Source organism: Eptesicus fuscus, chromosome 4 (genome assembly GCF_027574615.1).
Source record: "Eptesicus fuscus isolate TK198812 chromosome 4, DD_ASM_mEF_20220401, whole genome shotgun sequence".
In the NCBI taxonomy this organism is placed as follows: Eukaryota; Metazoa; Chordata; class Mammalia; order Chiroptera; family Vespertilionidae; genus Eptesicus; species Eptesicus fuscus.
The window spans coordinates 23,454,858-23,599,036 of NC_072476.1; the positions used below are offsets into that span (position 1 = coordinate 23,454,858).

A 144,179-nucleotide genomic window follows, 5' to 3' on the forward strand; every position below is an offset into this window, starting at 1 on the left:
GAAACCTACTTCACTGATGAGGTAAAGGCTCAGTGAGGTAGGGACTGCTCCCGTTGTCCTGCACTTGCACACAGCCTTACCCATCAGGACCCCTTCCTCCCTCCAGCAGGAACCTCACATGTTGCCTCATCAGCGACTCACCATCCCTGAGTCACAGAACTGATCTTAGGTTCTTGCTCCCTTCCATTTGTTCTAACACTCGATTTAGACCAGCTATTAGACTTTCCATCCCATTTCACAGATGAAGCATTTGAGTGGGCATTTGTGGAGAACAGGCCACAACTTACGGATCAGGGAATTGCTGTTGTTTATATGTGCCCCAAAGATCCATGGAAAGTCCCTTCCTCACGGGCCCTGGCCTGGTCCTCCACGGATCTCAGGCAAACAGTCATTTGGGTGGGATTTTGTTCAGAGCTTGCACTTGGAGTGCTTTCAGTGGCTCACCCTGGGTCTTCGTGAATTTCTCTGTACTCTTACAAGTCACATCTTTGACATCTTATTGACGCATGTCATTTCTGCATCATATATAAAGAAATATTCAGGGAATTTATTTCCACCTCTTTGTTGGCAGAACAAGCATTTCCACAAACACCACAAGAACAAGTACTGTCACATATTTTATTTACTTATTTCCCAAACTAAATAAAAATTGCTAGAGTTCCTACTTTCTGGGTTGGCCAGCAGTTCTGTACTGCCTTCTTGGGGCCTTCCTCTCCTGGGGTTCATGCAAGAATCCCAGGGTTCGAGGACAAGGCCCCAGTTAACATCACACTCACTGGTGAGAAACTGCAAGCTTTGAGACTAAGGTTCTTACATAGTTAGGAAAAGAGGTCTTTACCTCTTGTACTCCCACTAGGGAAAAGCTCTGGTATTTGCGGCCTGTTATGTCCCTTTCTGCCACAGATGGCGCTGTTGAACACCCATTAGCACCACTGGGCTATGTTTCAATGCAGCCTGATAACTCCTAGAGTAACACTCCCCCCTTCCCCCCTCACCCGCCCCACCCCGGCTCCCTCAGGTCCACACTTCACCCACTCCCCCAGCTACAGCTCTTTGTACCAAGTTCTTTCTTTTATACACAGAGCTTTCTGTTCCAGAGACTCTCCCCTCAAGAGGACCTGTTCCAGATCAGGTTTGCGCATCAGATCCATCCACCATGGGGCCCATAACTCCTGTGGCTTTTCCAGGCACAGAGGCTTAGGGAGATCAACTAAGGGCTGGGTCATGTTTTATTTAAGTCTCTGAAAGAAAAAAAAGAAAATTAATTGGGTTTCCTCTTCTGGAAAATAGAGATTTACTGTTTTGTGTTTTTTTTTTAAAGAAAAACCTTAAAAAACACACCACAAACCAAAAACAATATGCAGTGGGAAAGGAAGGACTAGACCTTAGCTCAGCAGAAAGGGAAGTCATCCTTTGTAGCATTTATTTTCTCCTTATTCCTGTTAGTCATAGAACCTCCCAAGCTGGAGCTGGGTATGTGACCATCCAGCTAGAGAGTGCATTTCCTAACTTCTCTCACCGCTGTGTGTGGGCATGCAACCAACTTTCAGCCGAGGAGAGGTAAGCAGAAGTGATGCGTGCAAGTTCAGGTCGTCGTCTAAAAGGAAAATGCATGCATTCCACCCTCTCCTCCATCCTCCTACGGGCTGGAATCCGATGGGGGTTCTGGTCAGCCTGCTTCGTTCAGCCAGGAGGATGAGGTAACCGTCTGGAGGAAAGAAGGGCGATCAGAAAGAAGGCACCTGGCCCTGTGGATGGCTGCGAAGGGCAGAAGAACCATGACAGCCCCATTCTGTTTACCTCTGGCCTGATATGTGAAAGAGAAATAGACCCCTACCTTATTTGAGCCGTCTTGTTTTGGGGCCTCTTGTTCTAGCAACTCAGCCACTGTCCTCATACACATCCTCCCTGGTGCGATTGGAGAACGTGTCATCTCTATCTCCCCAGTGAGCCAACCTCTTCAGGTCACAAAAGAGGAACTTCATGTACCTCTCTCCACAAAGCAGAAACAAGCAAAGCACAAGTGGGATACTTGACTGCATGTTATTTTTGGGTTCTGAAGCCTGTCTATCGAATGAAAGGCGGAAGAGGAGACAGAGTGTCCTGGCATCGTCATCACAAATGCACAGAAGGCAACATCATGTGGAGAGCTGCCTCGCGTGGTGGGGGAGTATGGGCTTTGCAGCCAGATACTTCACATCCTGTCTCTACCACGTAGTTGTACAAGTCACCACTTCCTCATCTGAAAGATGGGAATTGCAAAGCATATTTTATGTGCTTGTTATAGGAATTAAACAAGGCAGTATATTTAAAGGCCCCAGCACAAAGTTGGTTAAACATTAGGTGCTTAGTGAAAGTACGTCCCCTTCCCATGTCTGGCCTTTTAATCATTGCACCAGGCTGCCTCGGAAAGGCATGTAAGACTCAACGTAATCTGACCCCATTTTGCTTTGTCAGCTTCCCTTGGGCCACCTTCCCTTGTCCATGCCTTTTGTACCGTGACCACTCCCAAGTTCTTTCCCGCCTCTGGGTCTTTGAACTTCCCTTTCTTTCTGCTCACAACCTTGTTTCACTGTGGCGTCTGAGAGAACCCCTCTTGAGGCCACTGTATCTAAAGCAGCCCCTTGCCCATTGTGACCGGCAGAATACCAACTCCCTACAGAGGTCCACAGCCGAATCCCTACACCTGTGACTATGTTATGGTGCCTGGCAAAAGTGAGTGAAGATTGAAGATGGAATCAAGGTGACTGATCTCCCTGGACTAGGAAGAGTGTCCTGGAACATCCGGGTGGGGTGACTGTAATCACAAGACAGAGAAAAAAGTGGAAGCAGGGCAGAGAGATGCTGTGCTGCTGCCCTCAGAGGTGGAGGAGGGGCTGTGAGCCAAGGAATGCAGGCGGTCTCTAGAGGCTGAGAAAGGCAGGTGATGAATTCTCTCCTGGAGTTTCCAGAAGGAACACAGCCAATGCCTTAATTTTAACCCTGTGTGATCCATGTCAGACTTCTGAGCTACAGAACTGTAAGGTAACGGATGTGTGTTCTTTTCAGCCACTCACTGAGTGGTGACTTGTTGCAGCAGCAATAGAAAACGAATACAGTCACATACCAGCCCAATCTCTAGCACTCTCTCACACATCACAGCCTGTGATCACCTTTTCTATTTGCTTGTCCATTTGAAGACTCCGGTCAAATGTGTGTTTTATGAAGGCAGAGATGTAGTCCGTCTCATATGCCAGCTCACCTAATAGCATCAGTATTTATTTATCGAGTGAATGAATGAAAAAATGAACGGGACTTCCGGAACTCCTTTTCCCCATCTCTAGGGCTCCTTGTGTTAGCAAGGACACCTAGCATCTCTGGGCGTGCACACGAGACAGACAGGGAACGTGGCAGGGGGTCCTGTGAGAGAGTGGGAGAAGCAGACCAGGAATTACCACTGCTGGCTACCCCAAGTCTTAAGATTCAAGTTCTGTTTGGGAGTGAGCCTGTTTTATAAAGTGATTATTTTCAGCCTACTCTTAATCAGCTGTATGTGTTTAGTGACATCAGGAGGGGAGCCAAGTGCCCCCCACACTGCCTTTTCTCAGGAAAACTCCCCCGGCCGAGACACTCCAAGTTTTAACTACCCGCTACCGTTCTGCCAGTTCACGGTGGGCCCCAGCCCTCTGCCATCGCAGGAGTGCGTGTTTGTTTAATTAGGGCGCTGAGTACAGCCTCATCCCGTGGCAGATGTTGCCATGTGTAATATAATAAATAAAAGTCTTTATAGGACCCAGCAGGCAGCGGAGCCTTCAGTTAGCAGATGGCGAAATATTAAACTGGCAGAGCAATAACTTCAGCGCCGGAATCAGCTGGTCCCTGCCCAGATTTGCTCCGGCATGAATCAACTTCATATAGGATGTGTCACTCAGACGCACAGTTGTACCCACACCTGCCCGCCTCGCTTTCCCTGCTAGCACCATTCTTTCTGGGCATGCCATCACTAAAGCAGCTTCCTGTGGAGTGGAATCTTGTGACCCCATTAGCTGGTTGATGAGAGGAGCTGGCTGGGCTGGACCGTAGGGTTCCTTTATGGGGAAGGAAGTGCAATAAGTCCGGTGGATGTCCTCCAGCGCATTTCTGCTTGGCTTCAAATGAGCCAGCCTGTGTATTACCTCACCTTCAGGTCCTCTTGGTGCAAGAGGATGATCCCATCAGCTCCAGGAGTCCTCCTGGTTAGGACCTGGGTGGGGAAATGGCTAAATGAATCCGGGGACCCCAGCGAATTGGAAAAAACAGGCCTTTTTGGTCTGAAAAGGAATTGACTGACATCTCTGCAATTGCTCAGGGGCTGGAGAGAGGGGCATTAGATGTGCTTACCAAATGCCAGATTATTCCGCTCATGTTTATGGAGGGCTCCCTACATTCCAGCCAGGACTCAGGATATTCATCGTAACCCCATCTTCATCGTAACCCCATGAGGCAGTAATAACAAACCTCCCAGCACTTCCTGTGTGTCAGGCCCTGTTCTGGGTACCTTAACCTGCTTAACACTCCCAATATTAAACCTTAAACCCATTTCTTACATGGGAACACCGAGGCTCTGAGAGGTGAAATAATTTGTTCAAGATCACACAGCTAGGAGATGTCGTAGCTAGGATGCAACCCAACTCCATCTAAATTTGGAGGCGCTGTTCTTGGCAATTCCACCATCCTCAACTCCGGAGATGCAAAAGGAGGCATTGACAGAAGATGGTGAATATATAGGCAAAGTATCACCCAGAAAACAGGTGGAGAACTGATACCAGGAAGGACAAGGCCCCTGATGTTTGTTGGCATTTGCAGAAATCAACTTGACTACTTTTTGACAGATATTAGAAATACATTTTCTCCTTTAATCCTGAGGCATCTACTTCATAATCTGAATTTACTGATGAGAAAGTTGTGATCCAAAGGATGGCCCAGCTTGCCCAAGGTCATACAACCAGCAAGGAGAGGGGCCTGGATTGAAACAGAACCCGTCTCTTGCTTTATTCACACAGTAGCTTTTCAAAAGGCTTCTGGGAAGACGACTTTGGAGAGAGAAAGAAATCCAGGAGGTGGAAATGAGGGAAAGGCATTCCAGGCAGAGGGAACGGCATGAGCAAAGCCCTGGCAAGTGTGGGCATGTGTGTGTTTCTGTGTGTGTGTGTGTGTGTGTGTGTGTGTGTGTGTGTGTGCATGCGAGTGTGTGTGTGCATGTGTGAGTGGAGATAGGGGAAATGAGGCGACTGCTGGAGGGAAGCAGGAGAGCCCTGAATGCTATGCTAACAGAGTGTTGGCTCTTCTTCCCAGGCAACTGCAGGGTGTTGAAGGTTTCTAAGCCAGCATTCGCTGAAGCCCTAACAGGTCCACTGTTAGGTTTCCACTTCCCTTTTCTCCATTATCTTCTTGGGGAAAGTGACATGGAAGATTGCCCTTCCATCCCGGTCAGGAAGTGAAGGGGAGGGGACGTCCTAAGGGTCAGGCTGTAGGATTTCTTCCAGTCCTGCCACATAGGGAGCTTTGGAGAGCCTGTGGCCTGGATGAGGGCTGGCTGCTGCAGCTCTTTTTTACCCTCTGACCTCCCAACATCTGGCATCTTTCAGCCGAGTTTTCTCTGTGTTTGGCTTTGCCAGACCACCCAGATCTGCCCCTTTATCTATTGACCCTCAAGCTAATGGGGCAGGCCCTCTGGGTCCCATGAACTCCCAGCCTGGACCTCCCCTCTCCAGTCTGTTCCTTGACTCCTAAGCTTAGCCTGAGCAGAAGATGTAACTCTGGAAGTTTGAGGTTGCCAGGGTTCTTGTTCCAGCATAAAGAAGGGTTCAGCAATCTGGAGAAAGGCTGTGTGTAGATTAACTAAGAATCCAAAGATGAAAGATAATTTTGAAAGGCATTGGGGGTCAGAGGAGCCTAGCTGAAGGAGCTAAGTTCTAAGTTCTCCTTGTCTCAGAACCCCTTGCTTTTTATTAACACAAATTGTCCTAAGGCAAGGTGGAGAAATACACTTCAAAAGGTAGGGTTTCGTACAGAAGCATTGTCAGAATGGGGAATAGCCTACGGCTGTTCAGGTGTTTGGCCAGTAGGAGGCAATAACATGTAGATTAAGATGCCCTGAGCTGTCTGGCAGCAAACAATCATCCTATTCAGGTTTGGGGGAAATGCCTTTAGCCATTCCAACAGGTGATAACATATGTGACTCAGCCCTTGTTGAGTCCCCAAGTTCCATCAACGTTTTGATGAAACTCTTGCAATTATGACATGCTGGAACTGGCTTCCGGCATGAGGTGAGCCTGGAGCTTTCATAAACTTCTTTTGTTTTATGGAACCCCAGAATCGTAGATGTCAGAGTTGATGAACCAGCTCACCCTCATTTTCTTTCAAATCCACTGTCTCTGTGCAAAAACATTTTTTTTTTATTGCAACAGCAGTACATGTTCCTGTATAACATGAAGAAGATGCAGAAAAGTGTAAATAATGAAATGAGAGCTGGTTGTAATCCCACAACCCAAAGACAGCCATGCTGAACATGGGGCCTCTTTCTTTACTGTCACTCATACGGTTCTTCCCATACGCAACACACACATATGCCTGTCCCTGTGAAATGTTTATGTAATTGAAATCATGTTGAATGTATAATTTAGCATTCCCGTTTTCTGCCCTCATAAAATCAGTACCAATTTCTCACACCATTAATCCTCTTTATAAAAATTTATAGATATGGGAAAACACCTCAACTGATATTACAGGGGGAAAAGCAGGATTCTAACTGGTAAGTTCAATAAACTTTCAGTTGTGTTAGATAAACACACATGAGTGCATGAAGGCACACACACTCAAAAACACCACAGAGAATGGAAGAGCATCCTCCAAGACGCTAACAGAAGCTCTGTGGGAGGGGGGTCTCATTTTCTTCTTGGCGTCTTTCTGTAGTTTCCACATTCTCAATAATGAATTTTTATAATGAGGAAATTTTGCATAGTAACAATATTCCAAGGTATGGACACACCATTGTTTATTTAATTATTACTTTATTGAGGGCATTTGGGTAATTTCTATGTTTTTACAATTATAAATACAGACCCATCTAGCCCCCAACTAGCTTACCGATTTCTTTGCTAGTTTCAATTCTGAGGCTTTTTTTGGTTAATCCTCACCTGTGGATATTTTTCCATGGATTTTTAGAGAGAGTGGAAGAGAGGGGGAGAGTCAGAGAAAGAGAAACATAGATGTGAGAGAGTTGACTGGTTGCCTCCCTCACGAGCTCAGACCAGGGCAGGGGCTCAAGCCTGCAACCGAGGTACATGCTCTTGAATTGAATCGAACCTGGGGCTCTTCAGGCCTCGGGTCGATGCTCTATCCCCTGAGTCAACCAGGCTAGGGCCAATTCCGAGGCTTTGTCTTTGCCAGACTGCCTCCCCCAAGTCTCCTGTCCCCTTTTCCCAGAATGGTGGCAAATCATTCTCCCCGCAACTTTATTGAGATTTGACTGACAGATTACATTTTGTAAGTTTAACATCATATAACATTACTAGAGGCCCGATGCACGAAATTCGTGTAAGAGTAGGCCTTCGCAGCCACAGCGGCTGCCTGGATAACCTCCCTCGCAGCCGAGGCGGCTGCCTGGATCCCGCGGCTGCAGCCCCAGCTTTGTCTGGAAGGATGTCTGGTCTAATTAGCATATTACGCTTTTATTATAGATATGTGTACAGTATGGTGATCTGATACAAATGTATATTGTGAAATGATTAGCCCTGGAGGTTAGTTAACACATCCATCATCTCACATGGTTACCTTCCTGTTGTGGTGGTGGCGGTGGCAGTGGTGAGAACATTTAAGATTTACTCTCTCAGCAATTTTCAAGTATTCAATATAGTATTGTCAACTATAGTCACCATGTCGAATGTTAGATCCCCAAAGCTTATTGTTCATCTTACAACTGAAACTTTTACCCTCTGACCAACATCTCCCCATTTCCTCTGCCCCTCTCCCCCAACCCCTATCAATCATCACTCTGTTCTCTATTTCTTTGAGTTGGCTTTTTTAGAGTCCACATTAACTGAGATCATGCAATATTTGTTTTTCTTTGTCTGACTTACTCCACTGAGCATGTGCCCTCAAGTTTCATCCATGTTGTTGCAAGTGGTAGGGTTAACTTATTTTTGTGGTTGCATAATAATCCGTTGTGTATATATCACATTTTACTTATTCATTCATCCATCAATGGACACTTAGTTTGTTTCCATGTCTTGCCTATTGTGGATAATGCTGCAGTGAATAGGAGAGTGCAGATATCTCTTCAAGATAATGATTTCATTTTCTTTGGATATATATCCCAAAGGGGGTTGCTGGATCATATGGTAATTCTATTTTTATTTTGGGGGAAACCTTCATACTGTTTTCCAGCAATGCACAAGGATTTCCTTTTCTTCACATGCACACTAGCACGTATCTCTTGTCTTTTTGCTAATAGCCATCCTAATGGGTATGAAGTGATAGCAGGTCTCCTTGAATAGTGGGGCAGAGTACCTACCTGTTCCTCATCTTACCGCCTGGTGGCCTCCTTCCTGTATATGCACCAGTCAAAGCATTGCAGAGCCTGTACTCTTTACCTATGGACGCTTGTCTGCATGGGAAGTTGTCCTCTCTCTGTTCCGTTGCTGCACTTCCTGTGTGCCCGTCACAGGTGTGGCTTGGTTCTTCCTCTCCAGCTTGGTGCCACTGAAGACGACACGTTTGTAGACCAGCTCAAATGTCACCTCCTCACTGATGTTTTCCAGATGCCCTCAGACGAAGTTCACAAGGCTCTTTATTTTTCTTAAGGGCATTGTTTATGGCCCCATAAATATCAGACCTCACTATACCATGGCTATTTATGTACTTCCTTGTCTCATCGAATAGATTATTTGCTCTTTAAGGCCATGGACCACATGTTATCCACTTCACTACCTTGACCATTTGCTTCTGTTTCTCAATCTAGCCACTTCCTTTAATCTCTACTGCTACCACCCAAGTTCATGCCACCCACCGTCTCCCACCTGGAACACCTGTGTCCTAAAGGGATTCCCTGCTTCTGTTCTTGTGCCCCTTACAATCCATTTTCTACATAGCAATGAAAGTGAGCATTGGAAATCACAAATCAGATATGCCCAATAGCCCAACAAGGTCTGTCCCCTGCCAACCTCCCTGACATCATCCCAATAAACTTACCCCTTGGTCACTAGGCTCTACTCTCTCTGATCCCTCACAAATCACTTGTTTATGACATTATCCTGTGTGGTAGATTGGATTATTTCTCGTCAAACGTTCACTCCCTTCCCTCTCCAGTATGGATGGAATTTGTGCCCTCATTCCTTGATTTTGAGTGTGGCCTTATGACTTGTTTTGGCCAATAGGACATCAGTGAGCAGAGATTTGAAATATGACTAAGTTTTGGGCTCACATTTTTCACTTCTGCCATAGCCATGAGAGCAACATACCCTGGGCCACCTGCTGGTCTCAGAAGAATGAGAGATGCATGGAACAGACCTGAACTGAACTGGTGGCCTAGAACTAGGCCCTGACTAGATCAGCCAAACCCAAGCGGATCATAGTTGCATTAGCAGCTATAAATGTCATTGTAAGCCACTGGTTGTGTGCTGCATAGCACAACTGTGGCATAGTTGACCAATACATCCCATTCTACTCTTTTCATAGTCATTGCTTTTGAAATTCAATCTTTTCTCTTTGGGCCACAGTTTCCATGAGAAAAGCGACAATGTCCATTTTGTTCACTCTGTGATGCCAGCGCTGAGCATACAGTAGGTGCCAAATGAATATTTACTGACTACAGGCTGACCGGCTACCCCCAGCATACTTAGCACAATACCTGGATCCAATCAGTACTTGCTGGACGGAATTGTTGAGCCATCCACATTGGTTTGTGTTGGGTCCTGACAAATACAGCTTTAAACTCAAGTTGTCACATGGGCCAAAAATGGTTAGTGGTGACACTTCTCTCTCCTTCTCTCGCCTCCGTGTGAGACTACACACACTGGAAACAGATGAGGTGTCAACGCAGTAATTTAAACCACGAATCTGCACTTGCTTAAAGATGAACTTGTTTGGAAGAAAAATGAGAAAAATGCTTGTGACCGTCCAACAAGTCTCTGGATAAGTGCATCAATTTTGGTTCCTGGCAGGTCCGGCACACACAATAAAAGAAAACTGCTGAGCTCAGCAGCAGAGAGAAGCCACACTTCTTGTTTCACAAACACAGTTTTGGGGATGGTAATCATATCTATTAGCAAGGGTGACACCACCGTGGGCTAGACAGAAAAATGAGCTCTCCCACATTGCAAAATGAACGAAGTGGAGATCGATAAATCATAAAATTAGTTGAGACATCATCTATCTTCCGTGGCTTTCCCTTTATTCCCACTACAGTCCCTCCGGCCACTAATTCACTTACTGCATTTTATCTTTGGGAAAACACATCAAGCTCCCGAGGCTGCTTTTCGTTAGGGGACCCGGGGCAATAACGTGTGTCATTAATTAGGCAAGATTGGGAGTTTCAATCCAAACTCTGGCCTCCGCTGACTTCCAGACATTGAGTTTTAGGACTGCTTCTGTGTCTTACTTCATAAAAAAGAAGTTGTTACTAAAATACGCCCTGAGAGGGAGACAGGGTGGGACACGTCTGCGCACTCTGAAGAAGCAATACGTTTAGGGACAAACCAGGTGATAAGCCAGATGCAACCTGAGTTGTCTAAAGATTCGTTCTGTTGTCTGCATGTAACTGAAGTGAGTGTGGGAGTCCAGAGGGTACAGAACTTGGAGTCATCTAGTGGCCATATTCTTGATTCCAAGACAAACATTGAGCAGATTTTTAAGGTTTCTGAAATCCTGATGTCTCTTTTATTTATATGTGCACTTAGTGTGTGATTGTTACAACATCAAAAGAACCCTAGAATCAAGGAAAACACGGTAGTGATTCGATTGAATGGTATCAACTGCTGACTGTTAACCCACAACAAACTTAGCCTGATTCATTGTCACTATGGCTCTGGAAGTTGGCTCAGCTCAGCTGTCGGACCTTCTGGTCCAGACGATGTTAGGTAGAGCTGCAGTCGTCTGGGAGTTTGACTCGGCTGGAGCACTCAGCATGGCTCTTGCACGGTTGGTGATGGTTCTTGCAGTTGACTGGGAGCTCTGCCAGATTGCCTCCGTTCTCTTCCATGTGTTCTCTCCATGTGCCCGGGCTTCTCCCAGCTTGGCAGCTGGTCTTTAGTGGGCATTGTCCGTCCTCTTACGGCTCAGAAGACCTGGCACATCCCTTCCATCACATACTCTATTGCTCATCGCTGATCAAAAGGCCAGCCCAGCCTAGAGGAGAGGCGGAATTGCCTCCACTTCTTCACAAGAAGACGGGCATGCATGCTGGGGGCCATCTTTGGAAATTAGGAACCCAGTGGATTCTGGGGCAAAGTCTAATATAGAGCCATCTTCGTTGTGGTTCTTTTGCGAATCACAGCAGCCCCTTTCCTTTCTTCTCTGTGCAGGGAACCTGGGCATGGAAGAAGTTTTTGCTAGAAGGGAAAGGACTGTGTACTCCGAAGAAGGGGAGTGGCCAGTGGTTTCCAAAAGCTTGTGTTATGCCCCTTTGGCTCCTTGGTGTTCATGGAACAAACCATGAGCACTTTTTCATTTTCTACCACTGCCCCAACCCAAGGTATAGTTCCCTCAGACTCCCCCATCTCAGTAAATGCCGCCACTATCCACTCAGTTGCTCAGGTCCTTAAACTTGGAATCATCTTTGCCTTTTTCCTTTATCCTACATCCCACATCCAGTTCATCAGCCAATGGCCGGGAAACATTCACAAGCCATCTATCTACTTCTGTCCACCTTCAGTGCTACCCCCTAATCCCAGCCCCCATCCCATCGCCACTGGAGTGGTCCAGTAGTCTTTATCACTGGTCCCTGTGTTACCTCCTGCCCTGTACGGTCTCTTCTTCATATAGAGCGAGAATGATCTTTAGACTAAATGGAATCCAGCTTACAGCTCTCCAGAGGCTGCCCATTATACTCAGGATTAAAGCCAAACCACTTGCCATGGTCTACAAAGGCCTTCGTGATCTGGCCCCTGCCTGCCTCTCTTGGCTCATCTCCTAGCACCCTCCCTCTTGCCACACCAGCCTTCTTTCTGCTCTTTCAGCATGCCACACGGTCATTTGCACCTCAGGGCCTTTGCACCTGTGGTTTACTCTGAAAGGTCACATGCTCTGGGAATGCATCCTGGATAGACCCTGCTCTTACGGAGCTTTCAGAGAAGGACAATAGCAAACAGGTTAACGTGGATAAACGCCAAGAGACAGCAAGCATTGTGAGGATAAGTAAAGTCGTGTAAGTGGATGCAGAGTGATAGGAGAGGGTGCCTCAGTTTTGAGAGGCTGGTGAGGGAAGACCTCTCTGAGCAAAGACCTGGATGAATGAGGTGAGCCATGCAGATATCTTGGGGCAAATAGAGCAAAGAAGGACTCTTTTGGAGGCTCCAAGGTGAGCAAACACCTGCAGGTCTTGGTAATGATGGCTGTAATCAAAAACATGCAACAAAAGAAGTCACCATTACATATGAAAGCACGCAGCTGAGGCGTGGGGGGTTTCCATGAGGAGCTGCCTTCCCTTTAGGGAGGAACCCTCAGACAGGCGTGCTCAAAGGAACTATTTGTTGATTTGAATGGAAAGGGCTTGTCCTCAGCTTTTGTCTGCTCTGCCCACCACCTCCAGCATTAGGTTCAGTGATGAGGCTCTGCCAACTTGACTTCCTGGGAGCAGCAGAGTCCTGATAAGAGGGCAAAATGCCCATCCTGTCGACAAAATCTTCATGTCCCTGCTGAAGCCTCTAAAAAGGGCAGAAGGAGAACTGCAGGTTCCCATTCTGATCTGTGGTGCATGTTTTGTTGCCTCCAAGAAGGTCCGTCGGAAAGCTTGTGGGACCTGGGCTCGGATGGACCTGGATTTGAGTCCCGCCGTGATTTTTACTCCTGTGGGACTTCGGTGAGAGTTGCCATAACCTGGACTGGACGGAGGCCGTTGGCAGTGGTTCTCAGATTTGGGTTATTTATGCCCAGCATCGTGGTTCTTTCTTTTTTGTTTTCAAAATTTGTTGTACTTTTTTGTGTATGGAAAATAATTACATAATTCCAAACTAAGAATGGTATTAAAAAGTATCTTTAGAGCACAGAACTCTAAAGAGGGGGTGTTGTATCACTGATACTGTTCAGCATTGCCATCCATGGTAATAATAAAAAGCAGATGGCCCTTAGTTATCCCCACCCCCATTTCACCATGCTTGTTTATTCATATGCCATTCAGCACATCTCATTTATTCAAAAAATACACTTTTATTTTGGAATAATTTTAGGTTTACAGAAAAATTGTGAAGACGGCACAGAGAATTCCTTTCTTTACCCTTCATCCAACTCCCCCTAATATAGTGCCTTACATAACCTTGGTACATTTCTCAATACTAAGAAACTAACATCAATATACTATTAGCAAAACTACAGACTTTATTCAGATTTCACTGGTTTTTCTACTACGAATGTCCCTTTTTGGAACCAGGATCCAATCCATGACACCACATTACATTTTGTAGTTGTTATTATTATTTTTAATCCTCACCTGAGAATATTTTTTCCATTGATTTTTTTATTTATTTTTTTTTTTTTAGATAGAGTAGTAGAGAGGAAAGGAGGGGGAGAGAGAGAGAAACATCGATGTAAGAGAGACACATGGATTGGTTGTCTCCTGCAGGCGCCCTGACCAAGGCCAGGGATCAAACCTGAGACCCAGGTACATGCCCTTGACTGGAATTGAACCTGTGACCCTTTGGTGCAAAGGCTGACGCTCTAATCACTAAGCCACACTGGCCAGGTCTGTTGTTAGTTTTATTTATTTTTAAATTCTCACCCAGGGATATTTTCCCATTGCTTTTTCTAGAGAGAGTGGATGAGAGAGGGAAAGACAGAGAGAAAATCAATGTGAGAGAAACACATTGATTGGTTGCCTCCTGGACATTCCCTGACCAGGGCCCAGGCCGAGGAGGTGCCTGCAACCAAGGTACGTGCCCTTGACCAGAATCGAACCTGGGACCCTTTGGTCCACAGGCCGACACTCTCTCCACTGAGCCAAACCAGCTAGGGCTATTGTTGTTTTTTAAACTCTACAGACTTTTTGGACTTTATTGACTGGCTGGGTGGACCACTTCCCACTCCTCCTTTCTTGCCATGTCTGCCCCCCTGTCTTTGCCTCCGAGGAACCTCACTTTTCGCTATTCCCGCTGTCCTCTCCTCATCCAAGGGAACCTTTTCCTGCTGGTTTATCCTTCCATTTTTTCATGTTGCTACTATAAGGAAATACATATTCCCATCTCTTTCCTACACAAAGCTATCTACTCTTTCTAAACCTTGATAATTTCATTTAAAAGATACAAGTTGGAGGCCACTCTGTATTGGGGACATAGAGCTCTTCTCATTCGTTCGAATGTGTGCCTCCACAGCATTCTGTTGGACGGAGGGCTTACTGAACCAGTTCCCTACTGGTGACGCTTGGGTTGTTTCTGTTTATGGGGTAGTACAGCACTGCAGTGAATCAGTTGTGGTTCTTTCCAGGAAGAAGATGAGACTGTGAGGGAGGAAAGGGATCATTCATTTGAAAAAGCATAGAGAAAAGAACCGAAGTCCGTTTTTTATGGAAACCTGGAACCCCTAAAACTTATCTCTCTGTGTTTTCTAGGGATCGTCCTTTTGCAATGGACTTGACTGGCAGGCAGGCTTTGCAGATGTAGCCTTGGAGATAAGCAAGGGGTCCTATAGAGGAGGCATCAAGATTTGCACTTGAACTTGCTTTGCAACCGTTGCTGAGGGGAAAATTTATGCCAGCTCAGGAAATGGACTCCAGTCAATAAGGCCTTCAGTGCAGATATTCTCTTGGAATAATTTATTAACTCCCTGCAGACCTTGTGGTCAGACACAATTAGAATCTTCTCCCACAGAGGCCGTGTACCACTTAACAGGCTCGGCCTGCAAAGTGGAATTGAGGCGGCCCCGGGGATGTCTGCAAACTGAGGCAGAGGGCCATGATATGGAGGAAACAGCTCAATGTAGGGGCAAGAGCCAGGCCTGGGGGGCGGAGGGGGACAGGCTTGAATCTTCACTCTGATAGTTTTTTAGCTGGAGTCCTTTGGGAATGTTACTTTATCTTTTTGAGCCTCAGTTTCTCCATCTGTTAGATGGGGTTAGCTCTTAGTATAATATAGATAACTAGTAGCCCATTTGCAGAAAGAATCCTGCAAGTGGCCGCTGTGGCCAAGTGCACTGCCACTGCCGCCGCTGTTGTGGCCTCCGCGCCTGCACCCGCTCTGCCCCGCCCTGCCCCGCTCCGCTCCGCCCTGCCCCGCCCCGCTCCGCCCCGCCCGGGCTTTCCCTCTGGCAGCCACCTTGCTTTCCGCTTTTCCTCCCTCTTCCTTCTAAGTTGTCTTCAGTCTTCACTCCTCCCTCCCTCAGCGTATGCAAATTAACTGCCATCTTTGTTGGGTAATTTGCATACTCACCCTGATTGGATGGTGGGTGTGGCTTTGGCTGGTGGGCGTGGCTTGGGTGTAGCGAAGGTGCGGTCAATTTGCATATTACTATTTTATTAGGTAGGATAAATGGCAGGTAATTTGTCTGGGAAGAAGTTTCAACTCCATGGGGTACAAACATGGAACACTTTTTTTTTTTTTTAAATTCTTTCCTTAAACCATAACCCACCCCCCCCCTCCGCCCCAACATTCTAAGGCGTGAGAGCTGAGCCTCCTCCCGGTGCTGGCCTACCCGGCACTATGGTGGATGAGGCCCAGGGAAGCTCAGCTGGGGCTCTCCTTAAACCTGACCGTATGGAGCACATTGTTCCTGGGTGGCCCTCACCTCCTCCCAGTGCAATTTGCTGTTCTGGCTCCGGGTCCTTTCTCAAGGCCCCCTTCGGCGAGTGGCCACGCTGGGCAGAGGGCGGCACTCCCCTTGGACTTTACAACGCAGACACTCTTCCCAGCCAACTGTTGGTGGGTTTCCTGGTGCGAGAGCTCGTGGAAGAGGCCCAGGTGAGGTGAGCATGTGAGGGACCCCGAGACCTTGGCGCACCTGTCTTCCATGCCAGTGAGGGGCAGACGGTGATGATGGCCGGGTGGCAGCAGAGGCCATGGCCTCTGGGTGGTTTCTTCATCTTGATATGTGTCCTATTACATGTTAAAGAGATCCCATGGAATATCACACGGTCTTCGTAGCGTTCCGTATCATGCAAAGAGCGAACTGCTCTGTTCCTTGCTTTTCTGGAAGCATCCCCCGGTTCAGTGGCTTTTCCAGTGGCAAAACCTGTGGGTCCTTTGCCATTCCCCACAGCGACCAGGACACGGACTGATCTCTTCCCTCTTTTGCTATCATACCGAAAACATTTCTTACCTCAAGTATCCTGGCATCAAAATCATCATGTGTTTCTCCACCGGGATCAGGGGCGGGAGGGCCAAGACATTGAACCATGTTTCCACTCCAGCTTCGCTCCAGCTTGACCTTCCTCTTCCTCTTCCTGTCCCACTCTTCTCTCTGCTGGATCATGTCAGCTTCCGCCTTCTGCTCTTCTTGCTGCTTTGGGCAATGGTTTGCACAGCTCCATCTCCCCTAGGAGGGACATTCAGACCAGGCAATGGGAGGCCACTGTGCACTCCATCGATAACTGACCCCTGTTCAAAACCTTTCTTCTCTCTCTCTCTCTTTTTTAGTTCTCTTGCATCTTTTTTTTTTTTTTTGGTCAATCCTCACCCAAGGATATTTTTCCCATTGATTTTTTTTTTTTTTTAAGAGAGAGTGAAAGGGAAGGAGAGAAGGGGTGAGAGAGAGGAACATCAATGTGAGAGAGACACATTGATCAGTTGCTTCCCGCAGATGCCCCAACCAGGGTCTGGGATTGAACCTGCAACCAAGGTACGTGCCCTTGACTAGAAATCAAACCCGTGACCTTTTGGAGCACAGGCCGATGCTCCAGCCACTGAGCCACCGGCGAGGGTGCCTCTTCCTTTTGTTTTTGCTCCTGTACTAGTCTCTGCTAATGCACTCATGCATAGCTGACCAGCTGTCAGTTTAGTGAAGAAACAATAGGATCTGTACCGTTGGCCCGTCAGGTTGGTGGGAGAGGAAATCCAGCATTGTGACTGTAGCACACAGATCCAGCTGCTGAAATGGTTCCCAGAGGTGACAGAGGGCCATTGCTGAGAAGAGTCTTCAACATGAAAGTGGAAGCTGTTGCGAAGGTGCTTATGTAAAGCTGCCTGGACCATAAATGACCTGCCAGTGCGCCCTGCATCAGAGGGAGGCAGCCCGCTGCTCTCACCGCCACCTGGGGGTAGCGTATCTGACCTTACTCCTGCCGCCAGCACGTCTGTCTGTGGCACAAGACTTTTCCATTCCAATCCACAGAAACTCTATCTGACCAGTCTACTCTCCGAGTTCAAAGGCAAATGATAATAGTTCACATGTATTAAACACTGACTGTGTGCCAGGAGCTATACTGAATACTTTATATGCCATACCTTTTTCAAACCTAACAACAGCCCTAAGGCAGGTAAATGTTGTTATGTCCATTGTACAGTTAAGACAACCAAGGCTCAGAGAGGTTGAGTGCCTTCCCAAAGTCACACAGCTTGTATGTGGTAGAAACCCAGTATGGACCAACATCGTAGCCCATGCCTTTAACCATTTTGTTACATGAGTTGAGGAAATGAAAGTATAGATGGGGCCGAGCCTTTTAACCCTTTGCATTCGCTTGCTTTTTTCTCGATCCCTTTATTCTACTCGGGATTTAATTTTTTAAATACCCCAGATTTTACAAAGTGCGGCAGTAGAATAAAAAACTGGAGTTTATTTTCATACAAACTTATTTATTTGGATTTTTTTAATATTTCATATTATTGATACATTCAAAGAGTAATTTTAATCTCGACATCCGAGTGCAAAAGGTTAATATCCGAGTGCTTAAGCTAGAGATCCCAGGCCAGTTACCCAATAGAGGGAAGTACATGAAGGGTCGCTCTGAGTTGGAAGTGGAGCCATGTGCAAGAATGGGAGATGAAGAGAGTTTTTGGTCCCATTTCTGAGGGGTCTGAGGTGGCCAGAAAGAACCCAGCCATATGCAGGAGGGTGGCTACCACGTGAGGGCCACGCCTAGAAAACCTGCCTATTTTAGGTCCCCTGTGGGTCTGATCTGACAGGGCATTTAGAGCATCTGAATCTATAGACTGTCTAACTCAATTGATCATCCATTTTTGCAAGCATTTTGACTTTGGTTCATTTCAGCATTGTGCTGAAATGCCCTGATTGCTTATTTTCCCACTCAAATACCGATGGACACATTTGTATCAAGTGTCTTTAAGTACGCAGGTCTGTGGTGGCCACTTAGGGGGACCTGTGTTCCAACATCAAGGAGTTACTATCTAGTTCAGTTGGAAAACCTAACGTGGACCCATTCGCTCCATCTTAGCCCTGAAAAAGATTGCTTATATTTGTTTATCCCTTCACTTTGCACTTGGGAGATGTGTTAGTTAACTAGGGCCAGAATGATGCCACATAATAAACCTTCCCCATACTCAGTGGTCTGTAACAGTGGACATGTACTCAGATTGTGCATCGAAGGAGATGGCAGGGGAGGCTCTGCTGGACTCAGCTGGGCTTGCTCACGCAACTGGGATTTGCTGAGCCGAGCTGGGCTCAGCTGGGTGGTTGTGGTACAGGTTTTATGTTTGTGGGATAACTTGAGTCAGCTGGGCTCCACATATCTCTCACCTTGTTTGGACTAGTGGGTAGCCAGGCATGTCCTTCTCATGGCGATGGCAGAGATGCAAGAAAGCACATCCAGCTGCATAAACCCATCTAAGTCTCCTGCTTGCACCATATCTGTCCTCATCCCATTAATCAAAGAAAGTCACATGGCCAAGTCCAAACTCAGTGAGGTGGGGAGGAACTACCAAATTACATGGCAGAGAATGAGGTCAAAGTAACTCAGAGAAAGTTATAAGAAATAGTCATGAAATACTCCTGGTGTGTTGATGCTATTCAGAGGGTTGCCTTCTCCTCCCTCTCCTCCCCCCTTCCCGTGCCTGTCATGTCACTGCATCAGAGAAAGCTGTGCTTCCCTTGAGCAACTGGGTATTTTCATTGGATGAATGCCATGAATCTCATGTTTCCCTCTTTGCTGTGGCTAGCAGGAAGCCCGAAGTCAAATGTCAGCTCATGCTTACCTAGGACTGGAATCACTGTTCCCGATGCTTACCTGATCCCGACCCACCTATGGCTTTATCTTCTTTTTTTCCTAAGGCAACCTCATTTATTTTATCCTGTTCTATTGCATAGATTTGTGTGTGTGTGTGTGTGTGTGTGTGTGTGTGTGTGTGTGTGTTTTGTCAGCAGCTACAATTCTTTTCCTGAATAAGGTGGGGAATAAGTGAACACCCAAATGCCAGATGACGTGTACAGATGATCCATTCTACTAACCTTTACTGAACACCTATTGTGTGTTGGGCTCTATAGCTGGTTCTGAGCTTACATGGTTGAATCTTACACATTCCCTGCAATTGAGGACCTCACATGACAAAAGGCTACTGCAGGGTTTCTCAGTGTCAGTACTACTGCCACTTGGGCTGGATAATTCTTTGTTGTGTGTGTGTGTGTGGAGGGGGGCGTTGGGAGGAGACTGTCCTGTCTATTGCAGGATATTTAACAGCATCTGTGGACTCTACTTACTAGACAGTAGTCTCACCCAACCCCAGTTGTGACGATTAAAAATAGCTCCAGATGTGCCAAGTGTCCCCTGGGAAGCACACTCACCCCTGGTTGAAAACCACTGGGTTATAGTAAGTCCAGTTGTGGGAGGTGGGGAGCCTGGGATGGCTTGCTACGGGAGGTGGCACCGGAGTGGAGCCCTGGAGGCCAGTTGGAGGAGCCAAACGAAGGGGAAGGGAGTGATCATTTCTGTTGCCTGGAGCAGCAGGTGTTGATGCAGGAATGATGAAAAATGAATCAGAGATACCACAGATCCAGGCTGTAAAATTGTGTTGACTGTGACCCAGACCTTGGATGAATTAGATTCTGTAGATCAGTGCTTTTCAACCTTCAGGATGTCTCATAAAGGACACGTATTAAACATGCTGGCAGATTCCTGGGCCCCACCCCCAGGGATTTTAATGGAGGAGGATTGGGCATTATGAATCATGCTGTTATGAACATCTGTATATTGTTTTTTAAAAAATTTTGTTTTAAAAATTGATTTTAGAGAGAGAAGAAGGAAGAGGGAGAGAGAGAAACCTTGATCTGCTGTCTCCTGCTTGCACCCCAACCAGGGATAGAGCCAGTAACCTGGGCACGTGTCCTGACTGGGAATTGAACCGGTGACCTTTGGGTGCATGGGACGACATGCAACCAACTGAGACACACCAGCCAAGGCTGTATATAGTTATTTTTTAAAAATATGTTTTTATTGATTTCAGAAAGAGGAAGAGAGAGAGAGAGAAACATCAATGATGAGAGAGAATCATTGATCGGCTGCCTCCTGCACGCCCCCTACTGGGGATTGAGCCCGCAATCAGGGCTTGTGCCCTGACCAGGAATCAAAATTTGACCTCCTGGTTCATAGGTTGATGCTCAGCCACTGAGCTATGCCAGCTGGGCATGTGTATAGTTTTTACATGGACATTATACATAATGGAATTGATATGTCATATGGTTAACTCCCTGCTTAATCTTTTGAAGAACTGCCAGCTTTGTTTTCTGAAGTAGAGGGTTCCAATTACTCCATATCTATTCTAGTGGGTGTGAAGTGGTATCTCAATGTGGTTTGGATTTGCATTTCCCCGATGGCAAATGGCGTCATGTGCTTACTGTTGAACAATGTGTAAGCTTCCCCCGGTTATTTTAATGCGCAGGCAGAGTTGTCAACAACCTGTCTGTGTTGAGGGAAAGCAGAGATGCTTGTGGGCAGTGTAGTTGGGAAAGCTGCCTGGAGGAAGGTGAGCAGCCTAGAGAGGTTAGACTTGCAACTAGATTTGCTGAGATCCTCCTGGGAGCCACTGCCGGAGGGACTGGAGGGAGAAGAGCTGACAAAGAGAGAGCCCTGATAGGCTTCTGCAGGGGTGGAGTGAGGGAGGTCTAACTGGAGAGAGAAGAGTGGAGGCATAAAGAGGGGGCTGTGTGGGAGAGAGATGGAGAATTGGAATAGCCCAGACTTCAGGCCCATAGAGTACTGGGGCAGGGGAGGGGAGAGAGGGAAGCAAGAGTCCGATTTCAAGCGTTTTCTGCTTCAGTGGCAGAGATGAGGAATCCATTTTGGGGAATGGATCAGATCTAAACTAGAAGCAAAGAGGAGGTGGGGACATAAACAGCATAAGTCCAGGCGACGTCCACTTACCCTCCCCGAGCCGCCCCTGGCTCATCCCTGAGTTGGGGTGACAATCCTTGGTTGTAGGGTGTGTTTGAGGAGTAGGTGAGGTAATTGATTTAGCCTGGAGATCTGTATCGACATGCACTTTGTTTATACATCTAATTTATGACCTTGGATTATTATTTACACTTGGCTCTCTCGCTACAAGACTGTCTTATTTATCTTTATAACTGTCTCGTGTGTTTGTATAACCTCGGTGCCTGTAACTGATCAGGGCCAGATTTACAGTTCCTTCCCTTCCCCTTATTAATGGCTGAGCACTCATTGTGAGCCAGGAGTTGTATATATTGGTTATGTTCTGTCCGCTTCCAGCCGCCCTCCCAGGGTCTCATCCCCGGTTTGCCGATGAACAAAACCAACCCCGGGGAGTTGTCTGTGGCTGAGTAAATTTTCGGTGCAGTGGGGGAAGAGGATAAAAGTTTATGGACTCCATGTTATATGCCAGATTGCGTAGTTTTTCTTAGAGTTCCAGTCACCCAGTAAGATGGCGTGATTATCTCCACTTTGCAGGTAAGTAAACAGATTGCCCAAGACCGCACAGTTAATGAAGTGGCAGGGTGTGATTGCAAAGCCCCTGGCTCCCCACTATAGCATATCGCCTCCACTGAGACCTTCAGGCAGCCTGAGAAGGGATGAAGGAAGGGAAGGAAGGGTCTGCAGGAGTTGGGAGGAGCAGCTCAAGGATCAACGCCTGCAGTGCTGCCCTCTGCACCTAGATGGCGCTCGAGGCTTGGCTTCCGGGACACACCTGGGCTCCAGCCTCTGATAAACAGGCTACTGGTTTCATACAATTTATTGTAAGGAGAGCAAGAGATTAAAATAATTTTTTTTTTTTGCCTTTGTTTTGTTTGTGTTTCTGCTTGTAAAACTAATCTATTGACTCTGCGTCCGCAGTTCATCTTTGTAGCTACCCGAGCCTAATATGCTGGCAAAACCCCAGGGTTGGGGCGGTGAAGGCACTGGCAAGTGAGACATTTCAAGCAGAAAATAAAGTGACATGGCCCCCTCGCACAGGGCCCCTCTCTTGACCCCTTTATCACAGTTGCCATGGTCTGAAGATGTCAGCAAATCCCCCCATCCTGGGAAGCAGGGCCTCTGCCCCTCACAAGGAGGAATGTTGTCAGAGGTGGGAAGAATTTCTCCTTCAGTGTCTGACCCCTCATTTTGTGAATCTAGAAGATGGATGGCTAAGTCATGGGTCCGAATTCAGGTCTTTCGGGTCAGTTTCGCTCACTTCATTCTCCTTCTCTCTCTCTCTCCTTTGTTAAGATAAAGTATTTGTTGCCTAGACTGGGTTTTGTAAACATGATGAGGGGAGTATGTTGGGTGTAAACAATAGAGGGTGAGGACTGTGGCAGATTGGAGGTGCCTTTCTCTGTGTAAGGAGGCAACTGGTTCTCAGCTCCAGCCGGCTAAGAGGAGATGCCATGTTATCTACTTAATTTTTTTTTTTTTTTGCCTGATTTGTAAAAAGTGGCAGATCTGGATTTTTATATATTTTCTAATGTTTAACAGTTACCAAGTAAAAAAGGTGTGGGGGAAAGAAAATGCTAATCGTGGTCTCTGGTGTAGAAAAAATAGAATATCCTCCTTCCATATCCTCCTGAAACACACCTGGTTATCTTAGGTGCCCAGGGAGAAGAAGGGCTATGTTCGCTAGAAGCTGGGACCTTGGAGGGTTGTGTGGGAAGATCTTGGCTGCACCCCAAGGGGGGATGGACAGGAAGCAGCTGAGAGGAGTAGGAGGGGATGGGGAGGGCTTAAGAAAGGGCACAGAGCCTCAGGTCAGCTCAGAAAGGTCTTGCCAGGCTGGGTGGAGGGGCGCTCTGGTCAGCTTCTGGGACCCCTGTTCAAAAGAGAAACAGAACTGTTCTGAGAAATTGAGAATGGTGTCATCTTTATATCCTGTTTTCCTCTTTGCAGTTATTCTTAAAGTCTAAATGTGAGGATTTTCTTCATGCACATTTCAAATCTGGATACTAACTTAAAAAATTATTTTTATTGATTTCAAAGAAGAAGGGAGAGGGAGAGAGAGAAAGAAACATCAATGATGAGAGAATCATTGATTGTCTACCTTATGCACCACCCACACTGGGCATCGAACCTGCAACCTGGGTATGTGCCCTGACCGGGAATCCAACCATGACTCCTGGTTCATAGGTTGACGCTCAACCACTGAGCCATGCTGGCCGGGCTGGATACTAACTCAACTCAAATCTCCCCATCCCTTTTTTTTTTCCTTTGGTCACTAGGGAGCTTGGAGCCCAGCTCGAGTTCCCATGCTTAACAATTGTGCAAAACCTAGTGGACTGCATAGATGCTTTCCCCCTTGGCCTTCATGTCCTGTCCCAAATATATTTTCCCTGGCTTTGTCTTTTTTTTTTTTTTTTAATTTTTATTGTTCAGATTACAATTGTTTCTCCTTTTTCCCCACATATCTCCCCACCACCCAGTTCCTACCCCCCCTCTTCCCTTACCTCCCCCCCCCCCCGCTCCATAGGTGTATGATTTTTGTCCAGTCTCTTCCCATACTCCCCACACAGACACCCCTGAGAATTATCAATCCACTCCCATTCTATGCCTGATTCTATTAAGTTCACCAGTTTATTCTGTTCCTCAGATTTTTAATTCACTTGCTTTTAGATTCACTTGTTGATAGATATGTATTTGTTGTTCATAATTTTTATCTTTCTTCTTCTTTTTCCTCTTTTTAAAGTACCTTTCAGCATTTCATATAATGCTGGTTTGGTGGTGATGAACTTTTAGCTTTTTCTTATCTGTGAAGCTCTTTATCTGCCCTCAATTCTGAATGATAACTTTGCTGGGTAGAGTAGTCTTGGTTGTAGGTTCCTGCTATTCATCACTTTGAATATTTCTTGCCACTCCCGTCTGGCCTGCATGGTTTCTGTTGAGAAATTAGCTGATAATCGTATGGGAGCTCCCTTGTAGGTAACTAACTGTTTTTCTCTTGCTGCTTGTAAGATTCTCTCTTTGTCTTTTGCTCTTGGCATTTTAATTATGATGTGTCTTGGTGTGGTCCTCTTTGGATTCTTTTTGTTTGGGGTTCTGTGTGCTTCCTGGACTTGTAAGTCTATTTCTTTCATCAGGTGGGGGAAGTTTTCGTTCATTATTTCTTCAAATAGGTTTTCAGCATCTTGCTCTCTCTCTTCTTCTGGTACCCCCATAATTCTGATGTTGGTTCGCTTGAAGTTGTCCCAGAGGCTTCTTACACTATCTTCAACTTTCTGAATTCTCTTCTCTTCATGCTTCTCTGGAAGAGTGTCCTTGGCCTCTTTGTATTCCAGATCTTTGAGTTGATTCTTGCAATCCTCTAGTCTGCTTTTGGGTCTCTGTATAATATTTTTTATCTCAGTCAGTGTATGTTTAATTTCTAGTTGGTCCTCATTGAATTTATCGGCCTTTTCAGGAAGAGTGTCCTTGGCCTCTTTGTATTCCAAATCTTTGAGTTGATTCTTGCAATCCTCTAGTCTGCTTTTGGGTCTCTGTATAATATTTTTTATCTCAGTCAGTGTATGTTTAATTTCTAGTTGGTCCTCATGGAATTTATCGGCCTTTTCCATGAAATTCTTGAAAAACCTTATAACCGTGGTTTTGAACTCTATGTCCAGTCGCTTGTTCTCCTCCATTTCTTTGGTTTGTGATCTGTTTCCTTGCCTTCTCATATTCTCTGCTTCCCTAAGTTGGTAGGGTAGTTTTGTGTACTAGGTGTCCTATTGGTTCAACGGGTCAGCCTCCCAGTTACTTGAGGTGGACACTCTTGGTGTACCCTTGTGTACTGTGTGTCCCCCAGCAGGAGCTACAGCAAGGGCTAGTTTTCTCCTCCTTTGCTTGGGCGGTTTTGGAACAGTCTGACTGGAGCTGCAGTTGGTTAAGCTGCTCCAGAACAGGCCATTTATATGCAAAAGCCGCTGTGTGGAACCTGGGCGGGTTTGTAGAATGTGCGGGGCGGGGCCTCAGGGCGGGGCCTCAGGGCTGGGCGGGGTCTCAGGGCGTCACTAGGCTGGGGCGTGGCCAACGGCGATGACTGCTATCAGCCGTCTCTGCCTTTCCACGTTTCCAAGTCCCTGCGCCCCGCGCTCCAGCGCAGTAAACAATGATTGCTGGGCGCACCACTGCAAAAAAGTCACTCTCACTTTCCGACCCGATGGCCGAGAGTCCAGCTTCTCCCCGTAGGTGCCTGGATCCCCCGAGTGTCCCCAGAAACTGGATTTCAGAGTGATCGGGAGCTTGTCTCCCTGCGGGTTGAAGAAAAGCCGCGCACCTAGCCGCCCGCCGCCGGCCCGATTCGCGTGCCTCCGTACCTCAGCTTTTCAGCGATTGTGCTTCTTTCTCTTCTTAGTTGTAAATCTTCCACTCAGCCAGCTTTCCCGTGGTTCTGGGTGGTAACGTTTTTGTCTTTTAGTTGTTTTTTGAAATTGTTGTGTGAGGCAGCAGATTAGTTGTTTAACTATGCCGCCATCTTGGTTCCTCCCCCTGGCTTTGTCTTTTAATTACATTTTCCAATTTTATTATGTTATGTCCCTTCTCAAAAGCTCCCTCAAGTCCTTTGTGGCATGAATAAAATTGCTTGTGTAGCGTGGCATTTTGGCAGACCGAGCTGGGGTCTAGATGCTTTTACCGTGGACAATGCTTCTCTCTCCTCTGCCCCCTCCCAGGCCCAGAAGGTTTTGTTATGGGAAGGTGGGAGGTAGGGAGGGTGGACCAGCATCTGTTTTCCACTTAGCCCTTTGCGCTGGGCCTGAGGTCCTGTGTTAGAGGGCCACAGACTGGCAGCTGCTCTTCATCAGCTGCTTGGAAACATCCCAGGCAAGGTGTGGCCAGAGGTTGGAAGAACTCTCAAAGGAACTTCCTGTGGCTCTAGACACAAGCAGAGCAGCTTCAGGGCCTGGGTGACAGGTGGTGACGCTGAGTTGGCGAGAGTGTCATTCTCCCAGGCTCTGCAGGCAAACTTACTGTTTGCTATTCTCAGACAACCCAACCGAGTGGAGGCTGTGGGGGCATCTGGAATAATCTGTTGGCTAGAAATAGCAATGAGGAGTCCCTCTGCCTCTTTGTGGGCAAACGTGTGCCAGTGCAGATGAGAACATGCCCGGTGGACTCTGACTTTTAAATGCAGATGAACACATCACATCACAACCAGGCTCTTCAACTAGACCAGAGAGCACTTTGAGGGGGGCTGACTCCTGCAAAGCCATCCAGGTAAAAGGGGCACGTGCTGCTGTCATTTGCATATAAAAGAATGTATAAAGAGTTTGGCATATCTGTCAACTTTAGGAAGGCACATTTTCAATGATTCAGCAATTCCACGTCTTGGAATCTACCGTACGGAAATGTTCAGATGCACGTGGAATGACATATGTTCAGGATGTTTATTACAGCATTGTTTATACTGGTGAAAAAGTAGGAGTGGCAAAGTGATGGTACATCCATATGATTGAGTGCCGTGCAGCTGTTAAAAAGATGAGATAAATTTATATGTGTAACATGGAAATATCTCCAAAACACACCAGGTTTAAATAAACTATATATCTATCTGAATATGTAAAACTATACATAATATGTACATAATTATATGTAACTATACATGTATGTTAGTTATGTATACACAACTATATGTAGCTGTATATGTAGCTACACATATTACTATATATGTATACACAACTATATATGTGTGTATATGTATGTAAGTATACATGTATATATATATTTTGTGTGTGATTTTATTTATTCTCACTAAGTACCCTCTCCCTCAAAGGAAGGTATCTGGGTTTGTAGACTGGCTGCTGGTGACTGGCTGAAAGCCATTGTCTGTAGTCATTTGACCACCTGCCGGGCATGAGCACTGACTTATCAGAATGGATACTGGGGCATGTTCTGGAGACCTCTTCCCATGCCAGGTGTCGACTCTTCAGTTCTTAGATCATGAGGGGTGGGGGTCTGGGAAGTCCCAAGGGCGGCTGTTGACCAACTAGTATGGAAAGATTTCATTTATTTAACAGTTGGTGTGGCCGTACTGATGCTCCTGGTGCAGTACAGTCTGGCTGCTGGTGGTCATACTTGAAAATGCAGATAAAAATGTGTGGGCTGCCCCTACCCTGCTTGGTGAGTGGCAGGCTGTGAAGTGGGCCCCACGGAGCTGAGGTCTCTGGGAGTTCCTTGATCCCAGCTGTGGGCTTGCCGTTCTAGGAACTGAATCCCTTCCTGAACCTGACATTGCTGACGAGTCCTGCTGTATCACAGCCTTTCAGAGAACAACCGAATCCTGCAGAATATTTGGTATAATTAGTTGTTAATAACCGGGCCGGGTTCCCCACGGTGCAGATTGTTTCCATATTGATCACCACCTGCATTGTCAGCACTCTGGAAAGACTGAACTTTAAGTGCTTAATTCAGTCCCATTCAACCAATAATTTTGGTTTTGTCCTCCAAACAAAAGCACCCTTGTTTATTTCCCCCCCCTCCCACAAATAATAGAATCAATCCATTTCTCCCCCCTCCCCTGCCCAAACCGAGTCTGCTCCTGTAATCAATACATTTTGAAATGTTAATGTATTCTGGGTGAGAGGAGGGGAGGGTGGTGGAAGGGGGGGAAGGCGGAGCTGATGGGAAGACAGCCTCAGTGTCACCAGGCCAACAGGCTGCCCTTTAAATCCTATCGTGGCAAATTCCCACTCTGTCAGGTGCTTCCACACCTGCATCCGTGACATTGAACGTGGTCTTCCTGCTGTGGTTGACAGAAATACACATGAAACACTTTCTCATGTGCTTCACAACCCAAAGCCAAGCTGCTAAGCTTTCCACTTTTTAAAAATTATCAAGTAAACTGTATAGGAGTTATGCTCCCTCTAGCCCCATCCCGGGTCACTTGCCCTGAGACCCACCTTATTCATGAAGCTAGTGTTGGTGGGGGCTGTGGAGGGGTGGTGGCGAGGACGAGAGAGGCTCAGAGCTGGTCTATTGGTAAGCCAGAGTGGAGCCAGCCAACCAGAGGTCTACTTCTCTGATTTAAGAATTTAATAATATTCCTAAGGAGTCAGAATTTGGACAAGTTGCCAGGAGTCATTGTTTGTGGAAAGAGACATTAACATTGAGCATCTATGATGAGCCAATCCCACCTAATAATAGACAAATATGCAAATTGACCGTACCTTCGCTATGCCCACGATTGGCCAGGAGGCGCGGGGGGGGCGGCACTCGGGGTGGCCGGGGGGGCCGATTGGGCTGGCGGGACGCTGAGCCATGGCTGTGCTTCGGCACAAAAGGGGCCTCTGGGGCAGCGAGCTCATGTCCCACCTGGGACCATCAAAAGCGGGAGAGCTGGGTGTCTGTTCGCTCAGGCACCAGGCCTTTCAGAAGCCTTCACCGCGCTGGAGGCTTCTGAAAGACCTGTGCACCAGCGGACAGGCACCCAGCTCCCCCACGATCAAAAGTGAAAGCGTGTAGGGGACCCTACACGTGCATGATTCAATCATGCACTGGGCCTCTAGTAATTTTATAAATAGTATTTTTAAATTATCATAATAAATCCTCATTCCAGAGATGAGAAAACAAATGGAGGCAAGGTGAACTGCCAGGAGATTATGTAGAAGGTCAATGACAGGACCACATTAGGACTGTGTCTTTCAGACTCCAAAACCCTGAGAGAGAGAGAGAGAGAGAGAGAGAGAGAGAGAGAGAGAAAGAGAGAGAGAGAAAGAATGTGTGTGTGTGTGCTGTTTCATTCCCCTCCCCCCAAAAAAAGAGACAACAGAAATAGTACCTCCTTATAGAGCAGTTAAAAGGATTAAATGAGCTATGCCTATAAAGTGTTTAGTCAGACTAAGCACTTAGAAATAGTTGTTGTCATTATTATTATTATAATGATTCCCCTGGTATTCATAAAACATTTACTTTCAGAAATTTCTGGTATCAGCACAGTTGCAAAAACTTTATTTTTGTCTTGACTTTTATCTTAAAAACATGTATGACATTGGAAACAAATCAGACAGGATTTCTATCCTCAAAGAGATGACCATCTGGTTTTGGAGGGACAGAGAAAGAAGAAAAAACAAAAAGACAAATCACAAGACTGTGTCCTACTTATGATAGGAGGAAAATGTCAGAGCACAGAGGAAGGTCTGGGGGAGGGGAGGCATCAGAAAAGGCCAGGATGGGGATTTGAACTCATGAAAGAGGATGAGTAGATGTCAGCTGGGCAGCCAAAGAGTGGGAAGGGAATTGTGAGACAAGGAGCAGCATATTCAGAGGCTTGGATGCGTGCAATGGCTTACGGGGGGGAGATGGCCAGTAGGTTGCTGCATCTGAAGGGAAGGGGCTTGTGTGAGAAATGGCCAGGAAGAGGGCTGGGTCAGGAGGCAGGGCTAGATTGTGATGGGCCTTCCTGACTAAGGAGCAGACTTTATTTTGGAGGTCTTGTGAATCCTTGAAGGTTTTTACATAGGAAAGTGGCAGATTCACAGTCATGTTTCACATGACTTTGTCCTGCATGTGGGGCTGTACTGGGGGAAACTGGAAGCAGTGTGGCCATGGTGGAAGCTGCTGGGGATGAGTGTGAATCAGCCGTGAAGGGGGGAAAATGGGATGGGAGAGGCACAGACCTCAATCCACAAAAACGGGGCATCAATTGGATGTGCAGAGTGAGGGAAGGAGAGGAAGTCTGGGGTGATTCCAGTGTGGTAGAGCCATTGACCAAGAAAGGAGGCAGGGGGAGAACATGTTTTGAAATATGGAAAGTCGAGTTTTGGACCCTTTGAGTTTAGGTACCTGGGATCTAAGTGGAGCTGAGTGGGATACAAGGTGCCTAGTTCCATGTAGAGAGCATAGTAATTGGTGATTAGTAGAAGGTTAATAAGTATTTGTTGAGGGGATGAGTAAATCATAATGTGGATGAGATTTCCCCAGGAAGAACACGAGTCAAGCAGGGTGCAGAGAAAGGCATCCTGGGGTCATTAATTACCCACAGACCTCTCCCCCCAAGTCACTAATTAAGAGACACTTGAAATTCAAGAATCATAAGCACACCAATCAAGAGAGGAAGATTCAGGGTATGGCAGAAAGTTATTTTCAGTACTGATGTTGACCTATAAAATGTGTAGACTAGCTAAACGTTTTCTTTCTTAGGAACAATAGCCAACATTTATTGAGTGTCTATCTACTGTATGCTGGGTCCTGTGTCAAGGACTTGACCTGTATTTCCTCAGTTAGCACAGGATGACAGGAATATGCTCTGTTTATTCCTTGTCTGGAGATGGAGGTGTGGAGACATTAATGGCTTACGTCCTACAGCTGGTGTGCAGTGGATTTGGAATGCATACCCAGGTCTGGCTGACTCTGAGCCAAGACTCTTCATCACTTTTTTTGTCTCCTAGGTTTCTACTCATTTAAAAATCAAGGTTGAGCATATGGAGCTTTGCAAGAGGTGCTTTGACTCATGAGGTAATCAGGTTGAGAGGATGCTGCTGTTTGGAGTAATGTGGGAAATAGAAGTTGCTACATTGGTCCAGTGTATCTTTAGGCTGTTCCAGGTACTTTACCTGCCATCTGCTTCCATTCATCTCCTGTGATATTAACTTGATGGCTTTCCAAAAGTCATCTCATGTGATATTAACTTGCCAGCTTGTGGGGGGGAGGGTGTCCTCAGCTTTCCAATGACGGCCTGGAGGACTTTTCTCCATCTGGATGAGCATTGAGATCAAGGGTGAGCCTGCCTCAAGGTCAGTTGGGTGAACAGATCCTTTCTTTTGTTGGCTCATGGAGCTCAGGTGGTAATTGTGGATGAATGGATTCAATTGAAGGCTATCAATGAGCTGGGACTACTGGGGGCAGTAATCAATTATCAAATGGGGCAAAGGACCCATGTGGACTGAACACATCACCATGCCTGGCTTTGGTAGTTTCCGAGAAGCTCCTTCAAGAATCGTAAAGAAGAGGGTCTACCAGTATTCCCATTTTTTAGTAGCTTGTTTTCCCCAATTTCCATCCCTTGTAGTGAAAAAAGCACAGTCTTTAGGGTCAGGCACCCAAGGCTCTGACTTCGAGTTCTGCTCCTTGCTAAATTTGTGGACTTAAGCAATGAAATTAACCTCTCTGAACCTGTTTTCTTATCTGAAAAATGGGGCTAATAGAACTTACCTTGTCATAACCCTTACTGTGGACATGAAATGGATAAGATATGTAAGGTGCTCATCATGGGGCCTGGTACTGTAAAAGGGCTCAGTGTATGTGAGGCCCTTTTGGAAATGGAGGATGTACGTCTAGATAATTTGTACCTGGATACTTATTCTCTTGCCTCTAGGAATTCTGATATTTTCATCCAAATAAAATCTGATGTTATAATGGCCCTCATGTTTTGTCACTTTGATGCAGAAGTAATCAAAAATTGTCCAAGGAATTCAGATATCATAAGTGTTTGCAAACGATTGCTTCTAACTGGGAGTAAGAATCTTGATAGCGCCCAGTACACATGCTTTCATGTTATTAATGATACAGAATTACACGAACTGATTCTAGTGTAAATGGAGAACATCCTTTCCCCCAGTTGCAAAGGATCAGTACTTTTTCTATCGTGCTACCTTGCATGCATTTCCAAAGGCACACTTATTTGTGTCCCATGTTCCAGCTTTTGCTCATAGCTTTTCAAATACGAGCATCTAGGAAGCTCTTGCACATTCCTGTCAATTGCTGTTGATGCCTCATCCTCCTTCTCATTGGGAATGGTAAATGTGGACTGAGCAGACACAGGTTCTCTGGGCCTTCCTGTTATGGATTGCATGTATGTGATTCCTCCAAATGCATACATTGAAGTGCTAACCCGCTATGGTATTAGGAGGTGAGGCCTTTGGGAGGTGAGCCCTTGGGGAGGTGACCAGGTTTAAATAAGGTCATGAATACGGAGCCTCCTCATGGGATCAGTGGTCTTATAAGAAGAGAAGGAGACCAGAGCTTTCTGTCTTCACCTTGTGAGGACACAGCAAGAAGGCTGTGGTCTGTATTAGGAAAACATGCTCTGCCTGATTGCTGTCTTTGAATGAGGAAGGGGGCTCTCACCAGAAACGGACTAAGCTGGCACACCAAGCATCTTGGACTTCCAGCCCAGAACTGTGAGAAATAAATTCCTATTGTGCAGGCCACTCAGTCTGCAGTATCCTATATAATAAAAGGCTAATATGCAAATTGTCCCCTCGACCGTTGGACTGGAAATTTGACCAGAGGGCGGGGCCAGCCAACCAACCACCTGCGGCCCCTCCCCCCGCCTATCGGGGCGGATGGCCAGACCCCACCTGTGCATGAATTTGTGCACCAGGCCTCTAGTTATGTTATAAATACCCCCTTTCATTTTGCAGTTCACTTTTTTCTGAAATTGTGGCCACGGGACCTTGTTCATAGGGGACCGAGCTTCCCACATGCTTGGTGATTCTTGGTTGTGAAATCATCTTTCATAATCAATTTCTCCTGTCAAGAGTGTGCCCTCTCTCTTCTTTCGAGAACTGCTATGTAGTTATTAATTTTTGTTTTCGTGTTCTCTCTTCTCTCTTGGGAGCACACAGAGGCAGGATTCGTCAGGTGTCCATTGCTGTGCAAGGCAGCTTTCTTTCTCAACTTGACAGAGGCTGCTGCCATTTGGTGCCTGGTCCTCTCTGGTTCTTCCTCCTTTCCGGTGGAGAATTGTACTCTGTGCCCATTAGGCATTGGGTTGGGTCATATGAGTGGAGGTGACGTGTGCTACTTCTAGGCATTGGGGAAGAAAGCCCTGGTGTGAGGTCCTCCAGGGCCTTCTTCTGCAGCTGAGGCAAACCCTGCTGAGATGGAGGGTCCGTGAGTTCCATGAGTGCTGGGCCACCACACAGAAGACAGCAGATGCTACCCTAGAACGCTGCCCAGCCTCAAAGAAATAACTTTGGTTGTGTCACAGTTCTGTGATTTTGGGGTGTCTGTGTTGTTACTGTAGCATTATCTAGGCCAGTGATGGCGAACCTCTGACACGCGTGTCAGCACTAAATATTTAGTTTTTGGTTTATTAAATACAATTATATATAACAATTATACATTTATGTTATTTAAACTATAAATATCGTGAAATAATGTTTTTTTCCTCAAAGTGACACACTACCCGAGTTATGCTCAGTTTTTTGCGAAGTTTGACACACCAAGCTCAAAAGGTTGCCCATCACTGATCTAGGCTATACTGATTGACATCCTTTTTCTTCAAGTCCAGGTGGCCAGTCAGGCAATGCCCTGCTTTTTACTCAGCAGCTTAGTGTGAGGTCAGAACTTGAGATTTGCAGGCAGACAGACATGTGTGATATGACCTTGGGCAAGTCACTTTAACCTTTCTCCATTTTCTGTTTTTTTTTTTTTTTTTTATTGCCTATTCTGTAAATAGAAGCGACGTATACCCACTTTCTAGGGTTGTTATGAGAGTTACATGTAGTAACACATGTAAAGTAGGCAGTATCCAGTAGGTGTTTAATGAATGCTTTCCCCCTTTCCTGTGCTGTAACTCTCAGCTTACGTGCCTGATTTTTTTTCTCCCAAAGATTCCACCACTTTCTCATCAACCAGTGTTTCTTTGTTGCCAGAACTTGGTGCCAAGCAACCATTTCCCTCGCCGTTTCCTCTGACTTCGGAAAGATGAAATCGTCAGCACGGCAAGGCGAGGATTGATCAGATGAGACGCCCAGCAGATGTCCAGAGAGTCAGAGTCCCCACTGCTTCCCCGTCTGTCTCTGTGCCAGTTCTGTAATCTGTATTAGGAAAACATGGTCTGGTTGATTGCTCTGTAATAGACTTTCACAACATTAGCGCTTGCTTCCCTTTCTTCTGGTGCTCCCTGATATTTGTTTTCATTTTCAATTTCCATTCAATTCAATTAGATGCTTGTTTTGACTCAGACACTGAGCTGGGCATGGGAGATACAGAGTGGATTAAGGCATAGCTCCTGCCTGCACGAAAGTCACTCTGGTGAGGGGAACAGGTTTGTTGGCCAAACCAATGAACCAACCAACCAACCAACCAACCAACCAACCACTGACCAACCAACCAAAAGAAGAAAAACCCAAACACTCTGCTAATTACAAAAATGAAAGCATGTACCTGGTATAGAGAAAGGACTGAGAAGAAACTGATGAATTCCATTGGGTGTAAGAGTAGGAGAGAGATAAAAAGACTTCTTCCAAAAGATTATGTTCCAGCAGGGTTTTGATGGGTGAATAGGAGTTTTCCAAGTGTATTGTGGAGGAAGAGCATGTGGAAAAAGGAACAGCATTTGCAAAGGCATAGTGACAGAAGGCATGGATAGTGCTGGGCCATATATGTGATCTGGTGTTCAACAGAGCATGAAGTGCAAGGTTGGAAGTGCTAGAGATGAGGAAGAAGGCTCTGCCAGGCAGGCCAGGGAAAGAGGACATATTCTTGAGTTTATGGGTATGTATTAGAACGGCTTGCATTTGACATTTAGCCTTTATTGCTTTCTACTGGCCATGAGTTCCAGTTTATAAGGTTGCATTTGTTGCCTTTCCTGATCATGTGGGGTGTTTAGCTCTCATAGGTCTGGATGGAGTAGAGGGCTCTGGGAATATGCTGGAAAGAGCATGGAGCCAGGAGAAAAGACTTAGGCTCAATCCTGACTGTGCACTTCACTGGCCCCATGTTCCTGGGCAAGTAGCTGAGGTCTCCATTGCCTGCCTCACTGAGCATCTGGGAGGATTAAGATGAAAGAAATATTTAAAATTCCCAGCCCAGAACATGGCATCCCTTGGGTACTCACTACATCTTCCATTTGGAGGAATCAGTTATTTGCATTTGGGAATTGCATTAAGCTCTTAAAGAAACAATTATTAGAATGGATTTAAGCATGGAAAAATTGTTATGATTGATTTAAAAAACTGACTTAAAAATTTGGAAATTGTTATCATTGATTTAAAAAATACAATTATGCTTATTTTTTTCTTTTTGAGAAAACTTCTTGCTTCTTTTTCATGACAGACCTTTCCGTGCCCTCAAAGGAGGAAAACAAACTTACAAAGAACCAAAAAGAAAATTGAAACAATATGAAATTTCTAAGGTATCAAACCCTCAAAGGTCTTACCTTGAGATTATTTTGGTAAATCCATTAACATTTTTTGCTTTCCCCCACCCCCAAATGTCATGTGTTAGAACACACTGCTGTTTTGACATCTCCATTGTGATATTTATTTTAAGCCATCAGCAGAGTTTTAAATATCTCAGCAGTGAACTTTGGCCTTTGTGGAAGGCAGACTAATTATTTCCCAAACCATTCTGTGAAGCCAGCCCCTGGCCTTTGTTTCTTGACAGCTTAGAAAGGAAAAGCGAAGTCCGTGGCTTTGTGAGGAAGAGGACTTGCATTTGGACAAGAGCTCAGAAACTTGGGGTCCAAAGTTGTCTTGTCCAACACATGTGCAGAGGAAACCTTGATATTCCTGGAGAACTGGGACCAGTTTGGCGCACGTGGTTTTGCAGACGACTCAGATGAAACAAAAGCAGCAGTGATGGGTGGGATACAGTTGTGGTCACAGATGTCACAGGCTGACTAAGGTCTGTCATCATTTGATGGTTCCAACAACGCTATGAAGTAGAGTTTTCATCCCTTTTTATAGATGGAGAAGCTGAGTCTTAGGGAAAAGTTTAGTCGCTTGCTCAAGGTCACAGGGCCAGAGGAAGCTGAGAGCTGTTTTTGGCCTGACACCAGAGGGTATGATCTTAACCACTTGGGGCTGCTGCCTGGGGGTCTTCATGTTGCGTGACCTTGAGCAGCTCCCCGAACCTCTCAGAGCGTCTTAGTTTCTTCTTTCATCAGATGGGGATGACAATATCTACTACCTACCTCATTCCTGTGGTGATCAGCTATGCTTCCCGAGGTGGGAGCTCCTAGAAAGTAACACATTATGATTAATTGGGTGTTGAGTATCCTGACCTCTCTGTTTTACTGCTACCTGGCTATCAGTTTCCACTCATAGATGGCCCCCCCCACCTTGGACCACAGCATATATCCTTCATCCCCTTTCTCTTTTTCATCTCCCCATCTCAGGCTTTTCTCCACTGGGTTCCCTGACTCCTAAAGTTCTCACCGATATTCCCTTTCTTAGAGATATAAGTTTTCTGGTGGAGGTAAGCACTGGGGGTTTGTGGTACATAGAAGAGAAGTAACTGATCAGCCTGGGGGTTTAACGGACCTTTTAAAGGAGCTGACTCTTGGGGGATGAAGAGGATTTTGGTGGATGGAGGGAGGAGGAAAAAGAAGGCACTGTAGGCTTGTGCAAAGGTATAGCACATTCGGGGACCCCCAGGGATTTGTACAGGATAAGGTGGGTGTGGTGGCATGTAGTTATTGTTTGCTAAAAATTGAATGGGTATTTTTTTCCCCTTTGTCTCATCAACTGTTAGTCCCAGGAGAGCAAAGACTGCACACCTTAATTCCATACCCCTTACATTGCCTCCCTGGGGATAGTTAACCCAGCTAGACTCAGGTTAACACTCATATACTAATGAGTAGGTTGTATTGAGTGAAGTGGGCAGCATAGCAACACAGAAAGGACATAGACTTTGGAGTCAGTCAGACCCAATGCAAGTCACCTACTCTCTCTCAGCCTCAGTTTCTTCATCTGTGAGATGGAGGCAAAATGCCTCATCCGATTGCTGTGAAAATGAAAGGAGACAGGCTACCTGGGAAGGGATGGGCAGAGCAGACTCAACGTGAGTTAGTTCTTGATGTTTGCAGACTCTCCTATGAACTAATCCTAACTGCTTCATGGAGGCTCCAACTTCATTGATGGCAGCCAAGGATGGGTGTTATCTCAACAGAGAACTGCAACATTGGCCACAGCTCAAGCTGGCTCACACTGATGCCACTCCACCTCCTGCTTTTCCACCTCCTGTCCTGGAGATGGGAGTTTGCTTCCATGGCAGGTAAGAGAGAGGAGAACACATGGGTGCAAGATACACTTTGTTTCTTTCTTTACACTCACTTCTTCCCAAGACAGTGGGGTTGTTACTGGAGTATAGGATCTAGGAAGTCTTCAGGCTAATACAATCCCTTTGATCCGCAGCCCTGAACCATAAACTCAAGATTTCATCCTTTCCTGCCTCAGCGTATGCCCCACAAGTGCAGGCATCTATGTTTTATTTGTAGTCCAAAAGCCTAGGACAGTGCTGGGTGCAGAATAGGGGCCCAGTCATTTTGTTGAAAGAATAAATGGGCAAATCCCTCCCAACCTCTATCCCTTGTTTACCTTCAGCATGGAGTTGGCTAGATTACGTGTTGTTCAATCCTATTCTTTCTTTGTCTGCACGCGCCCGCGTTTGCTATAATAACATTGGCATGGAGGGTTGTGTATAGCCAGGGCAACCAGGAGTGGAGTTCTGTGACATCCAGACATCCAGGGAGGCCCACTTACTGCTAGTTTCATTTGACGAGAGTTTTTGGTCTCATGGCTGAAAGTGTGTATGTGCTCTGAGGTGTGTGGTCAGTGTGCTCTCATGTCTTGCTGACCCAGGCATGTGCCTTCCATCGGTGACCTGTCATAGTCAAGCTACTACCCCAAACAGATGGATTTCTCTCCCTCTAATAAAGAATCAGTACATTTTTACAATTACTAATACTCCCAGTACCAGACTCTCTTCCCCCTCCCTCCCTCTGAGAAACCAAGTCAGGTCACCAAGTTAGGTCACTACTGTGTGCATGGGATGAAGGGCACTGGCTGTCCATCTTTCCCTCTGCATCTTCACAGGCATTATGACTGTTTTCAGACACACAAGTGCATCTATGAAACGATTCCGCACATCTGACTGTGCCTGTGCATCAAAAGCTTTCCCGCATGTGTTTTAAAGATAATTGAAAAAGATGGTAGCTGTTCTCCTCTTGAAATTCCATTTTCATTTTGATTTTCTTATTCAACACAAGGTGTCCTTTTCCTTTTTAAAAATGCTCCCGAGGTGATTTTAGAGAAATAGGAAAGGAGGGGGAAAGAGAGAGAGAGAAAGGGAGAGAAAAGGGAGAGAGAGAGAGGGAGAGAGAGGGAGAGAGAGAGGGAGAGAGAGAGAGAGAGAGAGAGAGAGAGAGAGAAACATCTATGTGAGAGAGAGACATCAATTGGTTGCCTCCCATATGTGCCCTGACTGGGAATTGAACCCACGATCTTTTGGTGTATGGGACAAGGCTCTAACCAACCAAGCCACCCCATCAGGGCAATGCGATGTTTTCTTGAAAGGTATATTCCAGTTTGGGAGCCAGAAGGTGGGGCAGCATTTCCATAAGAGTAATAACTGGCAAAAAAAGAAAATGAAATAAAAAACTCAGATAGAATTAGTGGATGCAGATCATCTGCCTGAGGTTTGCTATTAATTTCCACCCTGCCACCCCCCACTCTAAGGAACTAACTCATCTCTAGGTGAGCTTCAATTTATAATATGAGGTTGATGATCAAACCCAAGCTCTCCCAGAGCAGTGTCGTCAGGAGGAAGGGCTCCGATGGATAAAGCCGGTGTGATGGAGCCTAATGAAATGGGGTCTCAGGAATGCAGTGTGGACTCTTCCACTATCTTTCTGTTTTCACTTCACAATCAATAAAGCCATGAATGAGAGAGAAATATGCTGGTTACATTACTTTAAAATAGCCTGGCAAAAAATAATTTCTTATTGATTAGTTTCCATCGAAGGCAAGGTCTGTGCATAAAAGAAAATTGACTGCTGAAAATTCTAAAACAAAGTAAATGAGGGAAGATGTTTAAATTTTTAAAGGGGGGAAAGGGTGCAATCGATGTACCCAAACCTGGTGCTTATAAAAGTAGTGCTGGAACTGAGATCTAAGTTGTTCTTGCTCTGATTGACTGACTTTCATTTACTCCAATATTAAAAAAAATGTGAACTAGACTGATGGGCTTTGGAAAGCAAAGCCTATAGAAAGATGTTTCAGATACCATGGGAAGTAAAGAAATGTAGGAGTGAAAATGATTCCCGGAAAGGAGGTAGGAAATTATTTGATGGGTTATGTGGTCATGCCTCTTTTTAGTTACACGCCCTAGATACTGGTTTGATCCAGTGGTCCTCAGTGGGAAGTGGTTTTGCCTCCGAAGGGACATTTGGCAATGACTGGAGGCACTTTTGGTTGTCACAACTGTGGGGTGACTGTTGGCATCTTGTGGGTAGAAGCCAAGGATGCTGCTAACCACCCTACAATGCACAGGCAGCCCCGCCCAGCCAAAAAGTCGATGGTGCTGAGGTGGAGAAATTCTGGTCTAAGAACAAAAGTAGAATTTATTGAATCATAACTGAAAATCCAGGATAAATCTAGGTGTACTCAGATGTTCATTAGAAGCACCTTTTCCTCTTGGGCCTGCCATGTTTCCTGTGAGCTTCATTCTCGGGGAGGTTTCCCTATCACGGTCATAAGATGGGCTTTGGCAGCTCAAGGCTGCTACTAGCTTAGCCACTTTAGTGGAGAAAAGAATGTCTTTCTCATTGGTTTCCCCCAAGAATCCGGAGACTGAGTCTCACTTGGCTAATCCTATATAATAAAGAGGTAATATGCAAATTGACCATCACTCCAACACCCAAAATGGCCTTCCCCATGTGGACACAAGATGGCCACCACAAGATGGCCAGCAGGGGAGGGCAGTGTGGGTGATCAGGCCAGCAGGGGAGGGAAGTTGGGAGGGACCAGGCCTGCAAGGAAGGGCAGTTAGAGGTGACCAGGCCTGCAGGGGAGAGCAGTTGGGGGCAACTAGGCCTGCAGAGGAGAGCAGATAGGGGAGACCAGGCCTGCAGGGGAGGACAGTTAGGGTCGACCAGGCCTGCATGGGAGAGCAGTTAGGGTGACCAGGCTGGCAAGAGTGGGCAGTTAGGGGTGACCGGGCCAGCAGGGGAGGGCAGTTGGGGGTGACCAGGCCTGTAGGGGAGGGCAGTTGTGAGGGACAAGGCCTGCAGGGAAGGGCAGTTGCAGGGGGACCAGGCCTGCAGGGGAGGACGGTTGGGGGCAAACAGGCCAGCAGGGGAGGGCAGTTGGGGGTGACCAGGCCTGTAGGGGAGGGCAGTTGTGAGGGACAAGGTCTGCAGGGAAGGGCAGTTGCGGGGGGACCAGGCCTGCAGGGGAGGACGGTTGGGGGCAAACAGGCCAGCAGGGGAGGGCAGTTGGGGGCAAACATGCTGCCAAGGGAGGGCAGTTAGGAGTGACCAGGCCAGCAGGGGAGAGCAGTTAGGGGTAACCAGGCCGGCAGGGGAGGGCAGATTAGGGGCAATTGGGCCAGCAGGGGAGGGCAGTTAGGGGCAATTGGACCGGCAGGGGAGGGCAGTTAGGGGCAATTGGGCCGGTAGGGGAGGGCAGTTAGGGGTAACCAGGCTGGTAGGGGAGGGCAGTTAGGGGTAATCGGGCCTGCAGGGGAGCAGTTAGGCGTCGATCCGGCTGGCAGGGGAGTGGTTAGGGTGCGATCAGGCTGGCAGGCAGAAGCAGGTAGGGGCAATCAGGCAGGCAGGCAGGCGAGCAGTTGGGAGCCAGCAGTCCTGGATTGTGAGAGGGATGTGCGACTGCCCGTTTAGGCGGGATTGGGCCTAAACGGACAGTCGGAAATCCCTCGATGGGTCCCAGATTGGAGAGAGTGCAGGCTGGGCTGAGGGACACACTCCCCCTCTCCTGTGTACAAATTTCATGCACCAGGCCTCTAGTCTTTATATATGGTCATCCATGAACCACTCATAGTGGGGCTAGAATATTGGCTAGACCTGGGATACACATCCACCCTTGACATGGGGTCGGGGTAGGATGTTAGATTGGTCTCATATAAAACACTTGGACTGAGAGGGTGACAAAGTGTTTCTCCAAAAGGAAACATTTGGGCGGGGGGAGGGCGGGCATTTCTGGAATAAGGGAGAGTATATGCTGAGCAGCCAAGCAACACATGTCCACTACATTTATTTTCTGGGAAATTCAGAAGGGTGGTGGTATGTGGGACAGTCGGACCCCTCTCCTCCACCTCTCGCCTCCTCTCTCATCCAAGAACCCCAGATAAGGTATTTTAATACTCCTCTGATAGTGTTTCCCTTCCTCTCTCCATGCCTCCTAATAGTCACGTTACATTATGATAAATGTATTTATTTACACATCCATGTGTTCTCCTAGACAGTGAATCCCTAAAAAGAGGGATCACATCTAATTCATCTTTGTGTCTCCAACACCTTGCAGAGGGTCGAGCACCCAGAGGTTAAAATAAAACTTTAAGAGAGTTCAAAGTCAATTTGGTCCATTTAGACTATTGGTCCTTCATTCATTGAATGTTTATCGAGCAGCTACTACTACCAGTATGTGCCTGACCCTGTGTCAAGACTTGGAGACATAGCAGGAAACAAGGCAAGCACATGTGGGGTGTAACCTCTGGTGGGGTGGCAGCCATTGGACAGGTGACAAAAGTGAGTTGCATGCTGCAAAGGGGAGTTCTGAGAGCTATGGAAATCACAACAAGGGCCCATTTAGAGAAGGGTCTGAGGAAGTGATCCTCAAGGAGCAGTCTAGAAGGTGAGTGAGAGAGTTTTGCGAAAAGTGATCAGAAGAGGTTTCTTTCCAGAGGCAACAGCCTGTGCAAAGCCTCGTCGTGGTGGTGGGGCACACGGTCGTGGTCATTGTGACCTGTTTCCGAGATGGGGTTGCATTTTAGGTCTGATGTAAGGAACATTAGTCTCAGCTTTCCACTGTGACGAGTCTCTTCAGCAGTGATTGTTTAATTTTAAGGAACAGAAACTCATTCAAAGAAATTAAAGTGAATAGGAATTTTTATTGTCAGGACACAGAAGGTACTCGGGGAATCCAGTGTAACAGCTGGACCTCATGGGACTGGAATGTTGTTAACCAACCGTTTTCTCCATCTCTCTCTCTGGGGCTTATCTTACCACATCTGCTCCATTCTTCTCTCTACAGACTCACATCTGCCATCCAGATCTCAAGTTTTGCTCTTCATTACTTTCCACTTGCCCAGAGCTCTAGTTCTTCCTCCTCATAAGCTTTTAGTTCTAGTTTCTAACACCCTCTGACCAACTCAGCCTCTTACTCTTTCACATTTCCAAGTATAAGACCCTGATATGTGCAGGCGGTGGTATCGTTGTTCAGTCAGCTGTGGCCAGGGGTGTCACATGGGTGTTTTGCTGTGTGTAGGCTAGAGAGAGTCTCTGAGAAGGTGTGCAAATGGGAAATAACTGGTGGACCTCTCTGGAATGGTAGGCTTAGACACCAAGGATGATGATGATGATGATGATGATGATGGTGGTGATGATGATGGTGATGATGATGGTGATGGTGCTCAAGATGTGGCCAGCCCTCTTTTAATAACATACTTTTTAGCTCATTTAATGCTCACAATCACCCAGTGAAAGGTTAATATTATTTTCTTTTGCTGAAGAGACTACTAAGATGCAGAAAGGTAGACTAAAATTGCTTCAAATGTTATTTTGGTGAAATGTTAATTGCTGAACACGTCTGATTTCAACCTCAGGGGAAATGTTACTCCCAGATAATTGCCTAGGGGACATAGCCATGGTAATCCTTACTCAATTCTCCTTCTCAGAATACTCCAGCCATGCCAGTATTCTTCCAGTTTCTCAACATGCAGCCTTTGAACCTCTCTCCCACTCTTAACTTGGTTAACTTTTATTCTTCTTCAGGTCTTAGCTTAGACATTTTCTCGAAGGCACTGTGTGAGGTACTTGATAAATACCATCTCATTTAATTCTTTTGATAACTCTTGAAACATGTGGGCAGTGCACTTTGTAGATGGTCTCCTTCAACTTCCATTCCAGCCTATTGACTGTGTCATCTATATTGCAGAGGCTGGAAATATAAAAAGTACACTTCCCAGACTCTCTTGCAGCTAGGATCCTGGCTAGGATTTAGGTTCTGCAAATCAGACTCACCCCTGAGTGTTGAATTCAGAAATGAGTTAGAAGGGAGAAAGGTATAACACGACCCACCTTGCTGCTGCGGGTCATGGCAGAGTTGGGGTGGTTCTTCAGCCACTACCTCCTTGACTTGGTGACTTCCTGTAGCAGTGGTGGCTATTTTCTAATCATTGTAGAGGCAGGGAGATTTGGGGGGCAGGGAGTTGTTCATGGAAGGCCCAACTTTTTGAGCCCTTCCATTGGTTTTTCTAAGTCACCTTACACCTAATCATCGATTCCTTTCTGCTTAAAGTAACTGGAGTGGTTTCTGTTGTCTGCAACTGAACAGTAGGCTTCCCATACCCTGCCCCCTTGCCTCATTTTACAGATGAGGGCCTGAGGTCTGAGAATCAGAGTTCAAATGGCTTGACTCAAGTTTCAGAGCACCTAAGTGATGGAGAACTTGACTCTCTTCATTTGTCTACCTTTAGTACTGCCTCTAAGGTCTCCTGTCGGGGCCCCCTTTCTCACGTTATTTCCTTTAGTGTTCTTCCCCCACAGCACATTTGTTCCAATCAGATGGAATCTGATAGTCAATTCATTCCAAGGCCACAGGGATGTGATGTAACCCTTCCCCAGGCATCTCTGCATTTTGCAGAGGACTATGTGGACAGTGTGATGATGAACCCCAGAGCATGAATCCCAGGCACCATGGCAACTGCTTGAGGAGGAGGTGAAGGGGGTGGGGAGGGAACCTGGGGTGGGAGGCTCTGAAAGGAAGGTCAGGAAAAATGACCAGGTTCTCAGCTGTAATTGTCCTGGCCTGATTTCCTTGAGGCCTGTGTTAATCTTCTGGATTTGCTGAAAGGGGCTTGCCCCAGGTGGTAAGCTTCCTAAAGCGTTGGATTGGGGTTTATAAACCAATTGGAATACCCCCCTTCCGACCCACTCCCAAGAGCTCTGGTCAGATTTTAGACATGCTAGCTAATTCCTTTCTATAGATTCGCCTGGCTTTATTAGGAGTAATGGTACCAAGGGTATTTTTCTTTATAGACATTATAATTAGTAATTGTTTTGAAGGGCAATGGCTGTTAAACTACTTATTTTTTCTTTTCCTGGAGGACAGGACAATTTCCAAGACGGATGATTTCACAATTGAAATTCCATGTCTCCCAGAGGTAGATTTTTATGGCGGTTGGTGGAAGCAAAATCCTCTCCTTTTATTTTTTCCATTACACGTCCAGACACAGACACACACAAAAGCCGTTTCTGGGAAGGGAAGCGGAAAGACAGAGCCTCCGCTGAGTGTGCGGCAGTTTTTATAGACAGTCGCCTGGCTCGCTGGCTAATGGGATGGATGATAAATGCTCCCGAGATACCATTTCAGTCAATTAATTAGTTAATGTTTAAAGATGGAGAGTGTCATGTAGATAGAGAACATTATGATTCTCTTAATAAAAAAGACAAAGTAAGAAAATACGGGAACGAGAAGATAGTGCAAGTTTTGCCTTTGAGCTCTAACCTCTCTTTGATTCTGGCGTTAGTCAGGGGGCTGTGAGTGCTCTCTATGGCCAGGTCACCTCCAGTGGGTTCTTTTCTTCGAGGCAGAGAATTTCAGTCCAGTAAGTACGGTGGGGTCATTGGTTATTTTCTTGTAAGTGACACTTGTTGCATGGAAACATTCAGAGTTGGGTGCGTTGTTTGCGGCTCTGAAGCTGGTTGGAGTAATTTCCTAAACTAGTCACGCCCAGAAATGACTGGAAGATGGGTGAGCGGCATGCAGGCCCTTCTTTAGGGTGCCCCAAGGTTCAAGATCCAGAAAATAAAAATTAGTCCTTTTTTGTGAGGCTTTTGAGCTGGAGACAAGAAGTAAAGGGTGGGATACCTGGGTGAATATTAACTAAAACAAAGATGGGAGTATAAGTGATGGTGTTAATAAAAGGAGAGGTTCCTAGAACAATGGCTACCAATGGGGCCCGTGTCCCCCGATTTCGTACCACTGGCTTCCATGAGCGGTTACTTCAGTGAAAAGGTTTGGCGTGAGGGCAGACAGCCCACACCCAACATAGTGTTTATCAAATCCATGCACTCCAACTATCCTAGACAGATGCCCGCATCACCCATTCCACTGTTCGGACTCATCTGCCTAATTTTGAAGATCCCCCAAAGGGGAGAGGGCATGAGAGAAGCCCAGACACAATGGTTTCTTGAAGTTTCATTCTATCCAGGTTTTTGACAGAGTAGCAATGCTTGATTTGAAAGATACAGTCCTGGTACAACATACTCATGGTTGTGGGCTGATCAAAGACTTTTTCTTTTCCTGTCACAGCTGCTCAGACATTTTTCATGAACAGAAGTTGGAAAGCACAGTCTCTAGTAGTGAGGGGGACTCAGGCTTTGGAGTTCAGACAGTGCTATGCTCAAAAGTCTGGCTATCACCTGCCAGCTCTGTAAACCTGCGGTGTTTCCTTATCTGCTCAGAGCCTCAACTTCCTCATGTATTAATGGGGTAATAAACATATTTATCTCAGAGGATTAGAAAGTTGTTTATTCACTTACTCCACAAAAATGTATTGAGCTTCTGTAACATGGCAGGCATGTACTGGCTTCTTGGTCTCACAATGGCAAGACAGGAATGTCCCTTGCTTTCATGAAGTTTCTGTTCTCATGAGGAGCAGGCAGTAATTGAATGAGTTAACTAAAAGTGGTGATGGCCTACGAAGAAAACACAATAAAGGAACTTCGTAGAGAATAGCTGGGTGTGGAAGACGGGCACCTTAGCAAGGGAGGATCTCTCTGAGATGACAATGAATCGAGAAATGAGGGAGGCACACACGTATCTGGAGAAGAGCATTGCCAGCAGTGACAGCTGTAAGTGCAAAGGTCCTGAGGCAGGAAATGGCCAGCATGGCTGTAGCATGGTTAGTGATGTGAAGGCCTGGGCAGAGATTTAGTCAAGAAGGCAGGCAGGGGGCAGATCATGTAGAGCCTCATAGGCTATCAGTTAAAAAATCACAATCCAGTGCCTGGCACAGAGATAGTGCTCAATAATCTATTTCCTTTCTTTATAATTCCTTGCCCTTAAAGTATGGTTGAATTTTGGTCAAGGTATCAAAGTACCATTCTGGCTGCTTCTTCCTCCTCTAGAGCTAAAAGGATCTGTTAGTTTAGTAACAAGGAAGTTTCCCTTTTCTCACAATGCCATAGACCAGTGGTTGGCAAACTCATTAGTCAACAGAGCCAAATATCAACAGTACAACGATTGAAATTTCTTTTGAGAGCCAAATTTTTTAAACTTAAACTTCTTCTAACGCCACTTCTTCAAAATAGACTCGCCCAGGCCGTGGTATTTTGTGGAAGAGCCACACTCAAGGGGCCAAAGAGCTGCATGTGGCTCGCGAGCTGCTGTTTGCCAACCACGGCCATAGACCAAGGGAAGGTACCAGCTGGGAGTTCAATGTGTCTCAGAGGGAGGGGGACGAGAATCCAAGATGCCTAGGAGACTACGAGTAACTACTGAGTAGATGGACCATGAGACATTTGTTTAATAAGCTTGGATTTACATATCTGTAAAAGTCTCTACCATAGTCGGTAGAATACAATCCACTTACACGAGCTGGACTTTAAGAATCTGCGTCCTCGAATGACCAGAACACAGGCTCTGTCTTTGGCTTCTAGGAGAAGGGTAAAAACAAGGAATAGCAAATAAAATGAGTGATAGCAAATACAATTTTAAATAAAAATCCCACATGCCAAAGATCTCTGCTGAGTCTGCCTAATTTCTAGCACCACTTTTAGCCCCAGAATTCCTGATTCTCAGTTCTGCAGGATGCTCATTTGTCAGAGACTCCATTTCTTTGGGGGAATTTATTCCCAGTGGGCAGCAACGTGGGCGAACCTATCGATCCTTTTTCCAGGTAATAAGGGGGGAAGTAAATGGCATTTTCAGTTTTATTCCTCAGCTAACCAGAAAAACACACACAAAACACTCTAGAAACATAAAACCAATGTGTGCTTGAGCCCCGGTTAATCAAATTTTTGTTGTGGTTGGCAGACAAAAGCTGAGCAGATTTTTTCCAAGTGTGGTGCAAAATAGAGCTGGATTTTGCTGTAATTTTGTCATTAGGACCAAGAGAAGAAATCACATCAATCAGAGATAATTTCGCTGAACTTCCCAGAGGGCTGTGAAAGGAAGAGTGAACTCCCTGTTGCTCTGAAGTGGCAGCAACTGACTGTCCAACAGATGAATTGAACAGATGGGAGGAGGTGTCAGTGTGAAATTGATATGTGCCCTGGTGATGGAAAAGAAGACACTACTTGGAAAATGACGTGGGGGCGCAGAGAGGGGAGATCTTGCTGAATCCCAAAGGTCTGCTTTTACCCTTGATTTGGCATCTAGAGAATGACAGGTATAGGGAGACACTTGGCCAAAATCTCATGGCAGAAACAATCTATAATAATAAAAGGGTAATATGCTAATTAGACTGAACGTCTTCCGGACTTCCTTCCTGACCAAGCTGGGGCCGGAGGGAAGCCAGCCTGGGTCCTGGGTGCCTGTGGGTGGCCTGAGGGAAGCCAGCCCGGGTCCCGGGTGCCAGAGGGCAGCTGGAGGAGGGAAGCCTGGGTCCCAGGTGCTGGAGAGAAGCCAGTGCCGGCAGCTGGGGGAAGGAAGGCCTACTCTTGCACGAATTTTCATGCATTGGGCCTCTAGTCTATAATAATAAAAGCGTAATATGCTAATTAGACTGGACATCCTTCCGGATGACCTTCTGGATGAAGCTGGGGCTGCGAGGGAAGCCTGGGTCCCAGGTGCCTGCCAGTGGCTGGAGGGAAGCCCGGGTCCTGGGTGCCAGGGGGAAGCCGGTGCCGGCCGATGGGGAAAGGAAAGCCTACTCTTGCATGAATTTTATGTATCAGGCCTCTAGTTAACAAATAAATAAATCACTTTAATAAAAATTCATTAAGCATTTACTATATCCCAGATACTATGCTTAAGTGTTAAGATAAAGAAACATATTAGGCCTTTTTTCTCTCCCAAAGGCCTGCACTCAACGTGATGAGTGGGGAAGACAAATGGGGAGAGGCAGGTGACATGGATGATTACTGGGACGTTCAGAGTGATGAGGACCACGACAGAGGGGACACAGGGCTCTGGCCTGGGGACTCAGAGGTGGCTTTCTGAAGATGTCTGGGATGGGATTTTTAGTATATGTTTTCTTAACACATTACGGACAGATCACGAGACTTCTCACTTTAATACAAAGTATCATACTTTAAAAAGACATTAGCTTGTAAGAACATGTAATAAATAACTTCAAAATGCAATGGGTATTTAACTTTAAAGCATGCCTTTAACATTTATGTAAAACGTTTTTTGTACTTGGTCAATAGAAACTTATCTGGCCACTGGGTAAAGCTAGCAATAAAACTACTGGAACGCAATGTGTTAAGTTGAGATGCTGTGTTAGTTATCTATTGCTTCATAGCAAATTATCCCAAAACCAAGAAGCTTAAAACAACACACATTTATTAACTCACAATTTTTGTGGGTCAGGAGTCTGGGTTGTGGCTTAGCTGGGTTCTCTGTTTCATGGTGTTGCAAAAGGCCCAACGTCAGTGCTCTCATTTGAAGACTCGAGTGGGGAAGTATCCATTTCAAGCTCACTGACTGGTTGTTGGCAGCACTGAGCTATTTCCTGGCCATTGGTCAGAGGCCACCCTCAGCTCCTTGCCACAGAGATCTGTGCCACTTGGCAGCTTGCATTGTCAAAACATGCAAGCTGGGAAGACACCTAGGAAGTCTGTTAGAGGCTGCTGGTAAGATGGGAGTTATACATCATTTCTCACCTGATCACGGAAGTGACACCCATCAGCTTTAAACTTAGAAGCAAGCCACACTCAACAGAGAGGACTGCACAAGGGCAGGAACACAAGGAGACGGAGGTCATTGAATGCCACGTCGGAGCTGTCTGTCACAGCTCCCGGTAGCAGCTCCTGGACTGCGGACTCATTTGAAACTGATCTGTTAGGACGAGTTTCCAGGAAATAACACACGCAAGTATGTGGTAACAAGCCAAGTCCTACAGAGGAAGACATCGGCTCAGTCTGCAGGGGAGATGGGGAGACAGCATTATTGGAGTTATCAGGGGCAAGGGACCTGGAGTATTTATAACCCCCACCCCCCTACACCTGCCATTCGTTGGCTAAGTACTGCTCTTAGGGGACATAAATTCCCAGGAACTTGTGGCTCTCCAAGGGTGAAGAGCAAGTGGGTGCCAAGAGACTGAGGCTGTTGAGAGTGGAAGCCCATGGGGGGCTTGTAGGCATGAAAATGTCAAAGGGATCCTGGGGGATGTGGGAGAGCAGTGACGGCATCTGCTACTCATGTGTATTATAAAAATTGTTAAAATGTAGGAAAGTATGAAGAAATGGAGAATTCTGCAAGAGTAACAGCTACTGGAAGCAAACTGTAAAGGTTAGCAGTGCGTCCGGGAGAAGGAGATGGGAGGAATGATGTAGGCAGAGGAACCACCAGGGAGGGAATTACGGACGTGAGTGAGCATATCACTTTATAGTAACACTAAGTAGATTAAAAAAAAAAAGATTCTAAGTAAAGCCTAGGGTAGGTAGAGATCCATGGGCCACAGATGGGGTTTTACTGGCCTGTGCATCAAGGTTTTTGAGCCAATATTGAAAAATGGCAGATCCTACCAAAAAAAAATCTGGATTTCCTGATTCTTTTGACAACTTGGAAGTGCTTGCAACACTGAGCCTGTATTCCTCTTGGAAAAAGGAGCTGGACAGTGAAACTGCTCAGGTCTGGAGTTGGGGTGTGCACTGTGGTTTCCTCTCCCAGCACCCTCTACTGTGTCCCTTCTGGCCTTTGAGATGGGGACACATGATCCAGTGTGACAGGGAAGTGGTGGAAGGTGAGGCTGGCAAGAGCTACCTCACTCAGGGCCTCAAACATCATGCTGAGGACCGAGGAGTATGTCCTGGGGCATTGGGGAGCTACTGAAGGCTTTATGTGGCAGGATGACATTGTGAAATTTGTGCTGTAGAGAGCCCCCATCATTTGACCCCACCGACACACCAAATCAGATAGGTCAAGCTTTTAAAATAGATCTCAGCTGTTCACATTTAGGTCAATTATAGTCCTTGTCCATGAGACTCTGTCATTCCTCCAAGAACGAATCTGTTATTTTACTTTAATGGATTAAATATTTAATAATCTAATAACTGTCCATGCACCTGTCAGCCAGCCCAAGTGCTATAGCATTGACACGAACTTACATCTATTTCTATCTCACTTGTTAATGGGATTCTGCTGTCTTTGCTTATTTATCAACTATTCTTCATCCTAGTAACCTGGCAAAGATGAGATGAGCTTAAAAATCATCTTGTCCTGCTGTTTTTTTAAAGAACCTCTCTATTCATGAGAAATTCACTGCTTTAGCAAGCGGCCAATTCCAGTTGTTAGAAAGTTGGCCCAGTCCACCGATGCCAGCTGTGCTGTCCGTTAACTTTCTCCCATTCACCTGGAGTCTGGTAAACACAGTCCTCATTCAACATGTATTGAGCTCCTGCCTCGGATAAGGCACTGTGGGGAATACAAAGGTGGTTAAGACAAGGTTTTCTGCCCCAGTGGAGTTTTTAGTTTAGAAGCAGAGATAAGACAAATACACAAATAATTATAATACAACTAGAGGCCGAGTGCATGAAATTCTTGCACTGGTAGGGTCCCTCTCGGCTGCCAGCTGCTGGCCGGGGCTTCCCTTCCTTCCCCCCGGTCGCCTGCCACGCTGGTCAGAGCCTCCCTTCATTCCCCCCAACCCCCGGCCAGCCCCGCCCCCTGGTTGAACTCCCGGTCAAGGGGACAATTTGCGTGCTACACTTTTATTATATAGGATGTCAAGAGTGCTGTGTAATATAAGAGAGGAACAAGTTGCCCTAGCCAGCTTGGCTCTGTGGATAGAGCGTCAGACTGCGGACTGAAAGGTCCCAGGTTCGATTCCAGCCAAGGGCACATGCCTGGGTTGCAGGCTCAATCCCCAGTAGGGGGTGTGCAGGAGGCAGCCTATCAATGATTCTCTCTCATCATTGATGTTTCTATCTCTCTCTCCTTCTCTCTTCCTCTCTGAAATCAATAAAGAAATAAATTAAAAAAAAAAGAGAGGAACAAGCAAAGTGTTACTGGAATTCAGAAAGAGAGAGGGAGATTAATTCCAGGTAGAGGAATTTGGAAGAGCTTCATGGAGGAGGAACATTGGGGCTGTCCCTTGATGGAGGAGGCATGATGGCTTTGCAGGTTGGGGAGAGAGGATAGTGCTGTCCAGGGAGAAGGAACAGCATGGACAAAGGTGGGAGAGCGCTGGGCTTGTCACACCCAGGGACATGATTATGGGCATAGATTGTCATTGTCTAGGAGTCTAGCTGTGGAAGTTAAAGACTGAGGCCACAGCCCTTCATGGTATAAACTATTTACCTGCCCATCTTCCCTCTTTTCCCTTCATCTTTACTAAATTCTGCCTCCTCCATCTCCTCTTCCAAGAAGTCTTCTGTACTTCCCCTGGTTGGCGTAGGCACTTCCGTGCACTCTCAGATTTCCCTGGGTTTACCTCTGTCACAGATCTTCTCTCTGTCCTGTATTTTCATGGCTCTGTTGTAATTGTGGGTTTATATCTTGGTCTCCTCCATCAGACCATGAGCAGTTGAGGGCTAGCATTATAACTTCTCTCCTAGCGTATCTTTAATATGTAGCTCAGTGCTGGCATTTGGTAGGTATGGATATATGTATGGTTGTCAAGTGAGTTAATGCTTCCTACTCTGGTCCTATTACTGTCTATTTCTCTCCTTCATTATCCTGCCCATTGGCCTTAGAATGTGTATTTAGTTCCTTATACTTTGCCCTTTGCTGTCACTCAAGGTCTTCACTTCGCCTTATTCTAGAATATATCCTCATTTTATGCGTTACCTTTGGATTCATATTCCAGCTCCCATACTGGCCAGTCCCACAAAGAGACCATCTGGACAAATCCCATTTATTCAGCCAACCTGCTCTGCTTTGAGCCCCAATTATGATCCCTTGGGCATTTTCCAATCCAACAGTTACTTATTGAGTGCCCATCACATGACGGGAGAGCCCAGTGATGCTCCTGAGTTGACCTCAGTTTGGCTGCACCCTAAATCTCCCCAGAAAACCAAGAGGCTGGAGAACATGACAAGTTCCCATGGGGAAGTCTGATGTGTCAACCCGATTAATTCATCCCACGCCACAATTAGATGAGTGTCTGGGTCCCTCAGGCGAGTCCCGATGGCAGCTACCTCTTCCACTGGTCATCGGGAATCTATCTGGGCTCTTTCGAGGGGGAACAAGAGATTGTAATTCTGAAGTGGAACAGAAAGAAATGTAATTGGATCAATGGGCTGTTAATGATGCTATTGAGCAGCTCTCCGCCGTTGTGGATGGGCTGGCAATGGAGAACCAGGCCACGCTGCGTGAATGGCCCACTCTGACACAAAGCCTTCTGCAGATTGTAAAGTGCTTTTTGTGTGCATGATCTAGTGTAAATCATTACCGTCCTCCTCGGCCAGAGATGGAGCTTAGGGTGTCAGGGCAGGCTTGCCAGACACTTGGTGGGTCTCTGGGATGGGAAGAAAGATCTGTGTGGGTATTTGTGGTTTGCAGGGCGGTTTCAAGCATCAAACCACCTTGTGTTTATTGCTGTCTGGTTTCTCATGTGGGAGGAATGGGAAGCAAAGTGCCTGCCTCTCCGAGGGGCAATAACTGAGTCAGTTACAGTGCATCTACTCATGGACTCATGTGTGCCTGTCACGGAGAGTGAAGTCGAGTTCCAGCAGGTGACGTGGGGGACTTTCTGCAAGGAATTGATGTGTATAAGATCCCATTTCTACAAAACAGACAGTGACCACCATGCCCCCTTATGTCTATTTGTCTGTCTAGAATTAAATGAGGATGGAGAATATATGGAGGATCACAGACTGGGCTGTTTTGTATGGGATTTCAGACAGGACAGGTCACTGGGCAGGGTGAGGTTGAGAGGGGGTCAGGGCAAGCAAGTAAAAATGATTAGTAAATGGAACTGCTCTCTCTCTCTCTTTCACACACACACACACACACACACACACACACACACACACAGCATGATTTGGTCACTTTTATGCATTTATGTAAAACTAGTGACCTGGTACACGGATTCGTGCACATTGAAAGGAAATTAATTAGAAGGTGGTCGGCGGGATGGGACTGGGCGAGACAGGCTGCACCCTGGAGCCAACCTCCTGCAGTCCCTCCCTGGTGTCTGCGGAGTGAGCAGGGTCCCTCTGGCAGGTGGGGTCCCTCAGCCTGGCCTGTGGGGATTGGGCCAAAAACAGCTCTCCGACATCCCCCAAGGGATTCTGGAGTGCGAGAGGGCACTCTGCAAAGTTGCTATTGTACAGGGTGTGGAATTCAAATGCAAGTGTGCAGTAAACCAGATTCGGGGCTGACAGTGCCCCAGCAACAACATAACCCATGGCCGAAGGTGGAATTGCTTGGCCCTGCGAGGAATTGGGCTCCCTCCTCTCTGGTTTTGGGGTGCATCACCCAAGAATCGCCGGTGCCAAGTCACTGTGTTGAGCGTCTGCCTCCTGATGGTCAGTGTGCATCATAGCGACTGGTCTCACGGTAGGAGGGACACTTAGCATATTAGCCTTTTATATATAGACTAGAGGCCTGGTGCACGAAATTCGTGCATGAGGGTGTGTGTCCCTCAGCCCAGCCTGCACCCTCTCCAATCTGGGATCCCTCGAGGGATGTCCGACTGCCCGTTTAGTCGGGCAGTCGGACATCCCTTTCACCATCCAGGACTGCTGGCTCCCAACTGCTCGCCTGCCTGCCTTCCTGATTGCCCCTAACCGCTTCTGCCTGCCAGCCTGATCACCCCCTAACTACTCCCCTGCCAGTCTGATTAATGCCTAACTGCTCCACTGCCAGCCTGTTTGCCCCTAACTACCCTCCCCTGCAGGCCTGGTCAACCCTAACTGCCCTCACCTGCAGGCCTGGTCACCCCTAACTGCCCTCCCCTGCAGGCCTGGTCCCCCCCAACTGCTCTCCCCTGCAGGCCTGGGTCCCCCCCAACTGCCCTTCCCTGCAGGCCTGGTCACCCCCAATTTCCCTCCTCTGCCAGCCTGGTCACCCCTAACTGCCCTCCCCTGCAGGCCTGGTCCCTCCCAACTGCCCTCCCCTGCTGGCCATCTTGTGGTGGCCATCTTGGGTCCACATGGGGACAGCCATCTTTGATCACATGGGGGCAGCAATCTTGTGTGATGGAGTGATGGTCAATTTGCATATTACTCTTTTATTAGATAGGTTTAACATGTGCATGGACACATGTGTAAGGTAAATAATTGAAAAAAAACCATAAGATAATCAAGTGATGTTATTTTTATTCACATAACATGTATTGGTGACAAACTCTGTGCCAGGCACTGTGCATGGTGTGGATGATGCAGTGACGAGACCCAGGGCCCATCCTTTAGAAAGTACTTTGTAATCTATCAAAGTGCAATACAAACTGCTGGTGTGGTTTTCATTCCTGGCTGCACATCAGAGTTGCCACGAGAGATTTACACAATTCCTGATGCTGGGGGGAGGAGGGCAGGGGTGGGAGACACACCCAGACCAACTAAATCTGAATCTGGAGTCTGGGCACCTGAGTTTAAAAAGAATCTTTCCTAATGTGAGGGTTGAGAACACTGTCTGAGGACCTGTGTTCTAATACTTTAAGACATTATTTTAGGCCACAATATCTATTAATAACTTTAGGCTAGCCTTTCGCAAGGCTTTTATTTATTTAACAAAATGCTCGAGCAGTTTTGGCCCTGTGGGGGCAGTCCCTGAATGCCTGTACAGCGCTGTCATTACAAGGCTGCTGAGCTAAAGGGGGGACTCTGGAGGATGCTCAAGGATGGAGGCAGACTAAGAAGGGCATGGCCTGACCTCACGGCCCCTCCCCATGGGCTTCTGAGTCCCTGCCATCTTTTTTAGTCTGGGTGGCATTCAGATAAAAGCAGGGCCTCCTTGGCCTGCTCTTACCCAGCGGAAGCAGTGAGGTTCTGAACTTAATTGTTCTGAACTTAATCCATCCATCTACCATCCATCCCTCCTCTAAGATGCCGGCATTTCCTAATGAATTGTTTGCCAACTTAAAAAACACACATGTCGCTTAAGGAGACTCAACAGGTGAAGCCCAGTAATTAAGGATCTCTGCAGGAGGGAGCTGAAGGCAGCAGCTGGCTCTCTTTAACTGTGCCATTAGTCAGCCCACCTGCACAGGAACGGACGGATGGCACCAATCATGCCGCCCACCCAGAGGACTGGGCCATCCTCCTTCTCAGGATTCTTCCTGCCGCCTTTCAGGGCTATGGAGGAGCAGGTGCAGGGCGGGGCAGTGCTGAGGCAAGCAGGCACCTGGGATGCAAAATGGAAGTTGCACTCACCCTGCAGGGAAGCATTTCAAGACAGGGAAGGCAGAGTCTGCAGGCCTATTGAGACTTAGGCTCGAACTCCTGGAATATCACTTCCTTGAGATTGTATTGGACAGAGCCAATTACATGGCCATCTCAGATTCAAGAGGGTGGAGAAATAGACTCCTTACTGGGAAGAACAGCAAAGTCAGATTAGAAAGGGGTGTGCCTGTCAGGGTGGGATGAATCACTGTAATTCGTACTTGACTCACAAGTACTCTCAAGACTGATCATTGCTACTTTCTAGTCCACAGGCAGTCCTTGTGGCAATGCAGAACAGGCGACAGTGTGAAGAGTGACTTTGTCTGTATGGGCTTATTTATGTGGCTAGTGATGGATCAGTGGGAGAAGCCACAGATGTGCAAAATCCCCTGAGATTCTCAGGTGCCTCTAATTTGCATTTTCATAATGCATATATGGAAATTCAGCCTCCTCGTTGTCCTTGTTCCTTCTTTTGACCCAGCTGGTATGTCCCAAGGGTGTCTGCATTAGCCCTGGTTGCTTTTATACTTCTACCTATTTCTCTGCCTCTCTCCGTCTTTCCGTGTTACTACATTATTATGACACAAGTGTCATAGAGTTCCTGGTTACTTTAGTCCTGGGCAGGCCATTCTTCATGATAGTCCCTTGGTTTCTTCCAACTGTGCCCAAGTCATACTGTGCATCTCCAACCCACATCTGGCAAACAACTACTGTATTTTCCGGTGTATAAGATGACTGGGCGTAAAGAAGATTTTCCTGGGTTAAAAAGTTGTCTAAGACGCTGGAAAATATGGTAAATATTTACATTCTGTGATCTCCTGTAGATCCTATTGGTGTTACAACAACTTCTGTGATTTTTCAATGTCTTAGTATTTTTGGTATTAGCCGGCTTTTCTGCAAGTAATTAGGTCTATCTATTTAAAAAGTATTATTAAACCCAAGTACTCTAATCTCCTTTAGATCTTTATTAAAAAATCACTTTCTTAGTGAGTCCTTCCCTAACCCTACTATTTAAAATTTAAACTCCTCCAGCCAGTTCCAGCCCCCTCTTTTTATTTTTTCTCTCCATAGTACTTAACTCCAACTAGCATTCTATATGTTGTACTTGTTTATAGTCTGTCTCTTCTCTTCTACAATGCAAGCTCCATGAAGGTAGGGAGTGTTTGTATGTTTGGGTTACTGTCATAGACTCAGCACCCAGAAAAGTGCCTGGCTCATAGTAGATAACTCAACAAATATGTATTAAATGAATGGATAAATCACTTCTATCTGTTTTGAACTATTCATATCTATCTCTATTTTGTCTATATCTGCCTATCTCCATCCAGGCATTCATCCATGCATCCACTCATGCATGCATGCATGCATCCACTCATCCATCCACCCACTCATCCATCTACTCACTCATCCATTCATCCACTCATCCATCCATCCATCCATCCACCCACTCATCCATCCATCTACCATCCATCCATCCTTGCATCCATCCACCTAGCCATCCATCTGTCCATCTGTTCAATCATCCATCCATCCATCCATCCATCCATCCATCCATCTATCCGTCCATCCATCCATCCATCCATCCACTCATCCATCCATCTACCCATCCAACCATCCATCCATCCATCCATCCACTCACCCACCCACCCACCCACCCACCCATTCATTTACCCATCCATCAATCTAGTGAGCCTGCCTGTTTAACACATAGTACGGCTTAAATAATGACCAGAAGAACTGACAACTCAGAGCAGATCAATTAATATCAGAGTATCTGTGGCTTTGCAGGCTCCTCATTCTTGCTGAGGGTTTATCTTTGAGGTGAGGGAAGTCTGTGGTGAACATAAAGGCAATTCCTCAGCTAGACAGAGCCCAGGTCCTGCTAAATCTGAGAGGTATCATTAGGGAGCAAAAACTCTTTCATGCCTAGTGCTTTAAAAAGCGGAAACTGTGAACATTAGAGAATTTCTTATTTTAATCTGAGATGCTTTAGAGTTGGGGGGCTGGGAGGGTCATCGCAGGAGGGTAAGATTCATTCCATCTTTATGTCATCCTGAGGAGATCTGTGAGTTGTCTTCTGCCCTTGTACACTTCTCCATTTTTAAATGTTTGCTGAGGGATTTGTGTCTGTATGTGTGCGTGTGTGACTTTTGGTTGTCACTCAATGAGGCAAAGCGAGAGAAAAATACTTTCAGATCATTTGCCAAGGGCAGTGCTGGTTTAAGGTAAGAAATGGGGAAGGGTCTCTATTCTACCTCAAGTCACTGGTAGCTGTAATCTGCCTCCTGGGGCTCCTTCCCTGTGGTTGCAGCCCTGAGAGCAGAGACACAGCAGGTGCCCACGGCTGTATCTGATCAAACCATCCTTTTGTTTGGCTCACACAGTGTCGATTTTATTTTACTTTTTCTTTTGAACTGTCAGGCTCATCAAACATCAACATTGGTCTATGCAGGGCTCCAGTGCAAGAAAGAGTTGACGTAGCAGGCATTGAATACCGGCTTCCTTTTTAGGAGCCTGGAATTTCAAAAGTTACACCTGGTTGTTGTGCATACATAACCAGTTCACAATAAAACCTCTGCACTGTGAGTCTGAAGTGGGCTTCCCTGGCAGAAGCACTGCACACACGTCGCTGAGTTTTGTTGGAGGAAGAGCATGTTCAGTGTGATCCCGGAGATGGAGGGGTGAATGTTGCAGGCCTGTGCATGGATTCCTCCGGTCATGGCTGGTGTGCTCTTTCGCCCTGACTGGTCCTTGTCATAAACTACAGTGAGTACAGTTGCCTCTCAGTCTTAGGTGCTGGTCTTCCTAGCACATCACTGACTGACTGTTTTATTTATTTGTTGTGAGTTTCATCTCCTTTTATCCCCACACCTCACTCCCATTCATTCATATTCACTAAAGGGGCCACCATTTTGTGCTTAACATATATTTTTTTGTTTGTATGTTCTTGCAGCATGTGTAATTTTTTTGGTGCAATATATATATACATATGTATATTTCTATTTTTCTATCCTATCCTATGTAATTAAAGCCTAATATGCTAAGTGTCGGGTCGTCCATTCAACCAATCAAAGCGTAATATGTTAATGATATGCTAAAGCTGCTCAACTGCTCACTATGACGTGCACTGACCACCAGGGAGCAGACAGTTGACCAGTTGACCAGTTGCTATGACGTGCACTGACCACCAGGGGGCAGATGCTCTGACCATTAGGTTAGCTTGCTGCTGGGGTCCGGCCGATTGGAACTGAGTGAGATGGGCCAGACACACCCTGGAGCCCTCCCACGGTTCCTCCCTGGCTGGCCAACCTCCTGCATCCCTCTCTGGCCCCAATCGTGCACCAGTGCAGTCCCTCAGGGGATATTGGGAGCCAGTTTCGGCCCGATCCTGTTGGCCAGGCCGAGGAACCCCACTGGGCCTCTAGTTGAGATATAATTGGCATATAACATTGTGTAAGGTAAGGTAGGACACATCAATTTGATGCACTTACACATTACAAAATTATTATCACCATGGTGTTAGTTAACACCTCTATCATGTCACATAATTGCCATTTCTTTCATATATATATATATATATATATATATATATATATATATATATATATATGAGGCCCAGTGCACAATATTCATGTCCGACTGCTGGTTTAGGGCCTAAACCGGCAGTTGAACATCCCTCTCGCAATCCGGGACTGCTGGCTCCTAACCGCTCAACTGCCTGCCTGCCTGATTGCCTCTAACCACTCTGCCTGCCTGCCTGATGCCCCTAACTTCTCTCCCCTGCCTGCCTGATCACACCTAACTGCCTCTGCCTGCCTGCCTGATCCCCCTAACTGCTTTCCCCTGCTGGCCTGATCCCCTAACTGCTCTCTCCTGCTGGCCTGATCCCCATAACTGCTCTCCCTTGCCAACCTGATTGCCCCTAACCATCTCTGCCTCTGCCCTGCCACTGTGGCTTTGTCTGGAAGGACGTCTGGAAGGTTGTCCCAAAGATGTCTGGTCTAATTAGCATATTACCCTTTTATTAGTATAGATATTAGAGGCCCAGTGCACGGGATTCGTGCACTGGTCGGGGGCATGGCCTGTGGGGATCGGCCCACTGTGGGAGCAGCCGCTCATCCCAGTCTACCGAGCGGTGCTCCCACTGTGGGAGTGCACTGACCACTGGGGCAGCTCCTGTGTTGAGCATCTGCCTCCTAGTGGTCAGTGCACGTCATAGCAAGCAGTTGAGCGGCCTTAGCGTATTATTAGCATATTATGCTTTGATTGATTGAACAGACGACCTGACATTTAGCATATTAGGCTTTTATTATATAGGATGGAATATGACTTTGAATCAATATCTTACTTATTCTATATCTTAAATTATCATACAGTACAGTTGTCTCTCTCTTTTTGTTTTGGTATATGGATCCATGAATTTTAACACATTGTAGATTCATGTAACTATTACCGGCACAATCAGGATACTGAACACTTTCATCACCCCAAAGAACTTCTTTGTGTTAGTTCTTCCTTTATTGTCACACTCTCTCCCACTCATAAACCCTGGCAACTGTTGATCTGTCTTCCCCACTATAATTTTTTTTTTTTTTTTTAGGAACGTCATATAAATGGGTTCATATGGTATTATTTGCGATTGGCTTCTTTCACTCAGGACAACACATTTGAGATTCATCCAGGTTGTTGCCTATGTCAGCTGTTTCTTTTTCTCTTTTTGCTGAGTAGTATTCTGTGGAAGGGATGTTTGTTTATCCACTCTCTCACTGAAGGATATTTGGATTGTCTCCAGTTTTTGGTGATTATGAATGACACTGCTATACACATTTCTGTATCTATGTACAGGTTTTTGTGTGAGCATAAGTTTTCATTTCTTTAGAACACTCAGGAGTGGGATTACTGGGCCATATCGTAAATGTATGTTTAACTTTATAAGAAATTGCCACACTATTTTACAGAGTGGCTGAGCCATTCTTCATTCCCATCAGCAATGTGTGAGAATTTCTAATTGTGCTGCGTGTTTGCCAGCACTGAGTGTTGTCAGGGGAGCCTGTGTCTTTTGAGGGTGCCCCCTCCAAGTTTTATTTTTAGTCATAATATAAGAGCACAAATCTCACATAGACAGCTTGATATATGTGCAGATCCCTGCTTACTCACCACCGAGATGAAGATGAAGAACATTTCCAGCACTGTAGGAATCTTCCTTGTGGACTCTTAAAGTCTGTCATCCTCAGAGGGAACTACTGTAATGATCTCTAAAACTATTGATTACTTTTGTCTGATTTTGAACTTCATTAAAGAAATCACCTAGTATGTTCTCTTTGTTTCTGGTTTCTTTTGCTGAATATTTTGTCTAAGAGGTCATCCATGTTGCATATAGTTGTGGTTTTTCCATCTTCATTGCTATATAGTATTCCATTATATGGATATACCTCTATTTGTTAACAACTGGCTGTTGCATATTTGGGGGATATTATGAATTAAACTGCTGTGAACATACTTGTACATGTGTCTTGGTGACACACTCATTTCTCTTGAATGCACTTCCAGGAATGGAATTGCTGGGTCATAGTTTTTATATTTGGCTTTAGTATATACTACCAAACAATATTCCAAAGTGCTTGTATCAATGTACTCTCCTATTGTGTACACTTAAAAAAAAATTGATTTGTGTGAAATTGTACTAATGACCGCATATTGCTTTTCACTTACCCTCCCCCCTCGCATTATAGTTGTAGGTCCATCTCTACGGCTGTATGTCACTTCCAACATTCCATAGTGTTCATTCGTCCACCTTTACTTGCCTTCTTCCCCAGTGATGGACACCCTTGGTGCCTCTGACTTCCTGCAACCACAGTAACGTTGCAGTGATTATCTTCGTAAATGTCCTTGTAAGGAGTCTGGTGAGAATTTCTTGCAAAACCGTTGGTCATTGGGTCTGCGCCTCTTACTCTGATAAATAGCAATACCAGTGTCCACTCCCACCAGCTGTTCCTGAAGGTTCTGCATCCCACATTCCTGCCAATACTTGTCCTTTTTGAACTTTGTCAGCATAGTAGGTGTAAATATCTCATTAATATTTCAATTTGCATTTCTTTGCATACAAATACATTTTAGCACCCAGCTTCCCTTTTGTATGACACAAAATCAAAACAATGCCCCTTTGTGTGTAAAATTAAAGAGAGGTTTCTGGCTTGTGTGGACACCAAAGAAAGGGTGTCATTACTATCACTACTTGCCCGTGGTAGAAGTGCAGAAAATGTAACCAAGACCTTGTCTATACAAAAAGAAATAGACAGCCAGTTTGAAAGGGTATTGCCATGGACTGGAACAAAGAATATCCTTACATGATATTATTCTACACTGTCATTAAAAATTTTCCCAAACTTGGATCACCCCCATTACATATAATAATTCCTCACACCCATGGGGTGGGGGGAATCATCTGTTTGGTGCTTGGAGACAAACGTAACACATCTCTAGATATTTTAGAATTACAACAGCATATTATATAATTACCCCAAACAAACTTACAAACTAATTCTTTGAATGTCTGGCAGCAATTTTAAAAGGACATGAAAGGGTTTAATCCCTTCCACTATGTAGAGGGCCCCCTGGGAAGGCACCTGAGCATTCTAAATTGGCCCCTCTTACCCTTTTAGCCAAGAGGGACCTGCTTCTCACAATCCAATTGTCCACAGCTATTGCCTGAGCTTCTGTTCATGCCAAGGGTGAAACCTCATGATGGCTGGTACCATGGATGTGTCTCTCGCCCAGTGGGGTGAGCTGGGCCTCCCTGGAGAAGAAACCTGGGTTCCACAAGATATGTGATCAGTGCTGGGACCCTGCCAGCAGGCGAGGGGATCCCAAGACAGGTGCTGGGCGCGGAGGCCATGGGGGCATAGGCGACCAAGGAGACAGAACTAAACCTCACATCACCCTGCTTGGCCCCGGAGGATGGCTGGTTAGCCAGAGACGGGTAAGATTCCTCAGGGAAGGAACAACCTAAGACAGGCACAGTCGCACAGGGGCCATCAGGAGAGAACTTGGGGGTCAACAGAGGTGGGGCACAGACCTTCACCCCCCCCCCAAGTTTGTAGGGGCCTGAACCCTCACCCCTGCTGAAGGAGATCTCCTGCCCCCATGGCTGCTCAGCTTCACATGCCCAGCTCAAATCGGGACCCAGGTAACAGAGACTTGGCCGACAGCAGATGCCCTCTCACCGCAACAAGACTTGATGGAGATGTCTTGCACCCATGATCCGGGGAACTGGGGTCTAGGATATCTAAATCCAGCCTAGCACCAGGAATGCTCAGGGCCTACTCAAGAAGGCAAATAATCCTCTCCACTAATAATTACAGGGTAAAACAAGATGGTTGTTAGAATATTAAATTTGACAGTAAAATAGTAGTCAAGTTTTCAGACTAATTTAAATTGGCCAACCAAAATAGCATCTCTTTATATATTTAATGTTTATGTGTATGAGCCATAGGTTCCATTAAATCAGGGTTTCTCAACCTTGACACTGTTGACTTATTTGTGTGGGGGGCAGGCTGTCCTGGTCATGTAGCATTTTTAGCACCATCCCTGGCAATGTAGCAGTAGCACCTTCCCCCTAATTGTGACAACCAAAGGTGTTTGTAGACATTGACCATTGTCCTCTGACAGCAAAAGTGCCCCCAGTTGAGAATCAGTGCTGTAAAGGGACCAGAGTGAAGCAGACACTAATTAAATGTAAAATATCCAAAGGTATAGGCCACAGAGTTGAGCATTCAGAGTTAGAGGCAGATGGAAATCTGGTTATGGGGATATGGAATCGTTCCATTCTCTGACCTAACTAGATCCCAGTGGCATTAAAATCTGGGGTTGCGGTCCCCCACATTCTACTTATCTCCCAGTGCCCATTGATTTTGATTTAGAGATTTTCAGCCTGAGAACCAGGCCAACCCGGTGAACAGTGACACCCAGGGGACACTGATGTAGGGAACTGAGGCCAGGTTAGTGGGAAGTATCAGGGTGGGCAGCCAGAGGGAGATTCCAGCTGCGGTTGAGGAGCAATGAGAAAGCTGTGGGTGGAGAAGCAGTGCACTCCACCAGAGCCCATGATGGCCTCAGAGTGCAAAGCTGGGTGGATCGGAGCCTTGAGTGAGCAGCCTGAAATAGGCAGGGAAAGTGGCCCTACACTTCTTAAGGGCCTGGGAGGCTTGCTGTTGAGAATGCCAGTTGCCCCACTAGCCTTCTTTTCTCTTCCCTGAACATTATGAGGTTGTTCCTGCCTCAATGCTGTGACACATTATGTTTATTTTGCCTCAAATGTTCTTCCTTTAGTGCTCAAGATAGCCAGATCCTTCTTATCACTTAGGACTTGGGTTAGCTATCATTACAGACCTATTGTTTACTGCCATATTCACAGCCATGAGAACAGTGCTAAATGGGTTATGAATTTACCATGTTCATCATTTATTGGATAAAGAAATCTGTTGAGCTTAAGAAACTTCCTTAAGGTTACACATCAATTAAATGGAGAGCTGGGATTTGAACTCAGAGGTCATGTCTTCAAGGTCATGGTCTTATCATTATACTATACTTAACCTCCATCTGTTAAATGGATGATAACTTGTCCAAATTAGCAAATATTCAACTTGGAGTTGGGCAATGCCCTAGACATTGGACACAGTGTGGAGGAAGAAGGCAAAGGTCTGGCTTCATGGAACCCACAGTCTAGTCAGATTGGCTGACCTGCAAGGAGACAATGTCCATAGAATGTGATGAGTGTTGTGACAGGAGGTGAACCTGGTGAGTAGGACTTGGCCAGGCTGGAAGAGTAGGGGATGATGAAGAGGACTGTTCTATGAAGAGAGACATTGCATGTGAGAAGAACCTAATGACTTTGAGGAACAGAAAGAAATAGATCTTTGGAGGGTAGAGGAATTATTGGGGGTGGTTGAGGATGGGGGTGCAGGAGATAAGGACTCTAGGGACAGAGAATTTGAACTTTATCCTAAGGGTACTAATCTGCATCAATGACTCAGGTGGGATATTGGAGACACCAGGGTTAGGGTTTTTCTATGTGGATCTTATTTGACTTGGTAACCCAAGTACCAACCACAGGCTTTGATGGAGTTTATTAGCCAGGTGATCACACCAGGCTAGCCACAGGAATGGAGTTAATTAACTAACCACTTAATTAATTAATCAATCAATATATCATATAACTAAACAATTAGTTAAATAATTTGGTATTGAGTTCCTAATATATATCACACACTGTTCTAGGTGATTGGGGAGGCAGCATTGAATGAAAAAGCAAGATGTTGCCATCATAGATCTTGCATATCACTGCAGGCAAGAGAGTAAATGTTTAAGTAAAATGTGCAGTATGTTATATGATATGTGCTGTGGGAAAGGATAATGCAGGAAAGGGTACTGGGGGATAGCAGAGAGGATAGGTGTTCATAGAATTAAATAGGCAAGTTCTCACCGAGAAGGTGACATTTGAGCAAAGTCCAAAGGGAAATTGGGTGGAGTTCAGGTATAAATGACCTTGAAGCAACCTTGACATGTTTCAGAAGCACCAAGAGACTGGTGGGGCTGGAGTGTCATGAGCCCAGGGTGAGTCTTAGAGTTGAGGTCTGACAGAAAGAAGCCCACCATCTCTACACCTTGAAGGTGAGCATCCCCAAAGCCCCCTGGAAACTGTCCAAGGTTGTCCAGTCTGGCCACTGTCAGCTGAAGCAGCTGGTGCTGACTGGCAGGTATTACATGCCTCCAGCTCAGGTTCCCAGCCAGGGTGGCTTAACTCAGATTAAGTCCTTGATTTAATACAAGGTTTGTGTCCTATGTGCTTAAGGAAATGGCTTGATTTAACTGTTGAATCTATAAATTGACCTTTCAGTTGGGGGGTTTTCTTTTAATCTTTCCATTAGATCTAAAGATGCTAACTCTGTTTGCAGAGGAGTAGATACTGTTGTACCTCAAAGACTTTTGCATCTGTATGAACAGCCCCATGGGGATTCAGTTTACTTGGGCTAACCTTCAGAGAAGGCCTAACTGTTCTGGCATAGCTCTTTCCCTTGCAGTGTATATTACATACATATAAAAGTATGAAGAACGCAAAGTACTTTAAAGGAGGGAGAGCAGTAATTTGGCCATGCAGTTGTGGGAAGAAATTTATCGAACAACTATCATGTGCCAGACGCTATTTTGGGTGCTGAGGATAGGACAGTGAACAACATAGATACAAATCTTGACCTTATAGGCTTACATTCTAGTAGGGTGGTGGGAAGAAGAGAGAATTTAAAAATAAAATTATGTTATATGTTAGATGGTGGAAAGAGCTGTGAAAAAAAAGAAAATGGGGTGGGCCAGAGGGGATTTATGGGGGGAAAAAAAGGGGACATATGTAATGCTTTCAACAATAAAGAATTATTTAAAAAAAGAAAAAGAAAACAGGGCCAGGGCATGTTGGGAGTAGTGGGGTTCCAATTTAAAATAGGATGGTTAGATAAGGGTTAATATCCAAAATTTATAAAGAATGCATATATCTGAACACCAAAAACAAAACAAAACAAACACACACACACACACACACACACACACACACACACACAAAACCACAGAACAATCCATTTTAAAAATGGACAGAAGACCTAAGTAGACATTTCTTCAAAGAGGACACACTGACGGCCAAAAGATATATGAAAAGATGCTCAACATCACTAATCACGAGAGGGATGCACCTCACACCTGTCAGAATGGCTATCATCAATAAATCAACAAACAATAAGTGTTGGTGAGGATGTGGAGAAAAGGGAACTCACACACACTGTTGGTGGGATTGCAAATTGGCGCAGCCCCTATGAAGGTTTCTCAAAAAATTAAAAATAGAACTACCTATGACCCAGCAATTCCACTTCTGCACATTTGTCTGAAGAAATGCAAAATACTAATTTGAAAAGATACTAGTATATGCACCCCTGTTCATTGCCCCATTATTTATAATTGCCAAGATATGAAAGCAATCTAAGTGCTCAGTAAGAGATGATTGGATAAAGAAGATTTGGTACATATATACAATGGAATATTGTTCAGCCATAAGAAAGAAAAAAATCTTACCACTTGTGATAAGTTGGATGGAAGCATAATAATCAGAGTATATTATGCTAATGTAAAATAAATCAGACAGAGAAGACAAATATTATATGATTTCACTTATATGTGGAATCTAAAGAACAAAATAAACACATAAACAAACAGAAACAGACTTATAAATACAGAGAACCAACTGAGGATTGCCAGATGGGAGGGGGGTTAGAGGGATTGAGTGACAAAGGGGACAGGATTAAGAAGTACAAATTGGTAGTTACAGAATAGTCACGGGGATGTAAAGTACAGCATAGGGAATATAGTTAATAATATTTTAATAACTCTATATGGTGTCGGGGGGTATTGGAAATATCAGGGGAAACACTTTGTAAAGTATATGATTGTCTATCCACTGTGCTGTGCACCTGAAACTAGTGTAAGATAATATTGAATGTCAGTTGTAATTGAAAAATTTAATAGAGTAATAAAATAGGGTGGTCAACATTTTTGTTGTTACAAAGGAAATTATTGGGAAAATTGGTGAAATATGGATAAGGTTTATGGATTAGATAATAGTATTAAGTCAGCATAAATTTTCTGACTTCATGTAGTAGTTATCCAAGGAAATGACTTTGGTCTTAGAAAATAGACAACGAAGTTTTTAGGTGTAAAGGAATATCATGACCTCAACTCACTCTCAAGTGGCTCAGAAAATAATACAAGTCTATATATATATATATAGGGAGAGAGAGAGAGAGAGAGAGAGAAGATGATATATGATATAGCTTGTGTGGGAAAATCTTGACTGTTTTGGGGAACTAGATGAAAAAGGTATATGAGAGTTCTTTATATGAATCTTACAACTTTCCCGTTAGTGTGAAATTATTTCAAAACCTAAACATTTTACAAAACGAAGCCAGCAAAATGGTTGGGGGCCACCACAATTTTTCATGCTCACTTCTCACCGCTCTGCTCTTCCCTGTTCAACACTGAAGCTTGACTGAATTATGTGTAACCCTCTTCTCTTCTTCCCATCCCCCCAACTCACCAACATGCCTTTTCACAATTTCTTACATTTGTTTTCTCTTTTTCTTTTTCTTCCTGGAAAACTCCTATTCAACCTTTAAAACCCTCATCTGTGAAAACTTCTTTTTGTCATCTCCGACTTACCCCACAGGGAATTTAAAAAAAACACCCTTCCTCTTTATCTTGTTTTTCTTTCTATTACTGCATGGGAAACACATTAATGCTTTTATTTTGGATTTGGTTATAAGTCCTTTTACCTTTTCTTTCTGACTGTGAGTATATGAATCTTATGCAAGGGCTGGGTCCCATTCACCTTCCTATTCCAGCCTAGCCTGTGCCCAGCCCAGAGTAGAGGCTCAGGAGAAGATTGTTGAAGTGAATTGAAGGGTCTGGTTGGAGAGCAGGAGCGTGGGGAAGGGATGGATGGCACAGGGAAAGGAGGGATCCTGATGGAGCCACCTAGCTGTCAGCTCAGTAAGCAGAAAGACCTTTTTGTGGAGATAGATACTGACACATCTGCAGTCGAGGCAAAACTGTCTAGGGAATCTTACAGGGCAGGGAGACATTTGCAGAAGATTTACATCCCAGGGAGGGCTGACAGTGACTGGGAGTGTGACAGGGCCAGGGAGGGGCTGGGATAAAATAATGGGTAGAATTATGACTTAGCTTGGTCTAAAAATAAATTGATAGTGGGATATTGACCAGTTAGCCTTTTCTATTAAATGATCGTGACTTCTTTTGACCAAAATCACAGGAGCTCAGGGCTGAACAGAAGCTCACAAGTCATTAGTCCAAAACTCCTGGAGTACTCGCACCCCTCATTACTTTGATGCCCCTGGGTTTAAGCTTGAGGAATCTGACCCTGAATATTAACCTTCCAAGTGGAATGGGGAATACAAGACTGTTAACAGACCCATTTCCGTCTTACTGGGTGCCCGGGGAACTGATATTCTTTGTTGTACGTGACACAATTTTCAGTCCTTGAAGCTATTGATAGACTGTAGTACAAGTCAGGGTTTTCCCCAACGTTTGGAGACTCAGGCACAAATTGATGAGAACAGAGTAGGGTCCTGCGGGGTCTGGAGCAGTCTGCTGATGAGGGAGAAGGGGATGCTGTAGAATGCAGCAGCATGGTGAATAAAAGGAAAGAGTCTCAGAGACAGAGAACTTTGGGCATGCGTGCATGCGCCACAGCCACGTCACTCACCAGCTGTGAAATGGGGAGAGTCAGTGTACCTACCTCAAAGGGTGTTTGTGTGAGGATTAAATGAGTTAATGCCTGTCACATGCTTAGTGTAGTGCCTGACACATAGTAAGTGCTCCATAAATTCAGTTAATAAAAATCTAATAAAAGAGTAAAAATAACATATCTCAATTTTTGATATGTCTCTCCTACTAGTCCATGAGCACTTCTGAGCCAGGGCCGTGTCTCATTTCCCTGTGACACTCCTCACCCTCCACAAGGGCTGGTGCACAGAAGGTGCTTGGTAAATGCATTTCTGGAACTGCGTTAGACCCACCATCCTTGTAGCCCAGGTTTTGTTTCCAGGAAGGGCACTGTGTGTCTCTCTGGTTCACAGGTGTATTCTGAGCACCTAGCATGGCAGCTGGCACATAGTAGGCACTTAAACACTTGTTGACTAGTAGAAGAATACATAAAAGGGGCAGTAAGCGTGGTTTCTGAGAGGAGTCCACAGTAATGCCACATGCATGCTGCAGAGACTAGGCAGGGCTGCTGGCCACACTGGGGCTTTTTCTGGGATAATGCTAACAACTCATAGAGCAGCCACCAGCTATGAGCACTCCCCCTCTCTAAAAATCAATCAATAAAAAATATATATAAGATGCAAGTGAGCCCCAGAACCAAGCTTTTTCAAAATTCTGTAAGCCAATAAATCTCATTTTTTTGCTTAATCCATTTTAAGTTGGGGTTCCCATCAATTGCAACAAAAAGAGTCCTAACCAATACACGTTAAACTCTAAAACAAAAAACCTCTGAATGATGCTTTATAACTTAATTTTGAGGGGCCCTTGGGGTTTTGGTTTTGGACAAATTATTCAAGGGTTTATGCCTTTCTGATTCATATTCTTGACATTTTCTGCTATTCTTTGATGTTTATTTATTTAAAAAATGTTTTTAAATAAATATTTTAAAAATATTTAAATAAATGTTTAAATAAATGTTTTTAAATAAATGTTTTTTAAAAAATGTTTTAGAGAAGAAGGGAGAGGGAGAGCGAGATAGAAACTTCAATGATGAGGAGAGTAGGAAAAAAGATGGTGACCGGCAGGAAGGTAGGGAGAGAGAGAGTGTGAGTGAGGAACCCATAGAGGAGAGTGTAGACGTGTGTGGTGTGTGTGTGTGTATGAGCTAGGGTCAGTTAGATTCTGCATGTCTTCCAAGGGGCTGCCTAACCGGGCAGTCCTAGAAGGCGGAGCCCCGCGCACAAAGCGGACACTTCTCAGCGGCTGGTGCGGACGCGGAGACCAGGCCATCTTGAGAAACAGAGCTGCCTGAGACTCGGATCCTGGCTTCTGACACAAACCAGGACCCTGCAGCCACTGGGGACAGAGAACTGCTATCACAGCTTCAGACCAATGAACAACAAGAATCCAGACTTCCCGGCAGATTTCCGTGAGTCAAAGAGCCTATCCCCCCCCCCTCCCCCGAAGGCGCGGATAGCGCCATAGTAACTGATAGACCCACCCCTGGCCCAAGCTGCAGAGCTTTGCGCAGGGAAGCGCTCCCCCTTAGGGAATTTGGCGCGCGCATGCCCGCGTGGGACAGAAGCAGCTCCCTGTCAGGGAAATCTGTCAGTGCGCACAGAGGGCTCTCCTTCGGGGAATTTGGGGGAATTTGGCTTGCGGGTCACAGCTCCCCCTTCGGGGAATCTTAGTGCTTGCACAGAGGGGCTTCCCCTTTGGGGAATTTGGCGCGCAGGATGGACTCCGCCCCCTTTCCGGGATTCCGGTAGAGTGCACAGAGCCAGCTCACCTTCAGGAAATCAAGAGTGTGCGCCCTAGCCGGTTTGGCTCAGTAGAGAGAGCACACACAGGTCGCAGCTCCACTTCAGGGAATTTGGCACACCGGACACAGCTGCCTGGGATCCCTGACTCACAGCACATTCACACTAAGAGCCATCGACCCCAATTGTTGGTGCATGCACACACTCAACGAGAAACCGCACAAGGCAACAGAGACTCTGACACTCGATTCTTGGTGCAGACACAGGGAAACTCTGACTCCTGGCACATGCTAAGGATCTCATTTTCGGCACATACCAACAGTGTGGTGCAGACAGGGCCCCTGATTCTAAGTGTGCACACGAGACCACACGGAACACTGGGGACACTGACCCTGGGCAAGTCTGGTTCCCACCAACCAAAGGCAGCCACACGTCCTAGTGTCAGAGCACTTCAGTGAAACTCGGGTGGAGCGAAGTCCCCACAGCACACGGCCCAGGTCCACGCAAACGGAAGCTTGAGCTTTCTGGTGATAGCCAGAATGGGGAAACGAAATAACTCACAGAGGAAAGAAAATGTGGAGTCGCCAAGAAAGGAAATAAGTGAAACTGAAGCTTGCAACATGACCGAAAAGGAGTTCAGAGTAATGGTCGTGGAATTTATACATCGGATGGATGAGAAAATCAACAACTTATGCAAGAATCAGGAAGAAATGAAAAGTGATATAGCTACAATCAAAAACACCATGGAAAGTTTCAACAGTAGACTACAAAAAGCAGAGGACCGAATTAGTGAGTTAGAAGATCAGGTACAGAAACAAGCTCAATCTGAACAGCAATTGGAGAAAAAAATTGAAACTTCAAAGATGAGAGAGAAACATTGATCAGCTGCCTCCTGCACGCTCCCTACTGGGGATCAAGCCCACAACCTGGACATGTACCCTGATTGGGAATGGAACCATGACCTCCTGATTTGTAGGTCGACACTCAACCATGGAGCCACACTGGCCGGGCTGATGTTTGTTTCTTGATCATGAGTCCTTTCTTACATATGCTGTAAGGTTTCAAAAATCTAAGCAAATCTTTAGCCTGGACCCATGATTTCTCTTCTTAAAAATAAATCGTGTGTGTGTGTGTGTGTGTGTGTGTGTGTGTGTGTGTTAAAATATTTCATTTTGCCAGAAATCTAAATTTAGAAATACAGGAAAACGTGAGGGGGGAAAAAAAATCCAGTGAGGTCCTATCTGACCCAGACTAGTTAACATTTCCCCCAAATTCTTTCCCAACTTTTCTTGCCTTTGCACAGATGACTGGATTACACTCTACAAGTAGTTTGGCATATTGCTTCAGATTGTTTTTGCAAAGTTAATACATGCACATGACATAGGATGTAAAAGATACCGTGTGCTCTGCTGCACCTTGCATTTTCCACTCAGTGGTTAGTCTTGGAAAGGGTTCTCTATCAGTTCAGAGAGAGCCGCCTCCTTCCTCTGTGCTGTGGATGCACCAGAGAGCATGAAGCAAACCCCCTTTGTGGGGCGCTTAGTTTGTTTGCAGGTTTTGAGCCATTATAAGCCAGTGCTGCACGTCTTTGTGCACGAAGCTTTTGTGCTAGTTCCAAAGGATGCTCTGTCTGAAAAGAAAGAGCGGGGTCAAATGGCAGGAACGCTTTTTACAGCCCCTGGTGCCATTGTGGAATTACCTTGGCAAAGGACGGCCATCCTTGCTGCTCCTTCCTGTTGCAAATGAAAACGCTATGCATGTGTGTGTTTTTAATGTTTGTTTGGCACTGAGATCAGTGCCTGCCACATAATAAGTGCTTAATATCATAGATGTTATTACTGCTGCTATTATTATTTTTTCCCTCTTACTCTACTCACTTTTTTTCTGCCTCATTAGTATCACTTGAGAACCTACTGTCAGTCTTTCCATTATGCAACCCTCTCCGCCAAGCACAGGGACTGTGATCTAGGAAACAGATTTTTTTTCCTCTGAATTTTTAAGAAATGTTCTTTTCCCCTCTCAGGACATAATTCTGAAAAAGAAACAGTGATACTCCCTTGGGTAGGTTGTGATCTAAAATGGGACTTTCTCCCAAGTTTCTGGTTGCTTTAGGGCCAAGTTTTAGGGCCCAGTCAAAATCCCAGGTCATTAGCACAGAGCCTGGCACATCATGGTACTTAATTTTTGAATGAATGAATGATTGAATGTTGGGTTCTTTGATCAATATCTCCACTAGTGAACTGTAAGCTCAATGAGGAATGGGACCATTCTTTCTTCTGGTTTCTTTCTTAGCAAAAACATGTATTGAGTATTTGTTAAATAAATAAATGGATAAATCCAGGTGTCTGGATTGCTACTAAACTAGTTATAAAACAATCCTTGCGTGGGAACTCAATCCAAATTTGGCTGCCTCTTCAGCATCATCACCTGCGAACCTTTTAACAATTGCTAACAGATTCCCAGGGACCACATACAGTCACTCTAATAGAAACTACTAGGGATAGGGTCAGGATTCTATATTGGGAAACCTCCCCTGGTGATCCCAATGTAGCCAACTTTGCAGAAGAAGATCACGGACCAGTGCTTGGGGGACCACTGGCATTTCCTACCCCAGTAGCCCATTACATTTTTTAAAAAATTTTTTTATTTCTGAAGTGGCCTCTTGGCTGCTCTGTGGGTGATCTTATCTGCGAGTACATACTATTTCACTCTGATAAGCCACCCTGACTCTCCAGCAGCTTCCCAGGCTTTAATCCTATTAATAAACCTGTCCCCTGGCCTCTGAGGATGTGCCCTTTATATCTTGCCCGTTAAGGCTGCAGCAAACAGCTTTTCCTAGCATTCCACCACAACTCAGTTTTATTACAAAGTTTTGCTCTCTTTTGGAGAAATAGACTTGATGCCCGTGATTTCAATCACCAGGCTCTTGCTGGCCAAATGGCTCATGTAGTGTTTTTATGGGGCTCTAGAGATCTCACCATATTGTGGAAGTAGCAGGCCAGGAAGGCATTAGCATTGGGCCATCCCTTTTGTGTGCAGATGGTGTGCTGGGGCTTGTTACAGGTATTTACATCCATAGCGGGTATTGTTATTACACTTTTCAGGTGAAGAGACTGAGGTCAGAGAGATGACAAATGGTCCAAGGATACGGGTTAGCAATGTTACTGGTTCAAAGTCAATGTGCCCAATGCTTCAAAAGGCCAATATTCAAGATGTCAGAGTTTGGAGTAAGGAAAGGTTTGTTGATTGAGAAGGGGCCAGCTCAAGAAGGTGGGGGCCTTAGAGGTCCCTCAAACCCATCTTCCGACAGCCCAGAATTCAGGCTTCTTTTATGTCAAGGGAAGAGAGAATGGGCAGGGCAAGAGGTGATCGATAACCAAAGACCTCTGGGTGCCAACAGGGATTCAAGGAAAGGCAGATTTAGATTTCTACATCTCTAAATCTCTTTGTTCCTGGTCATTGACCACTGCTGATGGGAGTCTGGTTTGCATATAGACTCCTGCATATATTTCACAAACAGTCATTATTTTGTACATATTTTCTGGAGAGGCACTTTCTTACAAAAACTCAAGCCTCAAGCAGAATTCCTCTGATAATTAGCATACCAGGCATTTAGCTCTGCTCCAGCAGGAGTACTCTTGAATGTCAGGATTTAAACCCAGGCCTGTAAGATTCCAAAATCCCAGCTGGGAGCCCTGGGAGGGCCAGAATGTGCAGGTTGAAAGGGGGCTGGGCAACATGCAGGGCCAGATCTGTTGTGAAGGAGATGGATCCTGGGCCAGGAGAGACTGAGTGGGTGAGCTGAGTGGGGGGGTCCCTGAGTCTGTCACACCAGGATGGGAAGTAATAAAGGGCTCCTGAGATTTTGCGTGGGAAGGAAGGCGCGGTGAAAAGCACTTTGGCAGCAGTCTGTAGGCTGCTCAGGATCATAATTTGTCACCAGCTAAGCTTGCCATTTAATTCAACCATCCAACAAACATTTATCGAGTTTCCTCTTGTGTGCAGGAAGTGGGGGGTGCTGGGAAAACAAGGTGGAAAAGGTCCCTGCTATTTTGGAGCATACATAATACTATATTAATAATCATTATAATCATAGCAGCCAACAGTCATGGAGCACTTAAGTGCTAGGCACAGTTTTAATTACTTTACATATATTAATACATTCAACTTAACAACCCCCCTCTGAGGCAAGTACTATTATTATCGCTGTTTTACTGTTGACCCCAGAGGGGCTCTGCTGGGACTGGGACCTTTGACTATTGGCTTCCGTGGTCTGTAATCTGATCCCCTGGACTCCGGTTCCTCCCATTTGGCCACAGGCCATTTTCTTCAACTTTGTTCAGTAGCTTTTGATAACTTCCAGTTTCATTTACTGTGTTTTGTGTTCTTAATTGTTCTCACAGGCATTTCTTAAAGAGTCTGCTTCTAAAACGTAAAGCATTTAATTGGCCTCCGTGGTGAAAAGGCAGGCACCTGCATTTTGTAGAATGTCATCGGTATGCAAATTACCAGACAGACTCAGCGTCTTTCCACGGAGCAGAATTTGGGGCTGCCTGGAACCCACTCCTGGCTCCTCCATTGCCCAGGTTCCCCTGCTCCTGTGACCTGACATTGATTTGGCATCTGTTGAATTGTTGAATTCAATAGGACTCGTTTTTTCACTTCTCTCCTCCTAAGTGCCCAGCCCAATGAAGTTGACCAAGACCTGCCCTGGAGAAGTCTACAGTGGAGCTGTTGAGATAGGACACATCAGGATGCAATGCTGAGATCACAGCCGTGCATTGGGGATTGCCAGATGCTATGTAGGTTCAGAGAAGGGAAATAGTAGCATGGATTTTGCTAGGGAGGAAGAGTGGGAAATGAGGCAGGTTAGTAAGAAACTAGGAAAATTCCCTGGCAAGTGGAATGAGGAAACTGAGACAAATGGTTGAACAAATGGCCCGGAATGGCTGAGCAATTAACAGCCAGCTGATAAATCACAATTCTCTACCCCACCTAACCAAAGATACCTAAGAGCAGGTGGTTTACTAGTAAATCACCTTAGGGAGATAGATAACAAAAAAACAAAACAAAGCAAAACACACAATTAGAGTCAGACTAATCTAAGATAAAGTAAAACTAATCAGAAAATGACCCCAGACCTCTTACACGCTCATTTTAATACTAAACAACACACCCAGAAATCTAATGAGCATTCTGTTGAGATCCTCCCCTGGGACCTCCCCTAAAATTCCTGCCTATAGAAAATAGATAAAACCCTCAGGACAAAGGACTCCAGCGAGGATCCTCTTTGAGCACACCTGCACCCCCTTTCCTCAGGCGTGTACTTTGCTTCTTCTAGCCTAAGCTCTAAAGGTCCCATCAAGACCTGCACCCAGGGGAGCAATGGGCAGCTTACCCCCGTTCTCTCTCCAGGGGCCCTTCCTTCGCCTCACTGCCCCAGGCTTTAATAAACTTACTCTCCCTTGCACCTGGACTGTGTATCTTCAAATTTTTCCTATAGGAGTCAAGAGTGTGGAGGTCACCTGACACACCAAAGATCCCAAGGAGATAATATATTAAAGCTGTAGTTCTCAACCAAGGGTGATTTTGTCCCCCAGGGAACATCTGGCAATATCTGGAGATATTTTTTCATTTTCACATCTAGGCAATACTATTGGCATCTAATTTGTAGAGGCCAGGGATGCTGCTGGACATCCGACAGTGCGTAGGACAGGCCACCTTAACAAATAATTGTAAAAGCCTTGAGTATCAACAGAACTAAGGTTGAGAAACCCTATGTTAGAGGTTGCTCATTTTTGCTGAGACCCTACACCCTCATTCTTCCAGAGATGTTAATGCTCCCATCCAGACAGAATATTCCCATTAAGAGCTTTGGAGATGCCTCCAGCGTTGTGGGTTGGCCCAGGTCTATTCCACGGCTCTCTTCCTCCGTGGACCAGCAGTCCCTCTTTAAATCTTGTCCGTTTGTAACATAACCCCAAGGCTCATGCTGTCCTTTCCAGAGTAACGCCACTGTGACCACCGGATGGCTTCTGTTCTCTGGCCTTGAAATTGCACCTGCTCAGACAAGGACTCAGACCTCGATGAAAGCTCTGGAAAAGTGTCCCTGCTGGGGCAGCCCTTGGCTCTCTTGCCCTGAAGGTTCAAGGGGGTGGCATAGCATAGTGGTTGAAGCATGGTCTTTAAAGGGGGACCTAAATTAGAAACCCAGCTACTGCTCTCAGACAAGTTACTGACCCTCCCTAAAACTCTGTTTCTGTCTCTATAGAATGGGGCCCTTCCTTCTACATTACCTACCTGGGTTGTGAAGAGGATGAAATGAGATAATCATGTGTCTCAGTCAGCTCTTGCTGCAATAACACCATATAACAAATACCCTCAGAATTTTAGTGGCATACCACAGTAAGCTTCTGTGATAATTAATTTTTTAAAATATATTTTTAGTGATTTTAGAGAGAGGACAGGAGAGGGATAGAGAGACAGAAACATCAATGTGAGAGAAACATCAATCGGCTGCCTCCTGCACACCCCCCACTGGGGATAGAGCCTGCAACCCAGGCATGTGCCGTGACTGGGAATCAAACCAAAACCTCCTAGTTCATGGGCCAACACTTAATCACAGAGCCACACTGTCTGAGCTGTGATGATTAATTTTATGTGTCAACTTGACTGGATCATGGGTGGAGTGCCCAGATATTTGGTCTAACACTATTCTGGGCGTGTCTGAGAAGGTGTTTCTGAATGAGATTAACATTTGAATGAATGGACTGAGTAAATCAGATTGTTCTTCCTAATGTGGGTGGGCCTCATCTATCAACTGAAGTCCTGGTTAGAACATAAACTGAGTCAGGGAAACTTGCTGCCCGACTGTGTGAGTTGGGACATTGTTCTTCTGTCGTTGGACTGGAATTTACATCATTGACTCTCCTGATTCTCACACCTTTGGAATATATATCGTAGTGGTTCTGTTTTTCTGGTGAACCGTGATTAAAATAGCATCCATCTCCTGCCCATGCACCTGCAGGTTGCTGTGCTGTGATTTGGCTGTTTAGACTAGTTTTGCCTCCTGTGGTTGACCCAGGTCTATTCCACAGCTCTCTTCCTCCGTGGACCAGCAGCTACCCATGATATGTTCTTTGCAAGCTGAAAGGCAGGAGCAGGAGAGGGCAAGCCCAACCTTGCAAGTACAAGCTTTTGCATAAAGCAACATTTGCTTCCACCACACTGACCAAAGTGAGTCACATGGCCGAGCCTCAAGTTGGTGGGGCTGGGAAGCATACGCTGCCCACAGTAACAAGGAGAGAGGAACAGTAATCCAGACTTCCACTTATGCATGGTGAGGGCTCCACAAACGTGTTTTTTGTCCTAGATATGATTCCTTACTCTGCACTAGTTCAGTCTTTGTTCCCTAGCCTGGTGCTCTGACCTCCAATTGATCTATGTGCGAATCAGCTTAAACCTCTTGCCTGTGAACCAACTCAGATCTGTTCATTTGGCCCTCCCTGGGGCCTCAGTTTCCTCTTCCATGCCTTCGTGTTTAGTTGTATAAATAGGCAGCTCACCCTCTGTCACTTCCTGGTGTTTTTGCTGATGGAAGTGGGGTTCTTGCGTTGTTGTGAGAAAAGGCATTTTTGGGGGGACCCACAGGGAGGATGAGCTCTGGTGGTAAGATTTATTTGGGTGAAAATAGAAGGCTGTCCCTCCTGGGTTCCCAGTGTCCCATCTCCACCCGTGTCCAAAGTTCCTGTGCCATGTTAAAGCTCAGTCCGTCTAACCTCTCTTACCATCTGACTAGCTTAGCTTGTGTTCCCATCTGCGACCTGAAGCTGTGCGTTTGGACTCTGCCCGCCCATCGGCCACAAGGCTGCTAGGGCCACATGACTATGGAGAGAAAATGTGAGAACAAATGGGACCAGCACAGGTCACGGAGCTGGAGAGAGAGAGAGAGAGAGAGAGAAAGCGAGCTCCTCTTTGTTTCCCTGGGATTATATTATCTCGGGTTTGGGAAGAACCAGGAACTTTTTCAAAATAACCCATCAACTTCCCAAGCTTTCAGGCTTCTGGTGGGTTCACCCCCTAGCCAATTGATCTCTTTCCCAGGTTAGACTGTCATGTCTCTATGTTTAGGCACCTCCCCCTGTGCCATTTTGACTTCTATTGCATTTGTGCTCACCTCCCCCTGCTCCCTCCACAATCGGTTCCAGAGCGGGGGATGGGGGGGTCGAGGGGGGGGTAAGGGAGTAAGGAGGGATGTAATCCTTGGTGGGCAATGCTGTGACCCCCTGGAGTGTATGAAGCTATAGCTTACTGGTGAAACAGTCATGTGATTCCCTTTGCTCTCTTTCTATTAATATCTAGCTACCTATGATAACAGTATCACTATTCTATAGGAGTACATGTTAGCCATTTTTTAAAAAAAATTTATCCTCACCTGAGAATATGTTTATTGATTTTAGAGATAAAGAAAGGAAGAGAGAGAGAAAAACATCCATGTGAGAGAGAAACATTGATTGGTTGCCTCCCATACACACCCCAACTGGGGTCAAACCCACAACCTAGGTAGGTGCCCTGACCAAAATCAAACCCACAACCTTTGGGTGTACAGGACAATGCTCCATGCAACTAAGCCATCCGCCAGGGCTCATGTTAGCTTTTATTTATTTATTTTAAAATGTATTTTATTGATTTTTATTATTTTATTTTTTTTTACAGAGAGGAAGGGAGAGGGATAGAGAGTTAGAAACATCGATGAGAGAGAAACATCGATCAGCTGCCTCCTGCACACCCCCCACTGGGGATGTGCCTGCAACCAAGGTACATGCCCTTGACTGGAATCGAACCTGGGACCCTTCAGTCCACAGACCGATGCTCTATCCACTGAGCCAAACCAGTTAGGGCATCATGTTAGCTTTTAAATGGTAGGCGCTGTTGACCTGAATTTACTCGGTCTTGATTCATTGGAACTTCCCTTTAGTCTCAGACTCTCTAGCTGCTTAAGTCCTCCCCTTCTTTCCAGGGTCTGGTCCACCAGTAAACCACTTAAAGGGGCTCCACCTTCAGGAGCCTATTCTCATTGTCATCATCGTCCCCACTCAGCTTGGTGAGCGTCGCTGCTGTCCGATGACTAGGTCTTTCAGTGCATTGACATGGTCACGTGGACAGGGCTCTGAAATCCACAGGGTACTCGGCAATATTTGTTGATACTGAGGGTTCCTAAAACGCTGTTGATATTTCTCATTTGTTGGAGACAGATGTTCCCATAGACCAAGCAAGTATGGAGCATGCTGGTTAAACTCACAGCCTTGAGAGTAATACTCCTAGTTCTTAGTCTGCTACGTATTGTAATCACTGGGGACATTGTGCTAGTGCGGATGCCTGGGTCCTGTACAGAATGATTTGGATTTAAAGGGGTGTGGCCTGGACATCAGGATTTTTAAAAGCTTCCCATATGATGCTAGCGTGCAGTCAAGGTTGGGTGGTACCACTTTATTTTTAAACCTTGGCTTTGCACGTACCAGCTACAGCTTTGTCAGGTTAGCCCAGCAGAGCCTAATGCCTGCCCCTATAAAAGGAGACTCACTCAGGCTACGTAAAATGCAACAAAATAGGCCACTAACAAGCACTCAGCAAGCATCATTACAGTCCTTTAAAGTGGAACTTTGTTTTATTCAAAAGAGATAGGTCCCTTAGTGAAAAATTAGGACAAAATAGAAAATGAAGGGAAAGAAACCACTTTGAGTCCTACCCCTGCAACTTTTAGTGGATTGCCTTTCGTTTTTGTCTTTTTCATGCTGCACCTCTTTTTATTTGGCTTTTAACCAAGGTTGAAATCAATGTGAAATACAATTTATGCCCAGCTTTTCTTCACTCGACTTTTATGACGTTGAGGTAATAACCACTATTTCAGATCCGCTAAGGTTTCAACATTCTGAAGGTCCCACAGAGTGAAGGGGAGTCACCCGGCCTGGAAGCCACGGGGAACTGCTGGTCTCTCTTCCTGTGATTTTCTTGGTGACAGTTCGGTCCCTCAGAGCCGGCTTTGAGGGTCTCAGAGCCCCGCTCCCACTTCGGGGGGTATGAGGGCCTTCTGAGCTGACTTTCCGCCTGGAAGATCCTTACATTTCAGGGCAGGTGCGATGCGATCTTTAGGAGGGATTTAACCTTTGTTGTTAGGATGACAGCGTCGCCTGTCAGTTGCCGCAGTGCAGGGATGGCGGCCTTACCCCATTCTCTCAGCAATCCCTTTGCTTTTTCTGCCCCTGGGCTACGTATGCCCTTCATTCCCAGCCATGCCAACACTGTCCTGACCCAGCGCAGAAAGCGGCAGCGCCGTTTTCCTTCCAGCTGCATCACCTACAAAACCTCGCCCTCTGGACTTCCCGGGCTCTTGAAGCGGCGGTATAAGGCACAGAGAAGAGAGGTCTTTGGGACCCAGCGGTTCTGATTTTGGATCCAAAATCTGCAGCTCACTTTCTGATCCACCCTGGGTGAGCTACTGAACACTCTGATCCTCGGTTTCCTCATCTTTAAAAGATGAACGATGCAATTCGTCTTGTAGCAGTAGGATTGGATGAAGGTTAACAACGAACACATTTATCTACTCAAAAATATTTACTGAGCACCTGTTACATGTCGCAGGCTGGGTTAGGTGCGGGATTACTGGTGAGCAAGCACAACGCTCGTGCCTGCCTGGCCTGTGCAGGTTGGTAGGAAGATGCTGAGCGCGGAAATCACCGTGAGATGACATTCACCTGTGGTTCCGGTTCCGATGCGGAGCCCACGAGACTCAGGAAGTGCACTGCAGTGCAACCTAATGCAGACCTGGGAGATTTAAAAGTAACCAGAGTGGATGGAGTTGATGTGGCAAATCCACTCTTACTGCTTCTCTTTAATTACAGAGAAAGTCTAGGCCAGTGGTCGGCAAACTCATTAGTCAACAGAGCCAAATATCAAGAGTACAACGATTGACATTTCTTTTGAGAGCCAAATTTTTTAAACTTAAACTTCTTCTAACGCCACTTCAAAATAGACTCGCCCAGGCCGTGGTATTTTGTGGAAGAGCCACACTCAAGGGTCCAAAGAGCCGCATGTGGCTCGCGAGCCGCAGTTTGCCGACCACTGGTCTAGGCAAAATATAACAAGACCAAAGAAATGTAGCTGAGCTCGGAAGAAAGAAAGGAGAGCTTCAATAGTAGGAATCAAGAGGAAACTAGAAGCCACAGTGATGATCTCTTTGCTTCTTTGTATATTTGTTTACATCTTCATGTGGTGTTCGGACCTCAGGGTCTACCAGCATCTGCAGGGCTTGGTAACACGCAGGTGCCTGGGACGGGACCCAAGAATTTGCATTCCAACAAGTTCCCGGGTAAGGATGCTGCTGCTCAGCATCGTTATTTTGGCTTGTTTGATGTTAAAGCCAGAGTTATAAAATACAACACCAAGGACACTACTGTGGACTTACTCGTGTCTTGAAGCTAGCGTCCACAAGAGAGTAATACGATGATACAATGCCTAGTAATACAGTGTTCTTCATGGGAACGCGGCCCTCCTGTAAGTAGAGAGAAAGCGGGAGGGTGAAGAGCTTGGGCTCTGGAACCACAGCTGCTGGGTTCCAGCCCTGGTGCCACCCCTGCAAGTGTGGGAACTCCTGGCACTTAAAATGACCTCTCTGACTCAGTTTGCTAATCCATAGAATGGGATGAATTGTAGGACCTTCTTCATAGGGTTGTAGAGGGCTAAAGGGGATAACGTTTACAGCGTCTGCTCAGCAGTGCCTGGCCTGTTGTAAGTATTCCCCAAGTGCTAGTTATTATAATGGGGAGGAAAGGAATACAACCAGTCCCCGACTTAGGGTGGTGTAACTTACAATTTTTCGACATTTATGATTGTGCAAACAAGGATACGCATAATAAATTACACGAGATATTCAACACTTCATTATAAAATATGCTTTGTGTTAGATGATTTTGCCCAACTGGAGGCTAATGTAAGTGTTCTGAGCACTTTTAAGGTAGGCTAGGCTTAGCTGTGATGTTCAATAGGTTAGATCAGTGGTCGGCAAACTGCGGCTCGCGAGCCACATGTGGCTCTTTGGCCCCTTGAGTGTGGCTCTTCCACAAAATACCACGGCCTGGGCGAGTCTATTTTGAAGAAGTGGCGTTAGAATAAGTTTAAGTTTAAAAAATTTGGCGCTCAAAAGAAATTTCAATCGTTGTACTGTTGATATTTGGCTCTGTTGACTAATGAGTTTGCCAACCACTGGGTTAGATGTATTAAATTCATTTCTGACTTCTGATATTTTCCACTTATGATGGGTTTATCGGTATATTACCCCATCATAAGTTGAGGAGTGTCTGTAATTAACAGGATGTGTTAGGAATCGTGTTGGGATTTTCACATACATTGTCGCACTTAACCCTCTCAGCAATGCCATGCGAAAGGTATGATTAGCCCCATTTTATGTTGGCGGTGCCAGCCCGCCAGGATCTGCAGGAAGCAGGCTCCTTGGAGAGACTGAGGGCCCAACAACAGCAGAGGGTGGGTCCCATCCATCCTGTGGGCCCAAAGCCTTCTCCTTCAATTTCCTTCCTTCCCACCTGTGCACGCGCTGCTCTGAGGCCCTCCTCCCGGCATCCTGGGGCCGAGCGCCGTCCTTTCTTATTCAGGCTGAAGGACGAGACTGACACAGAACAATCTCAAAGCCGCCTCAGCCAGGAAGGCCGTGTTGTCCATCACGCTTAGCGGGCGACAGTTCCCCACCTCACCTGCCTGGCAGTGATGGTCTCCCCAGGAAAACCACCCCAGCAGGACCAGAGGCTGGGAATGGCCTAGATTCCCGCCTTTAAAGCAGGTCCACCTGCAGCTGCCTGTCTGAGGGTGGGAGGATGAATCACCTATATGCTCTGGATCTCAAGGACCACTCGAGGGTGTCCACCCCGCTTGGCAGGGAGGCAGATGCCCTTCCTTGTTTGGGGGCCTTCATGCACCTTCCTTGGGGTATGAATTGTGGGTTCTAAAATGTTGCTGGAGCTGTTGGTCTCATTTATTTAAATTTTCAAACACATTCCAGATTGTGCGATGCCCAGTGTCAGGTTCAGCACGTTAGCCTGGGTTCACCCAGACATGGACCAATGAGGTCATGGAAGTGAGAACGGGTCATTTGTTTGGGCGGGATCTCAGGAAACAGCCTCATAGGGGCATGGGAGTGATTCAAGGAGGGGAAAGCAACCAACAGAGGGTCATTGTCAAGCACGTGAGTTAGCACCACAGGCAACTGGAGGGTGACCCTGCTGGGAGCTGGAGGGAGGGCACAGAACACAAATTTCGCAGTCATCTTCCCCAGGGTGAGGGGGGCAAGGATATTTACTCTCCAACCCTCGTCAGTCGTTGATTGGGGACTTCTGAAGATGGGGAGCATGATTTCAGTGGCACTGCTAGCCTGCTGAGGGAGGGGCCACAGGGGGACTTAGCCCCAGAGAAGGTCCGAAGCCGCAGGCAGAGTGGCACCTGTGCTGGCATTTGGAGGCCTCGTGTCTTGCATTGAAGAAGCGCTATCAGTGGGGCAGCAACAGTCTCTACTATTCCATCCACAGTCGGCTCAGCCTAGCCTTGAGCTTCATTTCCAACACAAACACACAGCTCATGCACACAACCCGAGTTCAGAATCACAAACAACCCACGACTCCCTCTCATGCAACCTACCCCTGCAACATAACCGAACACACACACACACACACACACACACACACACACACATACACACACACACATGCTGCCTTCAAGACACACACAAACACACACAACCCCCCAAAACCTACAATGCTATTCCCTATTTTGCATACACGAAAAGTGAGGCTCACAGGGTTCATGAGTTACCTGAGGATGGACCCTCACTCTCTGGCCTGTCGGCACCAGGCCCTGGGTCTTCTCCTTCCTGCTCAGGTGCATTTTCCACTGGCCCCATGAGAATGCACGTGGACTCCCTTAAAGTGGTCGCCTCAGGAATCTTCACAGCTAGTTCGCTAAAGCTGCTGGTTCCCAAAGGGTTTTCCTTTTTGAAAGTGAAAATATCTTCTTTTTTTAAATGTAGAAAACCAATATAAGCTTTTCTCCTCAAATATTTTAAAACAAGTAAAAAAAAAAGTTTCATTTTAGTTTTTAACTATACTTTTCTGGCCTCAGTTTTCCTTACCTGTAAAATGGAGGTGTTGGGATAGTCAAATGTCTGCGTTGTGCATCTGTGACACTCCACTGAGGAGCCTTTGGAGATCTGGGAATCTTTGGAAATTTATAGAAAAAAATTCCGTGTATGCACATCTTCTTTTGGGGGTGGTAGGGGGGACGAGGGTATATAACTTTTTCAGATAATTATAGTTCGGTGACCTCAAAATGTTTCTCAGTCATTGCACTAGGCATTTCTTAAGGGCCCTTCCAGTAGTTGCAGTAGGAGAGTGTGTATCTTCTAGCCAACATTCAATAGTTGTGTCAGTTGACAGATATTGTAGTTGATAAAACACAGTGCTGGTGAGAGTTTAGTATAACGGGCATTTTCATCCACTGCTGGAGTGTCAATTGGCTCCATCCTTTGGGGTTACAGTTTAACAAGATGCATGAGGAGCCTTCAAATGTTTGTATCACTGACCCAGTAATTAATTCCACTGCTGGGCCTGCAACACCAGAAAAGAAAGGATTATGGACATCTATAGCACAGAAGAGAGTATCATATAAGTCTTTTTTTAAAAAAATATATTTTATTGATTTGTTACAGAGAGGAAGAGAGAGGGATAGAGAGTTAGAAACATCGATGAGAGAGAAACATCGATCAGCTGCCTCTTGCACACCCTCTACTGGGGATGTGCCTGCAACCAAGGTACATGCCCTTTACCGGAATCGAACCTGGGACCCTTGAGTCCGCAGTCCGACGCTCTATCCACTGAGCCAAACCGGTTTCAGCCATATAAGTCTTAAGATCGTCTTGGTAGATCCCTAAAACTATTTGATAAAGCCTGATATCTATTACTGATACAGGACAATTGGAATCTGAAAATGCATATTTAAAACATAACTTCCTCCCTCCCCCAAAAATCATCTGTACCAAACCAACAGCCAGCCAACATTATGGCTGTTGGTGCAGAGAGATACTAAAGGCATTTCCACTGAATATGGAGAAACTACTCTCTCTGTCATTATTTACAAGCACTTTGGATTGCTTTCCAATACAGTGATGGGAAAAAATGAACTAAGGATAAATATTGGCAAGAACATGGCAAAAGAATCATTACATAAAATGATAGGCATAGGCATGTCTGCATAGAAAATGTAATGGAATCCACTAAAAACTGTTAGAAGCAATAAGAGAATTCACTAGTTTGTTTGAATTTTCCCTTTTCTTTACCAACAATAATCTAGTAGAAAATAATTTAAAAAGATTTCATTGAGAGTGGTCACCAGCAATATAAAACACCTAGCAACAGGTAATTGATATGCAGGACATATTGGAATATACCTATAAAATGTTCTAAATACTGTAAAAGGCCACCAGGTGTATTCCAGAATGGGATGCCCCAAATTTTAAGCCAATTCCTATTAACCTATACATTTAACATTAATCTGTAAATTTAACAAATTTTTATGGGACAAAAATGATTCTAAATTTTATGTCTGAATAAATATCTGAGGACACAGAGTTCCATGGGTAAATTTTGTGCCCACATTCTAATCTACTTAAATTTTTCCATAAGAATCCAAATAGCATTTTCAAAAAAAAATCATAGAGAATAGGAAGAGAGTAGACTTTATGGGTTGCCATACTGAGTTCCCACTGGCTTTGTGCTTTTATCAGAGTGGGGATCCCTGTGTGGCTTGTAGCACTTCTCATATATTACTAGAGAATTTCTAGAAATTGCCCATCACTTCTTTACAAGCTGATAAAGTCCATGATGCACCTAAAATGAGTATCATTTACTTGGAGAGGGTCTTCTTAGGCCTAGTCACCTGCCCTGCTTCCATTTTCTTCACAAATCTACCCAAAAGTTGCACACAGGAAACTAGAGCCCATCTCTGGGTCAGACAACCGGCAACCAGACCTTGGCTCAGTGGATTTTGAGTCAGGGGCCGTGGGAAACGTAGGTGGGCTTTGTCTCATGTCTATTCCTAGGGATGGTTTTGGGTCCCATGATTTAAGGAGGGATAGTGGGATGCAGTGACCTAGCTAGCAACACTAGCTTTCAGGACAAGGAGTAGGCCACCTAACATTCTACATGTTAACTGCCTCAGCAACTCAGAGTAAAAAAAAAAATCACAGAATTCCACATCTGGAATTGCTCTAAGATATCCAGACCCCTTGTTCGTACATCCCCCTTCCTCCCTCCATGGCATTCATTTGAATGCTTTTGAACACCTACATAAGATAAGCTTGGTGCTGTGAGATTTGCCACTTTTGTTCATGCACTTGTTTATTGTTCTTTTCCCTCACTAACATAGACTCCATGCAGGCAGGGACTCTGTCCCTCTTGTTCAGGGCTGAGTAGTGCCTGGCATGTGGCAAGGCCCCAGTAGATGTTTATTGAGTGAATAGAGGTGAAAAGGAATAGTTACTACCCCTAGAAGTAGAGCCAAGGGCTCAAAATCCGCTGAGCCAAGGTCTGGTTGCCCGTTGTCTGACCCAGAGATGGGCTCTCACCATTCACTAGGGGGAAAAGGGGTTTAATCATTACAGGGCAAGGTGATAGTTCTCTAGTGAATGTGTGCACAAGTTGCAGAGAAATATAAGATGGATTTTTGCAAGGGATTTCTGAGGAGGCCTCACCAGGGAGGCGGTGCTTGATCAGATTCTTAAAGAAAGAGGGAGCGTTTGTTAGATGACTAAAAGTAGGGTTGGGCATTCCTGGAGGAGAGATATTATGGGCTGAGTTGTGTCCCGCCACCCCCCCCCCCCCATTCATATATTTAAGTCCTAAGCCCCAGTAACTCAGAATGACTGTATTAGGAGATAGGGTCCTTAAAAGATAATTAAATGTAAATGAGGACATCCGTTGGCCCTGATGCAATATGACTGGTGTCCTTATAAGAAGAGGAGGTCAGGACACAGACATACACAGGGAAGACCACGTGAAGATGTGGGGAGAAAATGTCCATGTACAAGCCAAGGAGAGAGGCCTCAGAAGGAAGCAACCCGTTGCCACCTTGATCTTGGACTTCAAGCCTCCAGAACTGTGAGAAAATAAATATCTATTATTTACACCACCCAGTCTGCAGTACTTGGTTATGGCAGCCCTAGAAGATTAATGCAAGGGGATAGCATGGGCAAAAGTGTGTTGGTGGGAGAGAGCATGGCTCCTTTGGGAACTCAGTCTTTTGGTGTAACTACAGGAAATAGTTCTGGAAAGAGGGCCGGTTGGTAAAGAACGAAGGAAGGCCAGGGGCTGTGAGATTCATGCCTACACGAATGAAGCAGGCCTGATGTAGGGCGGTAGGGAGTGGTGGAGCCTGGGGGACTCCAGAGCACAGGCACCATCCAATGGGGGCAGATGCCCATTGATTTTGGCTGATAGGTGCCATTTGGGAACGGGGTTCAGTTGTTGCCGGAGTTCCCTATTTTTCAAGTTAAGTCAGAGTCTGTGTTTTTATGTATAATTTTATGTATAATCTTTAAAAAGTTGGCAATTAATGTAATATTTTAAACTTTGTGTGGGCCACAATATATGCTAGAAGAAGCCTGTGGGCTGCCAATTTATAATTCCTGAGCTAACTAAGGACTGATTCATAAAAGATGCTGTTATGTATGCCAAGGAATTTACATTTTTTCCTATTTGGCAGGGCGAACAGTTGGTGAATCTTGATTAAGTGACTTGAATTTACACTGGTGGTGGTTTAGGGCAGGCTTGGCAGGCTTTTTCTTAAAGGGCCAGATAGTAAATATTTTTTACTTTGTGGGCCACATGGTCTCTTGCAACTACTCAACTCTGTAGCCTAAAAACAGCCAAAGACAATATGTAAGCAAATGGGCATGGCTGCATTCCAATAAAACTTTAGTTATAAAAATAGATGGCAGGTCCAATTTGGTCCATGAGCTGTAGTTTGCTGATCCCTGGGTAGAGGGCTGGAGACTCAAATCGGGTGGTTTATGAGTGTGTGTGTGTGTGTGTGGGGGGGGGGGGGTGGTGGGTGAGTATAGATAATAGTCTAGGTGTGTAGGTAAGAGATGAGCTGAGGCTGTGGTGAGGGAAATAGAGAGGATGGGTGAGATTCAAGAGCTATTTAGCAGGTTACCATAGTCAGGATTTGTAGATTTGATAAGTCCGTGAGGATGAGAGGGAGAACTATACATAATGCCCAGGTTTCTAGCTTGACCAAGGGGGTCAAGTTTGGACCCTTGAGTGCCCATAACCTTCCAAATCCAGCCTATTCCACTTAGGGATAACCCTGATGAATCCCTTCCTCCTGTGGACCCTGACCCAAGGGTCCTTCTTGGATCACAGGTGTCCCTAGAATGGTCCGGCCCTGCCACCACAGCTACAATAGAAAACTTCATTCTGGCCAGAGCAGAGGCAATGAGAAAGTGTAGTATATGTTGCCTTCAGGTTATTACAGTCTGACTCCTGGTCTTGGGATATGAAAATGGGTCTCCGAGCAATTAGAGTAACAAGGCGCTCTGTGGGAATCAGGGCTTGCTAGGACTTGGGATGCCAATTACCTAATCTCTTTAGGTCCCCACTTTCCAGAACAGTGTGGAAAACATGTGCTAAATTGTACTCTGAGCAGAGCGGCACGGCCAGGCCTGAAGGGCCTCTGCCAGGCTCAGGTTCGTGCCTGCAAAAACAGGAAGCCACTTCGGTGTGCTCCAGGTGACCACGGAGCCGCCACGGGGCATCAGGGGATGTGGGATTCACTCTCTCTTTTCTCTGCCAGAGCCCACAGATGTCTGGCGAAGCAGGAGTGCTAGGGAGGGGGAGCACCAGGACCAGTTATGGAGCTAATGAATTCTGTTCGCACGTCTACAGCTGCTGCTGAGAGGTGTGTGTAGAACAGTCCCCAGGCACTTAGCAAAGAGAGGAGGAAGGATCTCCGGCCTGGTGTGCAGGGGGCGGGGCTCCCACTGACTTTGCAAAACAGAACTTTGGGTGGCCCTTGAGGATGATAAGGCATCTGTGTGGGGATCAGACTGTATTTATTTATTTATTTATTTTTATCCTCACCCAAAGATATTTTCCCGTTGATATTTAGAAAGAGTGGAAGGGAGAAGGAGAGACAGAGAGAAAGAGAAACATCGATGTGAGAGAGACATATGGATTGGTTGCCTCCCACATGTGCCCCGACCAGGGCCAGGGATCAAGCCTGCAACCTAGGTACGTGCTCTGGCCTGGAATCGAACCTGGGACCCTTAAGTACATGGGGTGACGCTCTATCCACTGGGAAAAACTGGCTAGGGCAGACTGTATTTATTTTGAGACCCACCGGGCATGGTCCTGTAGCCAGAGGTGAGGGAGATCTTTAGAATGAAGGAGCCTACCTTCCCTCTGAGGTTTAATGGTCGGTAGGGGAGGGTGGGGGTAAGAGGGAGAGATCAACCAAAGGACTTGTATGCATGCATATAAGCCTAACCAATGGACACAGACAACAGGGGAGTGAGGGCATGAGGTGGGGTAATGGGGGGTAATGGGGGAATAAGGACACATATGTAACACCATAATCAATAAAGAAATTAAAAAAAAACATTTAAAAAAATAAAAAATAAAAATAGAATGAAGGAGCCTGATAAGGAAGATGAAATGAATGGGAGCCCTAACTGGTTTGGTTCAGTGGATAGAGCGTCGGCCTGCGGACTGAAGGGTCCCGGGTTCGATTCCGGTCAAGGGCATGTACCTTGGTTGCAGGCACATCCCCAGTAGGGGGTGTGCAGGAGGCAGCTGATTGATGTTTCTCTTTCATCAATGTTTCTAACTCTCTATCCTTCTCCCTTCCTCTCTATAAAAAAAATCAATAAAATATATTTAAAAAATAGAATGGGAGAAAGGAGCTCATTCATTGGGCTATATGGCACAAACTGGTCTGGTCCCATCACACATGTTTTATCACTGACTCCTAGCACCTTGAAGCTAGGTATTACTAAGGATGCAATGTCATTGGTTGTGTTTGTCATGCTCTTGGCTTCATCTTGTTTTGTTTTGTCCTACGTTTGATTTCTCTTCTGCCGAATTTTCTCACTTTCACAAAATTAAATTTGTAGTTGAGTATGGATTGTATACATCTAAATTGAGGTCTGAGTGTGTGGGTTTATAACCCACAGTGTCTTTGTGCAGCAGTTGATTTTGTGGAGCAAAGTGTTTTCAACGAGAAACATTTAGGTACTGTGGCTGACATGAGACACTCAGGATCCCCGAGAGGGACCGTATATGGTCTGCTGCTCAGCCCTACTGCTTGGGCTAGGTCTGGGCTCTGGAGGATGAAGGTTCCTTGTGCAAGCTGAAAGGGGCCTGGTGACAACCGTCGCACCAGCAGTGCTGCTATGGGGCACGCGAGAAAGCACAGCGCCCTCTTCAGGTGAACCACAGGTTGGTTCCCACTCAGTGAGGCCAGCGGAGAATCACACCACTTTGCTCCCCAGGGGTTTCAGGTAAGGCGCTTATAGCAAAGACAATCAACATTTCCTCTCCTTCTTAGGAAAGTAAGAACCAACACCGCATCCCCTTCACACAAGCCAAACCTACCAACCAGCACCCGTTGAGTGAGCTCCAGGTGTGGGGCTAGCATCTTGGGCAGACACATTTCGCATGGTCTTCTAGGAGGCAGCCACTAGCTGGCCAGAGGGATAGGAAGCACGGACCTAAAACCTAAGGGTGAACACGCTCAAGTGGCCAACTGTGGGGCTGGAGAAGGCTTCCTGGTGGAGGATGTGGGTCCGGGGCTTGTAGAATAGGTAGAGTTTAGATAGGTGGATGGTGGCTCATTCCAGGTGAGGGCACACTGTAGTTGGGAGAACAATGGCCTGGAGGTTGGGTTAGGCCAGTGGTAAGCAAACCGCCGTTCACGAGCCACATGTGGCTCTTTGGCCCCTTGAGTGTGGCTCTTCCACAAAATACCACGGCCTGGGTGAGTCTATTTTGAAGAAGTGGCGTTAGAAGAAGTTTAAGTTTAAAAAATTTGGCTCTCAAAAAAAATTTCAATCGTTGTACTGTTGATATTTGGCTCTGTTGACTAATGAGTTTGCCGACAACTGGGTTAGGCAAGTGGAGCAATTCATTGGTTCCTTCCTCTGAGCATGTCCTGTCCCTCATGACTTTGTAGCTCCTTGCATTAAAGGAATGGAGTCTATTTCCCTGCCCCTTAACTTTGGGTTTGGCCACACAGACGACTGCTGTGTGAAGATCTCAGCATGCCAGTTCTGAACCTAAGCCTTACGAGACCTCGTGTAAACATTTCTGCCTGCTCTCTTGCATCTTTGCCATCGCCACGAGAAGCAGACACCTGGGCTGGGCTGCTGGAGCCAGGAGACGATGAGACATCCATGGAGCAGAGCCAGCTTCCCCAGCCAAGCCCAGATTAAATCAGCCAGCACAGCGGAGCCTACATGAGCAGCATTGCAGATGCACGCGCTGTGTAGATTCTTATTGCTACGTGCCCCTGGGATTTTGTGGTTGTTACATCGCAATAAGCAGTATGGTAGCCATCGTTAGCTGCTAGAGGAGTGAAGGAATGCACTGGCATCACCCAGTTCTGAAAGGATGCACTTGCTTCTAAAGCCCATGCTTGGGGCTGTTTATATTAGGCTCTTTTCCCTGCTAGTAAAAGCTTCCCCAGAGAACAAGTGATTTCCTCCAGCCCACACAAGTTGGCAGCAGCATCAGGGCTAGAACACCCCTTACCTCCAGGCCAGGGCCCATTGTGCCCTGTGGCCTTGCTGTTCCCGACATGTATGCAGACCATGGTCTGGAGGTCAGGAAAGCTTTTCCTTGCAGGTTGGTGAGGTCTTAGGGTTCAGCAGACACCAACACTCAGCTATTACCCAGATTGATGTGGCCGTTTGCCGTAACATTTAGCAACCTCTCCATCAAATAAATGGCTCGAGAGACTACTGACACTTCCAGTATAAAAGAAAGAGGAGCTATATTCTGCAGCTTTACGAGGTGGCCCGAGTAAGACCTGTTCAAGGGATCGTGTGAGCGGAGGCCCGTGGCTGAATGGGTGATGTTTCTCTGCCCCACACCCCTTCAGCGTTCCCTAGGGGTAGTCCTGTAGGGGAGAAGGGGCAGGGACAGCCAACCATGTGGCCATCTGGCTGGTGACTCATCCATTCGGATCCTGAGTTCCTCCAATGTCAGATGAGCAGCTCTGTTATCTGCGGTTCCGTCATTCAGTGGACTTCCATGATGAGGGAGGGAAGGAAAAGGTGGGAAGAAGATCTGGAGAGAAAACAACAGGTTTGGTGTTAGGGTTGAGGGAATCCCTCATTTTCCTCCTTTCCTTTTGCTCTCCATTATCCTGCCTTTCATTCTAACTTTCCATTAGTCAGCGGGTTTTCCTGGGGATCCCACCAGCCAGGACTCATTTCACCTCCGAAGCACAGGCAATGGAGTCACCTGGGAGCTCTCAATACTACACCACTTCCTTCTCCGGTCTTCATCTAAGTCTCTTCTCCATGCAGTCACCCTTTAAACATGCACATGCCCTCCCCTTCCCAATAGTTTCTGATGCCACGTTCCTCCGATTCCTGGCGCTTGTCCCTGTTCGCTCTCACATTTGTTGAAATAGTTGCCCACACACCCACCACTTTCCTCTTACGCTAGTCCAACCCCAAAGGTTTTTAATTTGGTTCTTTGAAGGCGCCAGTCACTTTCCTGCCTTTGGGGTTTGGCCATGTTCTGAGAACATTCTTCACCCCCCAGGTCTCGTCTTCTTGATCTCTTCTCATCTTTCAGGCCCCAGTTCAAGTTTTATTCTCCAGTGAGCGCCTCCTTTACTTTCCTGATTGAAATGAGATCCCTGTTGTTTCTCTTTCTCACAGCGTACTGTCCGGTTTTCTTCAAATTTCCATGGTGTTTGAAATCATATATGACAGAATGTGCTGCCCGAGAGGGAAATGAATTAAAATAAGGAGAATTTATTAGGTTAAGCAATAAGTGTGGATATGTATCCTGTAAATAACAATAGCATTGTGTAGCGGTCTAAAAGTGTGGGAACCAGACAGCTGGCGCTCATAGTCAAACACTATTACTTCTTGTCTGTGTGACATTGGGCGAATTGCTTCACCTCTTTGTGTCTCAACTTCTTAATTTGTAAAGTGAGGAAAATAATAGTACCTTCCTCTAGAGTTATTTTGAAGTTCCATGAGTTAGTCTATGTAAAGTGCTTAGATCAGCACCTGCCACATAGTAAGTGTTTGCTTATAATAATTATGATTGGGAAGTAAATTATAACTGGGAGAGATTCTATGTGCTAGGGATTATTTTGTATATTTTATTTTGTTACTATAAACAGCATGTATTGAATCAGTAGAATTAGGCAAACACAGTCTGGTCAGCTAGACTAAGTCTTGGTCAGAGAGATACTTGGAGACTCAGGCACGATGAAGAGTCAGTGATGTCGCAGTTTTGACATTGTCACAATCACAGGAAAGAGAAAATCACTGAGGGGAATCCAGGAGAAGTTTCTTAGAGGACAATATGGAGATCATCCAATAGGTCTGAACTGTGACCCAAAGGGGATGCATTGAGTGTCATGTGCAAGGTCTTCTTGGTGGCGGCACCAGTCTATTATTTCTTCCCCTGGAATCACTGCCATCAGCATATACGAATGCAATGCTTGTGAGTTCACATGGCTTCACTCACCCTACCTCTTGGCATTGACTCATGAAGGAAATCCTTGACTAAGTGATGATGGAGGTCATTTAGTGGCTTTTGTGAGTTGGCCAGGGTTACTAGCCATTATGGCATTCTCTCACCTCAGTTGCTTGCTTTCTTTGCTTCTTGTCAAGTAACCAAAAAGGGTTACTCCACCTGGAGAGATTATGAAGTCAACCTCTTGGAATGAGGAGCAGAGTCAATGAGTGTGTCCTGAACACAGACTCTGCCCTCTGGAAGGAAAGTCTGGACTTGGAGACAGAGGGAACCCCAGGGGATTACAGACGGGAGAAGAGAATTTAGAAAGTCAGAGGCCCCGAAGTAAGAATGAGCATGGCAATGAAGGATCTGAAAGAGCTGCACAGTTGGGCAAAGAGGATCTTAGGAAACATATAGGGAAATAAGGCTGGACCGGAAGGACCGCAAGCTATGAAATCATGGGCTGGCAAGGGAGGGCTACTTTATGCAGAACCCCGTAAATACTTCTCTTGGGTTTAACTCTGAGGGTGGGAAAGGGAGTCTTTTGTGGGAGGTTTAACCATGTAGTACAACCAAATGTCATCAGGCTCATTATCCTCACTAAAGTCATTACTTACTTGTAAATTGCTGGTGCTGCTGCCTTTACCTTACGGTGGAATTCTCCTTTTGGAGTTAAATATTCCCAGGAACAATTTGAGTTCTCATTTGACATTGGCACGGTTTAATGTGAAATGTATACAGTAACCATGTGACAAAAAACATATACATTTAAGAGAATTAAGAGAGTGTGTGTGTGTGTGTTTGTGCATTATAGTGATGGTGGTGAGGCTGGCATGGGTGGTTTGGAAAATCTGACTCCGTAGAGCTCAGGAAGGCAAAACTAATGATCTGTCGCACTTCTACAACCTTAGAAGCCTCTTGAGTCTCAAGTGGCGAGGAGAGAGAAAACATGGAGATGCTGAAGGGCTCTCTTACCGCCTTGGCATTCAAAGAGTTGTCCATACACCAAGAACAATGGCATCGCCTGGGTGCTTGTTAGAGATACAGAGTCTCGGTTCCCACTCCAGACCAGATGAATCAGAACCTGCATTTAACAAGATCTCCAGGTGGTATGCGTGCATAGTGTACTTGAGAAGCGCTGTCTTAGGAGACCAGGTTGGAGTAGGGAGGCGGACAGGATCTGCTTGATTTACATGGTGTATGTTACAAGGGCTTGCCAGGGTGGTGTGGACTCAGAGTTAGACAGACTTGGACTTGGACCCCAGTGCCCCAATTTGCCTTGGAAGAATCTTGGCCTTGTAGACCCATGGCTTCCCCATACATTCAGTGGGGGATAATAGGACTTAGCATGCAGTAGTCTGTGATGATTAAATAAGAAAATATCAGCAAAGCCTCTGGCACAGACCTGTGGTATATAAATGATAATTCTATGGTTCTTACCTTATGACACTGATGATTGCCCTTTCTGAACAGACGAGCAATTAGGAGGCAGCTCAGTGGCAAAATATAACGGCAATCTATTGAGCAGTTTCTATGTGCCAGGCACCCTGTGAACAGTGTGTTCGCTGAAGGATTTTAGCCTGGAGCCAGGTGGTCTGGTGCAAAGCCTGATGTGAGACAGTGGGCTGATTATATGACCTCATTGCCTTGGTTTCCTCATCTGTGACATGGGGTAATAATATTGCCTGCTTCTTGGTGTATGAGTAAAACATGCATGTTCAGTATTTATTGAAGGGCCTGGAATATAGCGAGTACTGAAGAAACATTAGCTATTATTAACACACTTATGTGATCCTTACTGCAACCATTCCATAGTTGAAAACGTCCGACACTCAGGAAGTTGCCTAGGGCCACTGTGGCTGGTAAATGGTTAAGTGGTAGAGCTGGGATTCAAACCCACATCTCTTAGCCTTGGAGACCATGTATTTTATCAACTCATAGTTCTGTTCTCCTCCTATTCAGAGGCCGGGAGAGTAGCCCTGCAGCCAGACCAGCAGCCCCAGGAGCTGCTCCCGGCTTCCTTCCTTCAGGTGGTGAAGGCAAAAACCTAATGGAACTGGAAGAAATCAAAGTGCCCGCCCCAGGATGTGGCAGGGCAGACTCTCAGGGCACCTGTGTCAGTATTTAATGCATCCCTTCGAAGCACTCTGCTCAGAGCCTGTCAAGGGCAATTTGGAAACAGGTGCTCATGGAGGTGAGTGCTGGCTGCTCCTGACACTGACTCCTCTGTTATATTTACAGTGACAGCCACACAGACTCAACCAGGGCATGACTTATTTATGGGCAGCCGGCCCCAGCTGAACCAGTCTTCAGTGCTTGCCGTAGATGTTACTAGAAAAGGGGGAATGTGCAATTGGAGGAAATGATTGTTTTTCCATATGTTCATTTAAAAAGGGAATTTTCCAGTTACCACTGGGATGAAAGAAACATTTTAAATTAAAATTTCAGATTAAGCTACATAAAGGGAACTTGTCCTAGATTGGAAACCAGGAGTCTTGAGTTCTGTGTAGCTCAGGGTACCTCTCAGATTCCAACCCCATCTCTGCGTCCCGCCTGCTTGAGTGAGTTGCTTTCTCCTCCTGAGCCTCAGTGTCCTTGTCATTCTGATTGTTCTGGGAATATTAAATGAGATATCACACATAGAGAGCTTAGTGCAAAACCTGGTATGTGGTAGGTGCCTAAGGAACGTTAGCTATTATTAATCACAGTTGCAGGACTGGCTTTGTGACCTGGGAGAAATGAATTCCTTCTTATTTTTTAGATTTTATTTTTTTTCCAGCTTTATTGAGGCATAATTGAAAAAAATTGTAAGATAGTTAAAGTGTACAACTTGACTTGATATACATTGTGAAAGAATCCCCCATTGAATTAACACCCCCATCATCTCATATTTTGCCTTTTTGTGTGTGAGAACATTTACATTCTATTCTCAGCCAATTTCAGTTATACAATACTGTGTTATCAACTCTAGTCACCATGTTTTATATTAGATCTCAGATCTTATTCATCTTATAACTGAAAGTTTGTACCCTTTTACCAACCTCTCCCTATTCACCCACTCCCCAGCCCCTGGCAATCACTTTTCTATTTCTGTGAGTTTGACTTTTTTTTTTTTTTTTTTAAAGATTTCACATATAAGTGACACCATGCAGCATTTGCCTTTCTTTGTCTGGCTTATTTCACTCTGCAGAATACCCTCCAGGTTCATTCATGTTGTCACAAATGATAGGATTTCCTTTTTTAAGGCTAAATAATATTCCATTGTATGTATATACCACACTTTCTTTACCCATGCACCCATTGACAGGCAGGTTGTTTCTGTACATTGGCTATTGTGAATAATGCTGTAATGAATATGGGAATGCACATATCTCTTCGAAGTAATGATTTCATTTCCTCTGGACATATACACAGAAGTAGAATTGCTGGGTCATATGGTAGTTCTAATTTTAATCTCTTGAGAAATCTCAATACTGTTTCCCATGGTGGGTCTCCCAGTTTACATTCTCATCCGCAGGGCACCAGGGGCCCCTTTTCTCCACATCCGCATCTGATTTGTTATGTTTTGCCTTTTTGACAATAGCCATCTGACAGGTGTGAGATGATATCTCCTTGTGGCTTTGACTTGTATTTCTCTGATGATTAGTGATGTTGAGCACCTTTTCATGTACCTGTTGTGTGTCAGCCATATTACGTATTTTTCTTCTTATGTCCCCTTGCCTTGTGTCTCCTCATGTACAGAAGAAAGAATCTGAGTGGAATCTATCTCTGCATTCATCTATCTATCTATCTATCTATCTATCTATCTATCTATCTATCATCTTCTATCAATCAATCAATCATCTCTCCAATGCCAATTCCATAAGGACTCACGGAATAATAGGAAATCGTTTTAAAACATTTCCATTCCTTGATATTAAGCAGACCATAAATTTGTCATTTGGTTGGATACTGAGTTTGTGGGCAAAACATTCTCTTCTTAACTTATTACAGCCTTTATAAGCACATTGGAGATCGTGACCTTGGCTTAGTTGCTGGATGGTTCATGGTTGTCCAACTTTCTCTCCCTCTGTCTTTCTGTTTGTTGACAATTTAAAAGGAGTGGCTAAGTCTAATGAAATCTACCTCTATTCTATAAAATTGCACCACAAAATGTCTAAAGTCTAGCTTTTTTGTTCTTAGACCAACATCTTGAAATAAAATAGTGATTAATCACACTTTTAAAGCAGGCATATTGCCTAAAATATTTTAATGGATTTCGATGAAATTTATTCTGTGGGAAGAAGTAATGGAGAGATGTAATTTCCACGAGCAGTAGTTATCACAAATATCATTATGCTCCCTAGGAGGGAGAGTGGGAGGGAAGGAGAGAGAGAATGAGGGAATAATTCAAACGTGAGAGTCTGCAGTTATAAATGACAGTCATTATTCCTTGCGTTTGAATATGCTTATAACATGTGAAGCATGCACACACACCCTTTATTATTTCATCTTTAGCCACTTTGGGGAAGATGAAATGATTTTCCCATTATACAGATGGGGAAGCTGAGGCTCATGCCCTCGCAGTGATACTTCCAATAAACTGAAGAACCAGGTTTCGCACCCACTTTTCTAGACTCCAAGTTCAGTGTTCTTTAAATAGTAACAGCCTTCCTGGTGTAAACCCAGGACATGGTTTACATTCTGTTTCCCTCCCCATCCTGCCCTCATGCCCTGGAATCATTGCAAAGTAGATCACTTGATGGACAGAATCTCCACACTAACTGAGAACTGCCCTGAGAAAATACACAGACAGCTAATTTTCAGAAAGTTGGAACACATCTATATAAGGCTAAGTGACCGGCCGACCGGCTGGTACATATGATGCACACTGACCACCAGGGAGCAGACGCTCAATACAGGAGCTGCCGAGCTGCGATGACTTGGCAGTAGTGGTTCTTGGGTGATGCACCCCGGAACCAGAGAGGAGGGAGCCTGATTCCTCGTGGGGCCGTGCGATTGATTGCACCTTCGGCCATGGGTTATGTTGTTGTTGGGGCACTGTGGGCTCTGAATCTGGTTTACTGCCAAGCTGCGGTTCTTCTAATTAATTTCCTTCCAATGTGCACGAATCTGTGCACCGGGCCACTAGTTTTATAATAAAACTCTAGAGGGGAAAATATCTCCTTTCGGTTCAGAGAGCACGGTGAGATCTTACAAGGCCTGAGCATCTTTGGGTTAAGAGCCTACTGTTCTTTTAAATTTCCAAGAAACCTTTCTGCTTATGCTGAGTTCCCTGGTTGCTTGTATTCTGAATAAACAGATGTTTGCTGAACTGATGCCGCTCTCAGAGTAAATACTCGTATCTGCAGGGGAAGCCTCTGCGCTTTCTTCGTTTCCCTCGTGCTTTTCCAGTGTCTTGCTGTGTTGGCATAGATATTAGTCTAGAGCAGCGTGACTTATTAATTAGTTGATTATCTAATTCCATCAACTATATTAAGGAGGAGGATTCATGACTAAGTGCTCTGAGATAAGTTCCTGTGGTCTGCCCGCTTCCTGGGAGGAAGAGTAGAGATGCCGAGAGCAGCTCCCTCTGTGCAGGGGAGCCAGCCAGGCAGCTCTCTTTCCAAGGCTGCCCCTCTGGCTCTCTGTCCAGGATTCTCCAGGCCACCAGCTCATCCGCCTCCTCTAGGGGAGGTGGGGAGAAAGGAAGGGAAGGGGTGGGGGAAGAAGGAGGAGGAGGAGGAGGAGGAGGAGGAGGAGAAGGAGGAGGAGAAGGAACAGGAGGAGGAGGAGGAGGAAGAGGAGGAAGAGAGAGAGAGAGAGAGAGAGAGAGAGAGAGAACACATGTGCAGGGATATGTAGTCTCCTCCTCAGATTCCTCTGAAGGCCTTTCTCCTTCCACCTGGGTGGCCTGCTTTGCATTCACAGCAGGTCTGTATACAGGACTCTCTGTGCAGAGGGAAGGTAGTTTTTATGCAGCATTTATACTCTTGTGGTGTGAGGGTAGTCCTCGGTGGATGGATATATGTCATGTAAATAAATTTGCTCATCACTTTAACTGCAAGCCAAAGAGTATCTATTCCCTGAACAAAGTTGCCTCTATCCTCTATCTCCCATTCCCTCTCCCCCCTTTTAGGTACGGTTCGTGTTTGCTATTTATTTGGTCAGTGTGTTGGCCTAGGAAAGAGGAAATAGAGAGGGTGTAAGATGAAATGATTTTCCCATTATATACACACACACACACACACACACACACACACACACACTAGAGACCCGGTGCATGAAAATTCATGCACTGGAGGGGTGGTCCCTCAGCTCGGCCTGCCCCCTCTCACAGTCTGAGAGCCCTCAGGGGCTGGAGGCGACCCAGCAATTAGGGGAAGGCGATGCCCCATCATACCTCTGCTGCTGCCACTGCTGGCAGCGCAAGCCTCAGCCAGCCCTGGTTTCCTGAGCCTCGGGTGGCCCTGGGCGGCTGGGGGGCTGAGGGGACTCAGGGACTCCGGAGGCAGGTGTGTGGAGTGGCCGGGCCCGCCTGGGGGTGGGCCAGGCCTTGCTGCATGCCTGCTGCCCCAGCAGGGCTGAGGGGACTGGGTGCCACCATCTTGTGGCTGTGGATGCTGCCATCTTTGAGGGCAGGGCAGTCAATTAGCATATTCCCTCCTTATTGGCTGTGGGTGCTGCCATCTTTGAGGGCAGGGCAGCAATTAGCATATTCCCTCCTTATTGGCTGTGGGTGCTACCATCTTTGAGGGCGGGGAAGTCAATTAACATATTCCCTCATTATTGGCTGTGTGCGCCGCCATCTTTGCAACCACATGAGGGTCAATTAGCATATTCCCTTTTTATTAGATAGGATATATAGCGCTGAATTCTGTTTCTTAAAAGAAAGTAAATGTTAAGCCTAAGTAGCATTTTGGGAAATGCAGAGAAGGGCACTCACGTCTGCCACCCAAGGAGGGGCTGTGCTTGCATTCTTCTTCCTCACTCAGTTGAGTGGGCCAAGAAGCAGCGGTGCAGAGGGGCTCCATTATTACAGTCAAATAAGAAAGAAGAGAGACGGCCAAGGTGGATTTCCCAGAGGTCCCGGCTCTGAATTCTAGTGACACACAGTGAGCCTCCTGTGGTCTCTGAAGACACCATCACTTCTTTTCTATCATCTCAACCTCATGCCAATGAGAGGTGGTGCTTACGTTAGAGCAGCATCTCCAGGAATGCAGGGTGCTTTTGGGTGGTTCCTGGGTGAACTTAAGAAACTTTCAGAGTTTTCTGTTTATTTGCATGACTTTTAGGAGACAAAATATAGCTAGCACACTGAACCATATTCTCAGCATTATATAAAGTTTCCCTTTAACATAAATAAAATGTAGAGTCAGTTTGAAGTGAATTGTTAAGCAAATAGGGTATGGGATGCACTGATAGGACCGACAGTGTGAAGGCGGTACTTCCTGCTGGCTGAGCATCAGCTGCAGGCTATCTCAGAGATGTGCCTGGTCACTGCTTCTGCTACAGAAGCTAAAGGCTAGATATGTGTTTTCCACGACTCCCGGAGGACAGAGTATGGGCTCTAGACCGAAGTGGAGCCAATCCCATGCTCCTTCCTAAGACCTTGAATCGAGAGCTACTGACACAAAGACGTGGGCTATGGAAGAGGCACGGGCACTCTTAATGAACTCTTCTTGGGGTGAGATGTTAGCTATAATTTTTACCATCTAGGTTCCCTCGAATTTTTCCCATTTTCATAGTCTAATTTTCAATTTCTTCTTTGATCCTGTAAGGCTGTTGAGGACTCTTCTGATAATCCTTTTTCTGCTTAATTAAAGAGTCCATTTCTGTTGTTTATAACTTGGAAGTTAATACCAAGAGCACTAATTAATACTAGTGCTCACAGGACAAATTCTGTTAATCCTCACTCCAGGATATTTTCCCATTGATTTTTAAAGAGAGTGGAAGGGAGGGGGAGGGTCAGAAAGAGTATCTAGAAATATCGGTGTGAGAGAGACACATTGATTGGTTGCTTCCTGCACGCGCTCTAACTGTGGCGGAGGATCAAGCCTGCAACTGAGGTATGTGCCCTTGACCTGAATTCAACTCAGGATGCTTCAGTCCACAGACTGATGCTCTGTCCACTGAGCCAAACTAGCTAGGGCAGGACAGAATCTGGAATCATGCTACCTTGGTTCAAGTCCCGGATCTGCCACTTACTCATTGAGGGCCTTTAGACTGACTGACTCCTTCTTAAGCATCTGCTGACCCATCTGTAAGGTGGGGATTATCACAGTGTCAACCTCATAGAGTGTCAAGTGAATTAAGTGAGGCAAAGCAATGAGTAAAAACCTTCAGGGATCACAGAAAACAGCTTCAACTCTTTGTGGTCGGGATGGTGGCGGGGCCTGTGTCCCACTTGGTTTGTCAGCACCAGGTCCGTGGTGCTGTTTATTTTTAAACTAGAGGCCCAGTGCACGAAATTTGTGCACAGGGGGAGGGTGTGTGTCCCTCAGCCCAGCCTGCACCCTCTCCAATCTGGGACCCCTTGAGGGACATCCCTCTCACAATCCAGGACTGCTGGCTCCCAACTGCTCACCTGCCTGCCTGCCTGATTACCCCTAACCGCTTCTGTCTGCCAGCCTGATCACCCCCTAACCACTCCCCTGCCAGCCTGATCGATGCCTAACTGCTCCCCTGCTGGCCCGATTGCCCCTAACTGTCCTCCCCTGTTGGCCTGGTCACCCCTAACTGTCCTACCCTACAGGCCTGGTCCCCCCCAACTGCCCTCCCCTGCAGGCCTGGTTGTCCCTAACTGCCCTCCCCTGCCAGCCTGGTCACCCCTAAATGCCCTCCCCTGCAGGTCTGGTCATCCCCAACTGCCCTCCCCTGCCAGCCTGGTCATCCCCAACTGCCCTCCCCTGCAGGTCTGGTCACCCACAACTGCGCTCCCCTGCCGGCCATCTTGTGGCAGCCATCTTGTGTCCACTTGGGGGTGGCCATCTTTGACCACATGGGGGTGGCCAATCTTGTGTGTTGGAGTGATGGTCAATTTGCATATTACCTCTTTATTATATAGGACTAGCGTTCCCGTTGCAGGAAAAATCCTGCAATAGGATTTCCTGCTGCACTCTACCCCGCCTCCCCTCCGCCCTTGTCGCCCGCCCCGCCTTCTCCTCCAGCCCGCCTGCTTTTCCGTTCGACCCCGGCCCTGACTTCGCTCCGCCCTTGTCCCCCAGCCCGCCTTCTCGGCCAGCCCGCCTGCTTTTCCCTTCGCCCCCGGCCCTGACTTCGCTCCTCCCTTCTCCTCCCCCCCGGCTTGCTTGCTTCTTCGAAGCTTTACTCCCTTTTGCAGCTCTTGGCTTCTTTCGACGCTGTCTTGATATGCAAATTAGCCACCATCTTTGTTGGGGTAATTTGCATACTCGTCCTGATTGGCTGGTGGGCGTGGCTTGGCTGGTGGGCGTGGCTTAGGTGTAGCGAAGGTGCGGTCAATTTGCATATTTGTCTATTATTAGATTAGATGGCCAGTGCACATCATGGCAGCTTATGTGTTGAGCGTCTGCCCCCTGGTGGTCAGTGCGCGTCATAGCTACTGGTCAGACGGACACTTACTCTTTTATATATATAGATTTAATGATCAAATATTATTTATGGCTCTATATATTTTTATTCTGTTGTCTTGAAAAGTATAAAGCAATAGGACTAAGGAAATTAAATGCCACTTTCTGGAATGTGCAGGAATGAATGTTTTAATGACTATCAAGGAATCCACTTTTGATTACTAGCTTGCTTAAAAGAATAAACATTTATTGAATCAAACAGTTTTGGGGCTGACCTTCTTGTCCTCCAACATTCAGCTGGATATTAAGTCTCAAGCCAGGATTTGAACCAGTTCTGCTGGAATTCATCCCCAAACGCTTTTCCCACTGTATCTTTGCCTTCTCTCATCGTTTTAATCTGGATTCAGTGTGACCTTTTGTCCCATTCAATTTCATTTGAACTGATTTTTTAAAAGCAATCTCTAGAGCTTTGAGGTGTTAGAGAAAGGGCCTATCTCACTGACCCTCACTCGCATTTCACAGGAGTGCAGATGTATACTCCCCGTACCCCTCTTGTTTTCTTATCAACTCAGCCTCTCATTTGTAGTCAAAGTTTATTTCTGGAAAATGGAATTCCATTTCCGCAAAAATTTCCCCATAGTCTATGCAGAGGGGCGGAATAGCATACCAGTTAAAAGTGTAGAGTTTGAAATTAGACAGCCTGGGCATGAATCCTGCTGCCACTTATGTGCTGCGTGACCTTTGGCAAGTTACTTAAGTTCTTTGTGCTTTAGTGTTATGACTTCTGAGGTGAGGGCTTAATGGGCTACTTTTAGAACAGAGCCTGGAATATAATTAGGGCTTTATCAATCTTAGTTGTTATTAATAACATTATTATAATTACTAATTATATAGAAATAACCACTTGGATCTTTTATTTTGAAAGATTTCGGAAACCTTTCAGAAAGGACTCCTAGGAAATCAGAGGGCAGGGAGTGAAGAAAGAAAGAAAATAAAGGGCAGTCAATTAAAGTACCAGAGGGTAAAAAAATTTTTTTTGAGGAGGCAAGGAGCAATTTTGAATCTCAATAGGAAAAGGTGTAGGAAAAGAGAGGCAGAGAGAAAAGCTTAGTTAATGCATTGCTATGCAGTATAAGAGAGGGTCAGTGCGGTGCACTATTTCTCCAGTACCTCAAAGCTGTAGATACTGCTTTTAAAAACTGGCTCAATCTTAAATAGAATGGAGGGAAAAGTGACACTGAATCCAAATTAAAACAGGCAAAATGAGAAAGTTCCGGGGATATGAGTTGGAGCAAAGCCACTGAGGAGAAAGCATGATGCTTGGCATTCAGAAGGCATGCAATAATAGACTGCGAGATGAATTCGTTGAATCACAGCAAATTAGAATTTGGAATCTGGGAGCTCAGAGGTTATAGACAAAAGTTGACATAACCCATCTCTGACAGAAACATTTCTACCTAGAAAATGAGATGGCACAGAGCCATTAGGTCCAGCTCGAAGATGCCGAGACGTCAAAGGGAATGTGGACTCAGGATGGAAGTCCCTGGAGATAAAGAAGAGACATTGCTCTCTGCATAGTAATATCCCAGGTCACCTGAAAGTGACTGAGTGATGCTCTGAGCTGCATGAAATATGGCTGGGACCTTCTTGATAATGACAGTGGCAAATGATAAGGATAATGATAATGAGCCTTTCCTGTGTGCCAGGCAGTGTTCTAAGCTCTTTAACTGTACAGCCAACCCCATAACTCAAGGACCACTCTCAGTCCTATGTTTCTGATGACGTCTTTTGTGGCAGCAGAATGCTAAAATGACACCAGGATCTCTGGTACAATGTCGTGGATGATCCTTCCCCCTTTACTGGTACTGTGAAGTGCTTCCAGCCAATAGAATATAGCAGGAGTGAAGGGTAGAGTGTCACACCTTTGATAAAGCTATGTTATGTGGCAAGGGTGATGTCACTCCCTGCTGGAAGCTAATTCCAGCATGCCATAATAAATGCAAGAAGTCCTCAAAAGGTTGATGGGCTTCTATATTCATCAGGGCTGAATCATATGGTTGCCTGTTGGAATGGCCGAAAACATTTCCCCAAACCTGAAAATCTGCATATATTATTGCCTGCTACTGGAGCAGCCGAGGGCAGTTCCCCCAGACTGACAATGCCTACTGTATACCAAACCTTAACCTTTGATATGTATATCTGCTTTATCTTAGGGCAATTTGTGTTAATAAAAAGCTAGGGGTCCAGAGATTGAGAGAACTTGGTTACTGAAGCTAGGTCTCCTCTGGCTCCCCAAATTGCCTTCCAAATTTATGTTTCATGTCTAGTCTCTTTATTAATTTACACACAGCCCCTTCTCCAGATTCCTGAACCCTTCTAGATACTGAGAAACACCCCAGCAATTCCCTTCATAATGTTATCATATATGCACTTATAAATGTTTACGTTTCTATGATTTTGAGAAGACAATTTCATTCTCCTGCTATCCTTGAAGAGGCAAGCTACCACAAGTTCTACAGCTCATAAAAATAAATTCTGCAAATAATAGGAATATGCTTGGAAGCTGATTCTTTTCCGTGCAGACCTCTAGATGAGAATGTAGCTGAGCTGATACCTTAATTGCAGCCTAGTGAGACCCTGAACAGAGGGGCCAGCTAAGCCATGTCCAGATGCCTGACCCATGGAAACTGTGAGATAATAAATGCATGTGATTTTAAGCTACTAACTGTACAGTAATTTGTTATACAGAAATTAAAAAAAACAAATATACCTTTTGTGGAGGAATTAGAGCAATGGACTAGATTCTATGATTAAGACAATTCATCAGTCTTCCAAGGGCCAAACCCAAGAAGGGCAAGTGAAAATATGAGTAGAGGACTCTTTCCAGAATGGGACTCCCTACGTCCAAAAAGCCTCTATGTTTCCCATGACAAGTTGAGACATTCTGAGCTCCTCATTCTCGAGCTAGTTATCCCAGTACACTCTGTGTATTGCCCTCAGACACTTGTCACAGAGTAGAACACTTGCTTGTCTGTCTATTATTCCTCCCACTGAGATACAAGCTTAGTGAGGGCAGGGACCGAATCTGGCATTGTTAGTTAGCATCTAGCCATGTGTGTGGTTCCATGCATATTTCTGAAATGAAAATAAGAACGTGTGAATGAGCAAATGACGGACTGCACACTGTTAATCAAGGTGTCATAGCCTAGTGACTAAGAGTGAGGAACTGAAAGCGGTATAGACCAGGGATCTGCAGACTACAGCTTGCCAGCTGAATCCAGCTCATCACCCATTTTTGTATGAGCCATGTGATAACAAAAGTTTTTTACATTTTTAGATGGTTGGAAAAAACAATATATATATATATATATATATATATATATATATATATATATATATATATATATAGTTTTTTCAAATTTCTGTGCCCATAAATAAAGTTTTATTCTCACACAGTCATGCTCATTTGCATAAGCCACCTATTGTCTGATGGCCACTTTCATGCCACAGTGGCAGAGTTCAGGAGCTGCGACAAAGACCATATGGCCTGCAAAGCCTAACGCATTTACTATCTAGAGTTTTGTAGAAAAGTTGCCCCTGGCGTAAGACTGTATGCATTCCAGTTCTCATGTATGTAAAATTCTTAAGCACAAAGTGAGTTCCTAACAAATGCTAGTTATCACAGTTATCATCCTACTAGGCCATATCATATTCACTTCGTGTTATGAAAATGTATTCTGTGAGAGAAATATTTATTTATTATAGATGGCTATCTGGTATTTCTGGATACTTTTTGATTATTGTAGTTAAGATTCTGGTGACAAGAATGGGTAAACTTTATACTCACTGAGCCACCATTCTCTGCCAAGCAGAACACTATATTTTCTAGGCTTATTTGTGTGTGTGTGTGTGTGTGTGTGTGTGTGTGTGTGTGTACATAATACTCATTGCATTTGATGGGTGATTCTTCCTTTTAAAATGCCATGATTTGAAAAAGAAAAAATGAATAAAAATGCCATGATTTGAAAGCATCAGGACCAAACAACATTGGGAATTTGGACTCCTAAATGGCTCTAGGTTCCAGTCTCCAATATATGATTGAGGGAGCCAATCTTTATATGGCTCTCTTGGGAGGGAGTGAGGGTAGGAATAAGGTAGTTTTGACTATAGTCATAGTTAAAGTGTTTTCCCCCATTAGCCTTCATGCTACCTGAAATTCTTCTATTGGATAGTCATTACTTGAGTACTCAAGTTACTTTAGTCTTAAAAATATTCTAGTTCCTATTGGAGTGCCAAGTATATTGTAGAGTCATATTTCAAGTGACAAGTGAGCAGGATTATATAGAAATATTGTCATGCTAGTGGGTGGTCCAGTGAAGGGCAAATGTCTCAGAAGAGGCGGACGTTCCTCAGGAATCTTCTCCCTTTTCTCCCCACAAGGCCCTGATGATGTTTGCATTTTCAGAGGAAAATAAACAAAGGCAAGAGAAGTGCTAACTGTGAGAGCTTGCCTGGGATTCCTCCAGTCCGGCTGTCATCTATCCCCAAAAAGCTTGATCAGAGTTCTCTGGAATTTAGCGTGTATAAGAATAATCTAAAGAGCAGGCAAAGAATAAAGATTTCTAGACCTCAACCCCAAAGATTCTGGTTCTGTAGGTGTGGTGTTTTCTTTTCTAGGGACTGGAATTTAGCGTGTATAAGAATAATCTAAAGAGCAGGCAAAGAATGAAGATTTCTAGACCTCAACCCCAAAGATTCTGGTTCTGTAGGTGTGGTGTTTTCTTTTCTAGGGACTTTTACTTTCTTTAAAAGGACCCCAGGTGATTCCGATGGAGGCGACCTTTGGATTGAACTTTGGGAAAGTTTGACTTAAGTAAGTACGGTTGGCTTTTAGACTGTGTCAGTTCACCCACAAGTAGACAGTGATTGGTTTTTGCCAGTGTTCTTTTGCTGTGATTGGAGGTCTCAAAGGTGACGTAGCCCCACCAGAGGTGAGAATCAACCTCTGTTAGCCCCAGGTGGTAGAAGCCAGAGTGGTAGAAGACTACCCATTGGGCTTTCTGATCAGATGAGTATGCAACCAATGGTCTGTAGTTTAAGCAGCTTGTTCAAGCCATAGATGCCCCTTTTGGTCTTTGGTAATGACAGCTACGGGTGCCTGGTCACTATACTATCCTTCAGAAAGGTCCTCAGAAGGGAAGTTTTGCTGAGACAGTGACCACTGGTTTCCATAAAGAATGCCATCCAAGGGCCAGACTCTCACATCTGGAGCAAACACAGTAAGTGATAGTGTCTATAAACTTCAAAATGAAAGATTCCTTGGCCTTAGGCAGGGAGGCGTTGTAAATCTTGCCGAGAACTTGCAATGCTGGTTAAACTCATTATTTGCTGATCAAGACTCTCTTCTTGCAATTTTCATCCTTTGTTAAATTTATAATCTCTAAGTCCTTAGCCAGGATCCCAGCCTTTAGGGGAGAGGCAGCCTGAAGATTTAAAGTTTATCCCGTCCCCAAGGATGTTAATGGTGAAATAGACTTTGGTAATACGTTCCTAATTGTCACCATAAATCAACATCGTACAATCTGTTAAGTTTGCCCATATAAATTACCGATGGGAGAGCTTTACCATGTTTTGGAGACAGCTGTACCTTTGAGGAGACAAGTGGCCTGTCTCTGGGGATGTGGCCCAGCAAACATACTAATTCATGCTCTGAACACCGGCCATGCTCTTTACCCTGGAGAAAGTGCCCTTCTGGCTGAGGGAAGACTTTCCTAAGTGTTGAGTGTTAACGTTTTAACACAAAGAGAAGGACATTCTTGCCCCTGGGCTGTAGTTTTTTTTTTTTCACTGAACTCTTCGGTACTTAGAGATGGTTCCTGTAAACGTGTTCTGGAATATACCAGCCCATTTGTGCAGTTTTCAGAGTTTCTCCAAGGATAACCCATTACTTTTCCTTGCATGCAGTGCCAGCGATTCCTCTCCAGTTAATTCATTCATCAAGCATTTGCTGCATCCCGACTAGGTGCACTGTTCTTGGCTTGTTCCTGTAGCAGAGAATAAGGTAGAAAGAACCTTACACTTATGAGACTTCTGTTCCAGAGGAGGACAATAGACAACTTACTTTTATAAATAAAAATATCAGGTCCTGTGATGACAAGAACAAATACTCTTTAATGGGAAAGAGGCTCTTTTGGGTTGGGTGGTCAAAGAAGTCTCATCGGAAGAGTTCAAACCTGAAGCGAGACCTTCATGAAAAGAAGCATCCAGCCACAGTCCAGGGCAAGGAAAACAAGGAGAGGGGCCCTAAGAATGAGATTGGTGTTATTTGATCCACAGTAAAAAAAAAAAAAAAAAGGCAAAAGTGGCTGAAGTATGAGCAGGAGGGACAGTACAAAGAGATGAGATTGGAGAGAGGGGCAAGGGTCAACACACAGAGGGCCCGGCGATGGATTGTATTCTGTGCATGAAAGGAAGCCCTGTAAGTTTTTCTGGGCAAGATGTGATTTTCATTTAAAAGACCAGTGCGTTCTGCAGAGGATGCCCTGCAGCAGGGCAGGCCTGGAAGCTGGAGGTCAGCGCGAAGACGAGCAGTTTTCCAAGTGAGAGATGACGACCAGGATGAGAGGGGTGGAGTGAGGATGGAGAGAGGACGAGGATCCGATACAGTGGAAGGACTGGCATTGGGATGGCCAAGGGGATGGCAGGAATCGAGAGTGACATTTTCGTTTTGGCTCGAGCAACTGGGTGCCTGGTAGTGTCATTTACTGAAACAGGAAAGACACAATTTGGTTTTGCTTGGAGTCTTATCTAGGGACTAGGAATTCAACAGTTCTATTTGGGTTTTGCGGAGTTCACGGTGACTAGAAATCATTGAAATTGGGCTGTTGAAACTGCAGGTCAATATGAGCCTGGAGATTAAGAGACAGGTCGGAGTAAAAACCATTGCGGGTCACTTGAGAGACTCTCAGCTGACGACAGAACGTGACAGCTGCTGTTAGCACTGACTTTTTATTAGAACAGATGATTAGAGGAGTCCCCACCTGGTAGGGCTTTGAGCAAGTAAGCAAACAGCATGGGAGGCCAAAAGTTCAAGCTATCCCCACTGTGTACCTGGTCTCTCACTGGTATTCTTTCATGGTGTTTTCTTGTGCAGATTGCTAATTTATTTCCATTCAACAAATGTTTTTTGAGCACTTACTATGTACCAGACATTATGCTAAGCTCTTGGGAGAAGAATATATCTCTCTATCTCCATCTCCATCACCATCTTTATCTCCATCTCTCTGCTGTCTATCTATCTATCTATCTATCTATCTATCTATCTATCTATCTATCTATCTACCTACCTACCTACCTACCTACCTACCTATATGCTTATAGATAGGTAGATAGATAGACATGGACATGATATAAGTATTTAACAAGACAAGATTTCAGGGACACGTATAAGTATATATGCTTTGTCAACTAAGTTGTAGTTGTTTTAGGAAGTAGTTTTATAGGGTTCAAGATTTGGATCCCAGCCCTCAACCATGCTGGTTCTATGTTGTTGGTTTTTTTTAGTTAAATTTCCATTAAGTTATCATATAGTAAAAGTGATTTTTTGTGTGTCTAGTTCTGTATACTCTAATACAGTTATATAGTCATACTAGAGGCCCGGAGCACGAAATTCGTGCACAGGGGGAGGGGTGTCTCTCAGCCCAACCTGCACCCTCTCCAATCTGGGACCCCTTGGGGGATGTCTGACTGCCTGTTTAGGCCCTATCCAATGGATCGGGCCTAAACAGGCAGTCGGACATCCCTTTTACAATCTAGGACTGCTGGTTCCCAACTACTCACCTGCCTGCCTTCCTGATTGCCCCTAACTGCTCTGCCTGCCAGCCTGATCACCCCCTAACCACTCCCTTGCCAGCCCGATCGATGCCTAACTGCCCTCCCCTGACACCCCAGTCACCTCCAAATGCCCTCCCTTGCATATTTCCTCTTTATTAGATAGGGTTTTTTCCTTTAGCATATTGGACAATCCTAACTGGTTTGGCTCAGTGGATGGAGCATTGGCCTGCAGAATCAAGGGTACCAGGTTCGATTCTGGTCAAGGGCATGTATCTTGGTTGGGGGCACATACCCAGTGGGGAGTGTGCAGGAGGCAGCTGATCGATATTTCTCTCTCATAGATGTTTCTAGCTCTCTATCCCTTTCCCTTCCTCTCTGTAAAAAATCAATAAAATATATATTATAAAAAAAGAAACATTTAAGATTCCTTCACATCTGCCTGGCTGGTGTGACTCAATGGTTGAGACCCCAGGCTGCCACCGCTGGAAGGGGCTCGGGCCCTGGCCAGGCTGATACCCCAGCACAGAATGCCATCTCAGCCCAGCCAGGCTGAGACCTCTGCCCAGGCTGCCATTTCAGTCTGGCTGGGGATAGCCCGGTGGGGGTAGTTCGGTGGGGGTGTGCAGCTCCAGCCCAGGCTGCCTTCGCTGGACTGAAGATCGCGCATTGGGGTTGCACTGCCCTGCTGGCTTGAGACCCCCGCCCCCGGGCCTGAGACCCCCGGCCCCCGAGCCCATGGCCACTTGGCCCTGGATCATGCACTTTGCGCCGGGGCTCGGGGTGGGGCGCTGTCGGCTGGCCTGAGGCCCCCAAGTCCGCGGCGGCTGCTTTGCCCCGGATCGTGCCCCGGGGCTCGGGGGCGGGGCGTTGTCGGCCGGCCTGAGACCTCCGGCCCGCCAGCCCGCGGCCGCTTTGCCCCAGATCACGCGCTGGGGCTCAGGGGCGGGGCGCTGTCGGCCGGCCTGAGACCCCCAGCCCCGAGCCCGTGGCCACTTTGCCCCGGATCATGCACTTTGTGCCGGGGCTCGGGGCGGGGCGCTGTCGGCCGGCCTGAGGCCCCCGAGCCCGCAGCCACTTTGCCCCATATCATGCACCGGGCCTCGGGGGCAGGGCACTGTTGGCCGGCCTGAGCCCCCCGGCCCCCCAGCCCATGGCCGCTTTGCCCTGGATCACACACCAGGCTTCGGGGGCGGGGTGCTGTCGGCTGGCCTGAGACCCCCGGCCCCCCAGCCCGCGGCCGCTTTGCCCTGATCGCGTGCTGGGGCTCGGAGCTAAGAGGACTGGGCGCCGCCATCTTGTGGCCATGGGCGCTGCCATTTTTGTCGCGGAGTGATGGCTAATTTGCATATTACTCTATTATTAGATAGATAACCACAACCAAAGTCGGGACACGGGCAAGTTCTATCACGCCAGGCAATTCCCTCATCCTGTTGTTTTAAAGTCCTACTCCACCCGCACTCCTGCCTGACCTCCTTGTAAAGGGCATCGTGTTAAGTTATTTATGAGTTCTCTGTCAGCTTTCAGACTCTCTGATCTGTGATCCCCAGTGTTTGGCTCCTGTGGAAAAGGCCACAAAAGGTGCGTAACTTGAGTGAGAGGAGAAACACAAGGAGCAGCTGAGCTTAGGCAGGGGAAACGGACTGGGACATTGCTGGTGATGAAGGTGGCCCTGGAGAGAGGAGAAAGGGAGACCCCTGAATCCAGGTGCCGCTTACTGAGAATCGATGCACGTGCTGATGGGAGGGCTGTGTTTCATCCCAGGCCTCACCCAGAAAAGCAGAGACTGGAACCAGGTTGGCAATGCATGAAGAGGTGAAGCCATACTTGCTTAACGGTAGCCAGGTACCCCCCCAGCGGAGAACAACCCCACAGCCACTGGGACTATGTTTCTACCCTCCCTGTGACGGGAGCTCTGGAAATGCAAAATAAGTTCAGTTTTAGGAAATACTCACATTTCTTGCCCATCGGTTTTGGTTCTGACTTTTACCCGAGATGAATGCCTGTGGTGCTGAGCCAGTCACACCAGGAACTTGAGCCATCAGTCAGCAGTTTGCCTTTTTTCCTTTCTAGGCTCCTTTCCCTGAATTGTATGGCACATTGAATTCTTAAGCAATAACAGCTGTCAGGACCCACGATGCCTCATTAAATAAGTTCAGAAACTAATTAAAGGGGGGCCCTGTCTACCTGCATTCACTGTACTAAATCACTTGGGCCCCTTTTCAGCAAGTGTTTCTAAGGCAGGAATGGGCCCATAAAATGATGTCACATTAGCCCGGCATGCTGGGTTTCATTTCCTCTTATGCAATTATCTATTAGTAATTGGAGAAGACATTACCGCGTAATAAATAATTGGACATAAATTGAGCAATGTTGGAGCCGCTTTGGCTGAAGACAGGTGCATGTGTCACGACTAGACGCTAAAAGTGCAAAGCACCCTCTTGCGGCGGTATCAGTCCTCTTCTGGTGGTGCGGAATTCTAATAGTTGCACAGACTGTTTTTATGAGTGTAAGGCAGACCCTGGGAAGGTCAGACCATCTGCTGAAACGTAAAGGAAGTTAGCAGTCAAGTCAGGATGTGATCAGGAGAGTTTTAATTGACAGGGGCCTGTATTGTGGGGATAGATTTATCATGGTCCAGGACCTCCCACGCTCCAGAAATTTTCCACATCAGTGAACTTGGGCTCAAACATAGGTCTTCTGGTTCATAGTCTCATCTTACCCATCACTGCATGCTGACTTTTTAGGTTACATGCAATATGACTCTTATAATATAGTTTTAGAAAGAGATGAGCCAAGGTTTAGAGATGGGGAGGGGTGCAGGTGGAGAACGAGGTGGGTGCAATTATATAAAAGGCCAGCAGGATACTTGTGGTCATGATATTATTGTGTAGCTTGACTGGCCGGTGTGGCTCAGTAGTTGATTGTTGACCTATGAGCCAGGAGATCATGGTTTGATTCCCAGTCAGGGCACACACCCAGGTTGCTGGCTCAATCCCCAGTAGGAGGCATGCAGGAGACAGCCAATAAATGATTCTCATCACTGGTGTCTCTCTCTCTTTCTCTCTCCCTCTCTCTTCCTCTCTGAAATCAATAAAAATATATTTAAAAATATTGTGTAGCTTGATATGATAGTTGACACATGTACCTACACATGTGAGAAAATTGTATACAACTAAAAATACACACAAAAATGGGCATAGATATAAATGGGGAAATCTGAATAAGATCAGTAGATTTTATACTATCCATGTCCTGGTTATGATATGACATTTGTCCCTCTGTATCAAAGGGGAATTGATTCCAGGACCCCTGTGGACACCAAAATCTAGGGATGCTCAGGTCTCAGTTAAAATGGTGTAGTATTTGCATATAACCTCTATTTGCAGATAGGCTACAGCGTGGTTGGTACACATTGCTTCATTCATGTGGATTCAGTGTAGTTAGTGCTTAGTGCATGGCAAGTTCAAGTTTTGCTTTTGGGAACTTTCTGGGAGTTTAAAAATATTTGTTTTATTTACAGTAGGTTAATTAGTGGATGCAGAATCCATGGATATAGAGGGCCAACTGTATACTATAGTTTTGCGAAATGTTAACATTAGGGAAAACTGGGAAAAATCTATACAGGAACTCTCTGTGTTATTTCTTACAAGTGTATGTGAATCTACAATTATATCAATAAGAATTTCAATAACAAAATAAATGAACTAGGGTTCAATATAACAACTAAGTAAAAATCCAGTTGCATTCTCTATTTTTCTGATGTTTGAAGTATTTATTTAAACATTTCTTAAAAACATCGTGAAGTTTTGATTATGAAACATTTCAAACACATAGTAAAGATAGTATAATGAACACCCATAGAGTTGTCACCTTGCATTTGTTAACATTTTGCCATTTTTCACTCATTTAAAAGTAAATACAGACACATACACTTCACACCTAAGTATGCAAATTGGCATTTCCAAAGAATAACATTATTTTTCTACATAATCACCATATAGTTATCACACACAACAAAAATTAATAATAATTTCTTAATATCATCTAATAAATTAGTCTATATTCAGATTTCTCCATTTGTCTCATAACTATTTTTTGAAGCCAGGATCCAAACAAGAATAATGGGTTGCATTTGTTTTTTATGTGTCTTATAATCTTTAAAACTATTGTCCATTTTCATACATCTATTGCAATATTCTTTTTATTTTTTATTTTTACTTTATTGATTTCAGAGAGGAAGGGAGAGAGAGAGAGATAGAAACAGCAATGATGAGAATCATTGATCGGCTGCCTCCTACATGCCCTCCACTGGGGATTGAGTTCGCAACCTGGGCCTGTGTCCTTGACTGGAATTGAACCCAGGACTCTTCAGTCTACAGGCTGATGCTCTATCCACTGAGCAAACTGGTTAGGGCAATTACATTCTTAATAACCCAAGGACAGCCTGGGGATGGCTATATTTTTACCAACTTGGCTCCAAAATACTGTCGTGAAAAGGCTTCTCTCCTGGTGTTCTCATTAACACTAACTTATCATTTTAGGATGCTATTTCCTTATGAGTATATTGTCTCATTTGATTCTCCCAGCAACACGGAGCACCCCAGTTTCCTCAATTACAGACTCAAGATAATATTTAGCTTTTATTCAAAACTAGAGGCCTAGTGCATGAAATGTGGGGGTGGGGTGGGGGAGTGGTCCCTCAGCCCAGCCTGCACCCTCTCCAAACTGGGACATCCCTCTCACAATCCAGGACTGCTGGCTCCTAACCACCCACCTGCCTGCCTGCCTGATTGCCCCTAACCACTCAGCTGGATGAGGTGGGGCTGAGGGAACTGGGGGACTCCAGCTGGATGAGGCAGGGCTGAGGGGACTGGGGGACTCTGGCTGGATGAGGAGGGGCTGAGGGGACTGGGTGCCATCATCTTGTGAGGGCATGACAGTCAGTTAGCATATTCCCTCTTTATTAGATAAGTATTAATGAGATAGCTCTTACTATTCGCACCCTGCAGATGGAGGGAAGTGAGTCCAGGGAGGGTGAGAGCCTTTTCCAAGGTCACCATCAATGGCAGAACCTGCCCTGGTGGCTCAGTCATCTGTCTACTGTGCCATTTCTGAGGACCATAGGGAAGAGGAGGGAAAGCCGGGGCACTGCACCCCGAGTTCCCCAGCAGGCACCTGGAGCCGGACTAACTAGCACATATTTGAAAATGGCAGCAGGCTTTCTTCTCCTGCTGCCAAAGAAAGAGATGGGGTTTACCCAACACAGTTTGAAGGCTGGTCTCCATCCCCATCTCTGCTCTGACCCGCTGTTCCTGCAGGTGCCCTGCCCACATCCCTGCAGCTCTCACCATTTCCGTGGAAGTCAACCTAACTTTCAGCTGCTAGCCCTGTGTCTCTGCTTGAAAGCTCTCTGTGGTCACTCAAGCCCACTTTGCCCATGCTCATGGGAGCCTTGAAGTCCTGGGAACGTAACACTCCCAGGAGTAGCCACCAACCTATGATGATTGACAGTTGGGTTTCTCTGCTGGGTGAATCCAAAGTGCATATTTGGCACTGGTCCCAGAGTGGGACAGTGTGGCTAAGCCCCAGTGGCCCACAGTAGGGACTTGTGACACCCTTTTATCGGTTTCTTTTCCTTCCCTGCCTCACTGTCTTCACTCTACTCACCTGCCCTTGGAGCACCTCCTGATAAATTACTTGAATCCTTATTTCAGGGTTTACTTCTGGAGGAACCCACACAAACACACTTCCCTAAATCTTTAGCTGGAACCACCAGGAGATGTGGTTTTTGTTTGCTTGTGCACACAATTCATGTTGACTTGTCAAGAAAATGGTTTGGTATTGAAAAGGAAAAGGATTGAACCCTCGGGTGAAAGGTTTTCTCCCAGGCATGGAAGCTGCATGACCTGGGCACTGAGAGTTATCTGTGGTCAGATCTTACTGGGAAGGAGAATCAGAGCCCTAAGGGTAAGACACCCTTGAAAGATATTTTACCACATCCATTAGGAGGAACATAAATTCTAGAACTACTATCTGTTTCAGGAACTTTGCAAGTACAATATTCTTTTTCTTTCCTCCAGTCCTCCTTCCTCTCCCGCCCTCCCAGAAAAAAAGTTTGCATAGAACTCAGCTTGATTAACATGTAGTTAATCTAATATTAGGTCATTAGATAGAGCGAGAACTTTAACAATGGCAGCTTTCAGAGGGAGAAAGAACAGATCTGACCTGGGTTGACTGCAAGGCATCATTTCTCCAGCAGTTTAGCAGAGGTGAGGCAGAGCAGATTTATTTAGATGGTTAACCTCGGGAAATAAAACTAGAGCCCAGTGCAGGGCTTGTAAAACGTTTGCCTCGCCCACACCGGAGAGCTTTGCTTCCCAGCAGAAAAGAGAAAATGATGGAAAAGGTAGGGCATTAGGTGGTGTATTGAGACCCAAAGAGCCTTGGACAGTATGTGCCCCCCCAGCTTTGTCTTCCTCCTCCTGCAGCTAGTCGGGGTTTGAGGTGTGTCGGAACATATTTTTTCTATGCTCAGACATGCCTCTCTCTCCTTGGTTTGGGGCAGTTTCTTGGCCAAGCTGTGCAGAAAGGCCACAAGAAGGATTTCTGGTTCTGTCAACAGGGCAGCAGTCTTATATAATAAAAGCATAATATGCAAATTGACCGAACCGTGGAACAACCAGTTGGCGGGAGTGGGGCTGATGGGGGGCAGGGCCAGCGGGGGGTGGGGCCGGCGAGCAGGCAGCGCCAGGCCAGCCAAGGCGCATGCCAGTGGGCAGAGGGAAGAGTTGGCGATCGTGGGGCAGCGGCGATCGGTGGTGCAGGGGCGATGGGGCGATGGGGGGGTGATGGCAAGCAGCCAGTGCCATCCCCTGATCGGCCCACCCAGTCGCCTCCCACAGAGAGAGGCCAGGAGCGGATTCAAGCCATTGGCCGGACATCCCATGAGGGCTCCTGGACTGTGAGAGGGTGCAGGCTGAGCTGAGGGACCCCTCCCCCCCAAGTGCATGAATTTTCGTGCACCGGGCCTCTAGTTTAATAATAACAAATCCTAGGCAGACCTATACAAAGGGGAAATAAAGAGTGGAATAAACATGCAAATAATCAAGGGGTTAGTTATCCTACCCTTCCCCAAAAGTATAGGCTCGGGTTTATTATTTCACTAGTAGCCCATTTGCAGGAAGAATCCTGCAAGTGGCCACTGCGGCCGCGTGCGCTGCCGCTGCTGCCGCCGCTGCTGCCGCCATTGCGGCTGCCGTGCCTGCACCCGCACGCCGCTGACGCCCGCCCCGCCCCGCCCTGGCTTTCCCTCTGGCAGCCACCTTGCTTTCCGCTTTTCCTCCCTCTTCCTTCTAAGTTGTCTTCAGTCTTCACTCCTCCCTCCTGCAGTGTATGCAAATTAACCGCCATCTTTGTTGGGTAATTTGCATACTTGCCCTGATTGGCTGGTGGGCGTGGCTTTGGCTGGTAGGCGTGGCTTGGGCGTAGCGAAGGTGTGGTCAATTTGCATACTACTATTGTATTAGGTAGGATTGGCTCTTATGTGCTCAGAATGTTCAAGTTAGACACTTAAAAATATATTTTTAAAAAAATTTACAATCACTTTATATTTGTTGAGTATTTGCAAATGTGGTACAGATCATTCCTGTATATCCCTTATGTAGGTCCTCTGTTGTTGACATCCTATGTTGTCATGGTGCATTTATCAAAACTAAGAAGCCAACTTTGGTGCATTACCAAACTGCAGACTTAATTCAGACATCATCAGTCTTTCCACTAAGTGTCCTTTTCTCTGTTCCAGGAGACCACATTTATTTATTTATTTATTTGTTTGTTTGTTTGTTTATTCATTTTATTGATTTTAGAGAGGAAGGGAGAGGGAGAGAGAAATAGAAACATCAATGATGAAAGAGAATCATTGATTGGTTGCCTCCTGCATGCCCCTTCTGGGAATTGAGCCCCCAACTTGGGCATGTGCCCTTGACCAGAATCAAACCTGGCACCCTTCAGTCTGCAGGCCAACACTCTATCCACTGAGCCAAACCAGCTAGGGCCCACATGACAATTAGATGTTGTGTCTCTTTAGTCTTCTCTGAGGTGTGACAGTTTCTTGTCTCTCTTTTTCATGACCTGGAGAGTTTTGAAGGGTACTGGTCAGGTGTTTTGTAGACTGTGCCTCAATTTGGGCTTCTCTTGATGAGACTGGGGTTAAGGGTTTAGGGAAGGATGGACAGAGCCAAGTCCCCTTCTGATTCTGTCATGTTGGGTGGGGTGAGGGTGGGAGGACATGCTACCATGACTTGTCACTGGTGAAGGAAATCTGGTCACCAGAGTCTGAGTTTTAACTAAGTGTCTCCCATTTTCAGGGAAGGAGGAAAGATGGTGGGAATGCTTTCGGAGGTCAGGGGTGGGTTGGGGGGTAGAAGGGTCTTAGAGTTGAACCAAACAGCACATTCTTGAAGAAGATGGGGATAACAGATCTGGGCAACAAGGCAAATTTGTGGACAAGAACTAAAGATGCTTCCATCCCACTCCTGGCCATAATGGAGCCACTGTAAGCAGTTAGACAACTGGACACGATACATGAATAATTGTTTCCCAACATTGGACAAAGGCCTTGCAGGACTTTGATGTTCACAGATACTTTAGGTGTCATATTCAATTGATAAGTGAGTAGTCATGGATTCATACAATGGAATCTTCCTTGACCACAAAAAAGAATGAATTACCAGTACATGAACAACATGGATAAACCTCAGAAGCATCACTCCGAGTGAGAGGAGCCAGACAGAGAGGAGCACATACTATCTGATTCCATTCATATTAGATCCTGGAACAGGCGGAGATGGAAAGGACTGACCATGAAGGGGCATGAGGGCATTCCTTGGGTGTATATTTGAATGGGGTGGTAGATATATGGATTTAAACATTTGTTGAAACTCATCAAGCTGTACAAGTACGGTGGATGCATTTTATTGTACATAAATTATTCCTCCACGATGCTGATGTGAATAGTAAAAAGAAAAATAAGTAAGGACAGGGTCAAGAAAGTAGTTTTCAGCCTAAGGTTTAAAGAGAGAAGAGGGGATGACAATGGGCGAACAGGAAGTGAGGTCAATACCTGGGAATGTCAAAGGCAGAGTGGAAAGAGGTGGAGGAGAGGTCATGGGGGGAAGTTTAGACCAGGAATGTGAACCCTCCAAGTGGGTGCAGTGCCCCTTGTAGGTGGTACCTGAGGACAGGGCCACTGGCTTAAAGATATGACCACCCCAAGTTTCCTTCTTAATCCTAACAGGTCTCTGGTCCTCCCTCGTAGCACTCAATAATATATTATTCTGTATCCCTTGAATATACGGTGACACTATTTTTTTTTAATGAGATGCTTAAATGCTTAAATACATAAATACACCAACTTAAATACATAAATTTCCAGAGATGCAGATGAGAAAATCAAATGTCTACTTAATTTATTTAGTTAATGTGTCAGTGTCAATTTGTATATAAAATAATGGTCTCTTCTAGAACATGGTTTTTCCTCATGCTCCCATATCTTGAAACAGTTTAATGTGGACTCTTTATAAGCGTTGAGGCTATGTGTCCCCATCATTCCCTGACTCACATTCTGTCAGCGGGCATTCCGCTCACCTAGTGGGACCATCTCAAGGCTGGCCAGCCCTGGACATGGCTAACGTGCTAGGTGGTAGGGGTGGTTGGTTAGCTGGGGGCTGTGGGACAGATTCAGCACGAGGCAGCTGGAGAGTGTTTCCCACTCCTCTGAACTGTATGTACCATATCCTAACAGGATCCTTCAAGGAAGGCCTCTCTGGCCAGTCCGTTTGCCAGGTAGATCAAGTTCAGTTTTGGCCACCCAGGGGAAGTTTGCTCACATGGTCTGTGAAGCCCAAAGCGCTCTTGGCAGCTAGTCCTAGAATTAGCTTCCAAGTCTCCACTACAAAACCAAGGGCTCTCTGGTGGCCTGTTATCTTACAAATAACTAACCAAACTTGACTTTCTGGAAGCCGAACTCAGACGAGGCTGAGGAGGGAAAGCTTGTGCCCTTGGGTCGTTCCCTTCCTGAATAAGATATTGAAGGCAGACAGCAGCTAACAACTAAGGAATGAATAAACTACTTTTTAAAAAGCCTTCAATATTTGTGCAGTTTTTGTTTAAAAAAAAAAAAAAGGCCTGGTTTTGAACATTGCAACTAGTTAGCCATGCAATTCATTTCAAAAAGTTGTAAATTGGGGCAAGAAAAGATAATGTAGTATTAACGCTAAGGCAAACCTCTACATATACATATTTTTCTCTGTGGTTGGAATTCTGTCACGGTGTTTCAAATCTCTGATAATAACAACTATGGAGTTCATTCATTGCTGCTTCTATTGACAAGTAAACACTATGCCCTATACGTATACCAGTTGACATGGCAGTCTTATACCCCTTAGTATGACTCCCTTATGAGTGGGTTTCAAGATTCCAGAACACATCAGAGCATTTCATGCTCTTATATCTTTGTACCTGTTGCCCCCTTTGCTAGGAATCACTTTCCTCTGACACTTCCTTCTCTATCTGCCTGGCAAACTCCTATTCATCTTTCATAAACCCAGTTGAAGCATTACCCTTTTTGTGTAGTTTTTCCTATCATCTCCTGGTCACTCCTCCTCCAGTCCCTGATTAAATGAACTTCTCCCTGCTCTATGCTATGCTGTACCCTGTAAGAGCTTCTATTATAGTTTCTTCTTTTTTTAAAAAAATTCTCACCTGAGGACATGATTAGAGAGAGGAAGTGGGGAGAGAGAGAGAAACATCGATGTAAAACATTGATTGATCGCCTTCTGTAGGCTCCCTGGCTGGGGATGGAACCCACAACCCAGGTGTGTGCCCTGACTGGGAATTGAACTGGCAGCCTTTTGGTGCACAGGACAACACTCATCCAATTGACCCACTCCAGCCGGGCAAGAGCTTCTAAAGTTGTTTTGCTTGTGTCTCTCAGTGGGTTTTTTTCTCATTTCTGTATCACAATGCTTTGCACATAGTAAGCACGCAGAGAATGTTACAGTGTGACATTCTAAGCAAAATCGGTTTCTGGTTACTTACCTTTGAAGCCTGTTTCTAAGAGCTGAAGGGACACCCAAGGGATTGGAGTCCCACCTGTCATTCAACTTCTCCGACCTACTCTGGAGTCTTCAGAGGTCCCTTAAGTCAGTTGTCCTTTACTGTCCATGAGCAAAGTGCTGGTAATACCCATCACCTCTCCACTCAATTACCTACCCTATGTGCATTTCTTGAGAACCTGCTGTTTTGCCAGTTCCTTGTGGCTTCAGAATTGTCTCATTTTATTCCCACGGGAAACCCAGTGGGGTAGACAGCTCTGTAGCTCATGCTGGGTGGCCCTGGGCACCTGATCTTGGCCTGCACCACCCAGGAGGCCTCAGAGCCAGTGCATCTGGTGGTCAGTTTTAGACAATGCTGGTGCACCACCCAACGACCTCAGTAAGTGACATACTCAAGGGGTGGACTCATCGGGTACCAGAGCCCCATTGAAGTGAGTCCTGTTCCATGGGGTCAGCCCTTGCATAGCAGCTCCTCTGCTGTCGTGGCGGCCAGTCCTCCTAGCCAATTGGCCTGGGGGATAAATCCCTCCCACTGATGTGCCCAAAGCAATCAAAGCTCAACTATGCCAGGAGGGTACACACAGTCCACATGGTGGGGGCATCTGCAGTGCTCATCTCAGATGACTAGGGAAGCTGTGCCCCTGGGCCCAACAAGGCACTTACTACACAAGGATACTCTACTAAGGTGGAGAGATGTAACAACTCTACCTAATTCAAAAAACACAGAGAAGCTGCCAAAATGAGGAGACAAAGAAACAGGCTCCAAATAAAAGAACTCTAGAAAAAGAACTAAATAAAATAGAGACAAGCAATCTACCATATGCAGAGTTCAAATCACTGGTCATAAGGATGCTCAATGAACTGAGGGAAGAGTAGATGAACTTAGTGAGAATTTCAACAAAGAGATAGGGAATATAAAGATTGGGGTAGAAAACGTGAAAAAAGAACCAGTCAGAAATGAAGAATACACTAACTGAAATGAAGAATACATTATAGGGAATCAACAGTAGAGTAGATGAAGCAGAAAACCAAATTAACAAATTGGAAAATAAGGAAGCAGAAAACACCCAATCAGAACAGCAAAAAGAAAAAAAAAGAATTAAAAAAAGAGCATAGTTTAAGGAGACCAGAAACAAACTCATAGATACAGAGAATATTTTGATAGATGCCAGAGGGGAGGGAGGTTGGGGGTATGAGGAAAAAAGTGACGATATTAAGAAGTACAAATTGGTAGTTACAGAATAGTCATGGGGATATAAAGTTCAGCGTAGGATTAGTTAACCAGATGGGTACTAGATTTACCAGGGTGATCGCTTTGTAAGTTATATAAATGTCCAATCACTGGGTTGCACACCCGAAAGCTAAAACAATATTGTACATAAAATAATTGAAAAATAAACAACTACAAAAGGTGGGTGGTCTAGGTAATTGTGGATCAGGGGGTGCCACAGGAGACTTGGAAGTCTTTGCATTCCAGTTGCCCCCATCGCTCTTGTCTCTTCCTTTCCTAGAAAAGCTGAGACCCTCTTGCTTCTTGTTTTTTTAGCCATGGGGCATGGTGTAGAGCAGTAGTTCTCGACCTTGGCTGCACATTGGAACTACTTGGGTAGCTCTTAAGGTCACAGATACCTGGGTCCCAACTCCACAGATCCAGATTTAATTGTTGTGGGCTGTGGTCTGGGCATCAGAATGTTTTTAAGCTCCTAAGTAAGGCCAATGTGCAGACAAATTGAGAATCACTGGTAAAATGTGATGTGTGTGTGCGTGTATGTGTATTGTGTGTGTATCTAGACAATGTAAGAGGATGTGAATGTGTGTTTGACAGTGAACAATGCGTACTTGTGTGTTTTTGACATTTACATGGATGATTAGAGTGAGAATGCATTTTGTGAAATGAGGTTCTATCTGTGTGTGCCACAGTTGGTCGGTCATGTGTGTGTATGAGTGTATGCACTTTCCTGGCAGCCCTATGGGAGAGAGATCAGGACATCCTATGGCCGTGGGGCCAATCACACTTACATTTTATTATAATGAAGTCAATCGGAGGGTGTCTATGTCAGGCTTATTGGCACTTGGGGAGGAGTTGCTAGTTGAGGAACTGAGTGGGGAGAGGAGCCCCAGTTAGCAAGGCCGTGCCCGGCATGGCTGATGAGAACCTCTGCAAACCCAGCAGCATGATAGTCAGGTACCAACTCCGGGAGCCGGTCCTCAGATGCCTGTCCAGGGCTAATGACTTGGCAGGAGGTCACTGGGAAAAGATAGATAACAGGATTCTTCTGTCTTTCAAAAACCCAGCTCCCCAGTCCATTTTGCTTAGAGCAGAGGTTCTCAAACTTTTGAATGACTTTTGAAAGAGTCACTTGAAGACTTTGATAAAACACAGCTTGCTGGCCGCATTCCTGGAGTTCCTGAGTCTGTACGTGGTGGGAGAAGCCTTCCTAACAAGTTTCCCGTTGCCGTTGCCGCTGGTGCTGCTGGCCTGGGGACCACTCCCTGAGAACCAGTGGGTTAGAGCAGTGGTTCTCAGCGTCCCCAGGTGACTGTTTATTGGACTCACCTGGGAAGTTTTTAAAAAATACCCGTTTCTAGTCCTCATCTTGCATGACTTTAATTAGAATGTCTGGGGTGAGTGTCCCTAAGCATTGGGATGTTTCAAAACTCCCCAGGAGAGTCTAATATTCAGCCAAGGCTGACAACCAGCCTGGGAGGGAAGCTTCATGAAGGCAAATATCTTTGTCTATTTCTGTTTTGTTCACTGGTGTATCTCCAAGTGTCTAAGAATTGCCTGTCACCCAGTAGATGCCCAGTGAATACTTGTTGAATGAATGAGTGGATGGTACTTACCAGGTACCAGCTCTCCAACACTGAGCGTTATCTGTTGACTCAACATTTATCCCAGCACTTCCTGCAGGCAAGGAAGTGTGTTAGAGTGCAGTTTCTTGCAGGTCCACATTGAGGTTCTTAAATGTTGCTTTTTTTTTTTTTTTCTGTTGTGAGGGGGCAACAAATAGAGGTTGAATAGCTTAGGTCTTCTAGAGCTTCCCAAGTTCATAGCATTCACGGTCATGTGCAGACCCAAGATGTTAAACTTCCTGTCTTTCAGCTATCAGGGAAAAATATCAGTGATTAAGAGACAACGGACCAGCCAGCTCCTCAGTTCTGTCATCCCAAACCCTGGCCCCCAGTGACAGAGATCTGCTACTTCCAGTACAGATTTAGTCCTGAGCAGTTGGACATGATTGTGCCATCCATGCTCTCAAGGGCTGATGCCACTCACTTGGATGGCTGGATAGAGTTCAGAGCTCATTTATCATTATTTTTTTCCTGTGAATTCTTTACAAAATGTATTCATAACTAGATCTTGAAGGTGCAGGTTGTTAGACAAAGGGACAACTCTAAGGGGCAGGTGTGATTTTATTTTTCTTGCTTATATCAAGGACCTCTTATTAATGCAAACATCTCCTTACTGGTGAGACTGAGAGACGGATTTTTGTTTTGTTTGGCTTGATTTAATTTACACTTAGATTTTAATGATGATGTACTATTTAAAACTAGTGGCTGCCATATTCAATGAGGCAGGACTGGTGAGTGGGAATTGCCTGTCATCTACATATACTAGTATGATGACAACATTGATTATGTGCGTTGAAGGAGAAACATAAAGTGCTTTGAGAGCATGTATCAGCGGCATGGGACCTTGTGTGGGGGAAGGCTTCCCTGATGAAGTGACATTTGAGATTTTTCAATTCTGCCTAGAACTTCTCCTCAGTGGGAGCCTAATAAATTTCAGTGTTTGGTATCAGCTGCTGTTACATTGCACATTGTGCTTTACCTGTCCTTGCTTTCTTCTCTCTAGGAACTCCTTGGTTACGCGTTAGCTGCAGAAGAGCACCCCAGGCAAATAAACCCATAAGAGGAGCGCTGAGTCCACACCTGAAGCTTCATCGCCATATTCAGGTAAGTAAAAATTAAAATGTAAAAATTAAAATGCACACCATGTATCATTTACTGGTTATCATATTGTCTATGCAATTTGTGTCCTGCTTTTTAACCTACCACAGTGTAAATATTTTAAGATTCTTCCTAATCATATTAAAACATATTTTTATTGAGTTCAGAGAGGAAGGGAGAGGGAGAGAGAGAGAGAAAACATCAATGATGAGAGAGAATAATTGATTGGCTGCCTCTTGCACGCCCCACATTGATAATCGAGCCTGCATGTGCCCTGACCGGGAATCGAACTGTGACCTCCTGGTTCATAGGTCGACGCTCAACCACTGAGCCATGCCAGCTGGACTTCCTAAACATATTTATGGCTAGCATAGTTCTCCATCCCATGGCTATACATCATAATATACTTAATTGATTTTCTACATTGGCATTTGGGCACTACTTTCTTTTATCACTATTATTATAAATAATGCTGTGATGAACATTCTTGTTTAGAAAATCTGTGTTTGCATTTCTTGCTCAGGGTAGACTCTTCCAGGAGATGAGGATAATTGTGGAATCAAAAGTCATGATTTATTTTATTTTAAAGGTTTTTGATGCATATTGCGAAATTACTTTTTAGAGAGTATGTGCCAAGTCATAATCCCTCCAGTAATGAATGATACTTCTGGTGTATTCTCTTTTAAATGACATCAAACATGTCTGCATGTTGCTATGGAGACATAACCATTATTTCTAGTGGCTGCATGACTCTGGAGTGCAGCGATGTGCTGTAGCCATCCTCTCTCGGAAGAGGTTGCTAATTGATGTGGGTCATGCTGGGTTCTCCCTGGTCCTGCCAAATGGAGCGCCTCCATCAAGTCGCAGCTGCCTGGGATCCATCTGGCCCTCCAGAGCTGTTCTGTCAACTTTCTAAATCCACGGGCAGCATTTCTTAGGCATGTGCATTCCTTTCATGGTACTCTCAGAAGCAGGGCTTTCTTGGAGCAACATCCAGCTCACACTGGCCACACAGGTCTTTGGACGGAACAAAAGATATCTCACCTCGGGCTTTCATTTCGGCCTGATGCTTATTGCAGTGAGAGAGTTCTGGGAGTCAGAAGATTTGGAATGAGACCTGACTTTTTCTTGTTTCTGACTTCCTGCGTCCTTGCATACCAATTGGGACTTTCTGGTTTCAATGGACAAAAGTCTAACTCACACTACTTATCTCTAAATCTTAACATTAACTGTAATCCCCAAAGAAGTCTATGATGTTGAGTTTGATAACCTTTGCCTTAGAATAACTTCCTTAACCATGCTACTCATTGGGATTTTTGGGGTATTCTGCATTGAAAGAGATTAGGTCAGAAGCTCCACGAACAAGGAAGAATGAGAAGAGTTGTATATTTACAATTTACAAAGAAGTGCATTGATCATGGGGCATTCTCGGGTAAATAATTATTTTAAGCAAGTGACAAACATGTTCTCTTTATATCAAGATAAAAATATCATTGCTGCTTAATTTTCGGGCCATTTATAGAGCCCTCCTATTGGGGAGAAGTGTCTCTTAGTGTTTTGGGCCATGTCAGAATGGAATTTTATCCCCCTGTAACCCAATTGATGCTGTTAGGACCACCTAGCTAAATTGATGATTCTCTGACATCCTGGGTTAAAAAAAACGCCATGTAAATGGACACTTTTGAAAAAGAAAGAATATATTTGAGAAGATAGAGGAAAGGAGGTGGGAGGGTGGGAAGAAAGAATGGGAAATTGGAATAATTAAGGTATTCATAGTCACTACACCAGAGAGCTCAGAGCACATTTGCTTATAGGATCTTATTCATCCATTTCATATCCTTTTAAGTCTTGGAAAGGCTTCATTTCCATCTCATGAATGATGACATGGTACATGTGATTTGGCCAGGTTGTCACAGGGATGGTCTTAGTCCACCTGGAAAATAGGCTCTTGGGGATGGATCCTGTATTTTGTTAGTCTTCGTGGCTGTGTCTCCACTCTACTGAAAGTGTCTGGCTTGGGGGTTTATGGTGAGCACATGGCCATAGATATTCTTTTCACACAGAGAATCCAAAGATTAAGGTTTCCTTCTCATCCTTGGAGGAGTAGTCGCTAGATGATGAGCAGGGTTATGGGGATCCCAGAGGCCATGTCCATTGATGAGCTTGGTATTTCTTCTCTAATCAGGAAGAGAATATCTGTCTGGTTGGAGGAACAGGGCATCTTGGGTTTATGTGAGACCCAGTCACTTGTGAGTTGTAGTTACTGCACTATAGCGATCCTAATATTTGTTCTTTGAATTCCTTCTTCTTCTTTCTTCTGTTTTTCTTCCTCCTTCCTTTTTGTTTCTTCTTCCTTCATCTCATTCACCCTCAACAACATCATCGCCAACAACAAACACATCAGCTATCATGATCACCTCTCATCATCTCTCATCATGGTTTTATCATTGCATTGTTGTCTTTGTTGTTGTCCTTGTCGTCGTCATCATCGTCGTCATCATCATCATCATCATCATCATCTACCACCACATCCACATCAACACATCATTGTCTCATTGTGGTCAGTCTTTACATCACTGTTTTTGTCATTGTCGTTGTTGGTATCATCATCCTTATCACCACCATTACCACTCCCTTTAAATGAGTGCTTGCTCTGTTCCAGGCACTGTGCTCAGCACTTTACACACATTACCTCACATCATCTACAAAAAACAACTTTTGTGCATGATTATTGTCATTTTACGGATGACAGACCTGAATCTCGGAGAAATGAGGTAATCCACCCATCATCATGAAATAATCACCACTATCAACATTGTCTCTTCTGTAAATTAAGAGTCACCCCATAGGTAAGGGGCTTCAATTTATTTTTAGGAGTTAAGGCAATTACAAGGTTGAGCTCTCATGCTTTGTTAACTGGAGGCTATTATGAATCAGCAGAGATTTAGGGCTCTTATTCTCTGGCTACAGTTGTTCCCTGATTCAGAAGAGTTGTTCTTCTTCTGACTGGTTGTTAAATTTATGTTTATGATGATTATTTCTAAAGGGAATTTGAGAATTGAACTGTTTTAGATAATAAATCAGAGCCATAGTTAGAACCAGGATTTGCCGATTCCATCGCCTGCATTACTAGCTCCGTGCTCTCTCCTTCCCTTGATTATGCAAACACAAGTCCCGTGATTCCCAGGCCCCTGGTTATCTACCTCAGCAGCACACCTCTTTGGCTTCCCTAGAGCACTAAAGTACTCTATGGTAGCAGTTTCTTTCCTGGAAACCTGAATTGGTGGCATTATCTCCCAACTCCACCCCTTTCTCTTCCTCAGCCACCATCCATCCCTTTTTAAGAGATAGTGTAATATGGTAGAAAGACAGATGATTCACATTCAGGCTCTAACACCTACTGACTGCATGGCTAGGGCTAATTTACCTCCGTAGTCCGAATTTCCTCATTCTTCATCTCTAAAATGGAAATAACACCAACTCCATAGAGATTCTGTGGAATTTAAATGAGAATCCATGTAAACTGTTTGACATGTATTCGATATCAATAAATCTTGACACTAACTCATCAAAATGAACTCACCCATCCTTCTCTTTTCCCTGAATACCCTGTTTAATGGCTCATTGAAATCCTTAATGTCCAAGAGAGGGAAAGAAGAAGCTGATGGATCTGAAATGGTTCAGTCTGTAGTTAGTGGAGGGTCCTTTGCCAAGTCAGCTGGCTTGTCTAGGTATCATTTTCCCCATTCTTTTAACATCCAGATGTCAACTACTCACTTGTCCTCTACCCTCCTACTCAAATAAAAATCTACTCATCTACTCACACCAGAGTATTAATGAACCAAGCAGAATTTGCTGACGGTGTCGGTAAGGGGAGACAGAGGAGAGAGTTTATATCACATTGCTCATAGCAAGCAAATTCAAAGGTCCCTGTCTCTTACTATCACATCACCTGGTGTTTTACTTCCTCAACACCCAGTGTGGTGCCCCAGATCTCCTCTATTAGCAGAGCAATTCTTCTCTGCCCCAAACTTGCAAATTCAGCTCACACAGTACTTGGCAAAATAAACTCAAGGTGAATGGTGACCACCATTTATCCAAGGCGCTTTGGTGTTTCTTCTGTTGGGACTTGTGCATAACTTTTGGGGCCTCATGCTCTACTTCAATCTGTTAATCAAAGCATTTCCTAAACAAGTACAGTGCTCTCTCCGTGAGAAGTTATCATGCCACTGGGTAAGTGGATGAAATCTTGCTCTGCCTCATTACATGTAGCATGAGGTTGTTGGTGGATTATAGACATTTTATCACTTAAGTCTATTTACACTCAGTAAATTGTACTTCAATTTTCCTGTTCTTTAGAGGTCACAGCAGACTTATGTGTTCTGAAGGTGGGGTAGAAAGACATGAATAGATAGATACAAATAATGTAAGTGGCAAGTTCAAGTGGCTGATACTAAAGAAGGCATTCACCTGGCCTGGAGGTAATCAGGGAAAGCTTCCTAGAGCAGGTGATGCCTGGCTAAGTTTTGAAGTGCAATTAGGAACCAGGCAAGCAAAACTGATAAGGAGAGAAAGGGTGGTCAAGGTAGAGTGCACTACATAAGCAAAGGTTCAGGGAAGAAAAACAATTGTGTTATAGCTGTGTGTATGTGTGTGTGTGTGTGTGTGTGTGTGTGTGTGTGTGTGTGTGTAAAAAGAGGAGGTTTCATATAGAGAAAGCATCAGAGCTGAGCAATGAGGCTGGGAGGGCAGCATTGGCCAGAGCCTCTGCCCAGAGCTGAGCTCCCACACAGCACATAATCATAGAGTTCTATAGAGAAAGCTGGAACCACAGACTCAGCTTCCCCAGACACTCACCTGTTTCATTCCAGGCATCTCTTTACACTCCTGTTTGTTGAGTTCTGTTTCTCACGGCTCTTTGTCCAAATATCTCTCCCTGCTTAGCCAGGTAACCTGTCCCTTCTCTGACAGTGACAAGGATATGCATCTTGGGAGAGACTGCCCGCAGTGGCCAGAATGACTCCAGGGGGTGAGACAACAGCGGAAGTGTAAATCACACAAGAAATATTGAACTTTGGGAGCCAGTGAACAATAATATGCCAGTTTATTCCACTCCTGCCGGAGGTTTATATATGTTACTGTCACTTTTATACTGTTCCCACCACTGGTAATTTTCTCTCAATCTAATTTTTATTTCCCAAGGGTCTACCAAGGTTAAAAGTGCTGGAAAACCAATGACTATTCTTTTGCCAGGGGATAGTAAATTAAATTAACCATTGTTGGTGGCCAGCTCTGGTCAGAACTATTTATATGTAAATAGATGAAACCCTTCAAGGCATTGCTACAATTATTAGTTGTTCATTCCAGATGTTGACCACAATAGGTGAGGTCATGAACAAAACTCTGCATGAGCAGTGGGAGGAATTTCTGCCTGGCCTTTCATTGGAGTGAGTACTAGGCGGCCTCAGTAGCTCATGCACTACCTATTCAACGGTGAAACCTTTCCCACCAGCTTAATGAGTTCAGAGTCTGAGGGTGAAGCTATTCTTTGTCCCAGACTGACTGTGAAAACAGGGATGGAAGGTTAAACCCTGCCGAATGCTTATTGGTTGCCATCTTGCCAGGCTCTGGCCAGTCAGAGCAGAGAAAAATTTGCTTCCTGCTTCCTGGATGGCCAGCATCAATTGTATCAATCTCTCCTCATGATTGGGGTGTTCCTAGTGACTCTTCCACAAGGAGGACTTCTTTTGAGGAACATTTGTAGATAGAAGGAGCCCTCCCACAGCCTGGCATCATGTTTGTGGAAAACATAATAGCCCAATATGCCAAGTCGGTGTCTTTGATTGGCTTTTCAATGCCAGGGGATTATGGAGGATTCCTTCAGATCAGCAAGTCCCAGAGCTTCCATAAGTCCCCTGCATCCCCTTCTTTTCGTCCTTCAGCGCTGAAGGGACTTAACTCCAGCATTCCTCTTTAAGCCGCTACCACCCATATTATCCTCAACTCCATGCAACCAAATGCTTTCTGGGCTGCCATCATAATTTATAGCCGGTTTCTGTGCTCTTAAGCCCACCTGAATAATGGCCCATTAAATCAGGCAGCTCAAGAGAGGGAATTTCAAGAAGGAAAAGGGAGCTTATTTATTAAAATAAAAGAGAGGAGGTAGAAATTGTCCCAATAGCCCAACCTTCCCTCCATTTTGCCATCCTCACTCCATGGTGGAAAACTCTCCCAGTGACTGCAGGTTTACCCCTGGCCTGGATGTTGCTCTATGAATGGCCCCTCTGGCACCATGACTTAGCCGAATGGTTAACCACTTCCTCCGGCCTATCCTGAAGCACCCCGAGCTTGGTAGAGAAGGAGGACTCCAGAGGGTTGGCTGAAGCACATTCAGTCCGTCTGCCCTACGAGGTAGTCTTGACATAAACCAGCGGGGGTTTTAAAGCCACATTATCTTGACCCCTGTAGAATTGTCTTCCCTTACATTTCCCTGAGACACTCTTCTTGGCTTTCACCAAAGGCTGAAACATTGCTTCAGGGAACCCAGTTGTGTTCCCATGGTTGGGGATTTTGTTCACCCTATCTTTTTTATATTATTTGAAGCCCTGCAAATGGGACCACGGAAAGATAGGGTGAACAAAACCCAAGCATTTGTTTTAGAATCAAATCCAGGTCCTTGTGCACAGTCCAGCTGCAGGAGCACATGGGAGCTGCTATGGAGGTAGCGTTTTCTTGCTGAGTGGTTTCCCTGGCTGTGCTCTCCTGGAGGAAGCGACCCTCCTACGCTGCACGAAGGCACAGTCAGCTTGCCTGCACCCCCTCAGGACTGCTTCTACAGGGGCGAGGGGTACCTTGATGGCTAAAATGAATAGACACTGTGTGCTCAACAAGAGGAGCCTGCTCATGGGAGGGGTGTGTGGGGGAGGGATACATGGGGGGGGGGCGGTTACTAGATCTCCCAGAGGCTCTTTATAGGATAGTGGCAATACTTACTCAGGGGCCTGGAAAATGTCTGCTTTCCCAGGGGAGCCATTTAAGGGGTGAGCTTCCCTTTACATCTTGACTGCCAAGGGGGCTCAGCATCAGATGGCTTCCCTTCCCTGGCGTAAATGTAAGGTCTTGAAGTGTAAGTCTCCGCATTCTATTTTACTCAGTCTTGTCCTAACGCCTGAGTTCTAAGGTTTACATTTCAGTTATACCCAGTCAGTATCATATATCCCCTTTGCCAATCAATCAAATGAATGCATATACTGTGGCAGAAGTCAATAAGCTGCAGAATAAGTGGGTCGGGTCTTTCCAGTCGGGATATTTCACTGCCCATGGGGAACGCCTTTGCTCTCCTTCCCCTCCTTTCCCACAGCCTCAGTGATCTGTCCTGCCAGCTGGCTGGGCACCTGGAAAGTCACGAAGCAGTTCTCATTCTGCCCAATGGCCTGGGCATTGTATGATAAACAGGCAAAAGATAGCAAATCTCGTAAGGAATTAAGGGGATGAGGATGTTGTTAAACCTGCACTGAAACCAACAGGCGTCATGACATCATTTCAGACAGAGAGTTATGGCTGGAGAGGAAGCCCATTTGTCACCATCCCGCTGGAGAGAGCACCCTTCCTTGAGCTAACCACCCCTTTCCTTCGCTGGAACCACAAGAAAGAAACTTAAGATAACATTCCCCAAAGCAAAATTCCGGCCGAAATTGCTCTGAACGCCGAGTCAGTATCATTTAATTGTATGTCCCTCTGTACAAATCAAACAAACCAGCCAGATACACTCGGGCATGCTTTTATTCATATGGGCAATTTAAGAGTGTTTATCTGTATCCTGGAGAAATTGGTATAGAAGGACTGTGGCCATCTCCTCCTTTAAATGGGGCACACGTGTTAGGCTGCAGGGTTCAGAAATTAGCCTTTTTGGAGAGTTCAGTAATAATCGAACATGCTTCATATTCACACACTGTAATTTGCACATTAAAGATCTTGAGCAAAGATCACGATCTTGGAAGGTATTAAATTTTAAAAATATACTCCCCCAGAACTGCATTTATTAGGTCCTGATTTCTGATTTATGTTTCATTAGCCTGTGGTGATAAGTATGGAACCATATAAAAGAAAAGCACGAATCCCCATTTTGGAACATTAAATCCAGATTTTTGACGATAACCTATTTTCGTGCTGCTATTAGGGGAGCGCCAGCTTGTACCCACATCCAGTTATTAATCTGTGAAATGTTTTCTCTCTGGTGTGTTATGTTCTTTCTAAGTCTGTTGCACTTAACCGTCACCGACTAAGTGGGTTATTAAATGGGAGTGAGGAATGAATCAATCAAGTATATTCACATGCTCGGTCTCCAGCATTGTTCTTTGACTTCATTATTTAGGCATTAAATTCCCTGCAACACCGGATGGAATTGTCAGTACAGGGGGACTTGATTTGTGGGGGACGGGTTCATCTTGGCAATTACGGTTTTAGGTTTACAAGCACACCAGAAATCCCTGCTACATGATAACGCCACTCACATGGCTTCCACAATCACATCTTTCAGTGGATCACAGCTGGCTGTGTTGGGGAGCCGATGACATTTTCATTAAAAAAATAGAGTTGGTCTCTGCAGTATTACAAGGAACCATTTGAATACCTGGCCACTGGGTTTGCAACACTTGGGCATAGAATGTTTATGGCCAGCTGTTCTTACTATTCACCCAGTTCAGACTGAGAAAAAAAAAAATTATCATCATGTATAATGTTAAGAGCCAGACTGCCTGGGTTTGAATCCTGACTCTACCACTTCCCAGCTGTGCTACCTTGGGCAATTTACTTACCCTCCCTGTGCCTCAGTTTTGCCATCTGAATATGGGGTTAATGATAATAGTATTGTCTTAGTTTGAGTTTTCTCAGAAGTAGACTCTGAGACAAGGACTTGGGTGCAAGTAATTTATCTGGAAGGTTCAGAGAACATGAGTAGGGAGTGGTGAAGTGATGCCCAGGCATTGGGGGTGGTTTGGGCAGTCACCCCGGTGTAAGTGGGAACTACAGTTCTTAGGTGTGGCTTCCCAGTGCCCAAAAGGTAGCTTGTTCTAATGGTAGCTTGTTCTAATGGTAGCTTGAGAGAGGAAAAGTCCACATAGTCCATTGGCTCAAAAATGATGCTTTGCTGCTTTTGGAAGGGCGGAGTGGCAGTGTGTGGGCGAATACACAGTGGCTAGACGTGGAAAGGGTCTGCTTTCCATTTGAACGAGAGAAACTTCATGAGCAGATTACGCCGTGACGAGAAACACAAGGACGTTTCAGGTAAGGAGGCTTCGAGCAGATGGTTACAGCACCTGTCGCGCAAGCTTGCCTGAGGAGCAGAGCTACCTGGGGTAAATGTTCAAGAACATTCCCAGGTTCCATTGGAGACGGACTGAATTAGAATCTCTGAGGTGGGGGCCTGGGAAGCCACTGATTTTTAAAACTTGTGCTCATCCATCCTCCATTCAGTCATCTGCTCATGTACTTAATTATTCAGCACAAAGTCTAGTAGGTGTCAGGTGCTATAATGGCTACCAGGAATGTAAAGAAAAATGACACATAGTTCTACCCTTTAGGGGCCCACAGATGGGTCTGGAAATGGAGAAGGAAGTATCCTTTACAGTGTGCTATGATGAGATAAGCCGGTGACAGAGGAAATAAAAGAGCAAAGGAAACTAACTAATACTTGCCATTACCCCCAAACCCGCTTGATTGAAATTCTAGTCACCAATTCTTTCTACTTGGCTATTTAAAGTGAAAATAATGTAATTTAAATATGTCCTTGCACATTCCCTCTTAGAGATAGTCCTGTTCACCTGATTGTTCCAAGGATTTCAAAGGGGCTCACCGCCCCTGTGCTCCTGGGATTCTAATTAGCAAGCCACGTGGAATTGACTGGATTTTCATACATCCTTCCCCCAAGAAGGCCTCTGCCACAATCTGTTTTCCTGCCTGCTGTGTCCCTTCCGCAGTGACCGAAGCACCACCAGCCCCAGGAAATGAGCCTTTTGAAGCAAAATGGTTAGCCTTGGCCCCAAACTGCTTTCAAAAGGTTTGCAAACAACGCAACTGGAAACTATGAGGAACGGAGTTGGTTTCTCTCTCTTCCCTTTTTACAAATGATTGAATCCCACTGTCTTCTGAAGATGAATATTTCTGCTGGGCAGATTTGCTTTGTAAATTACAGACTTCAGTGGATTGCTTTTTTTTCTTCCTGCTTCAGTGAATTGGGAATTAGACATATTTGCAATCAAATAACATGCGAGGGCTTTTGATGGATTGGAATTCTGACAACTTGGAGGCTCAGAGGTATGGAATGTGGTAGCCTTGGCCCAGTTGTTCAGTACGTTTGTGGGGACCACCTGGGTTGGGGCAAGGTTCTGGGCTAGTGATGGATGAAATAGCAGTGACTAAAAGATACAGGTCCCTGCCCTCAAGGACTAGATGTCAGGGGATGAGATATATTCTATATAAATAATAAGAGCAGAATATATAAGTACTAAGGTGACAGAAGCATGCAGTTAACAAATTTAGTGTCAATCCAGTCAATAATTGCAGGCCTCTTTCTAGGTGAAATGGATATAGCATTGACCAAAATAGGTAGAAGTCACTGTCTTCATAGGGAATGAGACCTTTATTCCACAGAACATTTATTTCTCTGTGTATGTGCAGTGTGGGAGATAGGTACTATACTTTTCTTATTTATTTTGATTGTCAGATGGTGAGTGGTGTGGTGAAAAAACTAAATCAAGGAAGGGCATAAAAAGTGTGTGTGTGTGTGTTTTGTGTAAATATATACACATGTACACATTTGGTGGAGGATATAATTTAGATTAGGTGGCTGTATTCTATATTGCTGCTTAATAAATTACCATTAATTTATGGCTTAAAATAACACAAATGTATTATATTTTAATTCTGGAGAGCAAAAGTTGGAAATGGGTCAGCAGGCCTGCATCATTTCTAGAGAGTCTGGGGAGAATCAATTTTCTTGCCTTTTCTAGCTTCTGAGGCCACCTGCATTCCTTGGCTCGTGGCCCCATCCTCCACTTCAAAGCCAGTATGCTAGCATTTTCCAGTCTCTCTCTGACTCTGACCCTCTGGCCTTCTTCTTATAAGTATCATTGTGATTACATGGGCCCCAACTGGATAATCCAGGACAATCTCTTCATGTTAAGACTCTTAACTTAATCACACCTGAAAAGCTCCTTTTGCTACATAATTTAACATATTCACTGTTCCAGGGATTAGGATGTGAGCATCTTTAGAGGGCCATTATTCAGACTACCACAGTGGCCAAGGAAAACCTTGTGGAAGAGCTTTTTGATCAAGTTTCTGAGGAGAAGAGGGTGGGAACCGTGCAAATAGTTGGGGGGAAGCAAGTTCTAAGAAGAGGGAATAATTGGCAAATTTGTAGAGTGATGGGAAAGTTTGAGGAATAGCCCAGAGGCTAAGGTGATAGAGCAGAGTCAAGTGAGGGAGAGAGTGGTCTGAATAGGGACAGAGATGATGGGGCTTGGTTATGTAGAGTCTCAGTATAGGAACTTGGCTTCTGCTCTGAATGAGTCAGGGATCCACTGAACCCATTGAGTACAGGGTTTGAGAGCTGCGTGTGGGAGGAGCATCAAAGTCAGACTTAGAGGATGATGGGGGAAGGGACCCTACCCAGAGGAAGGACAATGTAAACTGAGATCGGCAGGCTTCCCGGAGATATTACTATTAATTATAGAGAACAGTAATTGAGTGCTTTGTATTATCTCCTATACCAGTGGTCGGCAAACCGCGGCTCGAGAGCCACATGTGGCTCTTTGGCCCCTTGAGTGTTCTAACGCCTCTTCTTCAAAATAGACTCGTCTAGGCCGAAAACCGACTTCTGCTCATGGGCCACGAAGTTTCAATCGCATTGGACGTGCGTGCCCGCACCTGGTATTTTGTGGAAGAGCCACACTCAAGGGGCCAAAGAGCCTCATGTGGCTCGTGAGCCACAGTTTGCCGACCACTGTCCTATACTAAACACTTTCTAGATAGACCTCATGCAACACGTGGTAATTGTTTACCTTCACACAATCCCATAATGCCACAGGCTGTCCTGAGGCAGACAGACATTGTTATTTCACAGAAGGGCAATCTGAGACTTAGGAGGATTCTTATCAGTGTAATTGCTAATACAATAGCTAGTGAATATGATGTGGCCAGAATTTGCCTTGGGCCCTTCCAACCCCAGAGTCCAGACTCTTTGATCCTCCATTTCACTGGCTGCCTCTTGGTTCCTAGTGCAATGGGGAGTGTGGGTCAGCCCAAGTGCCACTGTTGCTTGGAAAGGAGGGATGCAGGCCTGAGCCAAGAAGGATCTTGCTTGTTCGTTGGCTTTGGGAACTTGAGTGCAAGGGGTGAGCTTAAGGAAGCAGAAGCATCTCTGGAAGGATCAGGAACCACTCTTGCATGTCCTATTTATCAGAATGGGCCAGAGGCAGACACTTGTATTGTAGGCACCATTGGAGAGTAACACTGGGGGAGTGCCAGGAGTATTCATTCACCAAGTTCTGAGCTTGTTCCAGGCACAGGGGTGCATGACAGAACAAGATGGACAGGGTCTCTGAAATGTGATCCTTCCTGTTAAGGCAGAAGACATTTTGCAAATAAGGACGATGACAGATTCTGATTAAGTGCTATACACAGGACAGAATAGGATGGTATGATGGAGATTAATCAGGGGACAATTTAGGTGGGTGGTCAAGGAAGGCCTCTCTGAGAAGGTAACCGTTCTTTGAGACCTGAAGGATGAGAAGGTACCAAAGTGTTCCAGGCAGAGGGAACAGCGTGTGTGAAAGGTTTGTGTCAGGGATGAGTTTAGAGTGATTAAGAAATAGAGATCGGCCCCTGTGACTGGGGCTGAGTGAGAGAGGCTGCTCCGGAGATGAGCAAGCAGATGTGAACTTGAATGGGCCCTGTAAGCATGGCACTGTGTTTGGACGGGAAGATCAGTGGAGGTTGAGGGAATTGTTCTAACCTGGTTTACATGTTGAAAGCTCACTCTGGCTGTTGGGTTTTAGGTCATTTAGAAGGAGGATAAGTGAGAGCTATCACAGCCATACAGGTGGCCTGGCGCCGAGAGATGTCAGTGGAGGTAGAGAGAAATGGAGGGATTCCAGAAGTGAGGGGTCAGGGAAAGGGAGGGATGGAGCGTGGTTCTAAGATTCTGGCTCGAACACCTGGGTGGATGGCGATGGTGACTGGGGAAGACGGGAGGAGAAAGTGGTGTGAAATTCGGGAGGCGAGGAACAATGAAAAGAAGAATGAGAGACCCCAGTGGAAATAGAAGACAGGGTGTAGAAGTCAAGGTACAGATGAAGGCAGAGAAAGCAGAGATGATATGTGGGATGTGGAGGGAGTTGAAGGAGGGTAAAGAGGGGTCCACCATCACTGGTAGTGCTGACCAATGCTCTCAGCATCCGGCGTTTGTGGCAACAAAGCTTTTTAAATTTTATTTTATATTTTTTATTGATTTCAGAGAGGAAGGGAGAGGGAGAGAGAGATAGAAACATCAATGGTGAGAGAGAATCACTGATTGGCTGCCTCCTGCACGTCCCACACTGGGGGATCGAGTCCACAACCTGAGCATGTGCCCTGACCGGGAATCAAACTGTGACCTCCTGGTTCATAGGTTGATGCTCAACTCCTGAGCCATGCCTGCTGGGCTGGCAACAAAGTTTGTGTGCCAGGATGAGGGACTCCACCAGGCTGCTTAAATGGCGCCATGGTCCCCAGCTTCAAGGAGTGGATATGATGCTCATGAATGCTTCCAGAGGTGGCATTCCCGCATAAACCTGGAGTCTGAAGTAAGCCGATATCCAGTGAGCTGAGAGCCCATTTGTTTTACGAGAAGCAACAGACTTTCTGGCTTGTAAGAGGGACTTGTTTACAACTTAAGAGCATCGAAACAGTAAACCTGGGTAGCAGTTTGGGCTTTCCAAAGCACTTTCTGTTTTTCATTAGGGGTATTTTGCCTTCATTTAAAAAACTCTTTATGGAAATGTAATATACATTCAGAAAAGCACATTTACATAAGTGAGCAGTTCAATGGATTTCACCGACTGAATATATCCATGCAACAATCACCCAGATCAAGAAATAAAACATTTCTTTTTTTTTTTTTTTTTGCCAAAGCATTTTTAAGTTTCAAAACCAGACACTAGAATTAACTATTTCTTTGAGATCTCTCCTGGCAATGCACAACCCCCACTTCAGTCAGCCAACATTGTACGTGTGGAAAGTTGGTTCCCAATGCCCTCATGGTCAGCCTCATGACTCTCCCCAAAGCCCACACCTCTTGCCCTGTTCTGTTCACCTGTAGCCCCTATGATATGCCCATCATTCTCAAATGAGACACTAGATTTAAGTTTCTCGGGTTCTTTCATTGACCAAGGACATAGCTGCCTTCTCAGACCTCCTCCTTAATCATCTTTACCCAAAACATGTAAATGTATATGTCTTACCTTTCCCTAGTTCAAGGTGGCAAGAAGCATTACAAAGAACCTGGAGCCCAGCAGGCATGGTTCAGTGATTGAGCATCGACCTATGAATTAGGAGGTCATAGTTCGATTCCCAGTCAGGGCACATGCTCAGGTTGCAGGCTCGATCCTCATTGTGGGGTGTGCAGGAGGCAGCCAATCAATGATTCTCATTATTGATGTTTCTATCTTCTCTCTCCCTCTCCCTTCCTCTCTGAAATCAATAGAAAAAGAAGAAGAAGAAGAAGAAGAGCCTGGAGTTTCTGATACAAACCTTAGGTTTTTAGGTCTAAGATAATTTGGATGAAGAATAGACTGAATGAAGAATGGGGTCATTTAATTATTATTATTATTATTATTATTATTATTATTATTATCATCAACTAGAGGCCCAGTGCACAAAAATTTGTGCACTGGGGTTTGGGGGGCATGGATCGGGCCTATTTGGCAGTCAGACATCCCTCTTGGGGGATGTCCAACTAACGGCTTAGGCCCGCTCCCCACCATTAGTTAGACATCCTTAGCACTGCTGTGGAGGTGGGAGAGGCTCCCGCCACCACTGCTGTGCTGGCCAGCCATGAGCTGGCTGCTGGCTGAGCTGCGCTCCCCCTATGGAAGCACACTGACCACCAGGGGGCAGCTCCTGCATTGAGCATCTACCCCCCCTGGTGGTCAGTGTACGTCATAGCGACTGGTCGTTCCCGGTTGTTCTGCCATTAAGGTCAATTTGCATCTTACCCTTTTATTATATAGGATTATTATTATTATTATTATTGGCAAGAAGGAAGTCAAAGGTTCTTTGGCATGCCAACGACTAGGAAACTCCTCTTGTGGTTTCTTCTTTTTTTCTGAGATTTTATTTTTAACTAGATGCCTGGTGCACGACATTTGTGCACGGGGTTGGGGGTGTCCCTCAGGCCAGCCTGCACCCTCTCCAATCTGGGACCCCTCGAGGGTTGTCCAACTGCCCGTTTAGGCCCGATCCTGGTGGGATCGGGCCTAAACGGGCAGTCGGACATCCCTCTCACAATCCAGGACTGCTGGCTCCCAACTGCTCACCTGCCTTCCTTCCTGATTGCCCCTAACTGCTTCTGCCTGCCAGCCTGATCACCCCTAACCACTCCCCTGCCAGCCTGATTGATGCCTAACTGCTCCCCTGCCAGCGTGTTTGCCCCTAACTGCCCTCCCCTTTAGGCCTGGTCACCCCTAACTGCCCTCCCCTGCAGGCCTGGTCCCCCCCAACTGCCCTCCCCTGCAGGCCTGGGTCCCACCCAACTGCCCTTCCCTGCAGGCCCGGTCACCCTCAACTTCCCTCCTCTGCTGGCCTGGTCACCCCTAACTGCCCTCCCCTGCAGGCTTGATTGCCCTCAACTGCCCTCCCTTGCAGGCCTGGTCCCTCCCAATTGCCCTCCCCTGCTGGCCATCTTGTGTCGGCCATCTTGTGTCCACATGGGGGAAAGATCTTGGACCACATGGGGGCAGCCATCTTGTGTGTTGGAGTGATGGTCAATCTGCATATTACTCTTTTATTAGATAGGATAGAGGCCTGGTGCATGGGTGGGGGCCAGCTGGTTTGCCCTGAAGGGTATCCCGGATCAGGGTGGGGGTTCCCTTGGGGTGTGGGGCGGCCTGGGTGAAGGACCTGTGGTGGTTTGCAGGCCAGCCACGCCCCCTGGCGACCCAAGCAGAGGCCCTGGTATCTGGGATTTATGTATCTTCTATAATTGAAAGTTTGTAGCCTGGAGCGGAGCCAAGCCTCCTGCTCGCTCTGTGGCCAGTAGCCATTTCTTTTGGGGTTTGTGTATCTTCTATAATTGAAACTTTGTAGCCTGGAGTGGAGGCCTAGGCCAGCCAGGGCTGCAGAAGCTTTGCTTCCTCCATTGCCAGGGGCAACCCTTGTCTCCTGCTCTTTCCAGCTCAGTGGCTGCCGCCATTTCTGTTTCGATTTGTTTACCTTCTATAATTGAAACTTTGTAGCCTTGAGTGGAGGCTTAGGCCGGCAACGGCAGGCAGAAAGCTTGGCTTCCTTTGTTACCGGGGAAACCCAAGCCTCCCTCCTGCTCTCTGTGGCTGTAGCCATCTTGGTTGGGTTTATTTGCATATTTTCTCCTGATTGGTTGGTGGGCGTGGCTTGTGGGAATGGCTTGTGGGTGTAGCGGAGTTAGGGTCAATTTGCATATTACTCTTTTATTAGGTAAGAGATTGATTCCTGAGAGAGAGAGAAAGAGAGAGAGAGGGAGAAAACATCAATTGGCTGCCTTTTGCATGTACCTCAACCATGGCTGGAGCCCGCAACTTGGGTATGTGCCCTGACTGGGAATCAAACCTACCACCTTTTGGCGTATGTGGTGAAGCTCCAAGCAACTGAGCCACCTGGTCAGGGATTTTTCTGAGATTTGAATATCCTGCAAGGTAGATGGCATGGGCACTGT

At 45.7% G+C, this 144,179-nt stretch overlaps 1 pseudogene; it reads right to left on the bottom strand.

Moving 5' to 3' along the window:
• Nucleotides 1-14,755: 14,755 nt before the first annotated feature.
• Nucleotides 14,756-74,061, bottom strand: LOC103286281 (28S ribosomal protein S5, mitochondrial-like; annotated as a pseudogene).
• Between the last annotated feature and the right edge of the window lie 70,118 nt (nucleotides 74,062-144,179).